This window comes from Melanotaenia boesemani, chromosome 3 (assembly GCF_017639745.1).
Source record: "Melanotaenia boesemani isolate fMelBoe1 chromosome 3, fMelBoe1.pri, whole genome shotgun sequence".
NCBI classification, from domain to species: domain Eukaryota; kingdom Metazoa; phylum Chordata; class Actinopteri; order Atheriniformes; family Melanotaeniidae; genus Melanotaenia; species Melanotaenia boesemani.
This window is the reverse complement of record NC_055684.1, coordinates 22,043,143-22,187,321: the sequence shown is the minus strand read 5'-3', so window position 1 is coordinate 22,187,321 and position 144,179 is coordinate 22,043,143. Positions and strand designations below refer to the sequence as shown.

The window sequence follows — 144,179 nt, the reverse complement described above, 5'->3', positions numbered from 1 at the left end:
CTAGCAGCTGTGACTATTTCTTTTTTCTATTTACTCAACCCGCAGCTGGGTTTTTTTTTTTTTTTTTTTGAGAGCAATAAGAAGTAGTGCACATGCTTGAGTGTGCAGCCTTACATAGTGTATGGGTATGCTTTAGTTTGTGTTTATCTTGCATCGGCTAGTATAGCAAGCTTGTCCATGTGTGAATGTTTTGGTATGAGCGTGTAATCTACTATTCCCCTTTCGTCCCAGAGTTCACAACATCCCATTGCTCTGTGATAAATGGTGCAGTTCTGTGGTACATGTGCGGCCTTAAAATGAAATGGTCGGCTGGACCCCGCAGGAGCAGTTCATTCTGTGGTTAGACACATCATTACTGGTATGGATCTATTGATGGTTGGTTTGTCTGCTTTTTTGTATGTTGCTATTTTGTTTCTTAATGAGCTAAATACTCATGCAAAAAAAGCACACAGTATTTTTTTTTAAATGCATGTAATCAATAATAGATCTAAGTTATTTGTAGATGTGTGAAAACTGATCGTTGTTCACAAAAAGTCCAGACTGGAAGAGCATTGCATCACCCAGCTGAAAAAAAAGTGAATATGCACTGAATTTAAGTCTATAAATCTTTATAATAATACGCTACTGTTCAAATTACATCCCCATGGGTAACCTAACATTTAATGATGTAGATAACTGTAATTGTTTTTAAACATAAAGAAGCCTTTTCTGACTAACAGACAGTTCCTCGCCTTTCAAAGATTAGTTTATTTGAATATGTGGTCTTTTTTCAAGAATTGAGAAGAAACAACCTGTCAATCAAACTTTAATCTTGCGGGTTTATCTGTTAACACAATGGCTTCAAGTAAGAGATAAGACGTATAGGTATTGTCAGTGGATAAAGTATAGTAATAATATTGGTGCAAGTGAATGTAAAAGTCTAAATTTGCCTTCTCAATATATTTACGTCATTGTTTTATTGTGTTTATCTTTGTCTTCTTTTTTATTTCCAGATTTTCCACTTAAAAAAAAAGTGTAGGTATTTTTAGATATAACACAAAAGAAGCTCATTTATTAGAATTTGTTGCTAGTAATTTATCTAAACTGAGATAAAAAAAAAAAAACTTTTTTTTTTATCCTCCTGCTATAGTTTGTAATCCAAATCATGACAACATAGAGCTGAAATAAATCATTGTATGCTTGTGTCCCTGTTACCACTTTTCGACAGTTATTTAACGCTGACACTCCCTACACGGTTTTAAATTTTAATTATATATCATTCTTTATTAACACAAACAAATTATATTTAAATATATTTCAAGCACTCTGGATGCATATCGATTTTAGACGTCAACATGATCTTAGCAAATCAGCACTGTTTTAAATGCAAAGAGTGATCAAACCAAATATCGACTTAGTTTAAAGGATAATGATTGATATCTAAAAATCACAGATTTTTTTTTAAATTAAAACCAATGTAAAACATCAATGAAAATAGCCAGAAAATGATCAAATTAAACTCTTTAGGTCTTCTGCTGACTCTTTATTACATCATCAGTAAATGAATAAATTAATACACAATGCATGACAGTCTGCCCTTTAAGCAGAAAAGAGCAGCAACAAGCAACATTATTGGCGTGTAATCAGTTTCACCGTGGACATCAATTATCTTTCCTCCTGATTAACATTGATTGATCAAACAAATTACGTTTGTTTTCCTGTTAATGTGACACGGGCATTTATGTGTGTCGGATGTCTGTAAGTGCTGGCTGTCTATCACTTATCAAAAATCAGAATGATGCTTAAGTTATAAGTATCCAGTTACTCTCATACGTGGAAAAGAAAACCAACCTGCACACTCAGCAAACACCTGAACACCAACAGGGCCTCATTTCATTCATCTTAACTGCTGCTTTGAATTGATAAATCATTCTATTTTTTCAAAAGCTCACTGGGTTATTTTACACTCATAGGCCATTTTTGACAATATTATAAACACCAAAGATATGACACTTTGATTAGTTGAAGCATTTTATTAAAGGTTATGAGATTTAGAGTTTGCTGCCTTAAGAAATACAAACTAGTTTCTCTTTGACTCATAACCAATCTCCTTCCATTTATTATTGCTGTTCAAAACAAACAAACAAACAAAACAAAAGAAAGACAAAAAAAAGAAATCCTGCAATCTGACAACAATTTTTCCATTTCCAGCAGCAAACAGCACTAACAACCCTGGCCTACCAGGATATGGGAGGCCATTACCATTCATGTGAACTACAAGAAAACAATGCAAAGCAGAAGTCCCATAAGAATAACAGCAAATTCATGGTCTTGTCTCCTTGTGTTAAATCAACATCATGCTCTGCTTAAAAGTTCAATTTTTATAAAGCATTTCTCCCACCATGTTTTTTTTTTTTTTTTGCTTTGTTTGAAATATTTTTTTCTGAAAATTCGGACTATGTAATGTAGTGCTCTAATTGCTTGTGTCCTGAACTCTCCTGCTCTGGTTAATTCTCCAGAAAAGCAGATTGCTATATTCAGATGTGCAGAGAAAGTTAGAAGGGAAATCTGTTAGCAGTGCAGTGATGAGGTCCAGCGACAGAATACCGTCAATTCAGCGTCCGAATTCTTTCACCTCTTATTTCCCTCTTGCTCTTTCTTTCTTTGGCTCTCAACCTTACTCTATCCCGTATTCTGTCCCTCAACTGCTTCACATTACACTTTAGGAATTAAATTAGAGCACGTAAAATCTTCAGACATGCTTATTACCGGGCTGGCATTGTTGTAATGTGTCTGACCTTGACCTGTTAAGGATTAATTCAAGCAGACAGGGTTGAGCAGGCTCTTCAGCTGATTCCCATGCAGAGCACAGACACACGTTATGTTTACCAATCTAAGATAGGCCGAGAGAACAAACAAGTACCAGCTCCTTACTCAGTGAGAACAGTACAGACTCGACTCACTGTGTCACATCAGACAGTGGAAGAGAAATCTGTGACACTGTGAGTGTGTGTCTGTTAGAAATGTAAAAAAGTCCTCAACCATATCAATGTTTCCAAATTTTTTAAAGGGTAAACCTAAAAAAAAAGACTGTATACATCACAAACCCACATTTGAATAGTGACCACACAATTCACCATAATTGTGACATTCGGGAACATCTTGTTAAATAATTCCCAAAATGCTTGGTAGTTTGATGACAGAGCCAGAGTAGCTTGTACAATTTTTAGTTAAACACAAAAAAGGAAGTAGTGACACAGTTTACCCAGACTTTTTTCCCTTTTTTATTTCTTATTTGATTAAGAATATTACAGATTTACTATTAATGCAGTAAACTTAACAAGAGTAAACAAAACTGTGGTGTAGAGGTTTGGAGTGAGCCAATAACTTCAAAACTGAACTATAAACATTTAAAATGTCATTGTAAAGTTCTGCATAAATACAAGTGAAAGAGAAAGAAAAAGTAAACGGTTAAGTAAAAAGTAGTTTTCCTTTGTGGGCTACAATACAAAAGCTTGTGGAGTGTACTGGTGCAGGCTCTTAGAATGGTTAACTGCTTCATGCCTGACCATTCACTTGATCATCTGCGACATGTTGTATGTTACAGGAGGTTTCTTCAAAGGATGGCCTTTGACTTAGAGAAGCAATTTTAAGGGCTCCATCTGTATATCCTTACTGTGGCCAGATAGTGGTCTGATCTATGGTGGGGCTGCATACCATCCTGTTGAATTTGCTTCTGCCTAGACAGTTTCTTTGCACATTTTGGATTGGAACTGAGACATGAAGCTAGCAACCCACCACTTTGGACAGACAAGACAACTGATGTTTGCATCTTTGTTGTCAAACCTTTCACTTTTACAGGGTGCCTCTGAGGAAACGCATATATATATATATATATATATATATATATATATATATATAAATATTCCCCTTCCATCGCTACTATAGTCATTTGTTTAATTACGAGATCATGATTTCATCACACAATATCATCTTGGGCATAAGTGCATGTGGCTAATTTAGTGCTGAGTTGAGCCAAAGAGCTGGACAAATCTTTCTAACTCATTCCGACGAGTAGAAGAATTAAGCTAAATGCAGAAATGCTCCTTGAAGAGCTAAGTCTTTAGCTTGCTCTTGCAAGTAGATAAGCACTGTACGGATCAGACAGAGTTCGGTAGATTGTTCCAACACTGGGGAACAACAATGGAAAAGAGACTGATTTCATGACACGTTGTGGTGGGAGCACTAGGTGTCTTTCAGTGGCACCACGTAACTGTCGAGAGGGATTGTAGCTCTGGATTAAGGAGTGAAGGTAGACAGGAGCTGTTTGGGTTATTGTTTTATAAGCCAGAAGCAGAGCTTTGAATTTGATGCGCGCTGCAACTGGAAGCCAGTGAAAATCAATTAGCAGTGGAGAAGCATAAGCTCTTTTGGGGGGGTTGAAAACTAGACGTGCTGCTGCATTCTGAATCATCTGCAGACGTTTTTCGAGGAAGTGGGCAGGCCTGCCAGTAAGGAGTTGCAGTAGTCAATGTGTGAAGTGACCAGAGGCTGAACCAGGCTGATCCTCCTGATGTTGTAGAGAGCAAATCAGCAAGACCAGGCAACCGAGGCAACATGGACCTTAAAGGTCAGCTGGTTGTCTACCATGACACCAAGATTCCTGGTAGAAGACGTAGGCACAAATGTGACAGAGTCGAGCTGCATGCTTTTCTGTGGAGGTAAGGAAGGATTCACTGGACAGACAACAAGCTGGATCTTGAACAGATTTAGCTGAAGGTGGCGATCCTTCATCCATGTGGAGATATCAGCAAGGTATGCCGATATTGGCATTGAGATGGTTGTGTCGTCAGGTGGGAAGGTAAGAGAAGGCTGAGTGTCATCTGGCTTTGAAGTGTAAGCTCTTCTACCTCCCAATTGTCAGTGTTTATACAACACAGACACAACAATAACAATTCTGTATAGAGACATTTGATCATTTCAGTCAGCTAATCCAGATGCTGCACTGATTTTCGTGGGGGACTTTAAACAAAATCAAACTAACAAAGCTTTTACAAATTTTTTATTTCAACATATCAGGTCCAGCTATTCTGCTAATGCTGACTTAAAAACAACACTTGAGGAGAGAGGATCCAATGACATGAGAGGTCAGGCACTGCCCAATCAAAGGCAGTACTACAACATGCTCTGGATGACATAGACTGGGAGATGTTCTGGATCTGCTCAGATGATGATATCAACGTGTTAAAGGAAACTTTGCTAGGCCACACGCAGTTCCTGATTAGAGAGACTGTACCTGTCAGTCACTACAGTCAAAGTTGTCCCTTATGAGAGGCCCTGGGTGGGTTGTTCTGTCTTAGAGGCTGTTAATGAAATGCACCGCTTCCTACAACACAGGGCTGGCAACCAAAGACATGAGGGATTACAAAGCTTCTTCTTTCAACCTTTGTAAATTGGTAAAATCAAGACAACAAATGGTTGCCCAGTTTCAGCAATCAGACAGTAAATGTCAGTGGCAGAGCATGCAGACTGTCATGGATTATTAGGAGAAATTTCTCCACATGTCGATGCTGCCCTGGCAGATATACTGAATTTATTGTATGTTCACTTTGAGGCCAACCTTACCACCACTAGCTGCACAAACAGCATGAAAGATGACACAGTAAGTCATGTAAGCAGTCCAAAGATCATGTGCTGACCAGCTTACCCCAGGCTTTCACAACCATTTTCAACCAGGTTCATTTTACACTGGCACCATTGGAAGCCTCTTGGTTGGCAACAACAAAGCATGGTTTGGCAGTGCACAGAGCTGGGATGCAAGGCACTCTCCACAGTGATGCACTTGGTTGAGCTTGTCACCAAGTGCCCCACCCTGCCCTACAGGACATTTACATGTTTGCAGGACATTTGCAGTGCAGGGCCAGAGCAAGGGTAAGGAGAATAGTTAAAGAGCCCAGTCACTCCTACCGACTTTTCTCAGTACTGTGGTCAGGTTCATGAAGGAGCTTCTTTCTTCAGGCTGTCCAGGTGCTAAACAAGAATATTCATCTGGGGCTGCATCCTCTAATAACCCCACACTGTCCGGGCTGGCCCTGCCTTCCCAGATATTGGGCTGGGCCTTCTTTGTGGACATGGGTGGATCTCTGGCTCGTGGGGACCTGGTTCCTGTCCCCGACTCATGCTCGAGGGGCCAGTGCTTAGTGAGGGTTCCCTGCCCTGGTTCCCTGTGGCCCGTGCATTGTGGCAGTGGGGGCTTTGACTGCAGCCTTCCTCTGCAGTTTGCTGACTTGATTTTAATAAATATCCTGTCATTTATATTCATGAAAGACAGCCTCAAAAGACAGAAAATAAGAACCGATTACTGAATGATATTTGACCCAAGAGGCCTGATAATGTACAGAACATTGTCAGAGATTTACTTTGGTCTTTACAACATGTTGAAAAAGAGTTTTGTGACTAAAAAGATAACCTCAGTATTGTTGTCACTGCTGTACTATGAATTATCTGTCGCCTAGGCCTGTCGCGATAAGCAATAAGTCAATTAATTGAACGATAAGAAAATAAGAGCACGATAAGTTTGCCGGCCGCGATAATTTTTATTAGTCCCCCCTTTACCATAAACTGTGTATGACAATAGGTTTCACTATGGAGTATTTCGACTCAACGCTCTGGTTTGTTGCGGAGTGATCTCTCTGGTGTCATACTTGACTGCAGCATGTTGCAGCACGAGCCGGTAAGCCGCATTTGTTTTGCAGGGCTGCCAACACGCAATGGCCGTGAGACTTGCGCATTTAAGTGGCTTCTCACGCTCTCGCGCTAAACCTCCGATTCTCATGCTGAAATATGTAAATAATAGATGCAAGCATCTCCTCTTTTATTGTTTCGCTGCTCCCCACATGTAAGCAGAACACACACATTCTAGCTTACGACGTCAGTACAAAGCCCCCGCTTCCTGGTCTACCGTAATAACCCCTGTAATCCGCAGGCACATTACGCAAATAGAGTCAGCCTATATACTAGCGTATTTGACAAAATACACATTAAGAGCAATGCCGGCTAATCGAGAGGTTTGGGAGGATTCCCAGTGGGCCACATTACTTTTGGGCCGGCGTCCCGGCATATGTGAAAAAGGCGCTTTTATTTATTTAGTTTATTGATCTTTGAAAAGGTGTACTTGCATTATTATGGCATATGTCATTATATTAGTTGAGAATGGTCTCAAAATGACACATTAGCGCTTTGCGCAATATCATCGTTTATCGCGATAATTTCTGAGAAAATTTATCATACAGCTAAATTTGTTATCGTGACAGGCCTACTGTCGCCGTCTGAAGGCTTTTACAGAAAACTATTGAAAGGAAACTGGAAAGTATTTTCTAAATTTCCTAGCGCCATAAATTCTTAAATTTTTTAGGAGTCTGGTTTTTGTTTTGTAATATAGCCGTTTTCACCAAGGCTGTTGAATCAGAGTATATTCTGGGATTATCTCTGTACTGTTTTGTAACTGCTTGTACTGTATATATTTGTGAACAGGCCACTGTTGGAAATGAGACCCTGAGTCTCAATTAGTTAATAAAGATAAAACAACAACAAAAATGGTTGGATGGGATGTATTTCCAAACCTTTAACTGACACTTTAATCCAGCCCTGTAGTGTCTCATTAGGATACAGCTTCTTTTCCATTTACACAAAAAACTGTCTCCTTTGTTTAGGTGGAGCTTGCCAAATCTTTATTTAAATTAAAAAAAAAAAAAAAAAAAAAAAAAAAAAAAAAATATATATATATATATATATATATATATATATATATATATATATACACACTGTGTATATATAGAAGCTCAGTTTCTCTGAACTTAACACATCCCCTGTCCTGAATGCTTTTATTGCTTCACCAGTCAAAAGTCCACAAATCCCTGCAGCAGCTCAGTGAAGCACCTAAACAAACAGCTATTGCTGCTTCACTACACTCAGAAACTTTCACAAAGGCACACACTGAGGAAGCTCTTTCATACACCCTACAATCACTATTTGGAAGTTTTACCATCAAAATATGCTCTTTGACTTCAGCTGCCACAAGAAGCTTTGTTTTGCCGATTATCATAGGCCTTTTTTTTTATTATTATTATTGCTCATGTCTGAGTGTGCTTCTGTTTGTTCTTGCTTTCATCATAATCTCTACTTATGCAGACATTCATGTCTAAGATCACAGGGGTAACAAAAATATCGAGTAATTAACACATAACAGGCACATTTAAATAAACGAATACGCTAAAACAATATTAAACAGTTTGCATATCTTTCATAATATAAGCTGTACATGCAAACAACAAAAAATCTTCATTTTACAACAAACTGACTTGGACTCCTCTATTTGCCGTTGCATAGGACACAACAAAATTCAAAGCACCAGTAAAACAGGTCACACACATACACATGTTCACACATACTGGCATACACATGGCATCCATACATGCACTATGTATCTATAAATACTGTAAAGAATCCATGATTAAAATTTCACTTAAAAGACATGTATATGAGTTATTGCACAGTTGGCAAGTAATTCCTGTCTTGTATCCATTTAAGGTGGCTCTGGCTCTGGGAAAGAAGATATTTAATGAGCAAGAGGTTTTAGCTTTAATGCAGTGCTGCATTAAAGGTTTTAGCAAACATGCAGAGCTACATGTTTGAATCAGTGTACACAACATACTCAGTAGCTAGAATAACAGCAAAGGTTGAATTAACTTTCAGTTGTTAATGCAGTTATTGTATTTACATGTATTGAAATGCTAAACCACCCTGAAAATGAAACAGAAAAAAAATCACAGTCTGAGTTGTTTGGAAAGCTGTATGAACATTGCATGTTTGTTTTTTTTGCCTCAGACATAACTTAAGGCATAAACTATTTAATGTGTAAAATGCAAATGCAGTAAAAAGCAGAGGGGTTATGAGCCACAAATACCATTATAGAGGAGAAACAGTACTGCGTGTTTGAATTGCAGAATTGCATTGCAGGCTAAATATAGGATAGATTTGAGATATAGGTGTCTCTTACTGTTAGTGCAATATAGGAAGCTGTAACAAACACAAAATGCAGAGTGAATTCATAAGTTGCAAGCTGAGAATATTCCAAAAGAGAACTGTACAGCCTGCTTCTATGTAGGTCATTAGTTCTCAAAATCCTCTGCTCTCAACGGTGCTAATCGGTTGCTTAAATTTAGTAATCCTGTTGGCAGTAAAAGCAGAGATTCTCAGAGTCTGGCTTCTGCAACACTTTTGAGAAGCCAGCAGAAATGTTGTCTTGCTGGTTTTGCAAGTTCATTATCTTCAGTGCAGTAATAGCTTGATCTTTTTCTTTTTTCTTTTTTTGTTCTTTAAATGACTGACCATTACACAGTAGTATTTGGACTTAATAGAAGCTGGCTTTGTTTATGTAAAGTACTAATAGATAATTAATGAAAGTCATATTTAATGGGGCATCACCTGGTAATTTGGGAGCTACTTCCTAAATATTTATGTCTATCAAAAGTGGCTGATCGTTCTCATGAGTTGGTATGGAAGAGACATGACACTTTGAGAGCAGACAGTGAGGGTCTGTGTTTCAGTTTGAGGACTTTGCAACCAAATGTTATACACAAAAATCATATAAATAGGATAGCATTAATTAGATTTTAGAAACAACGATCAGCAATCAGTTATACATTGCTAGACAGTTGTTATATTGTTCTATTTTACAAATATAAAATCAGCTACAACAAGATCAATGGGTAAGTCAAGTAGTGTGTGTGTGTGTGTGTGTATGTGTGTGTGTGTGTGTGTGTGAGAGAGAGAGAGAGAGAGAGAGATCAGTGCAAAGGTGACAGATTTACAGATGATGGTTAGTTCCACACATGATCCGTGATCCATGAGTCTGTGTCTCACATCAGTTCATCACAAAAAATCTCACTTTAGAGTGGTCATTACACAACATTTAGTACAGAGATAATTATATGTGCAGTACATTTTAAACATGTTATATTTAACTGTGTACATTTTACTAGGAATGCTACTATGCTAATGCTTAAGCATGTTAGCACAGTCCTTGAAATGTGTTTCTCTCAGTGACCCTGTATGCTGTCACTTATGAAGGCATTTGATCAATCTACAGTAGTTACATGTGGACACTTGTGCCACTGTTTCCTAAAAAAAAGTTGGAATACATTGTCTCGCTGGTGTTGGCTTAGTTAAGGACATTATGGTCAGATTTTTTAAATCAGTAGGTAAAACACAGCATGACACAAACAGATCCCAACAACCTGTTTTACGGAAATAAGTGACTGTGACAAATTTCTCTTGCAGTCATTTGTACACTCTTCAGAAGAAAAATGCTGGTCCCTTTTTTCAGTCATGCAGAGTTAGCTTGGGCTCTTAATTTGTGATGTTCCTTGAAGAAAAAGCTGGAAGTCAACTGTTGTACTCTTAGCATTACATCCAACCTTCAGGGGAAAGTTCAACACAAGCTTTGTTGTGAGATGAGAAAGATTGGCGATTGCACAGACTTTACCACGGATTAGTTTGTGGCTACCTGAGACAGAAGCTGCTGCAGGAAGACACTCTTTCACTTAACCTGCAGATTAACAAATACTTGTATGGAGACTACAATAGTAAGTTACTGACTAAACTAAAAGAGAATACTGCTTTTATATTGCCTGACAAGTATCCTTTGTCAGTGGAAGGCCCCACCTACCAGAAGACAATGATGACAGAGCCGTCATACACTGAAATATTTTTTTTTCTTTGTTCAAAGCATGCTGTCACAGTCTTTATTGCACTGTGTGAGGAAATATATTATGAAGACTGAATTCATAAAGTGCAATGAAATTTAATCTAGTATACTGTGGGACTTACAATATATGTATTGGGACTTTAGTGGGTGTCAATTTAATGCAATGATTTGGAGAATTTGTTTACAAGTGACTGTCTTCCTTTATATTGCAAAAACTGTGGTTTTTGGAATAAAGCACAATGTATTGGTCAATGTGCTACAACAGATGTGTGATTCTATAAATATATTGAGATAAAAGATTGAAAATCTTTACAAGTAAACCTGAAAAATGCTTTAATAATCATCTTATAAAACACATTTTCATTTATTGTATTTATTTATGTAATTCATTGGAAGTCAAATATCTTGAATCTTGAACAAACTGTGTTTTCTTGTTAACATTTGCTGGTATTTTGTTTTAGTCATCAGGGTCTTCATTACTGTGGGTAGAATCATGGTATAAGTGATTCATTTATAATTGAGCATCTTGCTACAAACACACACAAACTTGTGCATTACCCAATGTGAATGAAGTTCTCTGTATGTAGTTTTCTATCCTTCCCCACATGGTCTTTGGATTTAAGCTTTCATCCTTCTCTAAGCACTCAATTTTCTGTGTTCACCTAGCCTCCAATTAGTATTTAATATACTTAGCATTCCTACCATGCTGGGTCTTATCTTGACCACAGAAATAGGGAAAATGAAAAAGAAATGGAGTTATCTTATTTTAGTTGTTCCCCAAGGAGCCAACAATGTTCTGCCTCTGACCTCTCATTTTGACTCTTGTTTGGCCCTGTAGCCCCTATTAGCCCTAAAAGATTCATCTGTCATCACTGTGCAATACTTTTTTTAGTCTTTTTTCTTTGTCTTTTTTTATTCTGTTGCAACAGCTATAAAGCCTCTGTCTCACTGTCTTTTTTTAATTCCTTGGCCATATTTTCTTATTTCTGTGTCCTTGTGTCTGTGTCTTTCTTTGTCTTTGTGTCTGCTTCTCTTTTCTCCTTCAGCGATGTTTTGTGATTGGCAGCTGAAGCTTGACTGCAGTAGAGTTAATAGAGAATAGAGAGGAATACCTAGAGGATTTACAGCTGAGTGGAGACGCACAAATAAGATAATGACTTGGGAATAACAATTTTGCTGCACAGTTTGGAAAGGCAGTGGAGAGAGAGAAAGAGATGGAGAGAGGAAGGAAATAAAGAGAGAAAAAACAAAGTCTCAGAGACGGTGAGGAAAAGAAAGTGAAAGAGAGGTACACATAATTGAGCTGATTCCAGGGGCGGTCAACTTAAGATTTTTCTAAATTGGAGAAAATAGTCAGAATCCCTTTGGGTTAACTAAAAAGATAAAGCTTTGTATTTTTAGAAAAGTAGTTCTGATGAGCTAAACTGATGATGAACTGCTGACCACAATCAACTATACTTTTGTTTCTCACGAGACACAAAAGACATTTTGAATTGAGTATGAGTATTTAGTTGGGACCATTTGCATTTTTCTTGTATTTAGCTTTGTTTGAGATGTTTACATTCCTCATCTGAAACAAAAGATAAGTACCAACATAAAGGCATTTTTTATCCCACAATAGAAGTGGTGCCTGGTGAGGAGAGATAACCCACTAAAATTCATAATGCCCAAGCATCCCTTTAACTTTGCCTGGCAGGAGTAGGGTTACCCATCAAAACCGTAATCTGTAGTCATTTTATTGTCAGAGTTGTTGGTTGAGTTATAGAGGCTGGCAGTACTCACAAGACCTTCTCAAGGGACCTAATCTCAGACTGAAGACAAGGGCTCTTGGTGATATCATTTCCCCCCTCTTGCTTCACTGCTCTGTCCCTCCATCATCTCTTTGACATCACTCAACGCTCAACAAAGTAGCTAATGAAGCAGAAGAGGAGAGAATATTTGCCTGGTAATTAAGAAAAATGAAAGGAAGTGGAGTTTGAAAGCTGACACAGATGCACTCTATAATTGTCCTCTCCTTGATGTGGGAGTGTGGCACAGCTTATACTTTTTTCTGTGCACTCACTTAAAGTGTTTGTAGACCTAAGAACTCTGTCTATTTCACAGTTTTTCCCCCACTGCATTTCCCAAAGCTCCTTTCTCTCCATTTTCCTCCTCTGCCAAGATAGCATTTATTTATTGCATTTGTCAACAAACTCAAGAGCTTTAATACAAGAAAATATTACTTATACAGTTTGTCTTCTGTTATGTTTTCATGGTAAGCAGCCACTTAGTCTTTTAGGCAATACAAACCTGCTTCACAGCAGCACTTAACCGGTCACTGAGTCACTGAGGTTTTTTTTTTTTTTTTTTTTTTTTTAACCTTAGATTGTTACATATATGCAATATAGTATATCCAGCAAAGAATGCATATGCTTAGAGGTGTGCTCAACTGCCTGTGCACTGTATTGGAAATTTCGCTGTTCTCCATATACAGATGGAAGTCCTAAAAAATTGTTTTGAAATGTACTTAGTGGGCTCCAGGTTCACATTTTCACATGTTTCCCTTAAAATGTTGTGTACCATTACCTATCCTTTTTTTTTCATGCTTCAGACACGTTAATAGCGGTAAATAATTTATGTAATTAATTGCGTTAATATTTTTAATACAGTTAATGCATGCAAGACATGACAGGCCCAATACATCCATCATTTCTTGGTTTTGAAGGCAGGGCATGGAGAGGCGAGGTGGAAAATATGAGCCTGCAGGTTACATGGATGGATTTAATAATAAAGACAACATTAATGGAATAACCCATGGAGAAGGAGGTTGTTTTAACACCCACTCTTTTCCCAGCGAGAGGGTTCCACATTTGTTTTCTTATTTAACTTATCCTGTGTTTTGCACACGTTGTGCAAAACACAGGATAAGCTCTAGTGGCTCTCTGGTAGTCTCAGTGTTTGTTTCCTCCCTCTCGTCTCATGTTGTTCCATGAATCATGACGACTGTCAGTGATCAGCTGACCAACTTTTTTTGTCTTGCTGCATTTGTTTATCATTCAGCTGATAAGGAGAAAACTAGCGGTTCATGGTTCACACCATTACATATTTACCTCCAAGTATTGTTTTTGAAACACCCTTCTCAAACACAGTAGTTGTCTGGTGTGTTCATGTTTTTTTTTTTTTTTTTTTCTTTTTACTTATCTGGTGTATATCAGAAAGATTATTTATTCACAGGGGGGTCAATTGAGCTGTAATGAACACACTCATGTATACAATCACTTTAGGAAAACATACACAATGGAGTTACTAGAGTAATTTAATGACAAATTTAATATTAACGTGTAAAAAATTGATATATTTATGAGTATTATTTTCAAAGAAAATTAATTCTGATTGGTCACTAATTAATTAAATTTGTTCATATCAGCTTATCTAAATCAGTATTAATCACTCATTAACATGGAATATAGTTTGCCATGTATGTTGCTGTAGGCAACATTCACTTGGTCAAAATATCAGTTTGAATTTTTTGTCAGTCTTTTTTCATAGGGTAGTATTTTTTTTTTTTTTTTTTTTTTGGCAACTGAAATGAGAGGACTGCACAGAAACAAAACTATCATCAGTGGCTGGATAATCAATGCAATTAATAGTCCCTGAATGCATTATATTATCCAGCAGGGAGTTGTTTGGCATTGTTATCTCCATTCTGAAGGGCTTTTAAATGAATGACTAATTCTCTATTGAAAGCAGGATTTGACCTTCAGTTTTTATATTGATTAAAAATAACTTTGCTTCTTAATTTAGCCCCATTTTGCTCATTTTATGGTATTATTGTGCAAATTGTGTTGAAGCTATTTTTTCTCCTTTCTTCTATTAGCAAACAAAATACTAAGTAGCACAAATTTTCAAATAATTTTAGCAGGATTTTTGTCGAGCACAATCAAATCCTTAATTAAGTTGCTGGTCATTCAGAACATTATGTGAGGTTTTATTGCCATCCCCATTTTATGCCTACATTTATTTTGAATCAACTTAAAAATGCTTTAAAGAAAAAACAAAAAGGAAATCTTTAGACTTCCCTTGTCACTCATTTGTTATATATAAACTGAAATCTAATAATTCCATTTGCTGCCAAAGCCTGAGAACCAGAGTCTGTTGAATTTAACTGCACATTTTTACTAACACTGCCACCATCTTCCTACCGGTCCACTTCTGGCCTCATGCCGTGATTCTGATTTACTTCTGATGGACATTATTCTTTTTATGATGGTAATAATAACTTCAATGCCATCCTAATGATAGTGATCATAATACTGGGAACTCACGCTCCCTATAGTGCGTTGATGGTTGTGTGGCAACCTCAGCATGAAGTGAGTGAGCTGACTTCAAAGGTGTGATTTACCTCTCAGTAGAGTGTGGGACATTGCAGCACATGTGGGCAGCTGTCATTTTCCTGGTGAACTTCTACTATATTCTGTAGTTTAGTATCAGCGCTGTTCTCTGGCTATGCACTTGAACATGGGTGAAAAAGTGGGCCTTGAATCTTTAGAGGTTTTTTTTTTTTTTCCACTTCTTAGCTTTCCTTTCTTTTACCTGACTGTTGCGTCTCTATTGTCCATCCAACATCACTTTCAGGGCCAACTTGGCCACACGCTTGACTGCCAGTTTGTATTAGAGAAGGAAAGTTACACAAAGCTCATCTTGATAACATCTTGATTAATATTGATCATTTCGCCAGTAAATGCAACTACTTTGCTCGTCTGCAAATTAAAACCTAGCACTCTCCTCCGCTCTTCTTGGAAGACTTTGTGCAGTGTCCTGATCATTTTCATGCAAAAGCTGGCCTTTTCTGCCATGTAAAGAATACGATGAATATATTGATTAGGCAATATCCTAATGGGTATAGGATAATGAGTCTGCCAATCATGAAGTATGAGAGAAAAGAATATGCATGTGCAGTGGGGTTACTTAGCAAAAAACGATGAGTCAAATAAAATCACTACAACTGAAACCCTTGAGGACAAAATACTGTTTTAATACATATCGGTCATAGCATGCCAGTTCAAAATGATTTGATATGTGGATCCTAATTCCCTACTGGTACTGTATGTTACGACCCAGCTTGGCTAGGGAAAGAAGAAAGTAACATAAAAGGATAGACCAAATGAAAAGTGAAGTAATTGGGAATGTATTGTGCCAAATGGCCAGTAAAAATGCAGGATAACAGAAATAAACAGGAGGGATGGTTGAATGGTGCTTCTCAAATCAATGAAACAAAAGAGAGCAGACTAAATGAATGAAAAATAACAGCCAGTGTAACTAATGTTCAAATCAAAGAAATAAAACCTAACTGACTGCACTGAATACAAAACAAAACACAACCAGAAGCAGCAAGTAATAATATAACAAACAGAAACTTTAATTAACAGTGTACAAATGTAACTGTCCCAGTCTCCAAACAATTAACAATAAACCCAAGCAAAAAAGCCTTAGAGGCTCAACACTAGACCTCACCAAGATCTAAGAGGTCACACACAATACAACACTAAACAGTCACAAACAACCAGCAGCATCTCAAAGAGGTCAAGCCAGAACACAGCTGCCACTGAATGAGGGAATGCTGCGCCCTTTTATCCCTGGAGTGAGGAAGCAGCAGCAGGAGTGACTAGTCCGGAGGGCAGCAAACCAGGGAGCAGGTGGAGAAGGTGTGGAGACAATCCCAGCCAGGCAATGAAACAGGGTGATTTGCATAGAGAATGAGAGGGCTAATCAGACAGCTGTAACACCGTACTTTATAAACACATGTATAAAAGCTTTCTCACATACCTAAAAACTCACTCTTCACATCTGTGCATAATGTTTTTGGAGTTTGTTCTCAAGTTTCTAAATCCTCTCATGAAAGCAAAGTTTGTCAACATTCAATAGAGCTGATACAAACTGATAAGTAGGAAAAAGCTACACCCAGAGATTTCCATTTTGTCCCTATTGTTTTACTGTTACTGTTATATGAAGTGAAATAACTTAGAGATATATGAAATTAAATTTGTGTAAGACAAAAACTTCTACAAAATTGAATGTTTTCTGTTTGTGTTTGTTTGTTTGAATCTTTATTCAGTAGACACAAGCGCCAAGAAGATGCTTTTTAGTGTGTTTACTGCCAAATCCATTAAATTTAGAGAACATAAAGAAATAAAAAGCTCGTCTTTGCTCTGACTGATTCAGTACCTTGCATCCCCTTCTTCATCTAGGGGATGGCAAAAACATGGAGTCTTCAATGTCTTCAAAACATGGAGTCAATCAGCTCAAGTTGTAGCTCGTTTCATAATTCCTTCATTTTCTGCAAATCCATAAAACTCCCAAGAACTTGTTCTTATGGTATATTTGTAAATGTTGATGTGGTTATTTTTTTAAACAGGTCTTTGTTCATGTAAACGTGGTTTTCTACATGTACAGATGCAATTGGAACAACCTCTTGGCAGCCCTGGTTATATTTGGAGAACACAAGTTGGGAATCACTGCTGTAGAGGTTTGGAGCTAATTACTGGGTCAGCTGAGAAAGAAAAAAAAGGTTTTGTAAATATGCTGACAGTAATGACTAAATTAATATTGATGTACTATTCATCTGACAACTTCGTCCATTTTCTTATCATTTCATCTCTACTTTTTAGTTTCGTTTATAGCAAAACCTGTTTTTTCTTCATAGGTTCTTCATATATCTTGTGTAAAAAACCATTTAAAATGCACCTTGTGGTAAATATACAAAGAGCAGTAAAACAATAGGGTCATAAATGGAAAACTTCTAATTGAAGTACAAGTGTGTCAAAACTCTACATAAGCACACAAAGTTCTGTATAAAACAAATTATTATTATAAAAATTTTTATTATATCTTTTGTTATTATTTATTCATTATTTATTTTACTTTACTTTGGCCCAGTTTAGTTCCTGTAAAGGTCTTGGTTCACATAATAAAACTATTAATCTTTAGGGTATAACTTCTTCTTTAGGGTAATAACTTCTTCTAACTTCTATCTTCTGTTTAAGTAATCAGTTTGCATTCCTACAAAGAGAATTATAAAAGTTTAGACTTATAGTACACACATTTACGCTACATGTCAAAAGTATAAACATGCCTACACACTCAAAATGAATGGGTATGTGTGTCCAAACTTTGAGCTGATAATGTATGACTGATACAAATATATATTGTCAAGTTATTTCCAGTGTACACAAGGGCAGTATAAACCTAAAAGGAAAGAAACTGGCTCCATGCCATCACATTTGTTTTGCTGTCGGGCATAGAGAACAAATTTTGTTGTATCTGAAGCTGAAGCAATTTGTTTTTTTTGGCTTCTTGCCCCATAAAGTGTCAACTCTGGTTCTGCTAACTGAGATTGGGTTTGCTGGTGAAAACAAATGGGCATTGTAATGGTCCTCACCAGCAGACTTCAGTTTTGGGTGTGATCTATGTATTTAGCAAAGAATGCCTGCTCTGTTTATCTACTGGAAGGTTTTCCCCTGTGTGCTTTAGTGTTTGTCCTTATACATTTCCATGAATCTCCTCATGTCAGAAACTGGTAACAACTTTAAATATTCACAAGACACTTTTTAAAGGTGTGTTTTTCAGATAATGACTTTAGTGTTGGTTTGTCTGTGTGTTTCTTTGTATGCTGCAGAGAGACAAAGAGAGACGGTGGCTCTCTGTCTGTGTAACTTTGAAGAAGTGAATGTTCAGCCAACTATTGATTTTGGAAAAGGCGCTCACTGAGATGATGAGGAGGTGTGTCCTGTGAAGTGGCTATTATGTGAAATCAGTTGCCGTCGGCTGATTTCTGGGCACTCTATATTCATTGCTTCCATCTCTCCAAAATAGCCTGGGCTGCATCTCCTTAAAATGCACCCAACTGCATCAAATCCCTTCATTTAAAGAGCACTACACTGTGTGTTAATGGTTTGCATGTGCATCCACAACCATAAAAGTTATATGTCTGAGATTTTTTTAAACATACTGTTGGTTTTCCCAGCTGCAGGATGGCATATAAGATTTGAGTTGTAGACTGCAATCTTGTGATTTTGCAATGTTGTGCAAGAGTATGCACACACAATGATAAGTTTGTGGTTAGTTAAATAATGAACACAAAAGCAGATACAACTATAAATACATTTTCTTATAAACTTGCTGGAAAAAAAAGAAAAAGAATAACATGACTATGTGAAAAGAATAACATGTGTATATGAGGAATGGAGTCTTGTTTAAGGAATCTTTTTTCTCATGTATCCTCCCTGATGCTGACCTTTGAGATCCAATAGATGAGGATTCAAACAGCCTTTGTCCTAGCTGTTGACATTTGACATGAAGTTATCTCTAATTCCTGAGCAGCTACATAATAATTACGGCAGTTATACAACCTGTCCTCGGGCCTGGAGGCTTGACCTTTCGGCAAATAACATGTTCATCTCCCTAAATGTGAAAGCAGAGATGTCATTTCCCATTGTTCCTCCAAACACAGCAACACAGATTTCATCTCACATCGACTTGCTTATTCTGGCACTATTCTGATGGCATATAGTATGTAGCAGATTTTTGTGGAATTTTTTAATTTAAATCAGCCACACTGACAAAAAGACTCTCCTCCATGATCTCAACAGTGTGTTAGTGTGTTAATATTTCTTAGCTGCTGGTTGCACCATCTGTAATGCTTTGAATTGTCTTGTGCATGAAATGTACTATAAAATTAAATTTGCCTTGATGACTTTTTTAATAATTTCTATTATGGACTCTGAAGACCACCCATTCTTTGCCACAGGGGGTGTGAAATAAAGGCATTTGAAGAAGTCTTCACGCATAATTTCACAAACACACTTACACATAAACAATCAACCATCAGAGTTGTGAAGACTGAGAATAAAAAGTCAAGTTTGATCCTCTCTGACCACAACCTGGTCTAATGGGAATTGCATGGCTCAATGCACCACACAGCACACAGAGCCAGGATGTAAGGCCACCTAGAGAGAACATTCCACCCACAGAAATAACACACAGTAAGGAGAAAACAAAGGCCACATGTGTGGTATGGTCAAAAAGAGGTCAATAGCGTGTCTCTTTTCAATAGACACAAAATAATATTTTCTTTTTATTTTGTGTATGACATCAGTTATATGATCGAGAACTGTCTACTGATCCCTATAGATATTTTTTTTCTGGTTTCTTTTCTGATATCTTTAAATTTTCCAGAGAAGAACCACAATACACAGCAAAGGGAAACTGCTCACAGTGAACCACATTTTTTTTTACTTTTTGTACGTTTCCTTGAACATATTTCCACATTTCTCCACTTGTCAAATATTTAGTAGGTTAACAGTCAAAGGTTGATAATTGTGATATGACAGACTTAACTTTGGGTTTCTAACTCTTAGCCCTCACCATTTGCAAATGACAAGGTATTTAAACAAAAGCAAGGAAAATGAATAGTTAAGTAAGTAAAGAATTAAAAGGATTGATAAAAACGTGCAGGGGGAATCTCATAATGGTAGACACTTTCATTAGACAGAGTCAGGTAACATAACCCCCTCATTTTTACAAGCCAGAAAATCAAACATTGTGAATTATGTGTGTATTGCCATTTGAAAAATGAGGAAAACAATTGTTGGAGCATTTTTTTTTAACTGTAATCCCTGCATTGTGCAGCAGTGTTGCTATAGGCAGGCTTTAAACATACTCATTTCACTCACCAGCTGTCTTATTCACTTTGAATGGGGATGACGTTTTACATTGCCTAACTCTGTAGCTTCTGGTGGAAAAGTTGTGAATGGTTCACCTTTTTCATTCAGCAGAGTCTAGCCATTAAAATCACTTGATCTGTCTGTATTATCTCATGACAGACTGTCAAAACATTCCAAGGATCAGGCCTGTTCATGTCAACCTTTAAATAATTGCATGCATGTCTGTAAATCCTGTAATATACTTTATGGTGGAATATCGGTTCACCTCTTGAAATCTGCATTCTTCTAAATATGTATTAGAACTTGTAAGATAATTATGAACAAATAAGAAGAGCTATCAAAGTGAAGTAGAGTGCACAGATACACAGAAGAATACATACTCAGAAACACATTCACCAGGGACAGAAAAGGTAATGGATAAACAAATATTATTAGATGGATTAAGAGATTACTCAAGAGCAAGAATTCCTAATTAATAAAGCCTAAACACTTCATAAAGACTTAGAAGAAACACAACATCTGAAAAACATGTTTATACTTTTGAGGTTTTACCCATGATTTTAACTCAAGAGAGATGTGCTTAGTAACTATGCATGGGATTCCTTTTATGCTTTTACTCTTCTGTGCACAGAGCAAGCATTCATTTAGGTGTCAAAAACTGATGTGCTTGGCAGATCGTAATTAAGTTTCATGTTTTTCCTGTTATCAATATTTTCATTTCTGAAAATTAATGAATGGTTTATGTAATCTACATACACCTCTAACAGCCTGTAGTCTTAGAGTGCAATAATCCACAACTGCTCTGATTTACTCCTGCTCCACGATGCATCAAGCCTCCCTCTATAAAAAGAGCAAAGAAACTTGTCTTGCTTTGAGGGACATTCAACTAGTTGGCATCACGGCAGTTCCTTCAACTGCCTTTGTTCTGCATTAGCATTGGCTGGAAGCAGCTGTGAAAGCATGAGTGGTCTCTGGTTGTCCTCAGAGGGTCCTACGTATAGTCAGCCTGGAGCTAAGGGCAGAGTCAGAGCAGTGCTTTGACAGACACGAGTGCTCTTCTACCATCCTGGGCCCATGAGCACTGACAGCTGTCAACTACCTTAGCCATCACCTGTCTTTTACTAATATAACCATGTACATGTGTGTAAGCAGAAAAGCTCACAAGTCACAGAAAAGCAAACGAGCACAGGCTTTTAACCAATCTCCTTCCTTTTTCTATTTGTTTCATTCATATGCTACTTCTCTCATTCTTTCTTTCTCCCTCCCCTTCAAGCCAAAGCCAGGGATACTAAGGGCCAGCCACCCATGAGATGAGCGATTTAGTAATTGTGCAGCTGGCAGCCCAGGCATGGGGGCTTCTGCAGTACTAGTGGACATTGTGTGCTATATGGGCAGGGAGACAAGTCCAGTGCCAAGAGAAGAGAGAGCAAGACAGAAAGATACAAAAGACAGACAGGCAGAGGCAGATAGACAGAGAAAAATTAATGAAACAAGGGGCAGCTCTTAAAAAATAAATTCAAAGAAAATTAATAGCTGGAAGGTCAGAGTGAAAAAACAGAGAGAATGGGTGCAGGTTCATTGTGTTATGTGGGTGGAAGCGTTTGAGTTTTGAAGAGTAGCTGCAATATTGGCATGGGGAAGAGGGAACCAGGGAGGATGAGAAGGGAATTTGAAGAAAAAGCAAAGGGAACAAGGGATGGTGGTAGAAAAGCATCAATTAGTGTAATTAGGAGAGCAGCTTTAGCAAGGCACTGACAATATGTCACTTCTCATTATAACCCATAAGCAAACATAGCAGTCTAATTCAAAGCAGCACCCATTCTCTAGACATTTCCTTGTGTCAATGCAGATTTTGGTCTCCAAAGTCATGCTCGGCTGCATATTGACTTCCCAATACAACAACTGGTTTTGGATTCAAACTTAAGTCCAGTCAGGGAGAAAGCAACAGATGGAGAACCAACAGCAACAAAGTCAAAGCAGCATACTACAGGAGTATTGGATCTCAGGCAGCAGAGCAAAGTGGAGTCCAAATCTTTGTTAAACTGCCATGGGATCGATTAATTCAGAGGGGGGGAAGTGTCTTAGATTCTTATGCGGTAGTGATTAGAATGGAGGAATTACTGTTTGGACAAGTAATGCATGAGAACTGCCACGTTTTCTTAAGCTGTGCGGACAATATTGGACTATTATGTAAGCTTTTTCTCTTTAAATGTATTTTTAATGTGATATATATATAGATATTAGGGCTATCAAAAATAAGGCATTAACGGCAGTAACTCATTTATGTAATTAATCGCATTAATATTTTTAATGCAATTAACACATGCAGGGCATGACAAGCCCCATACATCCGTCATTTCTCTGTTATGACGGCGGGATGTGGTAAGGTAAGATGGAAATGATGAGCCATGCCTGAAGTTTTCCCGCTTTATTTTTTTTACTTATCCTGTGTTTTGCACTAACGTGTCTGCTCTAGTGGATCTCCGGTTTGTGAAGCACCTACTTCCTACCTCTTCCACTCATGTTGTTTCATGACTTATGACACCAGCTGTTGGTGATCAGCTGATTCACTTTTCTCTCGTGTTGCATTTGTTTATGGTTCAGCTGAGGAAGCCATAACATATTTACGTCACAGTATTGTTTTTAGCTATTTTACCCTAAAGTATTGTCCTTGCCAGGCCCCTTCTCAAACACACCAGTTGGCTGGTAGTAGACAGTGTTTATACTTCAGCTATGCAGTGGTGGGTCTAGAAAAGAAGACCTGCATAAATGTTCTGTCTTTTCATTTCACGTTGTATGGAAAGCAATTGAATCGCACACGATGTCCACTCTCATCAGCTCACTGAGATTCATTTGGGAAGATGCTGATGAATGAGATGTGAATGAGAAGGGAAAAAAGAAGACTAAAAATATTCCCAAATTTAAACATGACAGAAAAATGATAGAAAACAGATTTGATTTGACATACATTATACTTGTGAAAAATTGCATTACAAAAACAGGACCCAATAATCACACTGATAAAGTCATAAATATCAAAGATAAGGACACTGCTGCATTCCTTCTAACAAAATACTTGGGTTTCCATTGGTTCTAAATGAGCTGATAATATGTGGGGGGGGGGGGACAAAATAAAACTAAAAGACACTCACAAAAGAAGGTTTGCTACTAATGAAAGAAAGAAGACTTGCATCAATTTTGCAACTATATTTAGGTAATCATAACTGGATGTTAAAGATTTGTTTGGCTTATATCTGTAATGAGGATGATGTTGCACATGAGCTGTGGCAGTCTGGAGGCTTTTCTTTAATGAGTGAGTAACTTTTTGTTGTGTAAATGTATTCCCTTGTGATCAGGTCTACCCCTGCAGCAGGAACTTTTTGGGTTACAGAAACTATGTCACAGATGCTTGATTTATGTTCAAAAAAAGAAGGCATTCATTTTCAATGTCTGAAGTATTTCAGGATTGAATTTGCCTGTTCGCAAAAACAAAGTGTTTATTACAAAACAAAATGTTTTTAATAAAAATGTTTTTGGTTTGTTTAAAGTAATATTGATGACTTCAATGATTTTTTTTCTTTGAAAAAGTAATGTAAAGCTTTATTTAGCCAGTACTGAGGCTGTAAAGTAGTACCTCAGTAAATAAAGCAGTGTGGTATGTTTTTGTTTTTCAAATCCCTTAGTATTTGTCTCTGTGTGAAGAATTAAGATTCAGAGTAGTAGATTTTTAAAACAATGTAATATTGCTTTTAAGTGATATAGGATCAAAATTCTGTATAGCTGTTTCATAACACACTGTTTTAGTGGTTTTCCCCTAGAAAGCTTTTCATGGTGAGAATGAGCAGAGGGTATAAAGATTTTATGCAGTTGAATGCAGATCTCGAACAAGTAGATTTGAAAACAGTGAGGCTTGTGATGGTAAATAAAAAGATGGACTAAAATGTATGAGGGAAATAAAATTAACAACAGCTTTTTCAAAATTGCAGAGTAACTGTACAGTACACTTGATAAATTTACAGTTTTTTTTTTTTTTATGTCATAATACATCTTCCAAAGTCTTAGTAGAATTTCTGTGAAAACAGCGTTTTTTTAACTGCATACACCTCACATTCAGCTGCAGGTTTTATCGTGTTAAGTGAGACACTTGACTTTAATAGTACTGCTTTGTATGACCATGCAAAGATTAATTTTGACACTAAATTGCACTTAATATCCCCTGAAGCATCATATGAGAGAACATACAATACTTGGCCAAAAAGCTGCTGTTGCTACATGGAGATGAGGAGATAAATGAATGTTAACTTTATCCTGGGGGAGTCTGGATTCTGAATTTTGTTATACATTATATATATATATATATATATATATATATATATATATATATATATATATATATATATATATATATATATATGGCTGTCAAAAATAACGGCCTAACTAATTTATGTAATTATTTGCGTTAAAATTTTAAACGCAGCCGATGCATGCGCAGCATGACAATGACAAGCCCCATACATCCGTCATTTCTCTGTTATGACAGCGGGATGTGGAGAAGCACAATGGAAGAGGTCAGTTGGGTGGTTCTATGGATGGACTTGAGAATAAACACAGCAGTAATGGAGCAACCCATGGACGTTGCCTCCGTGAAGAATGGGGGTGTTTTAACACACACTCTTTTCTCGGTAAGAGGGTTCCACACCCGCACCCCCCCCCCCCCCCCCATCCCCCCCCCCCCCGCATGCTCATTGCCCCCCGACTTGGTGCCTGTACGTTGGGGTTTATCCCGGTGGATGAAAGGGTAGCCTCTCTCTGCCTTCGGGTGGGGGGATGGGTCCTGACTGTTGTTTGTGCTTATGCACCAAATAGCAGTTCAGAGTCCTTGGAGTCCTTGGAGTCCTTGGAGGGGGTGTTGGAGAGCACTCCTTCCGGGGACTCCCTCATTCTACTGGGGGACTTCAATGCTCACGTGGGCAATGACAGCGAGACCTAGAGGGGCGTGATAAGGAGGAACGGCCCCCCTAATCTAAATCCTAGTGATGTTTTGTTGTTGGACTTGTGTGCTCGTCATGGACTGTCCATAACGAACACCTTTTTCAGACATAAGAGTGTCCACATGTGCACTTGGCACCAGGACACTCTAGGCCGCAGTTCAATGATCGACTTTGTAGTTGTGTCGTCGGACTTGCGGCTGCGTGTTTTGGACACTCGGGTGAGGAGAGGGGCGGAGCTGTCAACTGATCACCACCTGGTGGTGAGTTGGCTCAGATGGTGGGGGAGGATGCCAGTCAGGCCTGGCAGACCAAAGCGGGTTGTGAGGGTCTGCTAGGAATGTCTGGCAGAGTCCCCTGTCAGAAGGAGTTTCAACTCTCATCTCTGGCAGAGCTTCAATCATGTCCCAGGTGAGGCGGGGGGCATTGAGTTCGAATGGGCTGTGTTCCGTGCCTCTATTGTCGAGGCGGCCAGCCACAGCTGTGGCTGTAGGGTCGTCGGTGCCTGTCGTGGTGGTAACCCTAAACTTGTTGGTGGACACCGGCAGTAAGGGATGCCATCAAGCTGAAGAAGGAGTCCTATCGGGCCTTTTTGGCCTGTGGGACTCCAGAGGCAGCTGATGGGTATCAGCGTGCTAAGCGGAGCGCAGCTTTGGCGGTCGCTAAGGCAAAAACTCGGGCATGGGAGGAATTTGGAGAGGCCATGGAGAATGACTTCTGGACGGCTTTGAGGAGTTTCTGGTCCACCATCCGGCGGCTCAGGAGGGGAAAACAGTGCTCTGTCTAAACTGTGTACAGTGGGGAAGGGAGGCTGCTGACCTCGACTCGGGACGTTGTAAGGCGGTGGAGGGAATACTTCGAAGACCTTCTCAATCCCACCAACACGTCTTCCGAAGCAGAGTCTGGGGTAGCTGGTGCTGGCTCTCCTATCTCCGGGTGGCAAGGCCCCGGGGGTGGATGAGGTCCGCCCAGAGTTCCTTAAGGCTCTGGATGCTGTAGGGCTGTCTTGGCTGACACGCCTCTGCAGCATTGCATGGACATCGGGGACAGTTCCCCTGGACTGGCAGACTCGGGTGGTGGTCCCCCTCTTCACAAAGGGGGACCAGAGGGTGTGCTCCAACTACAGGGGGATCAAACTCCTCAGCCTCCCCGGTAAGGTCTATTCAGGGGTGCTTGAGAGGAGGGTCCGTCGGATAGTCGAATCTCGGATTGAGGAGGAGCAGTGTGGTTTTTGTCCTGGTCCATATATATATATATATATATATATATATATATATATATATATATATATGCATATAGATAGATAGATAGATAGATAGATAGATAGATAGATAGATAGATAGATAGAGCCTCAAATGGTACAACTTTACCATTGCTTGATAAACACTTTATATTAAACAGACACGTTTTCTGTTGTGGGTCTAGTTCTTTTTCCACCTTCCTGTGACATGACATGGGTATGCTGAGCCAAGTAACTGTGACAAATTGGGATTGGAAATGACAAAATAGGTTATTTAATAAGCATGGCAGAGGGAATTGGACTCTGGTGTTGGGTTCACACGAATAAGCAGACTGTCTCAACTCCTCTTGGGCCCAGCTTTGATGGCAGCTTTCATCCATCTGATGGTGAGATTCTGGCAAGGGAAGATGGTATGTCTCGCTATCTACAGTGTATGTGTGTTAAATTGTTCATACTTGTGTGTATGCAGAGGGACAGTTTTAAGTAAATGCAAAATCAGTGCACACATCAAACTGATATACTGTCTGTACAGATATACTGCAGTGAGTGAGTGGGCTCAGAGGGAGTAAATGCAGTCTCATATTAATCTCAGACTATTAGCTGCCAAATGTAAACTCCTTTCCTTTAGATAGTAATCACTTGGCATTTTTTTTTTTTTTTAATTATTTACTCACCTTGTCCCTTTAAGTGAAAAAACTGTTCTTTAAAGATGAATGTTGATATTTTCCTTAATGATACTTAAAACTTTAGCTGCCCATTTTCTTTTGGTCTGTGTAAATATGCACGTGTAAAGAAAAGTGAGGACAACGTGAAGACAGTTTTAGATGAATGTGAATCTATGTTTAATACATACTTGTAAGTTCTTATTTGAAGGTACAAGTAATACAACCATAAAATGAAAATATATCTTCAAAAGATCAGAACCGGAAAAGGAGAAAAGAAAAAGGAGAATAGAAAAATAAAAAAATAAAAAAGCTAAAACTTCAGAGGAAATGCTTGAATGAGTGTTGACCAGTCAATGAGCAAAATAAAAATTAAAAAGAATGATACAGACATCAGTGTGTAAAGCAGAAATGAGTAAAACATAGTTTAAATGATTAGACAGCAAAGAAATGCACAAATGTACAAATGCACAAAATCAGTTGGTTATACTTGAGATTGCATGTCAGAGCACATGTTTCTGTGCTGTGTGCATGCGTTTGTTTGTATGTATCATTCCATGCAGTCACTCTTTAATATAAACTCTCAATGTTCAGCTTAGGAAAAAACAAAACAAATAAAAAATAATTCTACATTAAAAGTGAACGCTTTTCTCTTATGAGCAAAATCAATTAGTTTAAATGCTGCAAATTCTTATTTCCAGCTTTAAATTTGTATTGTGAAAAAGAATTTGGTTATAGACAATAATTATATGATTGCATTGTACTTTTAGACAAATTTAGGATTATGGTAGCTTTAATACCCTAACCTTCTTTTTATTGGATAAACTGATTAAAGAGTCTTCATTTGAACATGATTTAGATAAGCAGACAGGCTACAATGCATCTGTAGACACTTCAAGCTATTACAGCCTTCAGATCTTGAGGAACAAATACCTACATAAGTTACAAAAGTTATATTTTTCTACAAAGAAATTATGTAATACAAGTTTTAGACAAATTAATCTTAAATGAAAGTCCTTATAATTTGCACATATTTTCAAAGCTTTGCATGAAACTGAGATATTAACACCCTTTCATGATTTCAAGCAATATAATGGCCAAGTATGGTGGTTGAAATAGCATGATCTTTTTTTTTTTTTTCATTCATTTTGTTTGCTGAACTTTTCCCTGACATTTTCGCTGACATTTTTTTTATCAAACTATAAATTTGTTGCATCACTTACCACCCTTTTGTGGAGAACCCAAGTACCACTTAAACATGCTGGGTTAAAGCTGTGATAGAATCTTTTACAAACCAAAGCATTATCTTTTCCTTACTCTAACAAAGAACATTCGGTTCCTAAACCTCACCAGTTTTAGCACTTAAGCCGAACTGGTTTTAGTTGATATACTACAGAAACAATCAACGAGTCTCAAATATGCAAAACAGTGGTTTCTTATGAGACTCACAAAGATCTCAAACCATGGTCTCCAGGGTGATCCTAAATATTAAAAGAAAATTTGTAACAATGACAATCATAATGTCTGATATGAGAAATGAAACATGGGTTGTTACTGCCATTCCTCATACCTCTATAGCAGGGATAGACAAATCGGGTCATTGAGGGTGAGAATGCTGCATGTGCTAGATGGTTTCCTGCTTCCACACACCCTATTCAGATAAAACGTATCAAGTAGCTTGTTGTGAAGTTCTCCAATATGACCTATTAATCAGATTAACTGAAACAGGGAAACATTTAAAGCATTCAGGACAGTGGCCCTCGAGAACTGAAATTTAAAGCCCCTGTCAAATTATCAATTGTTTCTCTAACAAGACTGCAGTTGAGTCACAATTCTACAACTATGAACGACTGGTCTCTTAGAATCTAAAACATCAGTGGTTTCACATGCAACTTAAGTAAAATCTCCGACTATCTCCATCAGAACTGAAGAGGCTGTCCTGGATGAGAGCAAACTGTCTTCAAGAAACTAAATCCAGTGGAGATGACTTCACCCGACTTTAATCAGATGACATGAGGTGGATGAATGAGAACCGCCAAAGACATATCATTGTTAAGCTGGTAAATATAGTATTTCAGAGATGCTACTAAAAAAAAATGCAGTGTTTAATGATCTAAGAAATGGTGGGTTCACCCTGAAGATGAAAATTCTCCCTAATGTATTTCCATACAGCAGTCATACCTTATCACCACAAAAATTATGTCATTGTTAAACTTTTAAGACAAATGGTATTAAAGTCAGATGTTCTGACTTGCCTAACAATATCGAGAACGATAATGAGTCTGTGCTCTCAATAGTCTTAAAAAGTTAAGCTATCATTGTTCATCATTAGTACTTTATTCAGATTAAAATGAAGGTAGTTCGGAACCACATGGATGTGTGCCTACACATAGGCAGCTGCCATTGTGGAATCCACTAACACCAGCATTACTGATAAGAGCAGTGTTTTCCGCCAACGTCATTTACGTATGTTACAGACCAATTCGACTCTGTGACTACTTCCATTGCTGGATCAATGGCTTCTCAACGGCATATCAACATCAACCCATCAATCTCTGTATGAGACACCGAAAAACAACAATAAACACATCAGTCTATGCGCTGTGTGACTGTGCTGTGTGGAAAGGAATTATGAATGACTTACTAAGCAAGCGGCGATAGGCTAATGACCAAAGTCCTTTGGATGCATATGCTTTTACACTTGGTGGCAAGTAAAGAACTTGTAGCACACTTAAAAAAAAAAATAAATAAATAAAAAAGCTTTTCATTTGGAAAAAAAGATGCACTAAGCTTCCAGTGATCTGATTGCATTTTACTAACTTAAATAGAAATTTAAACAATAAAAAAAAGAAAAAGTAGCTAAAGTAGGAATTTCATGTGCTTATAAGGCCTTCTACTCAGTCCTGTCAGTACTTTGGGGGTTATTATGAGATGCTGCCCGCTACTTGCTTTGCCAGCTTTCATCACAGCCATTTAGTCTATGTTCACAGTAATTGTTATTGAGGCAGCTTGATATGTTTTACTTTGAAATCACTAACAAATGATATAAACCACTGCACAGAGTGATTCATCTTTTTCAACATTGCTTAAAAGGTGTTTCACTAAATAAAAAAAAAAAGGAGAAATTGCCTTGTACTTGTCGCTCAGTCATTCACAGAACTCATATATGCACTTCACATTGCTCTCTGAAGTTGCATCTAATCTCACTGGTCAGAGAAGGCAGGATACAGAGGAGAGAGGGCTAATAGCAGAGCAGAGAGGCAAAGATAACAAGCTTATCACAGTGAGAAAGAAATGAGAAAAACTTGTGTTTGAGTCAAACTCAAATAAGCCACTGGCCAGTTACCTGACTTTTCACCCTCATTCTGGCGCATTAAAATAGATATGTCTTTCCAGTTGAAGAAAAATAACAGTAAGAACAAAAATGGAGGAGGATCCATTGATTCTTTTTTTTTCATTTGAAAGTGTTTTATTTTACATTCTATATGAATGAATGAATGAATGAATGAATGAATGAATGAATGAATAAATTGTCATTGCACAACAATTACATCAGCAATCATTGGCAGTGAAATTCTTTAATCCCAGGCTCTCCTAACAGTGCCAAAAAGAATACAAACCAAAATAAAAATAGTCAAACACAAAAAGCAAGAACACCACAAACAAGTTATACAGCAAAATAGATAATAAGCAATAAGAAGATGCTATTATTTAAATTTGGCATTGCTGCTAACAGTATTTAGAAGTCTTATGGCCTGCGGTATGAAGATGTCTCTGAGCCTGGTGGTACGGACTTGAATGCTGCAACTCAATTGGACGGACCACTGTTGAATGGTCCGTGACACTTCAGTTTCTGTCTATAGGAAGGCAGCAGAGAGTCGTGATCAGATTTCCCAAAAGGAGAGCAAGGGAGGGCCTTATACGTGTTTGCGTAAGGGGTGTAAAGAAGATCAAGTGTGTTTTTGCCAAACGTAGAACAGCTGATATGTTGGTGGTATCTTGGCACGACTTTCCTCAGATTGGTGCTGTTAAAATCCCTGGCTACAATAAACACCGCCCCCGGCCATGCAGTCTCTGGCCATGAAGTCTCTGCCCTCTCGATAACTTCAAACAGTTCTTCCGTGACTTTGTTGGTTTCAGCGTGTGGCGAAACATACACTACTGTCATGACAATTGATGTGAACTCATGCGGAAGATAATAAGGCCAGCATCTGATCATGAGGTGCTCCAAGTCCGGAGCACTGGCCGTAGAAATAATTCCCACGTCTGAGCACCATTTGTTGTTCAGCATGAAAGAGGCACCACCTCCCTTGCTCTTTCCTGAATGTATTGTCCGATCCAGCCGATAAATAGAGAGTCCTCAGGATCAATGGCCTAGTCCGGGATCGAGGGGTCAAGCCAAGTTTCCGTTAAAGCAAAAAAGTTACAGATGTTAATCTCCCGTTGAAATGCTATCCAGCATGTTGTCCAATGACTGAACATTTGCCAGAAGAATACTCGGTAGAGGAGGTTGAATCCCCTTTTCCTCACCCGGACCAGAACTCTAGCTCATGACTCTTTCACTCTGCCTCTCCGCTACTCAGGTACAACAACAGGTAGGCCCCACCATGGAGATGTCCCGCTGTAAGCTGGTGGCAGTGGCAATAAAAAGTTTTTTCCACCAACCGATGCATAGTAATTTATCTCTATCATATTGTTTGATAGGGCTCACTGTAGAGGTTACATAACTAAGGGGAAAAAAGAATAATAAGAGACTAAATAGAGACTAAATAATGGAAAAAATAACGTTAGAGATGCAGCAGCCATACTCGGCACCATCTTCAACGGAAAAAAAAAAATGTAATACAGTTCGCAATTAAAGTCAGGAGAAACTATCACAAAAACCATCAGTATCTGGAAGGAGGATGCAAAAGAAACATTAAGGGGCTGTTTTGAGATGACAAATTGGGATTTATTTTTTAATTGACAGTGAAGACAATTTTAATATGTTTTCTGACTTTTTCTGACTTTTAACAAAAAGTGGATTAACTAAAGACATGAAAGTCTGTCTAGTGCATAAAGAAAAAAAAAAGCTTTCCACAAGGTCACAAAATCGGGGTGAGGGTGCTACAGAAAGAATTTAGGAGGATGGGCAGGTAAGCTAAAACTAAGTATTAGGACAGTGTGAAAAGGAAGTTAACATCAGGAAATGCAAAAGAAGCTTGGAGGGGCTTAAACATTATGATGGGGAGACCATCCAAGCCTGCAATGATTGACTCCTCAAACCCTGCCTCTCTAGCAGAACAACTAAACAACTTCTTCATCTGTTTCAATAACAACAGGACATCTACAACCTGGATTACTGTAACCCACAGCATCTCCCTCCGAGCCCCATCCTTAATGAGCAGCTGGTAAGCTCCATTCTACGCAGAGTAAACCTCAATAAACTTGCTGGCCCTGATACGCTCAAAGGCAGGGTGCTTAAAGAATGTATCCACCCATCTAGGTCGAGTGTTCAAATAGAAGGTATAAACCAAAAAGGACACGGTCTAAGGACCTAAGGGACAACAGACCAGTGGTCCTGACATCAGTTCTGTGTAAATATATGGACAGAGTGTGCAACATCTTGTTGGATGAACTGTCCGACAAATTGGATTAATTTCAGTTTGCCTACAAAACAAAGCGTAATACGGTAAAGGGTAAGTCTCATGCTTGTAGACACAGTCACCAAGCAACTGAACTCTAGACACCCACATACAAGAAATTTCATTTATGCACTATTCATCAGGGTTTAACAGTATCAATGCCAACACAATGTTGCACTCTCTGCTGCTTCTCTGTCCTTCAGATTGACCCTGCATTGACTTTATGGATCAAAGACCTTTTAAAAGACAGACCACAACATGCATTTTTAAATGGTTTTAAATCCAGCACTTATTTTAAAAAAAATCAAGGCTCCTCTAGGGCTGTTTTTTGTCTACCATTCTTTTCTCTGTCTTTACAAATGGCATCACCTGCAATGGAGAAGTAATGATACTTTAAATATGCAGATGACATGGCCCTGGTAGCACATGTGACTGACTCCCAGGCTGTAAGACATTCCCAACATGAGGCCCAATCTTTTTCTGAAAACTCATTAGAGCTGAAAATCTCAAAGACCAAGGAGCTGTGCCGTGGGAGGAGAAAAAAAAAAAAAAAAATCAGAGCAGATTTTCTAACTACTCAGCATTCATGGTCATTTGGTGGAGCGGGTACAGTGCTTTACATATCTTGGGACAGAGATCGACACCTGCCTGTCCTTTTTACAACACGCTGACTCCATCTATAAAATGGCTCAATAGCATCTCTATCTGCTCAGAAAATTGAGGACTTTTAACATCAGCAGCAAAATTTTAACCCTTGTTTATGAATTACTCATTGAATCCACCCTTATTTATAACATTTCATCCTAGTTCAGCTTTCTTACTGCTTCAACCAAAACCAAAATCACCTGTATTACTCAGGCCAGTAAGATAACCAGAACCGCCCAATTCCCTCTGACTGAACTGTACAAACCTTCTGTGGTGAGGAAAGCCACCTTCATCACTGAGGACCCCTCCCATCCCCTGCACCACTCTTTCATGTTACTGCCATCAGGCAGATGCTACAGAACCCCACTGGCCTGGAAGAACATATACTATTTATATACTATTATTAATCCCCTCTGAAATAACTGTTCTAAATAGCACAAAATAGTTAACACCTTTTAATATGCTATTATTTGTTGCCATGAATTCGAATTAAGTATATTTTAAATGTGCTGGAACAATTTCTATCTGTCTATCTATCTATCTATCTATCTATCTATCTATCTATCTATCTATCTATCTATCTATCTATCTATCTATCTATCCTGCATATTATACTGTATCTTTAGAGCATTTTCCAGCTACAGTATATAATATCTGAAATTTCTAATCAGGGTTAGCAATCAGCTTTTCCCTCTTATTCAGCAGTTAACCAGTTATCTTCTAAATGTATGCTTTGTGCCTTTGAATCTTCTCTTTGCATATATGCACAGATGCTGGTCCATAGCCATGAGCTCTGTAACATCACAACTTCCTGACTTAAGCTTCTTTCACCTTTCTCTCATATAACATTTATGACACACCACAGCCTGTCAAAATCTGCCGAAATACAGCAATTTATGTCACCCAAAGATTGATCTGAAATACTAATAGTAATGACATTAGTAATGAAGTACTAATGTCTGACTGTATAATAAATTATTAGTCACTGAATGTGATTTGGGATGCAGTAGAAACCAGCTAAGTTGCCACTGATGTTTGTATGTTGGCCACCTCAGTTTGCTGTGCATGCTGTAGGCAATGTGTTTATTTGCATATAAAGTGGGAAAGGTGACATTTTAGACACTCTTAAATGCCAGGTGTAAACAGACATATTTGGAGCTGTTGGATCATCTCTGACGCTTGTTAATGCTAGGTGTAAACGGTGCTGTACTGAGATCACGCTACTCTGTGGTAGTAACATTACAGCTTGCTAAAACGTTGTTTGACAAACTCTCCCAACTGTTGTGAGAGTGCTAATAATAATCTTGATACATTTATTATGACAGTTTGAGTTCTGTCTAACTTAATTTGACATTTTTCTGGTATCCACAGCTGCTAAAATAATAGCTGCACTTCACTTTGTTGCTAATTAAACACAATGTACCTCATGCATGCACATGACTTCACGGCATGTTTCCATGCCTGTGGATGTGTATGTATTTGTGAGTGTGTATCACAGAGACAGAGAGGGCTGTCTGCTGGTCATTGGCCCTATGCCTATCAGTTTGCAGTGATCAGTCTTGCCTTGCTGTCATCTGTCCGCTGCCAGCTGTCAAAGGGCTTGCTCTGGGCATGCCCACTGATGAGGGGCTGCATCCATGCTCTAGAATCCATCCAGCACTCTAATAGGTCACGAATGGCTGCACAGGGCTCGCCAGCAGCCTTGGACTGAAGAATGAGTAGAGTTAGGAGTGGAAAGAGATAAAGGAAAGGGAAAGTTACAATAAAGAAATATAGTTATGTCAGCCATGTATATATATATATATATATATATATATATATATATAATTTGATCATTAACAAGGTATACTTCCAACTACTCGCAAAAAGAAGCAATTGGCGTGCCACTAATTTGCCTCTGTATACAAAGAATTCGCATTTTACTGTTGTGATAGCCAAGTTTCAGTGAAAATAGAACAAACAATTTCTTTTTCTGTTTCTCCCCAACTCATTAGAGTTACCCACTTTTAAATCTAATGATAAGTAAATGTGTAAACACTTAATGAAATTCCCTAAGTGCAGAAGCAGAACAGAAGGAGTTTCATGGAGGAGTGTAGATTTTGTTTTTAGTTGCCAAGCAGTTGGTGCAAATGTTCCACTTTGCAAAAGAACTTCTAGGCCATTGGTGAAAACTGCAAAATGTTTGATACAAATGGAGTCTAATTAAACAGATTCAGACTGTATGCTGCACAGTTAAATCATGTAAGGGAACAGCAAAAGTTAGATAGGCAAAAAAAGAATTAGTTATTTCCTCCAAATATTGTATGCCTTTGAGGCACAGAGGAATAAACACTATGCTTCTCTTTCTTTGAAGTTATCGCTCCATAGCTCTAACTTATCTAATTGGAAACTTGAAAAGAAGTACTTTTGATCAGTTTACATCAAGCTAAGGACTTAAGATGAGTTTTCTTTATTATTTATTAACTGTCATTCAAAGTGCCACAGGGATTAATTCCTTTTTATCTCTAAAAATGTATGCAGTGAATCTTAAATCTCAATTTAAACTTATTAGTTGACACCCCTAAGCATTTAGCCAATGCTTCAATCATCCAGTATTCGTTATGATGTATTCTGTTGTAACCAAGACATTTGTGTAAAATTATACCATCCTGCAAGAGATGATTACCCAAAATAAATATGAAAAGTTGGGATAAAGTGTAAAATGTAATTAAAAAAAAAAGAAGAAGAAGAATGTTTTTTTTTTTATTAGTCTCATCAACCAATATTAAAAAAAAAAAAAACAAAAGCCATACCATGCAAAGAACAATCCATATTTAAACATTATTGTGAATGCTGGCATACTCTCAGGAGTATAGCTTATTTAAAATGGACTGAGGCAAAAAGAAAAATGATCTGTGGTCAAAAAAGCAACATTTGGAATTCCTCTTGGAAATCACAGATGCCTTGTCCTCTGGACCAAAGAGAGAAGGAGTTTCTAGCTTGCTGGATATCAGCACTCAGTACAAAAGCCTACATCTCTGATGGTTTGGGGCAGCATTAACACTAGAAGTCCCAGAGAGGGGTCAATGGACCTTTCTACCTTTACAACCCAGAGATGGGTCGATTGACCAGTAGGATTTTAGCTAAAATCCTGTCTTAAGCTGCGAACAGCTTCTTTTGTTTGTAGACGAGTCAATTACTGGCACACCCCAGGAGGGCGCATACTTAGGGGAGACACTGTAGACTCTTGAAACCGGACTGTCAACTTTTGCCCAAAGCTTGGCTTGAGACACTGCTTGGTCCCCTGAGTATGAGATTGGAGTAGACCTCAAACAGATTCAGAAAGGTTTTCCTGCATTCTAGTATATTTCAAATAATTAAAAATATATTTGATATGATATATGATATATACCTCCTCGACACATTTGTGTGCTTTTAGAAGAAAAAAAAAAGATAATCATTGTGGGCCTTCAATAAAAAAGCAAACAATTTAGAATGATATGACAAAATGATGAATTCATATTTTTTTTAAAAATCACTTTAAAAGGTCCAGCTCTCCTCTTTTCATACAAATGAAAAAATACAAATTTTTCAGAATTTTTGACCAATTTTTCAAACTTTCTAACCCAATGTTCATGTACCTTATGTCCAAAAAGCCCAAGCAATGAACAATTTTGAATATTTAAAATGAACATTTTTTGATTGTGGTGGTACAGGCAGGGTCTGTGAGTAAAATGTCCAGAAGCATTAGTGTCTAAGTCAAGAGGGCATAAATGTCAACATGACAAAGATATAAAAGAACAACTGTGAATTTTTTCCAATGCTTTTTATTTTTGTCATAAAAAAAAACAACAAAACAGTTAAAATAATGCAAGTAATGAAACAATTTCACAAATATTTACACAAGGCTACAGTGGCATGCCCTTGTGTGAATGGCTTTTCTGCTCTTTCAGCAGTCCGTCTGTGCTAAGTCCAAACATGCTTGGCACTTCCATGGTATCTCCATCCTGCATTTGCCACATGTGTATTTGTAGCAGTCAACACATCTTACAGTTGCGCAATTGTTCTTGCATCGATGGTTGACCTGACATTTTGCCCTTTTCCCAGGGCTAGGTGTGGGAGGTTGCTGCTGAAGCAGTTGCTCCTTATGTGCCTTCTTCTGACTCACATGAGAGTTGGCCAACTCTTTCGCGAGCTCAACCAGGAAGTCCACTCTTCTCTCCTGCACTCCGGTGCATTCCTTATGAAGAACATGAGCGTTCAGTGCCGCCATGTCGATCATGTTGTAGAACACGGCGACTGGCCATCTCCGTGTTCCTGCACGCACGCTGTACTCCCGCACCATCTGGTCCATCACATCCACACCACACTTTGTGGTGTTGTATTGTGTGACAGTGTTTGGCTTCCTTTTGGTGGTATTCTCAGTCTCAACCACATTGTGCATGCTGCTGAGAAGATAGACAGTCTTTTTCCGTTTCGGCGCATATACTGTGAGTGTTGCACCAGTGGTGGAAAACACTCGAGTGGTGAATTTAGTGTGGTCCTTCTGTCTAGTTGACTGAGGAATTTCCCGGCGAATCTTGTTGACTGTGCCAAGGATGGTGGTTTTCCGGCTAAGCAGTCGTTGCGCAAGGGACAGCGATGTAAAAAAATTGTCTGTTGTTACAGTTCTGCCCTTATCCATGAACGGCTCCATCAGCCTCATCACTACACTCTCAGAGAGTCTCTCTCCACTGGGACTACTGGGGTCCTTGCCAAGATATGGCAGGATATTGCAAATGTACTTTGATTTCAAGTCACAAGCCAGCCAAAACTTAATGCCAAATTTGTCCGGTTTTATGCCAAATTTGTCCGGTTTTGTTGCAATGTACTGCAGAAAACTGCAGCGAGTCTTTGTCGGGAAAAGCTGTTCATCAATAGTGATGTGTCGACCAGGGTTATAAGATCTGATGCAGTTATTGACAAAAGATTCCCACAGATTAGAAATTGCAGCAAACTTATTTGTCTCCACTCGCTCACTGCGTGTGAACATGTTATCAAAGCGTAGGTGTTGCATGATGTTTTGGAAGCGGTTTCGGGCCATAGTAGCAATGATTCGTGGGTTTCCCAGCTCTGCTGACCAATTGTCACGTAGTGATGGAACTTTCTTCACCCCCCGCAAGATAATAATTGCAATAAATGCCATTAGTTCTGGGAGGTTCATGAACCATTCTGCCTGCTCCTTTTGCCGTGCATGCTGAATGGTCCATTCTTGAATGCTACGAAGCATTTCAAGTGTTATAAAACAGAAGAAGCTTTGAAGACGAGTCCGGATACTTCTTCTGGCCTTAGCAGTTGGCTCTCCATCTGTGCCGTATGGTTCTATTGGGGTGAAATTGAGACATGTCCCCAGCTGTTCTTCATGCCACACTGTGCCATCTTTAGCCATCTCTGTCCTCTCACTTCCCAACCGAGCCCTCTTTTCTGGCAGTGGAGCAGTCTCATCATCTGCAAGGTAAACAATTTCACAATTTCAGAGGACGAAAATAGGATGTTTTGGAAATAAGATTAAAAAAATCCTTTATTTGTACAAAAATGGAGAAATTCCAGTGTTGCAACTCACAGTACAGGACAAAGCAGAAAGAAAGAAATTTGTCATACCAAAAAGTTCAATAATAGTTTCAAATCTTACCTGAAGACTGCTCAGAGTCAGAGTCCGAATCCAGCTGAATTTGTATCTCTTCTCCATCTGAGTCACAAGGGTTTGTATCGTTGAGGATCAGGTCCAATGCCTGCTGAGTTGTAAGCCGCCTCTGCATTTTGCTTCCTTCTATTTGTTGGAGGTGAAGCTAGCTACTATTTATCCCCCTCAGCCCACCATCCCCCACTGCCACAGAATTTACCAGACGTTTCAAGGTAACAAGGAGGGGCTGGATGCAATGGGTGCATTCCTCAGGTAATGGCTGCATTTACAAATGAAGAGATGCTAATTTTTGCCAGCAGAGTCGTCAGTTTGGACTAAAGGTCTTTCGACCCTTCTCTGGGACTTTAGGGAGATATCAAAATTCCTGGGACTTCTAGTGTTAATACCTATGGTGCTGGAAAGGTATTATCAGTGATGAAAGATACAGTATTTAGTTTTAGAGCAATATATACTACAGTACATGCCTTTTTCAAGGATGTTTTGCATATTTTATCATGACAATGGTTATTCTTATATTCAATCTATTTAAAAACATGGCTTCAAGAATCCAGGTGCTAGACTGGTGTGCTTGCAGTCCAGATCTTTCAACAATGGTAAACATTGGCCAACTAATAAAAAATCCAAAATAATAAAATAAATAAATAAATGAAGATTGAGACCTGTTAGGCTTGAATCCTACATCAGACCAGAATGGAATAATAGTTCTCTTCCATTTAGTTTTCTCAATTACCAGACATGTACTAACAGATAGACTATAAAATTGGCAAATCACTGAATTCTGTTTTTGTTTTTTTGTTTTATTTAATGAAGCATCCTTACTGTGTTTTTTTTTTTTTTTTTTTTTTGGAATTACAGTTGCATTTGAATAGATTTATAGTTTCGTACAGCAGTTACAGTGTGTTTTTGCTGGCAACTGGCCGGTCATCAGGCACATACTTGTTTATTGTCAGAGTTCAGATTGAAAAAGAACCCCTTCTAAAATCCTCAAGAGATTTAATTGCTAGAGATGTATAGCCACAGGGAGGAGTGAGAAAATTAAGTGGTAGCCTGGACATCTGGCCACAAGGCTCCGTTCACACTGCAGCTCAACTCCGATTTTTTTGCCCATATGTGACTCATATTGGAATTTTTTTTTTTTTTTTTTTTTTTTTTTATATATATTGGAATTTTTAATGATACACCGCAAATCTGATATTTTAAAATCCGACCCAGGCCACTTTCATATGTGGTCCTAGATGGGATATGTATCCGACCTGTGTGGAACTGACATCAGTCAAATGATTGTGAAATTTACATTCTATTATTGAGAAGGGCTTGTTTTCCTCTGACACTATTGGTGTAGTATTTTAACTTTTTAGTACTTTTTCCTAGCAGATGATGGAGGAGCAGGACATTGATTTTGTAGTTCTCTAACTCACTAGCCCTGGATGAGCAGTGATCAAAAACTCCCAGTTTTGAAGAAAGCTTACTTTACAGCAGCTGCAGAACTGAGAATAGTTTGCTTTTTAATATCACAGAAATTGTTTCTAAGCATCATACACAACCCTGCCAAAATGGATATTTGATAATAATATGTCATCCCAACATACCAGGAAACATGCAATGGCCATTATTTTCAAGGGCAAGTGGCAGATTTTAGTGAGTAGCACATGGCAGAGTTAGATAAAAATGGCCACGTCCTGTCTCAGTACAGTATGAGATGTTCCATCTGAGGAGATTGCTAGAAAATAGGCCTATCACTGCCAACAGTCACACTTCCTGTTAGTAGATGTGGGCAGTGGCACAGTTTGTACCATAACACATAATACAGCACTGGTATTGGTCTACAGTACCAATCAGTTCATATCACAGAAGTCAGAGTTTATCTGAATTGTGTCCAGTTGTTGACTTGCATTGTTTCTGTGGAGGTTAGCATATGGGACTAAAACAGATATGTCTTGCATCTAAAAACTATCTTGATGCATATGCTTTTGTGGATCTCTGGTCGTCTCTGTGCAGCAGCTGCTTCTTTCCTCTCACATTGTTCCGTGAATCACGGCGGCTGTCGGCAATCAACTGATCTGATCTGATACTGATTTTATCTCTTGTTGCGTTTGTTTATGGTTCAGCTGAGAAGGAGAAAACTAGAGGTTCATGGTTCACACCATAAGATATTTACGTCACAGTACTGATTTTAGCAGGACTCTTCTCAAACACAGTAGTTGGGTGGTGGTAGATAGGGTTTATACTTAAGCTATGCAGGGGGGAGTCTAGAAAAGATTTGATGGTGGGCCAGGCAGAGACACTGACCAGGAAAAGGGGGCACAAATAAGACCTTTCCTTAGGTCTGGATTTGATTAAATATTGAACCGATTATTACAAATAAAGTGATCATTCATTCATTATCTTGACCGCTTATTCCATTATGGGTCACGGGTTAGCTGGAGCCTATCCCAGCATTTTAACAGGTGAGAGGCGGGTACACCATGGACAGGTCACCAGTCTGTCGCAGGGCCAACACAGACAGACATATATATATATATATATATATATATATATATATATACATATATATAGTTTTGTTTCTTTTTAGTCTTAGTAAAATGTTTGTCAAAAATATCGCATTATATGAATATAAATATCTCACCAAATATCAAATAGAACAAAGTTAAGTGAAATGGTGGTCATATTTGCTCATTACCTGAATGTTGGCGAGCATAGCTCAAACCACTGCTCTGCTGCTGAGTGCAGTGTTACATGGTGTCTAGCATTGGACTTCTGTAAATATGCCTCCTGCAAATTCCACAATCCCAGAGAGACAAGTTCATTGTTATAGTTCATTATATGTCACTTGACAAGAATTTTATGTGTTTGCAGTTTGGCTGCTCAATTTAGTGCAACAGATCAATCGCTGAATCACATGACCGAGTGCACTGTTAGGGCAATAACAGTACCAATGTATCATACTGTATATGACAACCTCCACATAGTACTTATTTTAAGCACATCAACTGTGCTGGAGTGAGTGAAGAGGTATGAGTTGTTTAAGTTTCTCCTGAACAGTTTGCTCTGCAGATTGGTCACCCCTAGAGCAGTTGGATTCCAATACCACGGACATTGCCTTGACCAACAGTCTGAGAAGGAATTATTTCCGGAAGCTCCAAGCTTGGTATCGGCCAGGCAGAGAGTAAGATTAGAAGTCCTCTCTCAGCCTGCAGAAATACAATAGGTTAAACCACCTGCTGGCCTGAGGAGCTTTTCCTCAGTTGCTGTTGCAATCTTGCTTTCTTGAGGTTGTAAAGCCAGCGACATACTAAATGTTATTGTTTCTTTTTCTTTTTGTAATTCGCTTTTGGTTCTAAACCTTTCAAAAAGAGCATTAATCATAAGCAGACACAACACAACACAGTCTCTTTCATTCCCTATTTTAGTCTTAGGCCCATTTCATTTTTCACTTCCTTTCTTTTCATCTTAGCATGGTCTTTCTCCTTTAGATCCTGGCCTACACCCACTGTTTGTCTCTACTTTGTCAGCTCTGTCTTTCTATCTAGCCTCTGTACATGTTTGACAACAGCCAAGGACTGTGTCTACTTTCCAGTGTTTGCCTGAAGTATTAAGGGGGTGTTGCCTCATTGGATAGAATTATTTGATTAATACTTTTATCCAATTAGTGTTCCCTCATGCAATTAATCAACTGGCTGAGGTTTGGGCCGCTTCATCAGTCGGACGAAAGGCAGACAGATGCTTTGGGTCGGGTGTGTGATGAACAGTGACCTCCCTCTTTTGCTGTGCTTGCTTTCCTTCTTGTTCTTCATCCTTTTCATTTTCCTCACACCTGGTTTCCTGCTTTCTTGCTTACTGCAATCAGTCTCTAGCCCAGCGTACATTTTTAGAACAGAAGACGTACTGGTAGAATACCATTTTCTCCAGGTAATCCTAATCCAAACAACAAATGATGTGTTTTATGGGTAAAGAGCACAGAGGTAAAAGAAAATATGAACCAGACTGCAGTGATAAAGGTGTTTGTTTTTCTTTATTTCTTTTTTTCAATGGTCATCAATTAACTGTGTATTAATGGCAGCATATAAGTAGGTTATTATCCAAAAGGTCAGCATCAATAAGTTATACATATGATGACTGATTTTGCCTCTTGTCTAACCTCTGAATATATATAATTTAGGAAAAATGCACAAATCCGGTCCATAGTGTGGCTATGTTAACAGCCCTTTTCTCTTTTGTCTTCCAGGTCCTTTTCCTGTGTTTGAATCAGTGACAGAGCTGTCATAATGGAGGAAATTATTCTATAGGACCTTTGAAGAATGGGCCCTCTGAACCAATGGATCGTTCTGAAGGGCAAAGCCATCAAAGATCAAACATAATCACCAACAATAAAAACGGTTGGCCTTTTCACTGCTCAAAGTTTCCGCTCCAAGAAGTAAAACCAGTTGGAACTCTTCAAGGATCTGTACTATAAATAGTTTTCTATTCAATTTAGTCATTTTAAGACTGCTTATTATTAAGCTTCCTCACCCCAGTGATTGGAAGTGACATGGCTACATGTGATGTTAGAGATGGAGCAAGCAGTGAATAGCACGGAGGTGAGAATGGATGGAAAGCGTTGCTGTAACTCTTCAAAAGCAAGCTCTTCAATACCACCGTGTCCTTGTTTCTCCTTAATTTCCCACTGACCAGTGAGCCCTTCGAGTTAATTCTCTTGTTTCTGTTGCCTTCGAAAGACTTGAAAGGCATTTTCCAATCAGTTTGCTTCACTGCTGCAGGTCATACTCTGAAGAAATATCAGAAACTCTGTAAGGTGGGGCAAATACTGTAAAGAATCAGAATGACTGACCATGGTACAGTACAAACAGGCGCTCTCCAGGTGGTACAAATCCATTATGCTCCATGACCTGCCCTGCATTCAGCAGATAACTCCAGACTGATTTCTGATCCCATGGATTAAGTTTCAAGTTTAAAAGAGACCTTTTAAGTTTGCACAGGTGAAATTGTGTTTGGTATATAGCCACGCCTCAAAAACCTGTTGTGTCTGCATGTATTTTGTGTATTACATGTAGACATAAGGAAGATTTCTTTCTTTTCCTTTTTTTTTTTTTAAATCAAAATGGCCCCTTTTTTGGCAGCAGGAGCTTGGACAATATTGGCAGCACTGGGACTTCTGAGCTGCTGTAGTTTTAACTGGTCTGAGGCCTCAAAGACTAGTAGTACAAGCAAACAGGAAGAAGGACCCTCGTCACTTGAGCGAGTAAAGAGAGGATGGGTATGGAACCAGTTCTTTGTGGTGGAGGAGTATACAGGCACAGAACCACTATATGTTGGAAAGGTAAGCCAATTTTGCTGTAATTAAATGTTGACATCTAAACCACTGATTTGTAAGGGAAAAATTATATATATATATCCAGTTAATTACATGAATTAGTTATGTGTTATTTTATCTATCTATCTATATATACATATATATATATATATATATATATATATATATATATATATGTATGTATAAAACATATAACAAAATTCAGAATCCAGTCTCCCCGATGAATTATTATGACTTAAAAAAAAAACAAATTTATAAAATGTACTGTACAGTTACTCTGCAATTTTTAAAAAGCTGCTGTTAATTTTATTTCCCTCATACATTTTAGCCCATGTTTTCATTTAACATCACAAGCAACACTGTTTTTGCATCTACTTGCTCGAGATCTGCATTCAACTGCATAAAATGTGTATACCCTCTGCTCATTCTCACCATGAAAAGTTTTCTAGGGGCAAACCACTAGAACAGTGTGTTATGAAGTAGCTATATAAAATTTTGATCCTATATCACTTAAAAGCAATATTGCATTGTTTTAAAAATCTACTAGTCTGAATCTCAATTCTTCACACAGAGACAAATACTAAGGGATTTGTAATCCAAAAACATACCACACTGCTTCACTTTTTCAAAGAAATAAATCATTGAAGTCATCAATATTACTTTCAACAAACAATCAAAAAACACTTTTATTAAAAAGATTTAGTTTTGTAATAAACACTTAGTTTTGCAAACAGGCAAATTTAATACTTCAGACATTGAAAATGAATGCCTTCTTTTTTTTAACATAAATCAAGCATCTGTGACATAGTTTCTGTAACCCAAAAAGTTCCTGCTGCAGGGGTAGACCTGATGACAAGGGAATACATTTACACAACAAAAAGTTATTCACTCATTAAAGAAAAGCCTCCAGACTGCCACAGCTCATGTGCAACATCATCCTCATAACAGATTTAAGACAAACAAATCTTTAACATCCAGTTATCATTACATAAATATATAATATATATACATGCAAGTCTTCTTTCTTTCATTAGTAGCAAACCTTCTTTTGTGAGTGTCTTTTAGTTTTGTTTTGTTCCCCCCCCCCCACATATTATCAGCTCATTTAGAACCAATGGAAACACAAGTATTTTGTTAGAAGGAATGCAGCAGTGTCCTTATCTTTGATATTTATGACAATGTCATGACTTTATCAGCGTGATTATTGGGTCCTGTTTTTGTAATGCAATTTTTCACAAGTATAATGTATGTCAAATCAAATCTGTTTTCTATCATTTTTCTGTCATGTTTAAATTTGGGAATATTTTTAGTCTTCTTTTTTCCCTTCTCATTCACATCTCATTCATCAGCATCTTCTCAAATGAATCTCAGTGAGCTGATGAGAGTGGACATCGTGTGCGATTCAATTGCTTCCCATACAACGTGAAATGAAAAGACAGAACATTAATGCAGACAGAATGAGACCCAGCAATGAGTCACGCGCACATCAATCATGTGATCTTCTTGTTTCTAATCATTTAGACATGGCAATTGACCAGCTAATATCACATCTGCATATATTGATCTTTTTATTATTTCAAATGAATTGAGATGTTCTGTGTAGCATGCAGGGCATGGTGTTACAAAATAATTATCCTTTGACCATTACTTGTCTGCAGTTGTGACTTTGATGCATTCCTGCTGGCAAGACCAACAACAAGGCCAATAGTGAGCACTGACAGAACGGACCTGAGTGATACATGAGAACAGAAATGTAGGAGGTGGGAAGACTGCAAATGGTGACTGGAAAAGATGAGGCTTCATACATTGACTTGCGATTCTTTATAAGCCAGGGTGCCAGGGAAAGGCAGTGAACTGGTGCAAAATAGCTTACGGGAGTTTGAGGGAGTGTTAGAGCAGGAGAGGAGATATGATTTTATTAATAAAATTGCTATCACACTTTATGTGACTTGGGCAGTAGCGACTGCGATCACTACTATAGATATGATAGATATATATATCTATATATATGTGGAGGTGACTGTCAGTATGTAACTTGTTCATGTCCACATGCAAAGATGAACTCTGCAGGATTTTTGGTATTAACTGATATTCAGACGTAGAGGATTAAACCTAAGCCTCATGCTTCAGTGCTTGATAATTGCAACAAGCTTAATTTTGCATATTACCTTACCCAAACTCTGCAAAATGGCCAACTCTGCATCTACCACTGCTACGTCACTGAAATCAGACTCAGTAATCACATAATAAGTCATTATCATGGCTAAATCTGGTATATTTAGCATTATATAGCAGTGCATCATCATAACAGCATGCCGCTTCAGGCACATTTTGTGTGTCATTTCTACACCTTGTAAACTTATTTTTTCTGTTCTTTTGTATGGATAAATAACATGAAATTGTTCATTGTTAAGTAAGAGTTGGGCTCATGGTGTAATTTCTCCAGAATACATGCTGTAAAGTGGCATGTTTAATGGCGATAAATAAATGATAAGACATGCTTTGACAAATTTAGACAGTCAGTTAGAGGATAAATATTTATGGACTCATGTGACCCCAAAAAGTATCACTTTTTTTTTTTTTTTTGTCTTGACAAGTTCTATAAAAACTGTTTTGAAGAAAGGAAAGAAACATCATGTTTTCTTTTTTTATTTATTTTTGTAGGAGACAGGAATGCTGCTGAGCAAAGATAATCTTAAATAGCAGTTGTTAAAAAGAGTAAAGAAGGCAGAAATGACACATTCTCTTCTCCTGTGTCATGTTCCTTTCTCCTCTATTTTGACAAAAGCTGTCAGAAATAAATCCATTGTTCAGGCATGTGTGTGTGAGCTTGGCAATGTGCATAACTTGCCCACATGCTGTTGTATTCCTGCAACAAAAGGAAGAAATTGTTCCAGCTTTTTGTGTACAGTGTGTTTATTGCCTTCCAACCCTGTGATCTTTATGTCTGTACATGGCACAGATTAACTTACTCTCTCAGCATCTCTCTAAGTCAAGTAAGACAGATGGACTTGCATCTTTGTTCCTTAAAATGTTGCCATCTTTATGAAGTTTATTTTATTTATTATATATATATATATATATATATATATATATATGTGTGTGTGTGTGTGTGTGTGTGTACAAGACTACTATATGTACAAGATTCCTGAGTAGTCTCAGATGGCAAAGTGGTGATTCTATTTGTGTGGTTGGGTGAGAAGAAGTGTGATTATTTGTGGCCACAGACACAGTTAATCAGACAACATAAAAATTCTCATGCCATGCCTGTTAAGACAATTCTCCTCGTCAGAATGATCCAAGTTATAATTAGTCAAATTTATGTCCAATTGTAACAACATCACATGGCTGCCATCAAAGAGGCGCAGAACAGCTTTAGATTGGAATAGAGAACAATCGCAAGACTATTTAATGGTTTTCTTTTTCTTTTTTAAAAGACAGGACAGCTTTTTTTAAGTTTTGTCTGTGAAATTGTTTTTTGTAATAATTTCTATTATGTTGTTACTATATCATCATAGTCTTCTGTTTCCTTCTCTCTAGCCCTATAGCCCTATATATATATATATATATATATTTAAATTTTTTCCTCTGACTTTTTCCTTTTTCTTTCTCAGCTTTGCTATTGTTGCCATTTATCGGCTCTGTCTCTGTCTCCCGTGGTCTGTACCCTTCCTTCTTCATAGCTGTCTCTTCCTAGGCTGTCTCTGATACAGTCACCTTGTTAACACTTTAAAGCTGTTAGGATCAGAGAGCTTGACAAGCTGCAGTGAAATGTGGCAGGCCTGCTTCTGATTACACAGACTTAAATATAAGACAGCCAATTTGTTCCCACTTTGAACCCCTCAATAAACTAAAGATTCTGCGCATCTTCTCTGCAAAGTTAACATCTTGCTCTTCAAATGTCTATTTTATTTTATTCTGATATATTCTGTATGGATACAATGTATTTGGCCCAGCAGATGATCATTTATCACTACATATATTTAGTCTTAGTCAGAGTTTGTGTTATGATTTAATTAATGTACAAACTCTAAAGAGCTGACTACTAAATAAAAAGGGAACCTCCCCGCAATATATCTGAGTCATATGCCATCTTCTTCAGTACATTTGCCTACAGTGACAGCTGCAGACACTTTGATATGACCCAAAGGTGATTCTAACAGGGCATCCACAACCTCACTCTCTCCTGAGTCATCCTACAGCCCTCCGCTGGAAACCCTGTGGCATGATTGACTACAACTTGCATCAAGTATATCTCAAAGCCAGACAGTGAATCATAATTACTGTTTAGCTCCAGTCACCATTTCATCTTTTTTATGCCAAGGGAAAAGTTCAGATAATTTATTATATATATATGGTCTCTTAATATTCTGTTCTTCTCACTTATGTACATTGAGGATTATTAGATTTAAAATGACAACTTTCTATTTTTCTTTTTTTTCTTTTTTTTTGCATATATTACATCTATGCATTTTAGTGAGTGACTTTCTCTGGGTAAGCCATACATGTAGTATATGTGACTTCAAATCAAATCAAACTAATCTTTATTTAAATAGCTCTTTCACATACAAAGAGAAACCCAAAGTGCTGCACAGGTAAAATCACAATACATAATAAAACATCAAAACAACAATAAAATAAACAGTAAAAGAGGAAAGATGTGCAAAGGCTGGCCTAACAATCGTACTCTCTGGAGTTAAAAGCCAATGTAAAAAGATGAGTTTTTAAAAGAGAGACTACTCCAGTGTTTAGGGACTGCTGAGGAAAAAGCTCTGTCGAGTTGAGTCGAGTCCTGGGGACTACTAACCACATTTGTTCTTTCAATATCAGAGCTCTACAAGGACGATGATAGTGCAGAAGCTCAGAAAGATAGAAAGGTGCCAGACCATTTAAACATTTAAAAGTCAAAAGTAACATTTTAAAACAAATTCTAAAAGAGACAGGCAGCCAGTGAAGGGAGGCAGAAGTGGAGTAATGTGCTCCCACCGTTTTGTCCCTGTCAATAGGTGGGCAGCTGAGTTTTGAATGAGCTGTAGGTGGTGGTATCATTAGGTATTCTTAATAATACCAAAGTATACTTTAAGTAATTCAAAGATGATTCATGAACATTTATTTGTTATGCACAGAGACATATGACATTGCCATAAAGTCTGAAAATATGTGCATCAATTCTTGTGTTTTAAAAATTGAGATATTACTCAGAGGATTATGCTTTTTCTTTTTATTATTATTATTATTAAATTGGGCGCTAAGGGGTTTAAACTCTACTTGATACTTTAATTGCATCCCTCTGCTGAAAGGTGTGCCAGGACTCTTTTTTTTTGTTGTTTTTTTTACAGCTGCGGTGTGCACCATAGCTCTCCTTCATGTCTCTCCCTCTTCGCTTGCTGTGCAACTTGCCTTTTTAGTTCTTTCAAAAGTCTAAAAATCCCTAACATACTGTAATTGTACAGAAAGTTAGCAGACACTGTGATTTCTCCAGTGCTGTTGGGTTATGTCCATCACCAGCTGGTTATTAGTATATGTTACCAATATTTGTATGTCTTCTGAGCAAAATCATCCTTTCTGCAACATTTAAAAGTGGTTGTAAAATGTTTATACTTCCATCATAGAACAGGTTTTATTGTTGTAATTCATGCTGTACTAACTGATATGTATGAGAGCTTGTCATGTAAAATAAAAGAAAAAAAAGGTTCATTTTGTGCCCACCAAAGATTCTCAGATTGTAAACACATTTTCTGTAGCATAATAAACTTCTCTGTCAAATCATGAACTCAGTATGCCCCAGCCATTTGGTTGTGTAAGTCGAAACCCCTCCTTGGAAGTCACTATATACCAGAAAGCTTTCCAGAATCCCTGTGGGCTTTTTAACAGTTTTTCCATACTGTGAAAATGGATCAGTTGCAGAAACTTGTGTCAGTGATTGAACTTTAGTTGACAAAAATTTCTGTTCCCTGTATGTGATGAAATTACAACCCTCCCCCTTATAGATCAAGTCAGAAATGGGTATTTGACATTATCTCACACTCAAATTATTGTATTGCGCAAGTCTATAATATACTACTAAATCGACGCTTTTGAATTTTCTGGTTGTGATTAGGAACATTTGAGAATTTATGTCTTCTCCATCATTTTCTTGTGTAAATTTCTTGGACACATTTGCACTGCAGGATATTTTTTGCAGAGCGAGGGACGTCCTGGCTCTGACCTTTAGTTTGCAGAGAACAACTTAGCTAAGCGTAGTGTGTGTGTCTTTCAAGCTGTCAACTCGAATCACACCAGTGAGGATAGACTGACAGAAGGATGGGTTTAGCCAGCCCGAGGGGGGGAAATAGCATCATTCCAGCAGAATGACAAACTCAAAATGTATTTATCTCTCTCCTTTCTCTCTCTCTCTCTCTCTCTCTCTCTCTCTCTCTCTCTCTTTGTGTGTGTGTGTGTGTGTGTATGTGAGAGCATGTACTGTAGGTAGGAGTGGACTGTTTGGTGCACATGTGTACAGTAGGAGGTTGTGTGCTCAATAACATCATTTGTGCAGCTAAATTAACACACGATGATGTTTCCCACACACTCACACACACTTGTCTGCATAATCTAATTTAAAATACAGAGACAGGGTCAGAGGCAGTGTGAAAATATCCTGTGGTGAAGAGTAAGCTCACTTTTATTGGATTACTTTTACAGCCTGGACCAATGCAGCTTTTTTTCTTTTCTTTTTTTTTTTTTTTTTTTTTGTTTTTATTGTAACTGAAATATTGATACTTCAAAGTACCTGGCAGTATATATTCTCCGACTGTTCGTGTATCTGTCTTGAGGATGATTCACAATGGTTAGAAGAGGTAAAAACAGGCCGACAAAAGAATGAGAAAGGGAATGGATGAGAAAAGCAATATCAGGGTACAGCCTTGCATTATTCTGTGGTTTTACGACAAATACTTAATGAAAATCCCCGCAAGGGTGATAGAAGCCTGTATTTAATTAAGTCTTTATAAAATATTAACCAGGGAGGCCAGGCGATTTCCCCTCGACCTGGGTCTGTTCAGTGGATTGAAGCACGGTTACATTTCATAGACAACTCTGAATTATAATTTCAGATAGAAGGTAAGTGAGAGAGAGAGGGGAAGAGCATGTCTGAGCTCAGTAAGGAGCCAAAGGGGAAGTTACGATGGGGGAACCAACGCTGAGCCTATCTTTACCTCCTGAGTGTCTTCTAATCACATCAGGAGGAAGTATAGCTCTGATTTATAAGGGCTCTTTTGAGTTCACTTTTCAGCCCCAGCACCTCTCTGTCTCTAACTTTAACAATTTTTTAAATGACTTTTGTTACATACTTTGGGCGTCACATCCTGTGAAGGGCACATTGTGCAGCAAAAGGTGTAAATCATCAGAAATATGGTCTCTTACAGCACATCGGTGATGACTGATCAGTGGGGAGCTGAGAGAAGGTTTATATTGTATTTGCAGCTGAAGAACAAGTGATATAGATTAAAATCATACAATATTCTAATTTCCATTGGTAACGCTTTGTGATGAAATTGATTTTTCTGAGTCATCACTTATAACTGACAACATAACTTAACCTATAGCATAACTTATTATTAGCGGTGCTTTCAGCCGAACTACAAACTGCCTGCAAAATGTATGACATGAAAATCTTTCAACAGCTTCTAAAAGTGTAAACTGTCAAATTGTGACCAATAAGTGTAAAAGCAAACAGCCATGTGATAACATGTAACTAAACACATTATGGACAATTATAGTTATGTTTAAGGGCAGTTACTGAGAATGATTTGATTGGCTTTCGTATATTTCAGTTAAATGCAGTCAGTTTGTCATTAAATATTTATGTGGCTTTTATTCTCAAAGTAGGGCTGCACAGCTACAACAAATTCCCATTTTAGAGCATTTTTCAGGCAATGAAAAAAAGTTTGGTGAGGAATCTTGATTTTTTTCTTTTCTTTTTTTTTTTTTTTTGTTAATAAAGGTATTAAACTTTTCTGTTGTTTTAGTTTTAAAATGATGGGGTTTGTCATTTTAATTATTCCAGTTATTGTTAAGAAAATAAAAAAAAAATAAAACATGATATGGGCTTCATTTCTAAACATCTGTAACAATTTTTGTTTTTTATTAATATGTTTATCCAAAGTTCAGTTTATAGGAGACTGAATTGTCTTGGTGGAAATATTGGTGATGTCATATTATGAACTCACACAATTTCGGTTTTCTCTCCATCAATTTACAGATTCACACGGACTCTGATGAAGGCGAAGGAAACATCAAATACACCATCTCTGGAGAGGGGGCGGGCACTATCTTCCTCATTGATGAGCTTACAGGAGACATACATGCCACAGAGAGACTAGATCGAGAAGAAAAAGCTTTTTACACACTTCGAGCTCAAGCACGGGACCGGCTCTCCAACGACCCTCTCGAACCAGAGTCAGAGTTTGTCATTAAGGTCCAGGACATCAACGACAGTGAGCCTCAGTTCTTGGAAGGCCCCTATATCGGCAGTGTGGCTGAGCTGTCGCCCATTGGTAAGCTTAGAAATGTACTGCAGTCATTATCTGGATGAGTTCTTTGAAGCTTTACATTCAGGATGGCTTAAAGGTGCCTGTTTCTTATTAACTTATCTCTTATAGCATATACAGCTATCATCATCATGCATAAGGGGGTGCTCTACAACATAATACTGTGATCAAAGGAAGCTAAAGAAATGCCAAGAGGAGCAGAAAACTAAAATCCTCCTCGTCACAATGACATTTTGATGAAGATAGTTTTGCAGTCAATGGATTGATAGTGGACAGTAGAAAGTGGACACGAGCTATAAACCTAGCAAAGGAATGTAAAATGAATGAGATGATGCAGGAATATTAACAAGAAAGGAGAAGCCAAAGAAAAAAAAGTAGTATTTCTCTGCAATGAACTTTGTGCTAGTGTTCACAAGTACTGTTTTGAGGCAAATGATACAGGCAGAGAAAGAGAAAGGAAAAAAAACCACAGGAGAGGTGCTTCAGAAGAGCAGATGATACGGAGGATACACCACATTCTCAGCAAGCCTTTTGACAGTGACACCACAATGCTTTTAATCTTGACAAACATGTTTTTATTATAAGCAACCATATTAGCGGCACCCCATGGCTGCTTAAAATTCTCTGCAGAATGGAAAAGACAGGTGAAAGAGGGTGTCAGGGGCTTCATTAGCATGGTATTAATGTCAAAGACGGCTGATGTTTAATAAACAAAATTCTGTTTGGCTGCCAAGCGATATCACAATACCATGTGTGCTCAGAATGGTTTGTGTAATAGTGGTTTGCGTGGGTGTTCATGCATATGCAGTAGAGGCGTGGAAGGGAGGTGGGGGTTGGGGGGGGTTCTTATTTGAGTGACTAGAGGAGTGGTGCAAAATGGAATGACTCTACCCCCGTTCAAGCCTGATTGGAATTAATTCCTGCCTCCTCAGCATGATCCAAACCATGGGCATTTTCTGCCTACACTGCTCTCTAAAACTGAATGGAGTGTGTGAGTGTTACTGTGAGTGAGTATGGCAAAGAGAGTGGGGGAAAGGACAAGTGAAAGGTAGAAAAAAAAACAGGAGAAGGATTAAGAGCATAGAAAAAATGCAGATTTTTAAACTATGCAAAACCTTTGAAAACAGAACTATTATCTGCTCAAGAGTGAGGGGTGAAGTCAAAGAGGCCATGCTTAGTTAATGCCTGCAAATGCAGTCTTAATGATCATGACCCTTTCACCTCAGATGCTACCCCTTGTTCGACCCTGTCGCGTTTCAGTCAAATTACACACTAAATAGGCATGCAGTTCATGTTTTAAACATTGTTATGTCGTACTATCCCTAATGAGGTAGCATGATCTGCTTAGTGAAGCATTCCCCTGCCCTGTCCCTGTTTCTCCTCTTTCTGCCGTTCTCCTGTTGAACGTCAGCTAAAGTCATCAGTACTTTTTTGGCTGGCATGTCGCTGATAAGGTCAAAAGTGCAACGACAATCATAGAAGTGAATGGAAAGAGAAAAGAAGGTGCTGGACAGATCAGCTTTCCTACAACATATTACCTCAAATCTCATGGGATTTAAAGCTTAGCACTAACAAGGCTAGGAAAAAATCCATTAATTTTAAATTAAGTTTATTATTAGAACAAGGACATTGTATATTATTTTCTTATGGAATTGACATAAATAACCAATATTCAAAGTGCAATCAAATCCTCATTGTTGCACCTGGCCAACAAATAATTACAAACACATCAGTGAGTCATGTTGCTACAATGCTCCTTAACCAAAGGAGCATGACTTCATACACCATCCTAAGACAGATAAATGCAAGACTGAGTGCTTTAGATTAAATTTGAAAGCACAGGGGGATGGTATTTGTGGTTTATTGTATTAGTATACAAACCAGTTTAATCTTTGTTAATGTTTAGGCCTACACCCTCCCAAATGTATTTCAATTAATACCAGCTTTGAGATTTCTAGCTGCAGATCAGTTGTTTATTTTGTGAATTGCTAGAAATTTTTTACTTAAAAACTTTAAAATTTAATAGCTTGCTGACATCTGCTTATTTGTCTTTTTGTTTGCACTGTGTAAAGGCAAAAGCCAGTCAGAATCAGAACCTTGTTTTCTGCAATTTGAACACAGTTTCTGTGATGTGAAGCAGGGTTGCATTTTTATGCTGTGATTCGAAGCAGGTTGCGAGCATTAGCCACACGAGTGATTTGCTCACTGTGCTGTTTTACGGCCAACCATACAGGCAAATCGCCTTGGAACACATGAGGCCATAATAGTAAGAAAGTAATCAGCAGTCAGCTGCCTGAGGCATTTTCATCTTTACTTGTCACTCCTGTCATGTCTCCCTGTGCACATTTTTGTCACAGTCTCACAGTGTCAACTCCTGCCTTTCTGTTTCTACATAGGCGTTCTATCTGTCCCTTTGTCTGCCTGCTCAGCATTTCCATCCCCATCGAAATAACCCTTTCCTGTATTCTCTTGTTGTTTTCAGGGTTGAAAGCCTAGCTAAATAGATAAATAGGTAAATACAAGGAATGGCAAAGATTATGATGAAGTAAAAGGTCATCAGCTCTAAGCTGTATTGTCCAGAGAAAAAATCTAAATAGGAGTTTGGCTAATGTAGTGGGGAAAATAGTTTAATTAGATTTGTACTGTATGGATAGTCAGATGTTGCTTTGAGAACCAAACATGCTTAATAAGATACAGAAACAGGAGCATGTAGTTCCTTGGGGAGGCAGCTACCTTGGTTCCCTGACTCATAATGAGTAGATTAATTTAATGCAGATTTTAACAAGAGGACATGCTGGCTAGAGGATGCTGGTTAGTCCTTACTTGGATTAATCACAGACATGTTTGCATTATGTTTGTGCTTAATGGAACTTTTGCAATAAATCTCAAAAGCTTCACTCACTGTGTGGCTGATAAGGAATTAACACAAAAGGATTTGCAACTACTTATATACTCTAAAAATATGTTTTTTCAGTGTTAGGACTAAACTAAAAAGTAGTACAACAGGGCAATCTCAAACTTTGTTTCCCATTCACTTAGACCTTGGTTTAGATTTAAACAAAGCCAAGTAGTCACATGGTCTCAGTGGCTGTTGTGTTTCTGACTGGCCACCTGTCCTGTTGTTTCCATGCCTAACTACCAGTGCATGCATAATCAGTCGGATGGAAAATGGATGGCTAAGGCTTCTGATTCACTGAAGAAACATATTTCTGGCTGCAAAAATATGCATTCTTTACTCACCTGGAGGTATGCTACAGCAATGAATCCTCCATCTGCCTTTTGTTATTTTCCTTTGGTGGTGTCTAACAACAACGAATTCATTGACTTTTCTCCTATATTTACATAGGACTGACACACAAGTCAAGGCAAGGCAATTTTATTTGTATAGCATATTTTATGTACAAGACAATTCAAAGTGCTTTACATAAACATTAAAAACATTTCAGTGGGGTGCAGGAAGACATAAAAAGTGCATTAAAAACAAACTTTTAAAGAAGTAAAAGAAATTTAATTAAAACAGAAAGACAAAAGCTAAAATAAAATAGATAAAATACAAGAAATAAAAGTTCCAGGATGATAAATTAACAGTTGTTTTGATTAAAGGCAGCAAATAGAAAAGTGTTTAACCCTGATTTAAAACAGCTGAGAGTTTTAACAGACCTTCAGTTTTCTGGGAGTTTTTTCCACATTTGAGGAGCCTAAAAGCTGAATGCTGCTTCTCCATGTTTAGTTCTGACTCTGAGAAAGTAGATTTGACCATGATAACCTGGGGGATCTGGTTGGTTCATAACAAACCCAAAGATCCTGAATGTATTTTGGTCCTAAACCATTCAGTGCTTTGTAAACTAACAGCAGGATTTTGAAGTCAGTGTATAGTCAGTGTAAAGATCTGGGGACTGGAGTTATATATTTTACTTTCCTGGTCTTAGTGAGGACTCAAATGGGAGCATTCTGGACTAACTGTAGCTGTCTGATGGACTTTTTAGGGTAACCTGTGAGGACAGCATTACAGTAGTTCAGTCTACTAAAGATAAATACATGGGCAAGTTTTTCCTCTTAATCCTGCTGAGTCATCATTCCTGTAATCCTCGGTATGTTCTTTGAGTGATAAAAGGCTTCACAGCGATCTTAATACAACTGCTAAAATTCAGTCTGAGGCCATGACAACTCACAGATTTCTGGCTTGGTTGTTAGTTTTGAACTTAGCTGTTTGAAGCGGAGTGCTGACTTTTAATCTTTCTTCCTTGGCTCCAAAAACTATTATTTCAAATTTAACGAAAGGAGTTCTGGCACATCCAATCTTTAATTTGATCGATGCAGTTGATTAGAGTTTGGACTATAGTCTCCTGGTGAGGTAGTTATGTACATTTGTGTGTCATCAGCATTACTGTGGTAACATATTTTGTTGTTTTTCATAATTTGAGTGAGTGGCAGCATGTAGATGTTGAACAGCAGTGGTCCCATGATGGAGCTTTGGGCAACTCCACAGGTTATTTTGGTTTGCTCAGATTTATAGTTACTTATAGACGCAAAGTAGTCCCTATCTTTTAAATAGGACTCAAACAAATTAATTGCAGTACCAGAAAGTCTAATCCAGTTTTTCAGCCGGTCTAGTAAAACGTTATGGTCGACCATGTCACATGCAGCACTGAGATCTAGCAGTACCAGGACTGAAATGTTTCTGCTGTGCAGATGTCATTAAAGACCTTAACTAGAGTAGTGTTAATTTCGTTAACGAAAACTAAATGAAAATATTTTCTTCAACGCACATTTTTCTCCAGATGAAAACTAGACTAGACAAGACTAAAACCCCCATTAATAAACAAGAACTGGGACTAAATCAGAATGCATTTTCATGGACTAATAAAGATGGGACAAAAATGTTTTTTTTTTTTTTAACTTGTCCTGTCCAGCATCATAGCAAGCAAAACGATGATCTGGTTGCTGTATCGTGCTGAACAAATTTGCTCTGCCAAGGGGAGGCCTATGGGTAAGGCTCTTCTTGACAATCTGATTCATTTATGTTTTTATTTACTTTGAATCACGGAATCTATGTAATCTTGGACCTGACTGGAGGGGACAGAAAAGATGGAAAATAGCAAAAAGAAGCAAAAGGGAAAGAAGAAAGGAGACAAAAACATCACAGATACAGACATATATATAAATATATATATATATATATATACATACACATATTGGCCACCACCATTTTTTTCGGGCTGTGTCTGGAAGTCCCACAGGATCTTAGCTCTCTCATTCTCCACCACCTTGGGAGATGTTGCCCATTGTGTCCTAAGGGTCTCCAGTCCATGTTCTGCAGAGATGTTTCTGTACACTATGCCCACTATTTGTTTATGGTGTTCCATGTTTTCTTTGCCTGCCAATATCTTGCACCCTGTGAGGTGCTGGATGGTTTCAGGGGCCTCTTTGCACAGCCTGAGATCCTGCTTGGTGTGGTAGATCTGGGTGTCGATTGCCCTGGGACTCAAGGTTTGCTTCTATGCTGCCATGATTAGTGCTTCTGTGCTGTCCCTCAGTCCAGCCCTCTCAAGATGTTCATATCCGCCACTTCAGCTATCTGCCAGTGGTACATCTCATGCAGGGGCTTGTCCTCCCACGATGGTTCCTCATTTCATTCTCCTCCAGGTTCCATTCCCTGAGACACTCACTCAGTGCTTTATCCCTTGAGGCCGTCATCCAGATGTTTTTATGCAACTTAGATGTTATATATGTGTGTGTGTGTGTGTGTGTGTGTGTAGTTATACTGTTACATCTGTTAATTTACAATTGCTTTAAATATGAAAACCAAACCCTTTTTTTCTGTAATAACAATTTAGTTTTAGTTGTATAATTATAATAAGGCTTAAGTAGTTAAGGATGTATCACACCTGAAATAAAAATGATCCATTACAGGTATTTTTGAATAATGGATATTCACTTAGAAGCCCAACCCATCATCTTTCTCCTTATGGCTTCCACTCCTCAGTACTTTCTGAATAAAAAATGGATCTATCATTAATGCAAATCACTTACAATGTTAAAAGCTAATGTTGCCTCATGTCCATTTAGAAGGCAATGTTAGATGTACAGGTCTCTCCTTTCAAAACACCCATTCTTCCATTATGAGTAACAACTAATTTATCTTTGACAAAAGGCCTGTGTCATCCTAAAGATCCAACAAGGCCACTTAATGTTACATAATCATTCAATACAAATATAAGAAGTAAGACAACCTTAAATGTAAAAAAAAAAAAAAAATACAATTGAACCTGCAGGTTTTTAGATGTGGTTCACTGGAAATCATGGACAACTGACTTTCTGTAATGGCTTATTATGAAGGATGTGTATGTGAAAAGTTGAGAGTAAAAAATAATTTATGCGTCCCTTAAATATGTAAACTGGGAAATTGTCAAAAGTCCCTGCCCACATATTTCCATGCATACTTTTCACTGTGATGGTTAGACAATACATCCACTAGAAGGGATTGCAGAGATCAGCGGTTACTTCTGAGTTCTGATGCCAGTTTCAGACAAAAGCAAATATGATGATGGTGGAGGAAATCTTGATTAGAAAGGGATATAAAAAAAAGGATGGCTGTGGTCTGTGCAACAATTAAATATAATGTGGCTTCATCTACTTTGTTTCTTTCTCTGGGCATGTTGATATTCTGGATCTGGTGATCTGGAAGGTTCAAAATATAGGGGTACTGGGTGGGCTGCTGCATTCTGGGGGTTTTCTCAGGTGAATGATCCAATAAATTGGCAGAGGTCTGGTCTCTTTGAGCAGTGTTATGCCTGAATGAGTTCATTGAACAATCGTACATGTACTCGTTTATATTTTGGGTAAACATGAACGTACTTTATTTCTGCCTTATGAACGTTATTGTTTGCATGCTCATTTTGGCGTTTGTGAACAGCATTCTGTCACAGTTGAACTTTGTTCTTCTAGTTTCTATTCATATAAAATCATGTAATAAGAATACGTAAATAGAAGCACTGGACACTAATCATAGCCATCATCAACAAAAAAAAAAATAAACAAGTAATATCCACTTTACTGGATTTATTGGTTTTATTAATTCAATTTCCACATCATCTTCTACTGTGTACTGCCCAAGGAAGCTACAGATGATATCAGCATAGGCACACAGGTGGTACATGCAAAATACACAAACACCTCCTTGCTGTGAACCACAGACTAGCAAGAAGTTGTTACTGATGTATTTTATCTTCATTAATTTATTTATAGCTTCAAGAGAATCATAATTATATCCACATTTACTCTGAGAGCTTGTTGGTTAAAAACAGATCTCCATTGCCAGGAAGTGATCTGTCATGCCTGCTCCTCCCCCACCAGTATGCTCATCTTCACCAGCCTACCGATCACCAGTTCTGACACTACACTACCCAGAATTTCTCTGCTTCCGCCATCTTGGACTCCACCTGTGTCTCATCTTCATCAGCCTTACGAGTCACACCTGTTTACCCCTCTACTTAAACCCTCAGTTCACACCAGTCCATTGTAAAGTCTTATTGCTCCTCTCAGAGTATGTACCACTTTCCCTGGATTAGCTTTATTAAATCTTCTACACTGCTACCTGCGTTTGTGTCCGCCTTTCAGCCAGTCCAGTTTTACATGATCCTAGTGTTATGCCGTTAAGAATACCTGTTGTGGCTTTCAAGAATTCAAAGATAAGTACAGCGGATGTCTTCCTTACCTAATTCCTAATTCAATTTTATTCAAATCACATATGCATTTTTTGCACTTTTGGCTTAAAATGTCTGATTTTGACTTTTTTTCCCTTCTATTTGTTATATATCAGTTTATCCTATAACTCTAAAATATTGGAGCAGTTGTAATACATTAGTTATTTTAACTGTTAACAGCAGCGAAGGCCTTTAAATGTTATTAATTAAAAAAAAGGAGGGGGGTGTATCTAATTTAAGTTTTAAACCTATTTTTAGTTTACTTACTGAGTATAAATCATGGTTTATGTCTATAAAGTATATTGCTGAATACTTTTTTGTTATAAATAGATCAAATAGATTTTTGTTATTAGTTTGCATGCTTAAGAAACAACTGAAACATCTGAGAATTGATTGTAGTTTGTAATTATGTGCAATTAGAAATATATAGTAGCATCCTGTTACATTAAAGATGAATGCATAGCCACATTTATGTTCTGTTTGTAGATACTGTATCTACATGTATTTGTAGACATAGAATATCCCTTCTGAGGCTCTATTTAAAGTAAACACGACTTTCAAGTTAAACTGATAGGAAAGCATTTCTCTCCTATTTGAGCATTACCTCAGGCAATGCGTGATTCATAGATCCAACAGATAAGAAGGTTTTGGACTAAAATTTACATTTTCATATTAGCTTTTTATGGTGCTGTGTTCATGCTCATATGTTACTACTAGGTTGTTTACATTTGGACCAAGATTTATGTTTGTTAAAACTCTAACATAAAAATTAGATCCCATCATTCTCTACTCCCTTTGGACTCCTTATATATAGTAAGCATTTAAATATTTATGTCACTCAGAGATAAGCATAAAAAAATAAATGAACCAAAAAAAAAAAAAAAAAAAAAACACAGATGTTAAGTAAACTGGTTTGCTGGCTGTGTCTGACATTACTGCTGTAGTATTAAGCTAGTGTTTCGCAATCTAGGTCCTCAGGACCCGCTGCCCTGCATGTTTTATAAGTAACCCTCCTTTAACAAAAAACACACCTGTCATTAACAGGCTACAAAGAACTTGATGACGAAGTTCATTCATTTAAATCAGGTGTGTGGGAGCAAGAACACATCTAAGACATACAGGGCAGTGGGTCCCGAGGACCTGGAATGAGAAACACTGTATTAAGCAATGAATAGATTGATCTTTTGGAGTTTTCCACATACTGCAGTTATCACAGTGACACCCCAAGCTAACGCTTATGCTCTTCGTTAACCAGCTAATGGTGATGTGATAAAGACAGGCCTTTTCCAGGTTGAAATCACTTTCACATCACGCTTCTACACATATACAACTTCCATCATTCTTTTCTTTGATTTGTATTTTATTCCTGTCTTCGTGTGAGCTGAGTGACAAAGTAACAGTGTACTGGGTATAAAATTTAGCCAGTGATATGCACATCCTTCCTTTTCAGTAAAAGGTTGGATGAAAATGTGTCTACGAGGAGCAGCTTTTAGTGGTCAGATCACAACAGGGTGAAAAGTTTCCACAGAGCTAATCCTGTGATTGATGCAGTTCCATTAGAGAGGACCTCAGGACCTGTGAGTGGCAGAGATGTGGTACAAAGATGTGGCACAACATGACATTTGTGTTGCAGCCTTAAACTTCAGGTAATATTCACAAGTCCAAACAACAGGCAGGCAAACAGCAGCCTGATAATAAACATTAAGCTGAATGCCATCCAAGCGTTTTGTCTTCTAATGACACAAACTGACATAGTGGGGCCAACTTGTTTTTCAGACATCATTTGTTACATGATGCCTTTGATAAAGACCGGGATAAATGCCAGTTAAAAAAACTGATAAACCACAAATCCTCTGAAATAGAAACAGATGCTTTAAGACAATGATGGGGATTTTTGTCTGTCATGTCATATGAGGCTCCTTTTTGTGTTCCCTTTGTTGGAGGCATGCTGTCTTTGAGAATGCCACAGGTTTGTGGATTTTCATGATAGCTTTAATATACTGTACCTCATGCTGATCATTCTTACTGACCTCAAAAATGGTTAAAATTATCCTAACAAATATAGACTTCCTATAATAAATCCAAATTCTGTGTAGGGCCCAGTATGTTGATATTGTTTTCTGCAAAAGACATGTAGGTTTAGTTAAGTTCATTATTTAGAATCCCCATTAGCTACAACATGGCTGCAACTATTCTTCCTGGGGTCAGTCAACATTTTAAAATGATAGTTATTGAAATAAGGCCAAAAGCAAACCAAAAAAGGCTTTAACTGATAAAGGTAAAAAAACATTTCCAGAAAGAATACTGAACAAATAATAACCTGCTCTAAATAGACACATACTAAGAAACACAAAATAAGAATTAGTCAAAAAAGAAAATAAACTCCTCAGTCCATATTTCTTGTCACAGCCCTTGGAAGTAATCTGCTTCGATACAGAAAGAAATACATTTAACAATCAGAACTAACCAGTTTCAGTTCCCAGCACTTCATGCAATAAGTTTCAGCTATCTGCTTGTTTAATTGATTTTTATTTTCATGTTCTATAATTATAATTTTATACTGATTTAAAAGATGATTTTAGGTAATACTATGAATTTCCTTTCGCTGTTTGTTATAGGAAATATAGGTGGCAGTGTTTCATAAGATGCACTGCAATGCATCAGAAAGATATCCTGAAAAATATTTAAAATTGGAAATGCCAGTCAGACAGAGCAGAAGATTTAGTCAGGAAGGATTAAGAAACTGAGAAACAAAGACGACGTGAGTAATAGTGAAAAAATAATCTGTTGAATAAATAAGATCATACTGTAGTTTACAAAAGTAAATTGATGACCTTTTCACTAATAAAGATATGGTGAAACAAAACAAACCAAAAATGAAAAAAAAACCTTATTATTTCACATATTGTCCATTCTTTCTTCTTTTTTCTGTTTTTTTTTTATCTGCTAACACTCTCATAGTCAGTTTAGTTTCCTCAGTTGTAATACAAGAACTCCACAAGGGGAATAAACTAATAATCACCCTTCCCGTTGCTTTGGCCTAGAAAGATTGCAAATTACTGCAGTCACCATTAGGAAGGCCTGCCATGCTAACAGTAGATGAGACATTTAGGAGCAGCAGAATCATGGTGGGGAGGAATGTTGAGAAGCAAGAGCAGCTTACAATCAATATTCCTTGCCAACTACCTTTATGTATATGACCGGTAGTACACACCATTATGCCCTGAACCACAGTGGCTGACATCATTGATTTTGGCTGATCTTAGTGCATGGGGTCATGTGTATAAATCTGTAGCGAAAGTATGTGAAGGCAGAAAGCCAGAGTGTGTGATTTATTTTGTGAGGAAACATTGAAGATGTTTATAACAACAGCATTGAAATAGAATATGAAGTTCTTACAATTTTTTTTTCTTTTTTTGCAGAAACATTTTATCATGTTTTCATGCAATATGTTTAACAATTAAAATGTTGCAAATAGATAAATACTATGTAAGCTGATAGCAGCCATCCCTACAGTTATTTATTTTTTAATGCTATTACCTTGAGAATACCAGCCTTGTTTTCAAGTGACATCAGTTTTAACCACATACTTTAACAGCTTGACACAAAATAATTACCTTTTTTTTCTTGAAATCACAAGATCACCAAGGTGAGCTCAAAAGTGACTAGATTGCACCTAATATAATTGGTAATTGATGGTCAAAATCTATACCAGTAAGTTAAGGCATGTTATTCTCTTCACTCCCTGGCAATGACTTTCCTGAACTCTTAACAAACTTTCATTATCTTATCATAGTTGTTCAAAATAATTAACCTGTTACCAACAATCCTTGTTTTCATGAAAGTTAAACAAGCTCCCTCTGAGAATAATTATGTTAAAAATAAATACATAAATAAAAAAATCAACCACAGCTGTGTTCAGTTGTCATAGATACACACAAATTTAAAGTTTTTTTTTTTTTTTTTTTGGTTTAAAAATACACACAAATAATTCTACACCTTCAATTGCTTTCTTTCATATCTAGATTTTTTTTTCTCTTTTTAATGCCTAGATGCTTAAAAATAATGAGATGTTAAGATTTAAAGCTGACATGCCACATGGGATCACAGTATTGTCCTACAAAACAAATAATGATCTGATCTATTAAAAGACACAAGTTCAGAAGCTAACAAAGATTAGATTTACAATCTCTTTCATGAGAGATGAAAAATATCCCTAAACCCATGTTGAGATCTGGAAGAGGATCAATGTAACCAGGCCATTGGCTTTTATGACATGGCAGATTTTTCTTCCCTTTATACTTCATTCACTCTCACCCATCTTCCTCTGCTTCACTCTCTCCCCCCACCTCTCTCTTGAGGCATTTATGTGGATGAGAGAGAAATGAATCACATTTGAAGTAGTGAAGAAATAACTTTTCATGTGAAAACACCTCAGCTTTTATGGCTTTACTAAATGATCCATAATGCGGGCAGGGAGCACTCAGTCCTGCAGATTAAGGCGGGTCGAGGCAGAAGAGAGGCTCAGTGTTGCAGCCGTTAGACCCCTCTATTGAAGCCCGCACCAGTACGGCATCAGCTACGATGGGCACAAATCTCTTTTACGAGGCTGCCTCTTAAATAGCTGTCACTCTAGTGTCTCACACGTGGCAAACTCCTCAAGCTCCCTTCACAGTAATTGAACCATCTCTACGAGAGTGCTGAAATGGTGTGGGAAGCTATTCCGACAGCCTGTGTTGATGCCATTAAACCAAACTCATGCATAAATCTAGCTATTCAGCCATTGTCACCGAGCCCCCAACTAAATCCTCCATGCTCCAGAAACAACCGTCTTTCGTACTTGATTTCACAAGATCTGGTTCTAAGGTTGGTTTTCATCTGAATAATATTTACAGTCTCCACCAAGGGATGTTGTTAACTTTCCATTTGAAACACAGACTGCATTGTTTTATCATTATTTTAGGAAATCTGAAGCTTCATTTTGTATCAACCAAAACATTGTTATAGGTATTTCAAAAATGTTCTGTCTTACAACAACAAACAAGTTTCAAAACTTCTGGTTAAACTAATAGTGCAAGCTGTTAGTTTATTTACTTAATTTTATTCCATATTAATCCTACCTACTCTAAATGATTTTCATACTTAAAAAAAGGGAAAATAATGCAATTATAGAAGCATTAGCAAAATTAGATGGATTTTTACGATGCATTTCTCAACCCCAATAACTTTCCAAGTCTGTTAGATGATTTAATGAATAACAAAGCTGCACCCTCATTAGAGTTGAGTTGAACAGTGAGTTGTTATTCTGTCCAGTCCTCCACAGTGAGGCAAGTCATACACCGTTGCTTTTTTTAGTGGTTCAATGAAAGCTAATGAAACAGCAAAATTAGAAATTTATGTATGTTTTATTTGTTTGATCAAAGATAACTTGTGAAAATTGACTAAAGCTTTATAATTTTGTGGTAAATATGAAATATGAATGGCAATGTGGTGGTATGGTAGTATTGTCATAGCTCAGGGATCTTCAGCCTTTACAATCCAAAGAGGCTTTTTCCCTCAGCTCAGCTAAATAAAACTCCTTTAGAGCCACAAATGTTATGAGACCTATTGGAAAAGGACAACTTGTAATTTTGGATAAATGTCTAATATAGGAAATTTGTTGTTATTTTTTACGAACCACATTTTTATTTCTATTTTTAGGTTTTAAAATTTAAAAAAAAGATCAAACTTTTGCAAAAAGAGGATAGAGAGACTTTTTTTCTATGGGTTGTAGATATTTGTATCCATTGAGCCATTGTAGAAGGTCCAGAGAACAACTTGTGTCTCCGGAGCTGCAGGTTTCAACCCCTGTCATAGACAAGAAACTCCTTGTGCTCTCTCAACTGGGGCTTTCTTTCCTGCAGTCTCTTTCTGCAACACAAAAAATACCTATCAGATTGTATATTGGATTAACTCTAATTTTACCATAAGTTTAAAGATGCACAGTTGTCTTTGTGTGTGTAATTACTGTTACACATCTGACATGTGAGTTAGTTCAGAATGTTCTTAAACTATACGGACATGGTTTCATTAAGTTATTGTGGTAACCATGTTTGACTCTAATCGATCCATAAAAAAAAAAAAAAAAACAACACTGATGTCAGGATGTTATAAATGCCCTTTATTTCACTTTCCCAGTCTTCCACTCAAATTCTAAAAGTTCACATAATTGTGACTCGGCAAAATAATTTCTTTTTTAATGTTATGGTGGGACTTAAAAAATTGGCACAGTAGCAGAGAAAATTAGTCTCTTAATTCCATCAGTGGTGTTGTTGAGCAGATATGTACGGAACATCAAGAAGAATATTACATTTTTTATTAAGATTGAAGCAAACTAAAGAAGCACAGCTCAACCAAGTGTGTCAACAGGGAGAGAAAAACAAGCAAATGTCTGCAATTAAAATTCTTATTGGAATGCTTGTTACAGTGCATCTTGTCTCATCTGAGAGCAATTTGCAGTTGAGCCTTTATTGGTGAGAGAAAAACGTCCCTTTAGATAATGAATATCTGAGGCTCTGTCAAATAGACATGCTTGTGTTATTACAGCTATACAATTTACTCTTTACATTTCAATCTAAGACCATTTTTGACAAATTCTCACAAGTCTGTTGACACACAAATCTCCTTTAGTGACACCAACAGAAACTGTAAGTAATGACTCCTTCCACTGAAAATACTCAAAACTTAAATAAGAATCCAAGTGCCAAACTCAGTGATTCACTTCTCTGCTTAATATAAGCACAATAAAGAAACATTTGCATTTATATAGTTCTTCCAAAACCATCTGACGTTGCTGCCAGCAGTATTCAGAAACAGCTGAGCATCAACCTGATTGTTACCTGAGGAAAATTAAGATAAGAGAGTAATCCCATGGACGAAAATGGCTTTGTTGGGCTCAAAGCAGTAGGCCAACCAGGTAAGCAGAATTAACAAACCCCCTTGCCTGTTGCCAGTAATGAAAATGCCTAGCTTCTTTTCAGTCTCATATTTTCAAGGAGAATGATATCTCGCTCATCCCTCAACTGAAATGCAGCATATTTTGATCCTCTGTGGATCAAACTGATGCATACTTTTTCATACATGGAATGAGTAATGACTGAGTGATATGACTCAGAATATGAATTAAAAGCTCATTCCATCCCAGTTTATATGGAATATTCTAAGGGCTGCAATACATGTAAATCCAGGTTTATGGGAAACCTTCACGGTTGACATTATCAGAATTCAAGATTATTTTGTATTCCACGTACTTGAGAAACACTGGTGTATCTGTGCATTATAGAAGCTAACAAACTGGCTGGCTTCTGTACACATACATGGAGAGTGAAAAGAAATTCAAAGAGGACAGTTGTAAAATAGTAATCTGAGCCATGTGAAATAATGGGTGATTGGTCTTAATGATGATCTGCTGCCTATCCCCCCCCCCCTCTCTCTCTCTCTTGCATCTCTGGTAGTCCTTTCATTGACAGGAAACAAACAGTACTCTGACACTTCCCGCTAATTAGCATCATTAGCATATGGTCATTATGTAGCCGGACAGTAGCATGACAGGGCTCTGAGAAGAGCTGCACTGGTGACCTTTAGTGGACAACACCAGCTGTCAGTAATTACCCATAGCATGGGCCAGAGGAATGGAAACAAAGGCTGACTCCCTGTCCTTGAGGATCTGTGGCACCTGGTAACATCCCCCTTTTTATCTTCTTTTTCCTCTAAGTGAATATATTTATAGAAGAAGAAATGTCTTCGTATTAGAGACAAACACGCAGTTGTTTCTTAACCTTATAATTAGGCATCTTCAAATTATTAAAGCTCTTGGCTGAGCTTTAACTAAAATGTGTGACTAAAGTGGGAGATGCGCTTGCACGTTTGCTGCCAGAGGCTTGTTCACGCACACTGTTAACAAATATATCACAACAAGAAGGAAATAATTCCTTCAACCCTGTTACTCCATAAACACTCCTTCAAGATCTCATTTTAAATTGTTTTCATTCTTGGAATTCTTTGCCTAAGTGTTGGTAATAATACAAAATTGTTTGTGGCAGATTTTTGCTTCTAACAGTCTTTGAAGATGTAATGTTGACTGTGCAGCTCCATGTTTCCTTTCATCTGTGAGAATGTATGTGCCAGTGAGAAGCAAAACAGCTGGGATCACTGTTGTAATGGAAAGGTAATTTAAAAATAAAAAATATATATCTTTTTGCAAAAAAATGTACCGAGGCTAAATAGCTTATTGGTGCCACGATACCCAAGTGCATTAATCTCCCTCTCCCGAGTATGATCACAGACAAGTATGCATTAATTTTTTCAGAGGTGTGTGCATACAATTGCACGTTTCCTTTACTATACTTGTGATTTTCCTTCATGTTATGATGCATTTTTGACCCACAAATGTGACTGTTTTCCTAACCTTAAAGGTTTACTCTACATAGTGTAATTTGGCTAGGTCTAAGCTTATAAGGTCTGAACTTTTATTTCTCATTACAAAGAGAGACCCTTGCCCCCTGTGGCCTCCTGGCTCTGAATTAATTATTCCTTTCTTTGATGTTATGTTGTGTCTGTTCAACAGGAACTTCGGTTATGAAGGTGACTGCATCAGACGCCGACGACCCAACCTACGGCAGCAGTGCCAGAGTGGTATATAGTGTGCTGGATGGAGAAAAGTTTTTCACTGTTGAGAGACACACAGGTAAGAAAACACTCCATGAAATTGCTTCTTTTTTAAAGCTTTGTATTCTTTCAGTGTCACATTTAGTGATATGAAGTTCAAAGACTGCAATGTCCAAGATCAATCAAAATTTGTAGCCAAAATCATAAAACCAGTTGGCCAAAAACAAATGGTCACACATTTCTATCCTAAATCCTTCGTGCAGCTACTCAAAAATGTTTGATGCAACATTTAGTCCACCAGGCAAAATAAACATTGATATATATATATATATATATATATATATATGTGTGTGTGTGTATGTTAGGGCTATCAAATGATTAATCTGATTAATTTTTAATCAGATTGATTAATTTGAAAGTGGTGATTAATCAGGAATAATCACCATTTGCGAGTTTTTAAATACCTGAAATTTGCCCACTTTTACTTTATTGTATCAACAGAAAGAGCCAATGCTACAAATAATTACTGTTAACTGGCCTTCTCTTGGGTAAACATCAGATGCCCAAGGGTCAGTAAATGCAGCATGTAATGTATAATGTTCTAAACAATCTCTACCATGTTCTAGATCGCAATTCAGAATTTATATATCATCATCAAAAAAATCTTATTTGTGCCTCCCATTTTCTTGGTCAGTGCTCCTGCCTGTCCCCCATCAACTTTTCTAGACCCGCCCCTACTGTACATAGCTGAAGTATAAATCCTTTTTATAGCTACCTTCTGTTGTCAGCTACATCCTTTTGTCAGCTACTGTGTTAGAGAAAGGTCCTGCCAAAAACAATGCTTTTGGGTAAATATGTGACGGTGTGAACCATGAACCGCTAGTTTCCTCCTTCTCAGCTTAACGATAAACAAACGCTACAACAGAAAAGCCGATCAGTTGATCACAGACAGCCGTCATGATTCACGTAACAACATGAAAGAAGAGGGAGGACAAACACAAACAGAGACTACCAGAGAGCCACTGGGCTGTCACAAGGGGTAAGGAGTGTTCAGCATAGTCAAATTAGTGTTTAAGACTCTGGAACCATCTGATTCCAAGTAAATCTCAAGCATTGTGTCAAATTCTGCTTTATAATGCCACCATGTTCAAAAATAAGCCATAACCATAGTCAGGCACATTCAGACCTGCCCATCTTTCAGGAGAAGCTTAGCACTGGCGTTGCCTTTCAGTGCCACCCCCTGGGGAAAAACACTAAAGTTTTAATGATTTCTTTTTTGGTCTCCACCACTTTGATTTGGTCAGCCCATGTGCTCGGATGATAAATGGCTCTGCCTTGGTGGGAAAGCCAGCTTCTACCTCGCAACCTGCATTTCAACCTACCTCCACTCCTCTTGTAGGCCGACGGGCCACAATAATAGGTGCGAGTCAAGAAGGTCAACATAAAGAGGAGACAGAGCAGCTGTGAAATCTGCCTCGTTAATATCACCCTCCCTCACCTTGACAAACTCTGTAGCACACACACACGTGTGTGTGTGTGTGTGTGTGTGTGTGTGTGTGTGTGTGTGTGTGTGTGTGTGTGTGTGTGTGTGTGTGTGTGTGTGTGCACGTGTTTTATCAGAATCAGACTTCTTATACAAGATGGAACTACACATATATTACACATGCATAAGTCACTTTCATTTGTGGGTGTAAGATAAGGATGTTAATTTATAGTGGATATTAACATTTTATAATTTGGTAGGATCATATTTTCTTTTCAGTCCAGTTTTTTCTTGTTGAAGAATTGTCATAGAATTAAACATAGATGACAAACATTATGGATAATGGAATGCATAATGTAAATTATGACACAACCTGCTTAGCATGTTTAAAGTGGGACAGGGGGCTCCTGAGTTTACCTTGCAAAGCTTCTGAATGCCTTTCATGCTGGTGTGTGTGTTTTCTCATATGCCACCACAAACTTCACAATTATATCACCGCAGTGAGGGGCTGCTGTGTGCTTCTTAAAATTCAAAACACTAGTGTGTAGTTGCACCGGCTGCACATTGTTCCACGCTGATGATTAGTTTTGTTAGTCCCTGCAAAGACTAAGCCAGTTACTGCTTCTGCTGCTTCCCAAACCACACAAGCAACAAAGAAAGCTTCCATATTTTCAAGGCTCAGAAGATCAAGGAAATTAAAAAAAGAGCAAAACAAAAGAGCTTTTGTGCATGTATTTAGTTTTGAAAGAAGTTTTTTTTTTCTTCTTTTTCTTGCAACATTTGTCCACTGCTGTGTCAAGAAGCAATGGCATGTTTCACCTATGAAAATGTGAATGCAACACTACAAAACATATAGGTCACTGGTTTCTGAGCATACAGCAAAAAATTTAACTGTGGTAAGAATAAAACTCAAGTTGATACCTCAGAGTACTCAAATAGACTCTTTTCAGCTTTTACAATCACTATAAAGTCAAACTATGGGACAGCTATGTTTTAAGAGAACATAGTGGAATTAGATACTCGTCACTCCGATGATTAAAACAGGAAGACAAGTGATTTGGAAAACATGAAAAATTTAACGTGATTTATTTGATATAAATACATGGGATTACAACAGAGAAGCTCTGCTGATATGAATCATTTTATTGTGTTAAAATGTTAATGGAGCACAGAGATTTGAATTACTGATAAATGATGAATACAGAACATGAAGACTCTAATACAAACTAGCCTCTCGCTTGCTAATTGCTGGGATGGGCTCCAGCTTCCCCGCAACTCTGAATTAGACCAAGTAGTATAGAAAATGGATGGATAATACAAACTGCAAAGATTAAACCATGGTGTTGTAGGAGTATACTTGCTGCAGATTAGGTTTACTTTCAAGAGCTCTAATTTAGACACATTCCTTCTGGCCTGTACTTGGTGAAAGAAGAGCATGTAATTTTCTCCCCACTTAACTCCACTGCTACATAGACTTTATTTTGGATCTTCATGGAATATGGCTCAAAGTTAAATGTGACTGGAATTAACGAGCTATATACCCAATGCAATGTAAAGCTTTGGGAGAGAAAAAGCCAAAAAAAAAAAATTGGGAAATGGATCAAAAGATTCTGATATGGAAAATCCCAAAGGGTGTAGTGGAATTTTATTAGCAATGCAAAGTAAAGCATCCAGCCACTGATGTCATGAAACCAAGAAAGGTTTAGGATGCTAATTTATATCCCATTTATATCCTCTTCAAACCTAAAATAAAAGGGAAAAGCATGCTGATTATTTAGTCCACAAAGTAGAGAAAGTCAAGTGAAGCAAAGGTTTGTTACTTTCTCTCTCTCTCTCTCTCTCTCTCTCTCTCTCTCTAAATTAGCATTTTCAAATTTTCCAGCTCACCTGTTGGCTTTAAAATAACCAGAATTTCTGAGAATTTAGTAAATTTTATGGAAACTGGTACATCGCTTCTATTTTTCCAACTGAAATAAAAAGCAGTTTATAAGTCACTTTATTACTAAGGGGGAGGATAAGGCTGTGACACAACATGATTTTTGTGTAATAAAGATAATTATAATAATCATCACCATCACCATAGTCACTATCATCATCATTTTCATATGAAAAAGAAATATTATGGTAATTTATGTGGAAATTAGTTTTCTTGTTTTGCATTCAAAATGTTGAAAAAGGCCTTCATTTTTTTTTTTTTTTTTTTTTTTTTTTTTGGATGCCAGATTATACTTCAATACTAATATTCAGCTACTAGTTCTTCAGCTGAATGGTGGCAAATCAGACTTCAAACTGTACAATAATTTGGTAAATAGGATTTATTTGGTCAAATAATAGGATTTATTTAAGTCAATGATTATTTTTAATTGACCTCTTACATGTAGCAGAAAGTGTATTTCAGAATAATCAAACTATTGCACTGGTTTTCTTCCCTCTCTTTGTATATTTCCTAATGCTTTCTCCATTGTATGTCACTTACTATGTGTCTTCCTTCATGCTTTCTGGATATCAGCTTCCCAGGCATGAGAGCAGTCTTACCACCATGTAATGATGTTTAGAGTGGCTGTGGCATACTTTCATTCTGGCCCTATATATTATTCATTTTAATACAGCTGAGCCATAAAATGGTGAATGTGCAGAGGGGCAAATATGACACAGCCTCTGTACTCCAGCTTGTCTGAAGAAGAAAATTTGTAATGCACTAGACTTTGGTCTCTATAATACAGTGCTTCTCTAAAGCTGATTTTCAAACTGAAAGATGAAAAATAGCCTGTTATTGCATAAGCGCTAATGACTAATGTAACCTTTCCAGTGGCCTCATTTCTTAACAATTCTCCCCCCTTCTCTGCCTCTTTCCTTCAAACTCGCTTCCATCTCTCATTCATTAGGAATCATCATAACAGCAGTGGCAGATTTGGACCGTGAGACACAGGATCGTTATGAGTTAGTCGTCAAGGCAACAGACATGGCAGGACAAATGGGTGGTCTCTCTGGCTCCACCACGGTGACCATAGTGATCACAGACGTTAATGACAACCCACCACGCTTCCCACAGAGTGAGTAGATCTTGCACATTCTCTTACCTTAGACTGAAAAGGAGATGGTGATGTAGGAGGAGAGGTAGAAAGCAGATGGGAAAGACAGACTGTTCTTTGGACAAAAGACACACAATGCCTCATGCAAACCTGCAGACCAATAGGAAGTGGCATGAATGGCCTGCATATAGTCCAAGAAAATCACCTGAATTAAATTAATGGCTCATCCAGCCCATAACAAAGTATCTCTAAAAAATTGATGTGTTCCACTGTGTCTTTGATCATTCTTAAGCAAGGCTTATAAAAGGTTGAATCAATATGGCTGATTGTATATTACATTTATCATGGCGAGTTGGATTTCTGGCTCTCACATGGCTTTCGCTGCACACGCTCAACAGGCAGATTTGCATTATACACCTAAAAATACATTCTAGCACACCAAACTACAAAGCACAGTTAGTAAAAATAACCTTAAAAAAACAGATTAAGCCTGACAAGGTGACAAATAAATTAAATACTCTTAGACATTTAGACATCTTTTTATTTCTTTTTTTCTCTAATACATGATATATTATCATGATGTTGAACCATATAGAAAAAAACAAAATTTGTAGATGAGATTATCTTCTTCTTGCTCACATTTTAGCTCCACATTCTGTCCTTATTTTTGGGTTAAACTGATTCTGTGATGCAATAACAGTATTACATTTGGCAAAGCGAAAGGTACAGCGTCTGACAGTCTAGTTAACTGTGTCTGATATGTCTCTACAAACCTTTAGAAATTTTTTGTGTGAATCCCTTTTTCATCTCAGTAAATCATATTTACCCAGTCATAGTGATAAACCCTGCAGAATTATAACAGTGCCGCCAATGCAGGATATGAGGAAGAGAATCTGGAATACACTTCCATAAATCAGTGGCACAGGAGGATGACATATGGTGTGTGTAAAGACTCTGATGTTTTTGTGGAATTTCTCTACTGGGAACAAGAGTGTTTAATCTTCCTGCTAGTTATCTAGATCATAATGATCCCTTTGCATATCTTATACATTTTCTTTGATCTGTTCAGTCATTGAAAAGTAAAATCTCATTCAGGGTTTAAAATTTCAAATGCAATGTTTCATAATATTGCAGAATTTTTATTGTTATGGGGACGTAATGTAAAGTCCGAGGTAGATGTGTTGTCTAGGTAACTGTCATTTACCAAAATGTTAAATAAATGAGTTTCCACTCCTTCTAATCAAGGAGTGACTCTTGTGCAGTTTGATACACTTATAGAACCTGTGGATTTTAAATATATGTATAAATTTTTCAAGATCCCTTATGTAAATGCACTGATTTCTATGAGTGTAATTATTGTTACTTGTAATCAGTATCCAACTTAATTTGGATTTTATATTTATTACTTTGTAATTCCCTTGCTAATTCTACATCTTTCTTTCTTAATCACTTAGTCCCTGGCTATAATCTTCTAAATTTGTTGATGCATTTCCTACAAATTATTATTATTATTATTATTATTAATGTATGGTTTCCATCTATCTCTTTCCATTCTTCCTCTGCTTGACCATCTTTTGTGGTGATTCATACAACCTCATCTCTGTGGTTAATCTGTATATTTTTTCCTCTCTGGCCATCTTCTCTATTCACCAGAGATGTACCAGTTTCCAGTGTCAGAGGGAGCTGCTGTGGGGACGCCAGTTGGACGTGTCATTGCTACAGATGCAGACATGGGGGAGAACACAGACATGAGTTATCTGATCAAAGAGGGGGGGGAGCTCTTCAAGGTCACAACAGATGTAGAGACACAGGAAGCTGTTGTCTCCATCAAGAAGGTACAAGTGAATTAAAGTGCTGCTGCAGTGCAGTCATTGTTTTCTGTTACCCAATATTGACTTTGTTTTTCTTTTATTTGGCAATAACAAATAGATACACAACATTTTTTACAAAGCATAGTTTGCCAATGAACAAATGGGCCAAATTAATGTTTTGTTATGTTTTTTTTTTCTGGATAGAAAAATCAAATAGAGAGTTGTTTGGCCGTAGTAATAAAAGACATGTGGTGCAAACCAAATACAGCTTTTCAAAAGAACAACCTCATTCCAACTGTGAAGCATGTTTTGCTTTGGTATTGTTTTGCTGCCTCAGTGACTGGAAAACATGGTGTTTTTATTTTTTGTGACACAAATACATGCATGATATCAAAACATGCACAACGCTAATCCTTGGTCATCTGCTGGAGGGCTGAACTGGAAGTGGATCTTTCATTGGGATAATGCACATCAAATTCTACAAGGAGTATTTCAGATGGGAGTAAGAGAGGGTTATAGAAAGGCCAAAGCCCAGATCTGAATCCTATTAGAATGTTGAGCAGGGATTTAAAATCTAAATTCATTGCCCTTAAACCTCTTACAACCAAAGACATATTGTGTAGGAACATGATAAATATTCCAGCAAACAAATATGTCCTAAAGTGGGACTGACCACTTTTTCACGTTTAGAGGGTACTTACTGTTTTTAATTTTTAAACTTATATTGTCCTTGTTTTTCTAGTTTATCTTAATAAAAATCAACACAGGATCCATACAATGTCCTTTTGTCATGATTAAATAATTATTCACCCTTGTTTTTTTGCTTTTTTTCCTTCTTCTTTTTTTTTTTTCTTTTTACTGATGCTTTTGGCCACAGCGTAGTCAAAACAAAAGACTACCGATAGTTTGGATACCCAGCAGGACTCAGTATTCCTGCCAAATGTTATGAGATTTTTTATTTATTTATTTATTTTTTTTTGTTAAACTAGCTTCAGATATTGGAATTGGCAGTCCTACAGTTTGGCAGGGAAACTAAAGGATGATTTGTCTCTGAATATGGTGAGAACAGTCAGATCTTGTGCCATCAAAGCATCCTGGGTGCCTTCACACCTATACTCACTTCTCCCGATTTTATGTTAATGCCATATGCAACAGCTGTACTGCAGCTGTCTCTCTGTAATTTAGCTTCTGCTCACTTGTGTTAGTGAACCGAGTCACGATAGATATTTATAAAATGGGGATGTTCATTCTGGGATTTTGTTTCTGTTTCAGCCTCTGGACTTCGAGAGCAAGCGGACACACAATGTTGTTGTAGAAGCAGTAAATAAGCATGTTGACCCTCGCTTTGTGGACCTGGGCTCATTCCGAGATCAGACCATTGTCCGGGTGAGCGTGTCAGATGTAGATGAGCCACCCATTTTTCAACCAGCAGATGGCACGATTATGGAAGTACAAGAAGATGCCAAAGTTGGGGCTGTAGTCGGTACCGTCACAGCCAGGGATCCGGATGTGAAGAACAAACCTGTTAGGTAAGGAAGACAAAAGGCTGATTTTAGCAAAAAACTGTTGCTAAAAACTTTATAAACATACACCGCATAACCAGAAAATGCAAGCTTTTGTGTAAAAGTGTACCTTGTCTAACCACTTGTATTTCAAGAGAAGTTGTACTCTAAATCCTTCTATTTTAAAGAGCTATAACTCAATAATAGAACCAAAATACTAATGTAGCCTACAGGCTTAAGAAGAAAAAAATTCTTTCTTGAAAATTCCTCTTTAAGATGGAGTAAAAGCCCAACCAGCAGTGCTTCTTGTACAAACAACGAAGGCATACAAAACATCTCCATTTTTTATCTTAGATTACTCTGTTTGATAAAACAGTATCATCTGGTAATCTTCAGTATCAAGGTCTTTAGTTTATATGTCCCCAGAAGAGCAATTGCAGTGTGAGGGAGTGGGGTGAAACATAGATAAGGGCAATGACAGTCTCACTGACGGAGTATACACCAACACACGCAGGGCCTGTGAAAATTACCTTGATTAAAAATGCATGAGACTCAGGGTTCCAGGTGTAATAAAGCACAACACAATGGCAGTGCTGTCGTTCACCACAGCCTTAGCAGCCTGCAGCTGAAGGCATGTGGGTGACACATGTGAAAGCATATACGAGTATGTCTATGTGTGGGCATGTGTTTGAGTACATAAATGGATGAGTGAGTGAATGCAGGAAGGAAGTTGGCCAGAAGACACCTACAGTTGTGGGCAAAGTCAGAAAGCTCATAGTTTCTGGAATTAGGAAGCGACCCTCTTTCAGTTATTCATAATGATAACCCTGAATGCTGAGGTGTGAGTGTAAACATGCTGATCACCAACAGTATTTTTAAAAGACAGACATTCAGTTTGTAACAGTGAAACAAGCAGCAAATTGAACCAAATATGCATGTGCAGCACCTTTCCACATATAAAGTTTGGAGGCACATGGCTGTTCCCCCAGCTCACCTATAATACATTGCAGTGACAAATATTTTGCTTTTTTTAATGCAATATTTATCTCATAGCTTTAGTTGTTTTTTAAAAACATTTAAATGCTATATTATATTATTCAGTGTTTTACAACTCAAATAACTAATGCATCAAAGTTTTGTTATTGTAGGAATTTGGAAAATATAGTACATTTTTTTACTTGTTTATTTATTTTTTATGTTGATTGCATGTAGAGTAGATTATTCATTTAATTCTATTGTTTGTGTTTTGTTTGTTTCTTTTTGTTGTAGGTGACTTTTTCATGGAATAATGTGCCTTTTTGGGACTTATATCACTGTGGATGAAAATGTAGTGTGAACTTTTTTTTGTTGATTGTGTGGTACAACGTGGGATGAAATGAAATGCAAAGAAAATATTAAGAATTTTGATAATTACGCTTTAGATAGCTGTTAGCAAATGTTTTATATATAATCAACTGTCCTGCATGGGTCATAAAAATAAACTTAATGGAGCTATTCACTAACAGATAGTATGACCTACACTTACTCCATTCAAACATACAAACAGAAATTGCTGCACTTCTATCGTACCATTTCATAAATAAATAAATCATACATGTTGTCCTTTCTTTTTCACTGCAGCTTATGACATTTGTCATTAACCACCACCATATGAGACTAAAAGAATGAAGGTCGGGATGTATGTCAGAACCCATAAGCAAACATGACCTATATGGTCACGGTTGTGTATTATGGTTTATGTGAGCATAAGAAAGCGAGCTGCATTTGTGTTGTTGTGTATGTTTGTCTGTGCTGTGGTAGACAGGAACTGGGAACAAAGAAACCTTTCAGCAGAATTTTGTTGACTCACCAATCTTTTTAGTGCACCCAGTATCCTAAAGATGGAAAGATCCATTTATGGGTCTTCTAGAGTGCACAATGAAACTTTTATGTTTTTCTTTTTTTTTATTTTATTTTCCAACACAGGAGTATTCTCATTCCTTACCCCTTGCTAAATTTTAACATGCTAGAAACTGCTTCTCTTTATTTAGATATATCGTTTAGCAGAGCTGTTACTGATTATTTGCCATGTTCGAAGAGTTTTAGGTGTTTTGAAACATTTTGGTTATCACAATAAAATATATGTGAGTTAAATCCCGCTCTGGAAAAGGTGTATTTATTCTAAATAAGTTTAGATAATCAGTTCTTGCTTTTCCACAAAAATGATACAATTGGTGTATTGATATGTCTTATTTAACCATTATTTCTACAGTAAAGTTTAACTCTTTATATTTAATATTTATTTTTTTAGGGTGTCCTGTTCAAGACTGGCACTATAACAATATTCTAAAAGTAATCTAACAAAAGAATTTAATCCCTTTAGTCCCTTTTGTTGTACAATTACTAATCATAGTTTTTGGCATCAATGCCTAGGTCAACAAGATTCAAGATCTTTATTGTCATTATGCAAGCATAACAGAATTTTAAGGAGTCTCGGCTTAAGCATGCATAAATAAGAAAATAGAAATATAACAGGCACACATAAATAAGTAAAAATTAAAGATAAAAAATATATATAAGATATAAGAACTCCTTTATGTTTACAGAAAATGAGAGAGAATTCACAGCAGGCAGTAATATTTTCAGTGTGGATAAAGTGTATTGTAGTGCAAAGATGGAGGCCTGTGTGTGTGTCTGAGAGGGCGTGAATCTTCAATGTGTGTGACAGTAGAGGGTTGGGTGCATGTGTGCTAGTACTGTAAGAGGGTGGAGGTGTAAGTGTTGAACTACAGGGGGGGCTTATGCTTTCACAGCTCTGGGGAAGAAGCTGTCTCTGAGTCTTTTTGTGGTGGTTTTAATGTTCCTGTGCCGCTTTCCTGATGGAAGAGGTACAAACAGTGCATTGCCCAAGTGGGTGGAGTTGGCTGCAATGTGTCTGGCCCTCTTGTGGATTAGGGCGGTGCAGATGGAGTCCAGATCTGGTAGACAGCAGCCCACAATCACCTGAGCTGTCCTCACCACCTGGGCTAAGTTCTTCTTGTCCTATGCTGTGCAGCTGCTATACCACATTGTCACACTGAGACACAGGATGCTCTCAATGGTAAGTTCACAGGCAGCTGAGAAGAGAGTCCCGTCTGCTTCAACTTCCTGAGAAAGAAGAGCCCTTCTTGGGCCTTTATCACGAGGTGTGAAGTGTTCACTACAGTGGCCGGGAAGTGCAAAACAAAGTTGCATCCAGTGAAACACTTTTACATTTTCGCGATACAAATTTACATTGATGCGAAACACTTTTACAAGTTTACGAAACACTTTTAAAAGTTTACCAAAACGCATGTTGTAGTGCAACCAAACTCGCAGTACAAATAAACCATTTCATCTTGATCATACTACAGCTCTTACTTTGGTAAAATGATAAATATTTCACTTTGCCTCTATATAACATCAAGCTTTTCTTTATAATTGTTATTAGGACATAAAGAACATCACATATACTCCACATCATGTTGTTTACACTACATCACTTGGCTTGTGAATTCTGGCTTTCCCTCTGTTCTGAGGACATGTTTTACCTCCTAAAAACAACATAATTTCTTTCTTGGCAATTTATTGATTTATTGTAGCAGTACTCAGTTTCAGCATAGGGGTCTCATTTATCCAATACCATGACACTTAACTTGGAAACATTTTTTTTCTGATTTCATGGATTTCTTTCTCCAACATGGATATAATTTTTTTTTCAAGTCACTATTCTAGATTCTAAGGTTACCAAAAAATCAGATCACCGATAAAATAAATCATACTTTATGCTTATGCTGACCTTTATGTTTTTGCCATATATGGCAAAGAAAATAACACACATCTTTGATCGTGAACTGAAATGTGAAAACAACTTTTATTCAAAATTCTATGTTTGACTGCATATACATATAGCTTCTGAAATAGGCTAATTAGATAGGGGGGAAAAAATTACAATTTATGCCATGGTAAAAATGAAAAGGATATGGGGTGTGAGAAAGCCTAGTGGTTGTAGGTATTGCTAATTTATTACTTATTTAGATAATAATCCCCAAAATACATTTAAGCATATTTCACCAAAGTAAGAGCTGTAGTATGATCAGGATGAGATAGTTTATTTGTACTGTAAGTTTGGTGGCACTACAATGATGATGAGGAGCAAAGATGATTCACACACACAGTAAGTTGCTATGCTTTGCAATGTTAGCTCTAACTTCACACGCTAATTTACGTTAGCATAAAACAGAGTGTAAACAAATGCTACATTAATCAACAAATGCCACACAGTGGCTGTTTTCCCTTAGTCTCACTTAATAAATTAATTTGATAGTAATTTCATAAGTTTATAAGGACAAACACACTATTCACTTGGCCCAAACATCATTACATTTGTTGTTGTAAACTAACAGGCCACCAATTTACTCCACTAATATATCCACACAGTCACACAAATTCATTTAATGAGTGCCAAGAAATAAATTAGACTAAAATCTTTGTAAATCAAGATAAACTTTTCAGTTAATTCAAGCAAAATTTGGGTGTTTACCTGTCGAGGAAAAACTTTGCCAGCTCAGACTTCCACCTTGCCAAAGATTCTCCAGCATTGATCCTCGTTTTATTCCGTTTTTGGTCGTTTGCTTTTTTAGCAGGATGCCAAGGCTTTTTAGGTTTTTCTAAAACTATTTCTGGTCCGCTTCTTTTACTAGCTTCCATACCTGCACGCTGCTCCTCTTTTGCCAACATAAAATACCAAACGCTGCCTTGTTGTTGTTAGGCAACCGTGGGGAGTCGCATATGATTAGTTAAGGAACCAGGAAGTTGGAAAGAGCAACACAGTGCACCCAAGTTATTCCGGCATGGAACTCTTATTTTGAAGGAGAAAAACTTGACAAAGACATTGTTGATGTAGGAGACAGATTGTTTATAGGGAAGCTTCCTTTTATCCCTCACAACAAATAAGAACATTTTAAATTATTTTAAAAGAAATTATTCAGCCTTTAATGCTGTCTACACGCCTCTCGCGTATGCATAGAGGAGCGTGATCAGTCTCCCTGGACCTCCTGTAAACTAATATGACCTCCCTTGTCTTGTTGATGTTAAGAACCAGATTATTCTTGGAACACAATTTTGGGGGATTCTGGACCTCATCTCTGTAGTGGTTGTCATCATTCTTGGATATAAGACCGACCACGGTGGTATCGTTCGCAAACTTCTGTAGTGTAATGCCTCGATATTAAAGTGAAATCTTAAGGTTAGAAATTAATACTACTATTCATGAAGGGATAATTTTATTTTGTTTAAGTTTGCTTCTTAAAGGGGGCACCACTCTCCTTAGAAATCGGATTTAACTTTCACAGCCCAGAAGAGAAAATTGTGAGTGGGTATTTTAATAAAGAAATTATTGATTTTAATTTAATCAATTCAATCTCACATCTGAAGTAGCAAATTCAACGTCTGAAGGGACCCTGATTCCATTCATAATAACTACTGAAACAATGCTGAATTGCAAAAATGCAAGCATTTTATTAACCACCAATAATCAATTAACAGCAAGCAGCAAGAAATATCAGAAATTATGAAAATTATCAATATTGCTTTAGGGACTCTGCCGGCCTTCGGTTTCGCCGGAAGGCTTAAAATCAGCTTAAAAGACAGCAAAAATAAAGCAGAGTCATGGAAAATAAAATAAGAATAATGAATGAAATTAAACCAAACCAAAGATTATAAAGAAAATAATATCTGGGCTTTATGAAGTTTGGAATATGGGAAAATTAACTAAACTAATGAACAGAATTGAATTAATTTCGGTTAGAACATTACGGAGTAAACAAGAAAGAATTAGTTAGGAAAATTAGGGAATAACAAATTTAAATCAAAGAAATACACTGAATGGAATTTTGGGATGAAAGGGGAACTTCATTTAGAGTTTAAAAAGAGACCCCAGCTAGACCCAGTTGGAGACTCGGTTCGGTCTTACTTCGAGCAGATGGTAGGGCCTATTAGTGGAGCAAGGCAAGACACCAATGTGGGATCCTCCCTGAAGTCCGGGTCAATGCTCAGCAGGAGGCAGCCCATCCGGAACTGGTCTGGTTCAGCTTCCAAGGCGAACCTGGTTGATTCCAACACACCACTGGCTCGGAGGGATGAGTGACTGGTATGGCAACAGTGGTTTCTGAAGCCTTCGGAAACCGCAATCGGAGCCTTTTTTTGAAGATGTCTTCAAACGGGCTTTATTGATCAAAACGCTCCCGTAGGACATGAACTCTGAACACTAGACTTAGGACTGGCTTCCCAAAGTTTCTTTCAACAGAAAAAGTAATTAAAAATTCAGTAAGTTTTGAATATGTCTCGTGCTGTGTACAAAAAGTATCTATCTTGGTTTGGTAGCAGCGGTTTTGGGTTGCTTTGAGCAAAATATAAAACATAAACAAATAACTAGAACAAAAGACAAAAACTAAGTTTGAACGTTCTAATGTTAATCCATGGATTTATTTCTTGTTACAGATCTGTTTCGTTCTTTCTTCTCTTTTCTCTCGTCTTTTTAATTTAAATCTAACTGCTTAACTTCAAAGTTCTGATAATACTTATAGCTAAGGCAGGACTTTACGTGGTTAGTCCAAACACAGCGTTTACATACAAAGACTGTAGGTGTTAATCAAGCTGTCTATGTACGTTTTAAACTTATTTTTCCCATATACCAATCAACCAGAAAATGCATTATAAAACACATTTTATAAAAACAGATGAATAACCTGTTTGAAAGTGAAACAAGACCTTAGATTGTCATAGGACATTAATTATTCATGAAATATTTACATTTATATCATTTCACTGATAAAACAAAATATACTTTGAAAATCCGGGACCTGTAAAGAAAGCTCATATTTACAATAATACATTCTCAGTTTCATCATGAAGGTTTCTGTAAGTCATAAGAAAAGTTTACTTTTGTGACCACAGTAACACACCTTGAAAACGGCCACTAGGAGGAAGTTCTAACTCCATGTTAAAAACCCATTTAATTTTAACTTTGTAATGCTACATCCCAGAAACTCCATTCAAATTACACTTTGTGCTTCTTAATATGTGGAATCATTTTAAACCAGTCATCTGCTGGGAAAGGAGGGAGTCTTCCTTGGGTCGTAAAAGTTATGGCAAATGATGAGTGGAAGAACAAAGAAAAAAAGAGGAACAGCAGAATTTGAGTCTTGGGCCTTAATGCTACACTTTACAGCCATGTTGGTGGGGTGGGTGTAGTGTGTAGGCGAATTGCAGGCTGCCCAGGCCGGCAGGGACGGCGTCCTTGATGTGCTTTAGGAGGATTCGCTCAAAACACTTTATGATGACTGGGGTGAGAGCGACGGGGCGGTAATCATTGAGGCAGGTAATGGTTGTTTTTGTTTTGGCACAGGCACAATGATGGAGGGCTTCAGGCAGACAGGAACCGTGGAAAGCTGTAGAGACAGCTTGAAGATGTCCTTACAAACTTCTGCCAGTTGGTCTGCACATGATTTTAGTGTCCGACCTGACACCTTATCTGGACCCACAACCTTGTTGATGTTGATTCTCCTCAGGGTCGAGGTCAGCTGGTGCAGCTGCAGGGAAAGAGGCTGATGGTGCTACTCTGGCTGTGAAGGGTGAACAGTACTTCTGCTGCCCAGAGTTTCTAAGCATGCAAAGAAGTTATTCAAGGTGTCAGACAGAGTGGTGTCATGGCTGACCTGCTGGTCTCTGCGCTTGTACGCTTTGATGGTCTTGATGCCTATCCTGATGTTACGTGTGTTGTTGTCATTGAAGTGCTCCTCAATGCGCTGCTTGTACCTGAGTTTTGCCAGCTGGATGTCCTTTTTCAGCTTTTGTGGGCCCTGCTATAAGCCAGTTTGTCTCCTGCTTGGTAGACTGCATCCCGGGCTTTTAGCAGGGACCGAACTGTGCTGTACATCCATGGTTTCTGACTGGGGAAAACCGTGATTGTCTTTGTGGGTAGAACAGCATCAGTGCAGAAGAGAACATAGAGCAGCACAGACAACGTGTATTCCTCCAGATCAGCGTCCTCTTTGAACTCTCCCCAGTCTGTGTGCTCAAAGCAGTCCTGTATGGCTGAGGAAGCATCCTCAGTCCAAACCTGAATGGTTCTGGTGGTGGGTTTGGTCGTGCAGATCAGAGGTCTGTAGGCAGGGACCTCCACAGAAATTTAATCTGACAACCCGAAGTGAGGAGCTGCAACAGCCTTGTATACTACTAGAATGTTACAGTACACCTGGTCCACTATATTAAAGTCTCTTGTTGGAAAGTTTATCAATTTGTGAAATTTGGGGAGGACAGATTTTAATTCCACATGGTTAAAGTCCCCAGCCGCAATTACAGCTGCCTCTGGATGAGTATTCATCTGCCCAGCTCCTCCAGCACTAACTTAGGATTAGCTTGCGGTGGTATAGGCCACTATGATAATGACCGGTCTGAGTTCTCTAACCAGTTCAAACGGTCTGCACTTCACTGCCAGCTATTTCAGGTCTGGGGAGCAGAAAGTTCCAATAACGTTCGTAGCTGTTCACCACAAATTGTAAACGTACAGCACCAAGCCTCCACCTTCGGTATTACTTGAAACTGCAGTCCGCTCAGCATGGAACAGAGAGTGCCCCACTAGCTCCATCGCTCAGACAAATTTTGACCCCGTTTATTGGTGAGAAACCTGGTGTTGGTTAGGAGGAGACTGGGCATAGCTGGTCTGTGTGGGCAAGCTTGTAGCCTAGCACACAGCCCGCTCCACTTGCCTCGCTTTTGTTTATGTTGTGTCCTCCGTCTCCTGGGCCACAGAGGGGCGATGGTGAGGGCTTCTGTGGTCTGCTGCAGTTCAGGTGGAATAAAATCTAGCTTTGACGATGCAGAAAAACCATAGTTTTTCTTCAATTCCAGCAGGTCAGCCCTTCTGTACTGACTTCCAGTCTTAAAAATGCTGGTGAAAACATTAACAAAAACATCAAAACAAACGTGAATTGTTGAAAGCCTAAAGCTGCTGCATGTGCCAGCGCCGCCATCTTCCATACCAACTGGGAGAACAGGCATTTATCTTGGCTATTTGAAAACTAATGAAATTCTCAAGTGTGTTAAAGGAATCAAACAAACCAGACAGGCATAACTAACAGATCTTGGATCAGCCACTTGATTTGCAATCCTTTAGAGCAGTAAAATTTCAACAAAGAGAAAAATTATTCAAAATTTTGCTTGACAATTAAAAAATAAATAATTAATTAAATAAAAACACATTAGATACCAACAATATCCTTATCCGTCTGTTAAATTGTCTTTCTTCTTCTGACAGGTTTTCCATTGATCGGACTACAGACCAGGATATGATCTTCCACATTGATCCTGACTCTGGTGCCATCAGATTGGGAAAGATTTTGGACCGTGAAACTGCAGGATGGCACAATATCACTGTGAAGGCTGTAGAAGCAGGTAAATTGTTTTGTTTTGTTTGTTTTTTTTTGTTTGTTTGTTTTCAAAATAAACAGAATGTAAACATCTTAATTCTACTGGGATATATATTATTATTTATTCACCATTGATTTTTCAACTTTTCAAACATTGCTAAAAGGCACAAAGTAAAATTATTGTTTGAAGCATTATGTGTAACTGTTTCCATCTATAAAAACATTAATCAAAAGTTGTTTTAATGGTCTGGTTTTAACTTTTGAATACACAGAATGGAACCTTTATTATAATACAACTAAGAAAAAAATGTAAAAAGCCCTTTAAGAAATACTTTTTAGAACAGTTCACTTTCATTTAATGTGGTAGCCATGTGTTATCTCTCTTCCTATCTCATTGATGGTAAAGATACAAAAAATGCACCAAATGGGCATAAAAAAGGAGAAAAAGTACACTGATTTACATCCAACATTTTGTAAACATGTATGCATATCTTTAAATGTCAGATGCAGAAGAATATAATTAAGAGGGGAGGAGAGTCTTTTTATACCTATAAAAAAAAAAACATTTCTGGTCATTTGTCCAAGACTTTGACAAAATTAAACATTAACAGCAGATTGTTGAGACTTCTTGCTTTTAAATAAAGCATGCCATAAAAAGGCATGGATTTGAAACAGCATGCAGTATTTAGTTGTAAGCAAAGAAGACTCAGCAGGTGTCATGGTATGGGGATTTTTTTAATAACTCCTGAAATGATGATGTCTCTAAATATATACTTTTTCAAATCAAATCAAATCAAACTTTGTTTATATAGCACTTTTCAGACAAAAGTTACTTAAACCGAACCAACTGTATGTGTTTGTATATGCAAACATATACATAAAAAGAAACATAATTAAGAGCAAACATAAGAGCATAACATGGCGCATAAAAAGCAGATTCTCAAACACAAGGTAAAAAAAAAATACTATACTATACTATACTATACTATACTATACTATACTATACTATATAGTTAAGTGCAACAGTAAAAAGATAAGTGTTGAGTAATTAATGTGTAATAGTCTCTATTTGACTATCTTTAATTTGTACTAGATAATGTTTTACTATAAGCAAAGCCTTTAAAACATCACAGACAACAATTTCTATGATAAAATCGATCATTTCTATTTTCACAGCCATTCTTTAGAACATATGAATAATAGAATATACCTTTAATTTATTGATTGAAGAACAAAACGTGGCTACTCATCAGGGAAATAATAGTAGTTAATGACAGGTATTTTTCTCATGCCAGTTGGAAAATTTAGTTATCATCCTGGTCTTTGAGCTTATAAACACAATGCTGACAATAAGTGAAGAGCTTTTTCTTTCCGTCATAGCAAAGAAAATGAAAATTGCAATAACTTGGGGAAACAGGGAGGTTATTACTATGTCATTAGAAGTAAACTTGAGAAAGGAGGAAGACTGGTAATTCTCGCTATTTTCAATCATATACAGATTAAATGATTTTGGGATTGCAGTGAAAGAATAGGAGATTGAATTTTGCATCTAACTGGGATCCACCATCAAACACAGTGAGAAAAAGAAAACAATGCCATAAACAGGCTAGAATGTCTTCATATTTGTTCCTTCCTTATATTTCCCCAGACTGTGATTACTCCAATAATCAATACAGCCTAAACCAAACAGTATGCAATCTCACACAACATAAACATTAAGACAAAATTGGTCCGTCTGAGTCATTCCAGAGTAATTTGGGCTCTTTTGTGCTCCATCTTTTTGTGCTTGGCATTATGTCATAGTCATATTTTAATGTTAATTAAACATTTAAAGCATCCCCACACCTTCCAATATCAGACATAAACACATGCCTGCACTTCAAAGATAAAGCTTCTAACATTGCCATTCATGAAAACATCTGCAAAGACAATGTTAGTGGTCAGCGACATTAGAATTCCCACCCAGAGCGTTTCTTTATCGCTGCTTAGCTCACATAGGCTCGAGAACTCCAGATAGACATACAGGGCACAGAAAAAGAAGAAGAAAAAAAGAAAAGTACAGACAAAAAGAAAAATAAGGTCACAAGAGAGATGGAAATAGGGAAGCTGATTGGATGTTTATACTAGCTAGAGCATTTGGTCTTCATTTTTGCCTTAATGATTTTCTTTTCTTGTTGGGCCGTTGTGCTCATTAAAACTAAAGAGCCACAAGGTCAAGTTGTCTAAGGACATTGTTAAACTCCAGTTTTGTGGCATAACCCTTAATTATCTCAGTCCATTACTGACCTTTGAACTGTTGTATTGCATGTGTTGCAGTATTGGACAAGTGACAAATGGCTTTCTGACAGTTCTTACTGTCTGTGCTCTAAAATTAACCTATGCCATCAACATGCAAAACTCACTAAATGCCAGTTATTGCATTTTGTGGCTGTCTTTGGGTCCCATCAAGAGGTTTTAGCTTGGGTGCAAGCGCTATTCTGATATTTCACCAGTCCAAAAATTATGCACACATAGACACAGACATCATACCTTCACAATTTTTTTCTTTGAAAGATGAAACAAGCTTTTTTCTGTATAGTACTTGTCTCCCTTCTGCAGAGCACAGAACCTTCCAAGTTCAGGAGGAGCATTTAATGCATTGTCACTAGCCAGGGTACTCATGCTTCCTGGCAGCATTCTCCATAGAAACATATTAGGTTAAGTTGGAGTGACATATAATTTTCGAGAACTGATGGCAAGCATGATACCACCTTGCAAAACTGCTTTTTCACCCAGACAGGTATAGTGGGAAAAAAGAATCTCACCCTGAGGCCAAAAGAGATACTAAAGTAGCTCAAAGTCTTTATCTCTTGCACTGTTGCAGGGAAGAGACGTTTTCTACTTCATAACTTTCCACATTTGCTGTCGATCAAACAAACACATACTGTTTGACTTTTTACACTCTTAGAACATTATTGCCTATAAGTCCAAATGAACCACGTTCTCATTGGACATGGTGAAGGGAGATAAGTGTCTTATCACTCGAGGTTGTGAGATGTGAAAAAAAAAAAATCTCAGCAGCAAAACAAATTCTTATTCTAACGAAAGTCTCATTGTATGCAAATAAATGTATCAACTTGTTCTGAGAGCACAAATTAGATGAAATTTGTTCAAGTGCCGAACAAGGCACATTATTCTTTGTGCAAATCATGCACAAGTTTAATCAGCTGGAATGTTGATGCAAAAGTAATACAGAACACATACAAGGTGGAGACAGATTTTGTATAAACAGGGAACACAAGCTCTGATTTGGTTGTTTTTTCATGTCAATTATAATGTCAGTCTAATATCCAAACTGTCTACATGAAGTTAAAATGCAGCTTAACATAGATAAGTGCTTGTGATAAAATTCTAGATCTTAAAATGACTTATTTGTTGCTTCCTAATTAATGTAAATGTGACCAGTTCCATGCACATGTTCCCATGGTCAGTATGTTTTGGGATGAAGACTGAGTTCAATTCTTTGTTGACACTCAAAGAAGAAACAATAAGTGACGTCATTAGATATCTATCAAGATTTAACAATAACCAGCATTGAAGGGACACAAAATTATCCTGCAGCACTTGAGCAATTTACCAAAATACTTTATGTGTAAAGCTTAACCTTTATAATATTATGTTATAAAGTTCAATGATAGAAATCATGATTGAGGAATATTAAAGTGTGTAAGCCATAGCAAGATTTCTGTAAATGTCTAAACATGTATGTAATATTTAGACTGAACCATTAACAGTAATTTTAGCCAAAGCCATGTTATTTTAACACCTAACATTTACAATTACCAAGTAAGACCACAGAAGAAAAGTGAGGAATTGTGAGTGGGAGGTAAGTAGATGAATGCAATGAGTGTTAAAAATTAATGTAGAACAAGTCTAAAACTAATAATTGCTTTCACAAAACTGTTTAAGAGTGTAACAAAGATCCAGATTAGCTCCCCCTGCCACCCTCTCTTTCTTTAAACCATAATGGTCAAGTAAATACATGTAAGTCATGGGAAATGAAGGAAAGAACAAGTTTATAGAAGTATAAAGACTAAAGAAATTCATATTTTGATAGATCCTAAGCTGAGACTTAGTAATTTAGGCTTTATTAAAGAGCTAAAGCATTGAAGAGTATGGACCAATGTACCCAATTATTGTTCTATCTTTGCCTTCAGTAGCCTATTATCTATTAATGCTATTTAATATTTTTCTTTTACAAAGTTCATTGATCAAATATTGAGAACATTTGAATCTATCAAGGAACTACAGCCTGATTATTATTGCAACAACCATTATAAAAAAGACTAAAATAAGATGGTCTTTATTTAAAAGAATCTGAAAACCTGCAGAAACAAAAACAATGCAGCAACCAGAAAGTTTGAATGACTTACCTTAAGTTACATTAACATTCAAAATAAGCAACAGATCTTTAACAGCCTGTTATTTGGTGGTAGCATGTAACAGACTGAAATTATGTACTGGCACAATGGAAATAATATGTCAGCAGAAAGCCAGTGGGTGATTTTGTTCTCATAGACACAAAACTTGTCAAACTGGACATATGAATTGAGTGAAGTAAATATGCCCCCCCAAAAAGAAATTATTATGCAAAGAAAATCTGTAGAGCATAACTTGTGCAAGAATTTTCAATCAAGAAATCAAGGCTTGATTCTTGAAAAATCTGCTTTTCATTTATTTGTTATTAGTCCTATTTGTTTAGGTGTAGGTAGCAAAATTGTACATTTTAGGCCACCCAATCTGTCATCATAAGATGGTCAATGCAGTCTTGCAAATTCCCTCTGGGATTAAAACAAGTATTTTTCACTTTAATTATTCCAATTTTAAACTGGGTTGGGGCACTAGAAAGACCTTTTTTATGCAGTAAAGGAAATGTATAACATTCCCAATATTACTTAGAAATGTTATGTAATTTATTTCTGCTTTTCTGTATTAGAATAGTTCTCTGGTGCTCTCAGAGAAGCATTGGTGTCATCAGCATCACCTGGGATGGGACTTGTCACCATGGTAACCAAGAATTCTGATCTAATAAACAGGTCTAAAAGCACAAGCCTAGTACTTACTGTGGTCTGTAATTTTAACACATTATGCGCCTCAACTGTGAAATTTGTTTCTAGGAGCTCATAATCATTTCTGTAAGGCCACACTGTAGAAAACACATGGTTCTAAATGAATCAGAAGACCTCTTCAGACTAAAACACATTGCATTTATTGGGTGATGAAGTCTGTTGACCACCACAAATGTGATTAAATTACCTTAACCTTTACACACATCTTGGCTAAATGGAAATTACTTGCAATTTCAAGACACATAAATCAGTACCTGAATATTCGAGGTTTGTAAAAATGATACTCTTTATCATCCATACCTACCTTGGTTGGCAACTGGCTTTGTAAAGAGACTTCACGCAGATACAGTTAAGTACATATGGATTTTTATTTTATTCTACTGACATAAGCGACAACATAAAGTTCATAAAATATTGTACAATGAAACACTTTAGACACCCACTTAAAGTACACAAACATGCTGGCATGTACAATACTTCTTCCCTGAAGTAATGCCATCATAATTTAGTGCCTGAGAGACAGCCCTGCTCAAAGATTCCTGACAACTGGTGTGTTCCTCACAGATGCAGAACATGCCAGTAATCTGTTGAAATCCCTTTATTCTTCTGTTTCAAAGACAGAATTAGAACAGTGCTACTTGGTCCCATGAAAGAAGCTGTCTCATATATATATTTACATGCTAGCCATAGGCTCAGGCCACTGCTGTCCATGTGTTTTACTGGGTTTCTGGTTCATGGTGTTCAGCGTCACACTATCATGTCTCTAATGTTGTGTTCCTTTGCTGAAGGATGAGGCTGGTAGACTCAATAGTTTAGACAATTATCAGCCTATTGCATTAGCCAGTATCTTGTCTAAAGTACTGCAAAAAATACTCTTGTCAAAACTAGAAATGCAGACTCTTACCACTGACAATCAGTTTGGTTTTTTAAAGAAAACACAGTACTGACCTGTGTACATATGCACTTAAAGAGAGTACTTAATTATACAAGCCATAATTCATCAGTATTTCTATGTTTTATTGATGCATCTCAGGCATTTCATAGAATCAATCATGATTCCTAAATTTTGGATAAGAGTTTTATCCTTTTGGTATGCCCATCAAACATTCCAGTTCAAATGGGACAATGTTGTTTCTTCTCCGTTTCATGTTAGTAATGGAGTACGTCAAGGAAGAATTTTATACCCTTTTTGATTTAATATTTATATGGAAGACTTATCAGTTAAATAAGGCAAATACTGGATGTCTTGTGGGGAACACTGTTGTCAGTCATCTTATGAATGCTGACGACCTGGTCCTGCTCAGTCCATATAGTGCTGGTTTGCAGCAAATGTTGATAGTGTGTTCTCAGTATAACATAGCATTGCTGTCGGGCAAAAAACCTCCTATGTCCAAAGTTCGTGATTTTCTTTTTCCTTCATAAATAAATACTATTGGTCACCATTTATGTCTGTCTGTAATTTTACAAATATTTAGCCAAAGATATATGATGTAAAACACAATACCAAGTTTGATGACATTATGTCCATTATTACAAAAACCATACAGTTTTACTTATTTTTTGAAAAATAACAGTTTAACATAGGAGGTTTGCGCCCGACAGCAGCGATAGATTATGATATAGAATATAGGAATTCAACTTTTGCTGTCTTTCATCTAACAATCCTCTGACTGTGTGTGAGGAAATTTAAGTAGCTTGGTCATGTCATATTTATCTGATGACTGGAGGGATGACAAAGACATCCATCGACAGCGTTGTAAAATTTATGCTCAAGCTAACACGCTCATAATAAAATTCTCTATGTGCTCTGATTCTTTGAAGTGCTCCCTGTTCAGATCCTATGTCACACCATTTTAAACTGGTCAGCTATGGTCAAACTACCGGAAAATGAATATGCAGAGGCTCAAGGTAGCCTACAATGATGCATTGAGGTTGCTACTCGGTGTCCCTAGGTGGCATAGTGCCAGTTAGTTGTTTGTGGCTACAAGGGTGCCATCTACTGAGGCGCTCTTGAGGCAGCTTATGTTTAATTTTACGTGTCAACTGGATACAAAAACCGTATTACAGAAGCCCTAGCTAGCCCTCTGAAAAGCTGCTGTCGATTTACTTCTAAATTGAGACAGTATTGGTTTAACAGTCTGTATGTGTTTTAATGTGCACTAATCATGTTTGGTTTTCTCTTGTCTTATTATTTTATCCTGTATGTGTGTTTTATGGACCTGTGTCTGATAAACTATACAAACAGGATTTAATAAAATGAACAACTAAAATAAAATATTAGAAAGCAAAGCTGTAAAGTATGATAAAAAGGAAGAAATGCTCTATATAAACAAATTAACTGAACTGATAAAACATTGTGCAAACCTTGATGACTTGAGCTGCCTGTGCTTCCTACATATATATATATATATATATACATACAGTATATGTGAAATGTAAAATGTGCACATCTGATGATTGCAGGCTTTCATTCTTGCACAGCAGGAAAAGCAGCAGAATTAGAGGAAAAGAAATGTAGGCCTAGTGGAACTCTTAATGCATTAATCTTCTTGCTGCCTTGGTTAAAAGCAGTAAATTAAAACCATGCATTGAGGTGAGGTATATGCTGTTAGTTGAACCCAGCAGCCTCATCCGCTGGTGTGCCACTTTTAGAACTGAGTGGTGAGACAGTTCTTCATCAAGCTGATGATGATTGCTTTGTTTTGCTTTTTCTGGTTAATCTGGCCTGTCTTGTTCTTCTGATTGTCTGTAGTACATTATGTCAGCTGTTAAACCATGTGTTTTGCTATAGCAAGTCATTAAAGTTAAACGCCCACATCTGTTGTTTTTACACTTTAAGATATGACTTATAACTCTGTCCTTCATTGTTACGGGTGCTGCTCATTGCAGACAGCTGGGGCTCATCCTACATGCAAATGCCTGGCCCTGATGTCCGTTCGGAGTGGCTGGATCAGACACACCCCGGTCTCCTACCCGCTGATTGGCTCAGTGCCCAGCCAATCACCTTGCAGCTTAGTGGAGTCCCGGAAATAAAGGGCTGCTGCAGGGATCATATTCAGGAGGGAGAAGCTGGATAGCGGCTTCCCCTCAGTTTGGCAGAATTATGGTGGCGTTGCTTTTCTGTGTGTTTGCTGTGCTAAATGGTAGCCTGGTGATTTTTAGACTATTTTGTATTTACAGCAGGGTTAAACCTACCTGTTCGTGTTTCCCTTGGGGACGTAATTATAGTCTTGTTAAGTTGGGCTTACCTTTGTATTGCACACAGTTTAGGTTTGAGTTGCGCTTCGGGTTACTACGTGTTTTGCCATTTCGTTAACCTTTGTGTTAAACTTTTGTTTGTGTTGTGTTGGGCTAGCTTAGGCTAATTGTTGGTGACTGTGTTCATTTAGTTTATTGGAACTGCTGCACCTTTTGTTATTTAGTTATCACGCCGAGTTATGTGCACTCTTTTGTTTGTATAATTTTTGTATGGTTTACTCAGCGGGTTTCGTGTATGGTTTCAGATTTAACCTTTTTAATTCCTTTCAGCAGTTCCTCTAACCCCAACACTTGGTTAGGTTTGACTTCTTGTTTTATCTCTTATTTAAACTCACCACAATAAAAGGCTGTGTTTTACTTATACACCTGTCCGCAACTGTCTTTTATGTTGCACCCCACTCATACCCCTGAAATGGGACGTAACATTCATGAAATGTGGTATTTTTACCAACATGTGTTCTATCAACAATACAGTAATACTTTATTAAAACGCTTTACTTACTTCCTGATTGGGTTTAGATGAAAATTTATGGATGACACTTTACACCTTGCCATATATACATGTATACACATCATATTATGACCAAACTTAGTAATTTCCTGGTTGCCATGAGGCCGACATCACCTGGTCCCGGTAAAAAGAATCAGAACGTGGATTCCATTTTATCATATTACCCTTCACACAGTTTATGTCATGACAGCCAGAGTTCATACAGTATAATCTTAAATCCAATCATAATTCATACCTGTCTTCATCCATATACACCGCATGGGCATGTTTGGGAGAGGGGGACATTCTTATTCGCTCACAGGACAAAGAATACAAGATATTCTCATTACCTGTTCATACATATTGTATGAAAAGTTATACACGACTTTAGATGCATTTGCTTTGTATTTCCAACAACACAAGAGATCAGCATGTCTGTGCATTATTTTATCCTGTATATTATTTTAGTGAGAAAAATCCAGTGACAGCAAACTGTACAGCTTCACAGTCTAAATCGGCAGGACACTGTCTGGCCAAAAGAAGTCGCCACCAAATAAAAGCAGTCACACACACACACCAGTATTTCATTGTTCTGCCTTTAGCTTTGATTACAGCAGCATTCACTGTGGCTTCATTTTGATAAGCTTCTGCAATGTCACAAGATTTATTTACATCCAGTTTTGAATATTTTTTTTGTATTGAAAACTTGTATTGATGATGGGAGAGTACAACCAATGTGCAAATATTCTCAGTAGGGTTCAGGTCTGGACTCTCCGGTGACCAATCCAAGTGTGAAAATGATGTCTCATGCTTCCTGAACCACTCTTTCATATTTTGAGCCCCCTGAATCTTGGCATGATCATAGCACTGCCCTCACAGGCTTGTACAGCAGACACCAGGCATGATGGGTGCATCACTTCATCTGCCTCTCTTCTTACTCTGATGCACCCATTGTTCTGGAGTAGCATAAATCTGGACTGCAGAGTCTAATCTTAATGCTTCCTAGCAAACTGAAGCTTTTTTCTCTGGTTAGTCTCACTAATTTATGGTTTTCTTATGGCTGCACAGCTGTTCATTCCCAATGCCTTAAGTTCCCATCACAATATGTGTGTAGAAATGCTCTTACTTTCACTATTAAACATAGCTCTAAGTTCTACTATTGTTTTTCTTTGATTTGGTTTCACCAAACGTTTAAGTGACCACTAATCACCATCATTCAAGATGTTTTTCCGATACCTTTATTCCTGGAAGATGATGGTTTTCCAGTATCCTTTCAGTTTTTAATTATGTGTTGGACAGTTCTTAACCTAATTTTACCATTTTCTGCAATCTCCTTAGATGTTTCCAGTGTTGATGGATGCCAAGGATTTGACATCTTTTTCATGACCACGGGATGTTTAAGAAAGGAGAACCTACTCATTGCATCAGTCAGGGTTAAACAACTTGTTGCCAGCTGAAAGATAATTACCCATGCATTCATTATCCAATAATTGGCCAGGCAGTGTGTTATGCCAGATTGGGTTTTACATAAAATTCTCCTTGCTCCAAGCTAATCGGGGAGTTATTTTTTTATTTATTTTTTTTTATTTTTTATTTTTACCAAAAACTATTAGCTGTTGTCAGTGTCACTTGTAGATGTCATGCAAAAGCTGTAACTTCCTAAATCAACCCACATATTTATTTTTTCTTAACACAAATTATTTAGTTACTAATGATCTCCAGTCCAACTGTACAATATGTTTCAAATATGAAGTAAACATTCGTTTTTACAACTCTATCTATAATTGTAAAACTGGAATAAATACCAATCTGTACTACTGTTTATATAATAAAACCTTATTAAAGTGACAGGGAATGCAACTGTAGATTCAGATCTTAATCTGATTGTTAAATTTGTGAAATTGGGTGACAGCACCCCCAGTTTAGTGCCCACTTTAGTTTAAGGGCCTGTTGCTTTTGTTTGGTTTTAGTTTCCTCACCGAGTTGCGGTAGTGTCTGTGTGTGCACTCGGTGAGTGTTTGGTATAGGTTTTGGTTTGTTTCTTTCTGCCGGTCCGCTAACCCCAGCTCATCTTTTGTTTTACAGGTTGTCCATCACTTATCACGGGAGTTGTAAATAAATGTGCTTTTATTTTGAAATTACATCTGTCCTCACCGTGTTTTTTGTTACGCCCGTCCATACCCCTTAAGTCGGGTCGTAACAGTATAACACATGAGTTATTGCATGATAGCTGAGGTCAAGATCTCTCAATAACAGTTGGTCCCGTATCTTTAGTTTTATCTACCAGCATTTTGTACAGCACTGTCCCTCTCCACTGGCACTTTTGTTGCTTTACTAAATGCAGAAAGCCTATAGATGTACATGGAAATATATTTAGATTAGTAAATATGCTCTTAACATATATCGTAACCAACAAATTTTTAATGTGTATGAAAATTCACTGATCTAGACCCACACTGAAAACTTATCTAAACTTAGGCTATGTTCACACAGAAGTTCAATTTCAGTTATTTTCCTGTATGTGACTCGTATCAGATTTTTTAATGACAGCACAAATCAGATTTTTTTTATTTTTTAAATCCGACCCAGGGCACTTTCATGTGTGGTCCTGAATCGGATACATAGCTGATCTGTGACAAAGTGACCTCAGTCTAAATGATCTTGTTGCACCAACTTTTACATCACTCTAGTGAGACAGATATAACAAATCTTTGCTGAGGAGGCAGGATATGGAAAGATCAAATGTGAAAAATTTACTGCGCAACTTCGAAACTCATACACACATGCTACATAATGTAGCATCCGTATTTATCTCTGCAGTGTGCTGCATTTGACGTTGTGTTTTCATTTCATGTCATTTCAGGGCCATGTACCATTGACACTTAACTATGATGAAGGTCACATTGAAATGATACTGTGAGCAACCATGCAATAAAAACCAGATTTCTGTAAACAAAAAAAAAAAGGATTTGACCTCTAAGCCCTGCAGTGTGAAGTGTGAATTATACTGCAGTTTGTAACTTATAGTTATAGCTTTTTTTTCCTGAATGTAGAGAAGGTGGTCTAACTATACACAAGGAAATGTACTTCAGTCATAGCACTCATTATCAGTATCATGCAAGCCAAATCCATATACAATTCCGGTCTAATCTGTATAACGGAAGGTGATTAAAAAGCTCTGTTCTCTGTTTTGAAGCACATCACACAGCCTCCTGATTCTTTTCCTCCACATATGTATTCTACTTCTTTCTGTGACACATATTTTTCTTCTCTGATAAAAAATCAATAACATCCATCAGCAGCTTATTCTTACAAACTATCAAATTCCATCCTCCTTTACTCATTCAGTCCCCCATTCTCAGGTAATTCCAACATTTACTCTTCCCTCTGTTATGAAAATCTCTGATTGAAGAAAAAAAAATCCTCAACTTGCCAATTAGACCCTATTCCTACTGCTCTTGTCAAAGCTACTGTCTACTCTCTGGCCCTCATTACTACTCGCATTATTCATTCTTCTCTTGTGACTGGAATTGTTCCATCTCCTCTCAAAACAGCAGCTGTCACTCCATTACTGAAGAATAAAATCAAATGAAATCAAACTTTATTTATAAAGCACTTTTCATGCATAAGAACAGCACGAAGTGCTGGTGCTGAGCCCAACAACCTTGATGATCTCTGTCCTATTGCCAGTATTCCATACCCTTCTAACATCCTCAAAAAAAACTTTGCTTTTCATCCCCATATCCATCTCTTAAGCAATAAGCTCTATGAACAATTCCAGTCCAGCTTCCACCCTCTCCATTCAACTGAAACTGCTTTATTCAAAATCACTAATGATCTCCTTCTGGCTGCTGATTCCGATGTGATTTCCATTCTCATTCTGCTTGACCTGAATGTGGCATTTGATACCATCTCACACACCATCCTCCAGGACAGACTGCTTTTTGTTGGCATCACTCATTCCCCCCTTGCTTGGTTTAAGTCTTATCTCTCTGGCCGCACTCAGTTAGTTTAGTTAAAATCTTTCACAGCCCACCCAGTCCCAGTCACCACAGGTGTTACCCAGGATTCTGCCCTGGGTCCCCTGCTGTTTATCATCTATATACTCTCCCTTGGATTTTCTGGAAACATCATGTCCTCTTCGACTGCTATGCGGATGACACCCAGCTCTACATTTTCAGTGAACCTGACTCCACCCTCCTTCCTTCATCCCTCTCTGACTGCTTTACTGAAGTAAAATCATGGTTCACATGCAGTTTTCTTAAATTAAATAATGACAAATCAGAAAAATGTTGGCTTATTATTACAAAGTCCACTTTAACCAAATCTAGCAGTTTCACAGTAGCCATTGACAATTCCTGGATAGCACACTCTCCTTTAGTTTCCATATCAATCATAAAATCCAGTCAACTTACTTTCATCCCTGCAGCGTCAAGCGTCTTCGTCCTTCCCTCACACTGCTGCCGTACTGGTTTACAGTCTAGACACCTCTTGACTATTGCAAATCCCTTCTGTACAACATCCCTCTATGAAAAAAAAATCTGTAAGCTACAACTAGTACAAAACACAGCATCTCAAATCATTACAATGACACTATCTACTTCCCACATCACACCTGTGCTGCAGAAACCCCACTGGCTCCCTGTCACATATCATATTCAGTTTAAATTAATCCTATTAACATACAAGGCCATTCACAACCTCCCCCTTCATACATCTCTGACCTTCTCCATGTTGTTGATCCTGTCCGTACCCTCAGATCCTTTTCATCTATTCATCTTACTGTCCCTCCTGTTTGCCTCAACACAGTTGGGGGTGGGGAGGGGGGGAATTCACTACCGCCCAGTCTTCGCAATATAAGTTCGCTTCCACACTAAGTCCTTTAGGTCACAGTTAAAACCCACCTGTTCTGGCTTGACTTCTCTAGATGAGTGGGTAAGCCTAGACCAGGGGTCTCCAACTCCGGTCCTTGTTGGCTACTGTCCTTTAGATGTCTCCTACTACAACACACCTCTGCACAAGCCTGTTAATGACCCAGTGATTTGAGTCAGGTGTGTTGCATCAGGGTAGAATCCAAAACCTGCAGGACAGTAGCTCACGAGAACCGGATTTGGAGAACCCTGGCCTAGACAGTGCCTAACCAGTTGATATTTGTTTTGATATTTATTCACTTTTTTATTGCTTTGTCATTATTTACATGTCATTTATTTATTTATTTTTTTTATTATTTACTGTGTTTTTACCTTGTTATTATCTGTACAATGACCTTGAGTATCAAGACAGGCACTTTCACTTATTTTTCTAATAAGCAGACCCAGTAAAACAGTGTTATTTACAATGAGTGTGATGGTTTATTGGTTTAATTTTAACTCATTGTGTTATGTAAATGTTTCATTGTTCTTCTGAATACATTCAGTGAAACCGATGGAGTTAACATTACTTTACTACAAAAGTATTAACAAGCTAACGTTTATGCTGCTGTGGCACTAAGGCATTGTTTTTATTGATTGTGCATGTGGATGCAGACACATCTGTGTTTGGATGGTATTACATCAGTGTTACATTCCAGGGAACAAACAGCAAACAGGAGATCAGACAAAGAGAAGATCATGAAGAAAAAAAATGTAAATGAAAGATCGTTCACAAGGTTCAAATCCCAAGTCAAGTCTCAAGTCTTTTGAGTGCAAGTCCAAGTTGTAGACTTTTTATGCAATGCACTAACTAAAGTCCAGTTTGATTAAATAAATTAAAGTAAAATAGTTTTTATAGTAGTATTAGTTCAAGAGTTGATCTGCACACACACACAATTTTTCCACTGCCTCTTAGTGTCCAGATTTCAAGTTGCCATTGTGACATAAAAACCAGTCCACTGGAACAACATAATAATAATAATAATAATAATAATAATAATAATAATAATAATAATAATAATAATAATAATAATAACTACCTGTTTATATTTAGGTGAGGTTAGGTTAAATACCCTTTGCCACATATTCATATCCATGGAAATACAGTATACATAAAAATTACATAGGCTAATATAAAACTCCAAATATTGCTGTTCTGCAGGAGTTTGAAATGGAATGCCGCCCACTGACAGCAGACAGCCCAATACAGGACTGGAATGTGCCATGCATGTAGCAGTGTCCATAGAAACCATGGTAACAACAATCTTGACACATTAAAATTTTGATTGGACATTTGATTGGAATTAAAGATTATTAGTCACTAACCATTCTTTGCAAATACAATGGCTAACTTAATTCATAGTGGAGCTTTTACACATTCACTTACCTTTAACAGCCTGGTATGTATTTATATGAGTAAATTTACGTTATAATACTAATGAACAATCTGCTATAACTGCAGAAATACAACAGTTTAAATTCATTCAGTGGCACGCTTTAACTGCAACGATTTATGTAGATTTTCCAACCGTGAGTAGTTGCAAGTAGCTGCATGTTGTTACGTTTTCAGTGGGGTGCCACTCAAATGTCTTAACTGTGCGATGATAGTTGTGTATGCTGATTTATTCATACTCTGTGTACTCTAATTAACCAGGATATCCAAACCAGCACTGCAAGCAACCAAATCACTCATTAAACTCCCACATAATGTTCTATGCCTCTTTCCTGTTTTCCTCTCAAACTTACATCCTCACATAGGCACACACACACATGCTCTGGGCCTCAGGCTCCCCCCCTGCACTGTACACAGTGTTTTGTGAGCAAAATGGAAACTTCAACAGACATTATTGTATGATTAGGAATGGGAAATAAGATTCAAGGAAGAACTGAGCTAATTTAAAGTGGGGTTTGGCTGTCCTAATTGTATAATCTTCTCCACTCCTACATTTACATTCTGGTCTATTAACAAAACTGTTGTAAGAGTGCACTGTGAAGGAATTCTTCCTGTATCATCTAAAACAACAGAAACAGTAAAATTACAAGACTAAATTTTTGATTTTGCCAAAAGCATTTCCTTGCCATTATAACTTGCTTATGTGTGCCATTTGCACTTAGACTATGAAAAAGATGTATATGGTGGTGTCATTATCAGACCGTGAGGACCTAGAGACAAAAATAGCATCTCTAGTGTCATTTTCTTTTATGTCAGTCACAGGAACCAGTGATTTCCAGATAATGTGTGTAATTTGAAGGACATTAGAATAAATCCTCTTACCATGCAACAACAAACTGACTACACCTGCCTCCTTGTTAAAAGATGTGTACATCTGCATCTCGCCTTACTCATGCAGAAATGCGTTATGAGTGCTGTCTATTAAGAGTCTTATACCTTGTCTATACCACCCTATTATGGAAAAATCTGCATGTCAGCAGCATTGCAGCAGCTGCAGTCTTCCGTCAATGTCCACAAAATTGCAAGGAGTTAAAGTGCTGCTGTGTGTTGAGCTGCAGTTTGGCAGGACTTCCAGCCCACAGTAATAGACATAGGTACACTGAAGTCTGAAAATAACAGGCTTCAAATGAAAAATATACTTTGGGTTGCAGTTATAGGTGTAAAGTGTAAATGCAATGTGGGCTGTCGACAGTTTTAATGGATAATTTAAATCACAGTTGTTGGATGACTGACAAATGTGGCTGAAACACCTCTAACTCAACTATAGAAAATACAGACTCTCAATCATTTCATTTCCAAACACTAGTTTTCTGTGTGACAATCTCACCACACTCCCAGTTGATGTTTTGTCATTATAAATTGGACATAAATTATAATGCAGACATCTAGACACATTTGCCAAAACTCCTAATGTTTTCTTTGTTTCCCTTCTGTAGATAACCATACAATGGCATCCTTCTCAGCAGTGAGCATTCGGATTCTGGATGTAAATGACAATCCTCCTGAACTGGCAACACCTTATGAAGCCTCTATATGTGAAGATGCCAAACCTGGACAGGTATGTGTTTCTTATTGACATAAAAAAAAAACAATCATAAAGGAGAATTTTACGTACATTTCTTGAAAATGTTAGCCCAGTAAAAATTCACAACACACAACCCTAAAGATGTGACATATTTATTGACATACAAAAGATACCAAGAGTTTTCTGTTAAACTGACATGAAGGATAATTTGGATAATGAAGTACTGAGACACAGTAATTTCAGATACATGATGAAAGACTCCATCCTGAAAGGATTTGAAGCAGGTGAAATGATTGAATAGATATATGAATGATTTCAGTTTTATGAACACCACAATGAAAGAAATAAAATCTCATTTCCAACTTATCACATACTGATGCTTGATCAGTCTTCAATATATGTAGAATAATAACTTTATGGCTATTGCCAGTTATCCATCTGTGGTGACGAGTGACACACCAGCTGCACTGATAGTAAACACGGACAGTAAAATATATTTCTACACTAAGCCCTAATTACCAAGCTAGAAATAAAGAGGAGAGAAAAGAGCAGACAAACAACTCCCAAACATGAGTGTCATGGTCAAATGCAATCCTGACAATGCTTCTTTTTTCCAGTCTTTATATTAACTTCTTATCTACATAACAACTCCCTTCACTATGCTACTTTGTTAAGCATTAACAGTAGATTTGACAATTAATGTCAGGCATTAGAATACCCAAATGTCAGTGAAGCTTTTAGTAATAAAAGCTTCACTGACATTTTCCCCATTGCCATGGTAATGCAGTCATGTCTATTGCGCCACCAACTTGAAAAGCCTTGAATGTGGGTGTACGCTTTGCATTCAAAATCTATACAAGTGACTACTTATTAAGTGTCAGGATGTAAGTTGTTAGATGTGAGATCGGTTTGAAGTGAAAGAAGACAACATTGGAATCTGCCCAGGATAAAACTTTTTAATGTTAATGCTCACTTCAACTTTACTCCCTACAGTATGCTCTCTGCTTTACTCAGCAAATTAATTTCTTAAGATTTGTAGTGAGAGGAGATCCAAATGCAGAACAAAGCTGGCTGGATGTAGATATGAAAAGCTTTACTTACCAAAAATCTAAACATAAAAGGCTGCCAAAGCATGGGATCCAAGAGCTAAAACCAAAACGCTAAAAGAAACCACACTACAAGATAAACAAGATAAGCAGATGTGACAAGGACTAAAAAGGCTAAGGAGTAATTACTAAAGCAGTAGCAGGTGATTAAAAGAAGAACAGATGGTGGATAGGCTATATAGCTACAGTCACACTACAGGTCTTAAAGAAGCGCTACTGAGCAGATTTTCTCAGTGAGACGCTCCCTAACTGCACCTTATTCAGCATCCATATTGCATCATACCTGTAACTCTCTCCAGCTCTCCAACTCTGTCCAGCCAGTAAAAGTTAGTCCAATTTTGACTGTTGTCTTATCTCTTGCTCTGTCCCTTTTTCTTTCTTTTTTTTTTTTTGCTTCATCCAATGATGCCCCCCTGCATTTCTCTAATGAATCAACCATGGTGCGTGTTCAAAACGATCAACGTGTTGATATCCATTTGCTAGCATGTGACTTGGTGCATAAGGCAAAACTCAGCTGTGAAGTGATGAAGCGTTTTAAGTTGTAAGAAGTTGTAAAGCGAGGTTTCTCAGCTGGGCAAGTAAAGCACCAGGAATCTACATGATAAATGTCACTGTGACATTAAAATGAGTTTAAAACACATCACTTTAAGGTCAGAAAACAAAGGACAAAGGGACAAAGGGCCCAGCAGAAATAAACAACAAGACAACACTTTTCTTCCATTAAGGCTCGATACACACATACAGATTATCAGGCTGTTTTTGTCCTTTCCTGACCAAGAAAAGCAAACACCTGATTAACTTACATCTTATAAGATTTTCCTATCAAATTATCATTTGGTCTGAGGTGTGTTATGAGCGAATTTGTCCCAGTAATCGCTACCAAAATGGGCCATGGCCAGCAATCTGAAGTACTGACCATGTTCAATATTTACGACCAAAAATTTTCACTTGTGTGGAAAGGCGACGACTCCTGAATTGTGTGTGGATTGTGATGTGGAACAGAATGTAGCCAATCAGAAAGCGAGCTGACTGGGGAACAAGGAAGGATATAAAGTCTGTATTCACGCTCTCCAGTCTGTTATTTTTTCACTTCTGGATTTTTCTGTTTACAATAGTCGCAAGACCACCATCTTCATCATCCACCATCTTACATGAGGACATCATGTATGTCCTCTGCCATGCTGGGTGTTGTGTTTTCCGGTTGTTACTATGTTTCTTCTTTTATTCCTATCACATTTGATCACGAGAGGTTTCTGCCTCGGACGACTAGATTCTAGATTGGTTGCAGGACAGCAGGACCCCCCCACGTTTTTTTCTTTCAACAAAAACTTGCCTCCGCAACTTTGATTTCACTAAAAGAAAGCTGTGTTATATTCTAATAAAAATGAGCTAATTGGAGCAGACATTTCTTTTGATATGACTCATGAAGTTCTCAGATCAATAAAGATGAGATTAGAAAATTAGATGATTCTTTATTTAACTCCAACTGCAGTCTAGTGATGAGATCTTATGAAGATTTGCAGATTAGATGTAAGAAAAGATAGAAATCTTACTTTGCTATTAATACACTTTATGTAAATGTGTTTGTATAATAAAAAATGTCCAAACATGTATCATTTCTAATATATATATATATATATATATATATACATATATATATATATATATATATATATATATATATATATGTAGGAAGCACAGGCAGCTCAAGTCATCAAGGTTTGCACAATGTTTTATCAGTTCAGTTAATTTGTTTATATAGAGCATTTCTTCCTTTTTATCATACTTTATAGCTTTGCTTTCTAATATTTTATTTTAGTTGTTCATTTTATTGAATCCTGTTTGTATAGTTTATCAGTGTTTCTACATGTGCATCCCTGCTAATCGTTTCAAAGCAGAAAGACTCTGCTTTTATTGACTCTAGACAGTAAACCATCAGGCTCAATCCTGAAAGTTCAAACACACAAATATCAGAGCAAGAGAGTGGCACTGAGTGGAAAGGAACTGGAAAGAGAGAGGAGAAGAAATGAATTCTAGTAAAGATGTAACATTTTACAACTTCTTGTCTCTGTCTTTGTCTTTTTGTTTTGTGCCTATTCAATATGTTTCTTAACAAAGTTTAGCCTTCATCGTTCATGTTTATAGATTTTTGCAACAATTTAAGTAACATGCCTGCCCTCCACATTATTGGAATCTACATGAGCAGTGCAAGTTTAAATATAGGTAACAACTATTTTTGTAATCAGAACAATTCACAAGACTTTTTAATCCACAAGACTAATTTTAATTTTTCTGTCCCTTGCAGCTAAAGCCATTTTTGATATTTAAATCACTCTTGTAAATATTTGCTGGTCATTTTTGCTATCCACTGTCCTGAGCAGTCCGCAAAGAGTTATGGATGAGTTTCCAGGAGATCAGGCAGCATTGTGGGGGTTTATTATTTATTCAGGAACCGTCCAACAGAACCAGGCGTGAACATCACCTCAGTCAGAACAGAATTCTCTGACAAGGACAGATCCTCTCATCAGTCGCTATGAACATGATGGGTGTCAGAAAAGATTGGTGATAGTGAATTAATCTTCCAATATTAGTCATTCATCTAGGCCTGCCTCTTAAGCAGCCAATCAGATTTAGTTTAGTCGGACTCAGAAGTTTTTAAATGTATCATATTATTTTAACTGGTTGGTGTCTGTGGTTTCCTGGTATGCATATAATTTTTCACTCTATGGAGGATCGTGGTCTGATAGAGGTTAATTCTGCTAATTTATGTGTCATCGCTACAATTCTGATTTATAGCTGAGATATGATATATTTACATGGCTTTTCAAAATATAATTTAAATGTGACCACTATAGAGGTGTGAGCAAGTAAGTGTGAAGAGTCTACTAGCCTGAAGTTACCCACATGCACATAATATGACTTGACTATCATGTCCAACCTCCTCCAGCACAAAATCAAAACATCTGTCTTGTTTCAATGCTGTAAAAGATGAAATGCGACATGACTGTTCTGACTGTGGTCGTTTTTGGAAAACATGAGATATGTATGTCATTTAGAACCACAAATGAAACTGGCCTGAGTTGGATTTGAATAAAAAAGAATCTGATTTGTGTTCATCAAACTGTGATAAAAACAATTAGATATGGATCATATATGGGAGGAAAAAGTCAGATTTGGGCGCGTTTTGCCTGCAGTGTGACTGCAGCCAAACTATGGGCAACTGACAACATGTAGAGCAGATGGCAAGCAGGAACAGAAAACCAAATTGTAACAAAAACCAAGACTAACCAGAAGAAATTAACATAACAGAAACCATAAACCATGAAAGAACTTTACTCAAGCAGCTTATCGACATAATTTTCTGGAGGCTCATAGTTAAACAAAGTGTTTATATTTGCCAGCTTTTCTTTTCTATGGAAGCCGAGAGTGGCCAGGTTTGCATGTTATTTTAACACTGTTTTCTTGTGATAATGGGATAATTTATCTTGTTTTCTCAAGATAACAGATTATTCAAATGCAGAGTTGCGAGGGAACTGGAGCTGCTCCTGGTCCATCACAGAACCAACACAGAGACAAACATTCAATGGGACTCACAGTCACTCCTAGCGAGAATTTAGAAACTGAAATCAGCCTGACATGTCTTTGGACTGTGGGAGGAAGCTGGGAGAGAACCCATGCATACATGGAGAGAACAAGACATCCCAGTACAGAGCTGTTCTCTACTGGGATGTCTCAGTACAGCAACAGATGCAATCTGATGTCATCTGTCCATCACTGATCAATACATCCAATTTTACTTCGATCTAGTCTGACAAAGGCTGAAATTATGACGTGTCTGACTGTCACATTTTACCAATCACTCATTCATGTAATGAATGAACATGTATACACCATGATTGTAGCCCTTCCCATCAACTATAATGGGGTCTATTTTTATCAATGAAACCAGGTGAGCCCCCTTTAATCATTTTGTTACCTCGAGAAAACAAACTTTGTTTCTCTTCTCATTCTCAATTATCCCATTATCATCAGAAAATGGTCCTTCTTATGTCGAGATAGCGATAACGGCCGCTCTCAACTTCTGTACTTTTCAGCTTTGGATTGGTTTTTAAAATAATGTTTGAATTAATATGCAATATGTTTTTTTATATATCTGGAGGAAAACTGACTGCTAATGTTTGATAAAGATGTCTTATATAAACATGCTATAGTACAATACCTATATACACACGGTTGGAAAACAGCAGGGTTAAAAACAGCTCAAAACTGTAGACAAAAATTAAGCATAAGAATCATTTTTCTATGCATTGTTACAATTCACCAATCAAACAGCGGGAGCCTGTCTGGAAAATCAAGACAAAAGGCGCTGCTGCTTTCCAATCAAATAGAAGGCCCAGTATTTCCACTCATCACCATTAAAAATGGACACAGTCATTAGGGTGTTTTATTCACCTTATGTTGCCAGCAGGCCTTGGGCTGAGTTAAACCCAATTATCATGGGCAGAGCAAAGGAATAATTAAAACAGCAAGGCTTTAAAGTGGGGCCTCTATGCTGGAAGCTGCATTTACATGTGTAATGAGGCTCAGGCCTCTCCTCCCCTTGATCCATAGACTCTTAACCACTTATAGCCCCCCTGTGCCTCTGCTATGCTGCCAGTCTCTGTAGAACGTTGTCTGGTCTGATCTCCCTCACTCCCACTTTGCTCCTTTTCCCATCTGTGAGAGCCCGCATTAACCTTCAGCTCCTAATCTCACAGAGATGATTAGTCTTCCAGCAAAAAAGACCACTGCTGGCTCCAAGCATTGTAAGAAGGTTTTTTTTAATGTTCTCATTAGAGAGAAAGGGAGTAAAGATATTTCAAACTATAATTATTAACCAACAGTACTTACAGGAGACTATGACTTTGAATCAGCTTATCTTTGCTTTGGATGTCATCTTTTTTTTTTTTTTTTTTTTTTTGTTGTGTGTATTTGTCCATCCACTTACTGGTTCACTATTTATCCCTATCTAACTTCAACTTCCTTTTTCATTCTTGTATCACAATTGATATGCTCTTATTTTTTTTTTTTTTTTTTGTATTTATTTATTTATTTTTTCAGCCTACGGGACATTCTTTTTCTGCTTGAATCCAGAAAAAATAGCAAGAATAAAGTTTTATTTCAGATTAGCTTACCATTCTGTTTGGAGTGACATTTGTACATGGCCTGTAGGTCTTGAGATAAGGAGCAGAATAGCTGATGTTGAACAATATTTATGAATCACTCTTACCAAAAAAATATATACTTATTTTTTTATCTCTGTACCCTAAACTTCACATATTTATATAACAGTTATGTGCTCACATATGTGTGACGGCACATCACCGGTATGCATGTATACTTGAGCCTTCTGATGCAGATTTCAATTTGCAATGAGCCTGTTTTATTTAATAAAGGACACAAAACTTGACTTCAAAATGCATAGAAGCAGAAAGGGTTACTGTAGTTAGACAGTGTGTTTTCATGTAAGTTAGCTTAGATGTTACGTTGTTTATTAGCTTAGATAAGCCCACTTTAGCATATATGATTAGTAATACTTTGTTCATTGATTTGTACATTTACATTTAGACATTAGTGGATGCTTTTTTTAAAAGTGACTTGCAAGTGAGAAAATTAAATTGAAGCTTCAGTGCAACAAAAAAGAAAAACTTGGTTTATACACTGGAGTGCTAAATCAATATGCATTGTCAATACACTAGATAGCTCGTAAACCCACAAATAAGAGCAGTCTGGATTGAGACTGCATTATGCATAGGGATGGCAGCACTAGGCAACTTTCCTGAGAAGAACAAAGTTTGGAGTTTAAACAGCTGGGTACACACCCCAGAGTAACTCTGTAGGGAACAATTTGTGGCTTGAGTTTAATTCTGGAAGTCTTGGGTAACCAGCAGAGTTCAATGACTAATGGAGTGACTTGTCCATTTTGGTTAATCAGGCAATAGGTTGGCGTGTTCTTGACCATTTGTAGGGCTTTTATGGTGAAAGTAGGGAAATCTTTTAGAAAAGCATTTTTATAATCAGAACTGGAGATAACTGTTAGCTGTACTACAAGCTAGGTGTCATAGAGAGTCAGGTGTGGCTTGATTTTTGTCATGTTATAGAGCGCAAGTGACACGATGGAGAGACAGATAGACCATGGCTTCTTTTTGACTCCAAGGTTTCTTAAAATTCTTAGGGGAGAGATATTAGAAGAGGCAGTTTTTTATGCTGACTCTGTGTGAGGAAAAATAATGACCAAGAGCTCAGTCTTAGAGAGATGAAGGTGGTGTTCCTTCATTCATGCTGATAGGTCAGACAGAAATACAACACAGAGTTAGCACAAACTGATTAACAGTTCAAATAGTTCATATTAAATTAGTCCATGCCATCAAAATGTAATACCATTACTGAGATTAAAAAAAGATGCATAATAGTAAACTGATGTCATATGTTGTCAGTCTTTAGTAATCTGTCACATTTTAGAATAATTAAAAATTCTTGATAACATTAAATAACACTTTGATTCTTGCTAAATTGACTTGTTGATGTACTGTAGTGGAAAGTTGGCAGTTTTTTTTCTTTTTCTTTTTGAATTATTTAAGTTTATTTATGGATTCTCAAATTAAAAGTAACATTCTTTGATGAGTATCTTCTTGGACTCTTGTAGACATGAAAACACTGAGGAGCTTTGCTATAGGGTGTAAAATTATAATTTGAAAAGATTTCCATATGTTAGAATTTCCATGCTGTTCTTTTACTTGTAATATCAGTTTACATAATGTCAAAAATGTAGGATTCTGTTAATGCAAAGGGCTGTTGCCTGATAAGTTGCAGCTCTTTGATGTTTACTGCTTCCAATGATGCACTTATTTATTCAGTAAAATAAGCCGCCAAAGGAAAGAGCCAGAGGTACATGCATGAGTCAGCAGATGTTTGTGTGTAAAATGATAAAAAGGAGTTTCAATTTTGTTTCAACTCCCAAGAATGTTGTTAATCAGTTTGGCATTTGGACACACAAAACATTCTTGGAAACTGGAATAATTATCTTTTTTTTTTTTAACCTGGAATACACAGACATTCATTTATTCATTCATTCTCTGTACCGTTTAGTCCATTACGGGTCACGGGTAAGCTGGAGCCTATCCCAGCATTAACAGGTGAGAGGCAGGGTACACCCTGGACAGGTCACCAGTCCATCACAGAGAATACACAGACCTCAGTGGCTAATGTTTTTTCTGTCTGTTACAGAATGTGCACTTGGTTCAGTTGCCCACTAAGCCTGATACCACAGATTATTGCTGTTTAATCAAATTTCTGTCCTGTTTTGAATTTATTATAACCCACATAACACCTGTTGTTGTTCCAATTAGTTAACATTTAATTGCTCAGCTCAAGATTTTAAACTTTTCACACAAGAACTGAATGACTGCAAATCAGTGAAAACCCACTTGGGAAGCATTATTTACATTTTATGATTGACAGCAGGACGTGGTTCTGGCTTGTAGAGTAAAATATAGATATATTTTTCAACATAGACCAGTCAGTCAGGCTGTCAGTGGAACAACAAGGCTCATATTAAGTGAAAACATTCACTGTTTCTCCATATCAAGTCTTAATGCTTGTCCCTGCACAGACACATGTTACAGTGAAATGAAGTGCACACACCCGTACATATTTGTTACTCACACAGCCTTCGCTGTCACACTCTTAATATGTCAGATCAAACCATGGCTTACTAAGCTAATGAGGGGTGTCCCATTGTGTCCTGCTCTGTGCTGTGTTATCATCCAGTCTTTTTCATGGAGTGTCAGTTCCCTGGCTCAGTTCTTGCTTTCGGTGGAACCACAGAGAAAATCAGATTTGCCTAAGCCTTTTAACTCCGGCTGAGTGTGATCCTATTTGAGAGCTGGCAACACAACCTTTTTGTTTGTGTTTAGAGGGAAAATGAGTGTGGAGAGAGGGGGAAGGGTTACTGTAGGTGAGAAGTGCATAATAACTGGGTGATATGGGTTAGACAGCTTTTTCTTGTGAACATAGTTTAAGCCAGGGCCATGGCAGAAATTGTTAAACAGCTTCTGGGGGTGGGGTTAGGACTCGTAAAAAAAAGGTCTCTTATACATTTCCTTATTTAGAAAATTTCAGCATTCTACTAGATCTTTTTATGTGTTGAATCTGCAAGCAGGTAAATGAATGAGATGCCTTTCTTGTCATTATTTTAGGTTTGGAAAGAAGATAATGTAACAAAAATAACAGCTGAAGACCATTTATATCATGAGCATCTTCACCTGAAAATATTCCTTCTTTTAGTCAGAGTTCAAAAAGTGACATTTATTTAAGGTTTAGACACAGCACTGAACAATCTGTATTTCTTAATCTTTTTTTTTAACAGTTGCTTCCTATCTCAAAGTTTTCCTCATCTATAAATAGTTTATTTATTTATAATTATTTGTGGTGCAGGAAGACGTTTTGCCTGCTGGTTTGCATTATGTCATTTCACAGAAAGAGTGGACCTGATGATGGGCAGAGCTGTACTTCTGTGCCATAGTATATTTTTTGCAATGTATTGGACAATATCAGTAGACGTGCTATCCATTTGGTAATCTTTGACAGCAGCTAGTACAGCCCCCTTTGGCAGAAATATTTATTTACATTTTATGGTATCTTTTTTTACATGTGATGTTGAATTAATTCTCTTCTATCCAATTCAGTTTTATTCATGTAGTGGTATACAAATGCCATTTGAAGGCACATTTAAAGACACAGTCCAACTCAGTCCAGAGATAATCCAATTTATATCACATTCACTCCAATCCAAATTATTCACATTCTTAAAAATCATGATAATTTACTTATCACTGATTTAGAACATCAGCATAATTTTGTCCAGTTTGTCTTTGGTCCCTTATCAGCTAACGATGTGTCCATTTATATTACTGATAATGTTGTACACCATTTTAATTTCAAAGGTGCTCATGTAGCTGCCAATGCTTCTACTTCCTTTTGCTTGTCCACACAGAGAAATTAAATGTCCTTACACTGTCTGTTCATTAACTTTGGTAGGTGATTTTAACATTTTACTTTTAAAGCTCTTTGTGGCCCAGCTTGAAATAATATATAAGAACTAACTTTCTCCTACCAGCCAGAACGCAACCATAGACCATGTTGCTTTCTCCTGCTTATTTACTTTTTATATACCACTGCCAAACCATTAAGTCTCTAGCACGAGCATCATTTTGATAGTTTTTTTGTTTATATTTTACCATCGATACAGCCTTTTAAAGAGAATTTAACTTAGAGTGGATTTTTAGCTAACACACACTTTCAAAGCGTGAGCCAATGCTAAAACAGAACTGTTGATATCCTTTAAATTATCCCAGTTTATCAGATATTACAAGTTCCCCTGCATAACAGTGTAATGTAAATTTATACATGTTTTGTTGGAAAAATACTTTCAAAGATTATATTTGTAGTACATACATATTTTAGACAGCAGTGGAGCAGTTTGACACCCGACCAATGCTCAACATCCACTGGGATTGTTAAGCATTTACTGTTTGATGTCCATAAGCCCTAATTTATTAAGACAAAAACCTTAGATTATTGTTGTAAAAAGCAGCATAGCTTACAAATCTTTAAATACAACCTGATTTCTGCAATTCCAGCGAGCAGACATGCAAACACGATTTTTCACTGCCAGCCCATTCCTCTCCCACCTTGTGGTATTTAGCTGACTGAATGCAGAGGGACAGATATCAATATAAAGCCATGTGTGTTAAAAAAAAAAAAAAAAAAAGCTGGATGGAAAGCCAAATACTAAGTATGGCCTGGGGTAACAGGGGCCTGTCAGCTCTGCCATGCCATCTCACAGCTGGCTGAGTGGGTCACTGTGACAGATCACCTCAGTTTAGCCACTGCACAGCCAACCCCCAACCCTTGGGAGAGATAACTAAATGTTAAGCCTGTCTCACACACACAGAAGTGCAATGCTTACTCACCTCATCCACATAGAAAGGGGATGCTAAGCAAACACAGTTACACATAAGACAAACGTAAGAAAGGAACAAAAGGAGAAAACAGTGAAAAACTCAGACAGACTCACAATTTTCCCAGACAGTATTTCATGTCTAGGACTGAGTCATCTGTCCTACTCACCAAATGCTTCTTTCTTTTGTTATCTCTGTTAAAGTGAATCATATAAATAAGCAGATTACATGAACACACACACAAAAAAAGCTTTTTCATCCAAGCATACAACCATACATCCTTCACTTCGGTTAATATTGAAGCGAACCAGTGTTTGCTACAGTATGTAATGACACACATTAGTTGAGCAAACAGAACAATAAGTCATGCTCCCTGCCTGAGTGTGTTTTAACCTTAGCTTCTCCATTCAATGCTTGACAGGTGTTCTCTTTTTTACTTCCATACTTGTAATTGTGTGTCCCTCCCCTTAAAACTGTTATCCCTCCTTGCATATAAAGAGACTAAAAGCATGAGCACCCACACTACACTTTAAAAGCACAACCTGTTCTCATTCCCGGGGCTTCAAATGGCACTATTTTGTCAAAGCCAGTAGTGCCTCTCAGATATGCAAAAGGTGTCATTTTATATCCGTACCATGATGCATTGGTTGTAGTTATATTTGAGGCTGGAAGCAAATGCTGCCTTATTAACCAGGGCTACAGTTTGTATTAAAAGACAGCAAAGCAAAGAGGGTGGTAGATTAAGGAACAAAACTTGTGTTTTTGAGGTTTCGGTTTGCCTGATATGACACTTTTCTTCATTAGTTTTAATTTAGAGTCAGTGGGCCTTGGCTCTTGCTAATCTGATTTGACACCATTTGCCATTAGGGAAAGGGTCAGTAGCTGTGGTGGTTGGTCTACATGCATCATCCAATTGTCTAAATGCCACTTTATGCATTTATACTCTTTTTTTTTTAGAGGAGGTCAATGTGGGAATTTGAGAATGAATTATGGATAGCTTTAACTTTCCACAAGCTTTTTAATTGTAAAATGTCATGATTCATGCTTTATTTCTTGGTTTATTTGTGTTCTTTCAAGATGTTTTTGGTGTTTAGTGTCATGTTCTGTGTTTTTTTTTTTTTTTTTTTTTTTTTTTTTTTTTTTTTGGTTTCTGCTCATTAGTTCACCTGGTCTGATTAGCTCATTCACTTCACTGGCGTCTAGTTTGTACTTCTTTGTATTTATACTCCATTGGTTTCAGTTCTTACTTGCCAATTCATTGTTTTCTTTGGTTTGATGTCACGGTTAGTGCTTTCTGCTTTCTGTTTGCCATGTCAGTTTCTGTTAGATATAGTCCAGGCAGAGTTTTTGCCACCGGAGTCTTTTTGTTCCTGTAAGTCAAATTTTTCTTCATTAAAACCTTTTTAACCTGTACCAGTCTGTCTCCCACCTCTTACAGCCTGCACTTGGGCCCTAACGTCCATGGCTCCCTTGACAGTAAAATGCTATATGTTCAAACTATATTTGTATACAGACCAGGTGAAATCAAGTAAATAACATTGATTTCTTTTTTTTTTTTTTTGTCTGTTGGGAAACAACCAAGGCAAAAGGATGTCCATGCAGATTATGGGGATATTGGAACAGAATTTAACTTGGCCCAAACTGCGATCATTATCCAATCCTGACCAAGTTGTTCTGATTTGTAAGCATTGGCAAGTGAAGTTCGCAAAGAGACAAAATTGTTTTAGCAAAATGTTGCACTGTTGTCCGGATGTTGAACTCATGCTCCACTTTTAAAAGCATCCTTTGGATGAAAGTATTGCACATAATAGTGGTATCCATCCTACTTCTGTCCTCCTTAAGTTTGTGGCTACTTAAATGCAACACTTGAGGCTGATACCTGCTGTGACACAGAAATTCCCATATGGATTTTATTTCCCTTCTGCTACATGTAGCGGTGGTAGTTTACCGGTTAATTTAATTACTGGGATACGGGCAAACTATTTGGTCATTTTGATAGAAAAACCTCTTGATGCTAACAATAAAATCCAGATTTCACTGATGAACCTTTCATAACACATGTTGTATGTAAGTCGATGTAAATTTATCCATCATATATTATCTATGAATTACCTTCCTGGATGGTTGATTTCAGCTATGAATGAGAAAGCCTCCTTCCTCTCACAAATTTCACCTCTCAGACACCTCCAGTGCAAATGGCCGCTAATTTTGGGAAAGTTCCACTTCTTACTTCTCAGAGATGCAGGCGATTTAAGAGGGTCAGGAAAGGGTACCACTAGATAGAAATCTAATTAGGCAATTGTGCTAGAGGGAGCGTTGCTAGCTACTTGATAAACTCCTACACACTAGCTTTCCTCCCTGCTCATTTCTCTCTGTCTCAGGACTTCAGTTTTCACTCACCCTCAGTCGATGCTGGGAGAACCAAAAAAAAAGAAAAAACAGTAAAGTTTGTAAGTGTTTGGGAACAGCTTGATATGATATAGTTTTTAGTTTAGCATCAGTGCAGGATGTTACTGTGAAGGCTACTGGAAACTGAGCTTGTTTGAACCTCTTTGTATATTAGTTTATATACAAGGACAACTGATAAATATGAACAGCAATAAGGGGATTATTTAGAGAACAAAAATACACAGAGATGTTTTACACAGATGTGTTTGGACTTTTTGGGCTTTTTACTCACATTAATAATATTACAACAAATTGGACCATTTAGACAGTTACATAAATTTAACAATGTGAAAAGTTTAGATTATGATAATGGTCTGAGTAATATTTTTATAAAGAAATTACACTGTGTAAATGTTAATAATACTTGTTCTAGTCAAGTATTAACCTTGGAAATATTTTTGCTAAATTCAAAACTTCTGCAGTTTGTAGTGGGAATCTTTCCTTGATTTAGAGCTAAAGCAGTAGCACCTATGATGGAGTCTAAATACCAAGCATGTCCTTTGGCTTCCATTGTAACATTGGAAAAACATTTAAGCATTTACTAATGACCTGCAGTCAAGATGTTTTTAGTCCTCACAGCAGATGCATTGAAATTGGTCTCTTCCTGGGATCGTGACTGGTAAACAGGACAACATAGTGCATTCTAACACTACCTTAGATCAGGGGTGTGTTGAAGCAAGGTTGGAGCTGGCGACCCTTGCCTTATACACAAGTAACATAAACTTATTTTAAAACTGCTGAATAGTAAATTGTATGAGATTATGTGTTGGTGTTACAGTGTTGTCTTACTTTTTAAATCTAGAGTAATTTGGTGTATAGGTAAGATTTGAAATATTTCTGTAAGAACACAGGCAATAATTACTGGAGTTTCTGTATTTCTTGAGCGCATATTTCTTGAACTTCATGGAATAAGCTTGTCATTTACCCTGAAATCATGCTGTGGCATTTTGTAATTATAAAGTAAACCATTTTATCCCAGACAGTATCCTGGAGCTGTGGGTATAACTAAGCCTGTTGTGTGTCTGTGACACAACATCAATGTTCAGAAACCGGTTATTGTGGAGGTGTGACTGGGGCCCAGAATTGTGATCGTCAGCGGCTCAGTCACAGTGATGCATATACTGCTCTCATAATTCAGAGCTTTGTGCAGAACCACAAATGAGGCGTTCTCAGAGAAACACATAATGCATAGTACGCTATAAAGCCTATGTCTTTTTGTAAAACAGGTGTGGAGTTTAGAAACTGTGTTATTCTTTGATTTCTTTAGTTAGCAGATGGAAGACAAATGGAGGAAACATTTCTTCTGAAAAGGAGAACGTAAAATGAATTTGCTTTGGATGAGATAAATGTCAAGGACCAAAAATCAGAGGAAAATAAAATCAGTGTTTCCATCACGGGAGTCTTTATGGGCAGGTTGTGTCCATTAATAAAATTGCAAACGAATTGGAATATTGGAAAGCTTTATATTATGGAATACAGAAATCACATTATTTCCAGAGCCAAACGGAATTGTTGCCTCCAAACATCCATCCAAACCACATGGAAGTAGTAGATGCAAATGTACAGATTTACACTTTATTTGCAGTAATTTCCTACAATTTAATTAAATTTGCAATACATTTCGGATGGAAAACACCTAGTAAAGAATAGAAATAGCAGACTTAAGAGGTACAATGGGAGTGAAGAAAAAAGGACTTCAAAATCCTGTAGTTGAAAAAGGAAGCAACAGCTGTAACAGCTGTTTATTTGTTTGATATATTTTCCTTTGTTTCATCTAAACTTTGAGCTTTTATTAAAAAAAAAAAGAAAACAGACTAAACAACCTACTTCAATCACAAACCTACTTCATGAAATCTAGTGAGACATTTTCTCACTAGATTATAGTTCTAGAGGTTGTTTGTCACATCTGCAGAATTTAGCAGCAGTTCACTTGGATGTGTGAGAGTGTATAACAGGGATTTACAGGGATTTAATTTATTATCAATTTTTTAAGTGCCTTTTCTGGTGATAAAAGCATTTTTACTAACCTTTCCATCCTCTTCAATGTGGATTCTTTTCTTACAGATCACTTAAGACTGATGGGTATTTAGTGGGAAGATCCTTTGCTGGTATGAATGAAAGCCTATAAAAACACTGTAGGCTGCAATGTGAATAGCTGATTGTGTTTACAGGGGGAGTAAATTCTGTCAATTCTGGAAAATGCTGACAGGAGTGTGGTGAAATTATACCAACACAGATACAAGATGTCAAATTGGCATAAACAGAAAATATGGAAAATTGAGACTTAATAAATACAGTGATAGCAGTCAGCATATTCTTTAAACTGAAAAGAGCTGATGAGAAAATTATATCCATCTGGGTTGAATACCTGCTGCTTTGTGTTATATAGACATACCCTATAGACAGATGATTAAAAGAAAGTTTAGTTGTGAAGTTGATAATGTTTCTCCACAGTCTATCATTTTATAAGTTGTAGAGCTTTTAGTTATAATATTTAAGGCTTGAAGGAATGAGCTGCCACTCTTGACTTAGAGGAAAACTTGGAAAACAGCTTGCTTTGCTCAATCTAAAAGTATCAAAATTCACCTATAGGCACTTCTAAAGCTCATTAATTAAACATTGTATAAGTTGAACACTCTTTGTCTTAAAATCAAAAGGTTATGTGCTGGACTACTTAACTTTGGACATATGCCAAGTAATGGAAACTCCAGGAGGACTCTTTCCCAGCCAAGAAATGCTTCAGTAGGAGTAGAAGGAACCATTTTTTGGATGTTAGAAAAGGCAAAACCTGTGAATTAGTGGTCACATGTAAAAACTGCAGGAAACCTAAATGCAATCATATGCTTGTGCATAATGTACACTGTGTGCACAATTATTAATTAATTTATAATTTATTAATTAAGGGTCCGAAGCCTTCCATTCATGGAGTTTGTCAGTTTATTGATCTGTTGACGATCAACCTTTTATGCAGCAGCAACCACAGCTTCCTAGACACTGTTCAGACTGGTGTACTGATTTTCTTCACTGTAAATCTCCCGTTTGAGAAGGGTCCACAAGTCCTCAACAGGGTTCAGGTCAGGTGAGGAAGGGGGCCATGTCATTAGTTTTACGCCTTTAAGGCCTTTACTGGCTAGCCACGCAGTGGATTACTTCGATGCATGCGATGGAGCATTGTCCTGCATGAAAATCATGGACCTCTTGAAAGATGCAGACTTTTTCCTGTACCCCTGCTTGAAGAAAGTGTCTTCTAAAAACTGGCAGTCGATTTGGGAGCTCATTTTGAGTCCATTTTCAACCCAAAAAGGTCCAACAAGCTAATAATACCAGCCCTTACCAGTACCCCACCTCCACCTGCTGGTATCTGAGTTGAAGTGGAGCTTACTGATCCAGCCACAGTTCCATCCATCTGGTCCAGGAAGAGTCACTCTCCTCTCATCAGTCCACAAAAATCTTTGAAAAATCTGTCTTCAGATATTTCCTGGCCCAGTCCTGTCATTTCAACTTATGTGTCTTGTTCAGTGGTGGTCGGGTTTCAGCCTTCCTTACCTTGGCCATGTCTCACCACGTCTCACCTCGTACTTCTGGACACTCCAGGTAGGTTGTAGTTCTGGGATATGACAGCGCTGGAGGATAATGGGTTCCTGGTAGCTTCATGTTTGATTCTTCTCAAATCTTTTGCATTTAATTTTCGTCTTATTTTCCTCGACACCGTTCTTGCGGCACTGTTGACTATTTGCAACAAAACATTTGATGTTTCTGTGATCACACTCCAATATTTTGGCAATTTCAGGAGTGCTGCATCCATCTAAGACTTTTTTTCTTACAGTTTTTAACCTTTCAGTCAGTTAAATCTCTTTAGCCCATTTTGCGTGAGAGAAAGAAGCTGCCTAATAATTATGCACACATTAATAGGGTGTCGATCTCCTTAGGTCACAACCCCGCTCATTAGACAAATAGACATCAGCTGATATGCTTAAATCCTATAAGCATTTCAAGTTTATACAGCTTGGAGTTGGAGAATATGCATGGAAATTATATAAAAAAAACAAAACAACTAAAAAACAACAAAATTCACATCATGAAACAAAAAAAAAAAAAAACTGTTAAACATTTAAAATATTCTATTCCTCTCCCATCTGCAAATGTTCACCTTACTTTCCAGATATACAGGTCACAGTTAACCCTTACATGCTGTTTATACATTGTGGCTTTAATTGATCTATCATGTCCTGTTTTACATAAAAAATAAAAGCTATAATAACTTAGATATATTTTACTTGATTTACTAATGGCATGAACTTTCTAGAACTGTAAGAATTTATAATATAACCATGTTTAGCCATTGCAATCATTAAACACTGTCTTCATTACTACATCATTAGAAGTTATAATTATCTTTTTTTTTTTATTTTCTTGGCTCTAGTGCTCTTTATTTTACAGTTAGTGTAAAAGGGGAAGTCAAAAGGGAAAAAAAAAATTACAGAAAAGTTGGTCAGACAGAGTTTTGGATGTGCAGCAAAGGACCTCAGGTGGGGTCAAGCATGTCGTCAAAGAGCTGTAGCCTCCATACATGAGGCGGCAGTTCATCCAGTTGAACTACACGCCACCCCATGATTATTTTATTTTAATTTATCAATAATAACTTAAACACAAAACATTACATAATGAAATGCTCATTATAAGTTACTTCTGCATATGAAAGACAGAAGTTACATCTCCCTCTCTTTTGTCCTCTTCTGTTGGCTTCTTGTGTAAAGACTAACAAAGACCATCAAATAGCATTGTTTTGTTTTTTTTTGTTTTTTTCATAGTCTCCCCACTCTGACACATCGTCCTCCAAATCACTACTACCACTAAACATGGCCCCATCATCAACTTTCTTAGGGTGCATTGTTTCTATTAAAGTCTAAATGTGCTGTTTTATTTCATTAAATAGGGTTAGGGTTAATCTAGAGCTCTGGTATATTTGCTTTGACTGAGTCACCATTATTATCTATACCAAACACAGATGTTATTGTGCAGCATTAGTTGTTGTCACACTAGTTAAAAATTGTAGAGAAAGATACATAGTTGTTCAAAACTTTAATAGAAAGAAAAGTTGCTGTTCACACTGAAAATAAAATAATTTAAAGCATGTTGGTTGAAGCTCATAAGACACACAAGAGTATTCGTGGGAAAATTTAAATCAGTTTCACTCACAGTGAATAGAAATACAACAGCTTACTTAGCTAAAGGCAAGCAAGCATCAGTCAAAGCTCCGACTTAACAGAATTATCATGGATTATACTAATAATTCTTTTTGCGAAAATGAATGAGACTTAAACAGTGCTTAGAGTTACACTTTTCAGATTACATAGTTAATATGATAACACTTTTTCTACATACATTACACAGTACATAGAACTATGACATTTTAGAACTTTTTTTTAAGACTAATTCGGATTCATTCTCCATTTATTTCACACCCAGTGATCACTGCAGCATTTCTGATTGTTTTTATTCAGCTACACAGAGAAGTAGTTGTGGTTTTGTTTCCTGGTGTGAGTATGCAGTAAACAATAGTGAAGCAAATCAAAATAATAAGGTTGTGGGCTCATACGTCATGTGCTGGCAGAGGAAACAGAGCAGATGGATGTGAAGTGAAAAAAATAATTTATCAGATTGTGGTTTGATGCTAGCTCCAGAGTAATAGCATGAGAAGAGGATGAATTGTCACAGAGAGCCTTGCATTAAGGTGAAAGAATATCCAGCGGTGGGTTTGATGTCTGTTCAGCTTACAGTTAACTCTGCTTTCACCTTTATTGCATCTACACACACAGAGTTCCCAAAACTGGATCATAGTTGCCTTTTTCTTCAAATGGTTATCATTATCATTTCGTTTGATAGGACTACACGTCCCACTATATCTGCATTTTTGTTCTTATACTTCATCTTCTTTTTGACTTTGATCTTTTGTAGAACAAACACATCAATTTTAGACTTTCTGTTCTTTTCAAAAAGGCATTTTAATATAGTTTTGCATTTCTAACATGGAGCCTTTTTAAAAAAAAAATATATATATATTGCTGTGTCTACCTTCTGCAAAAAAGAGTGTTTTATCTATTTGTCACTATAAGCCTTTTGAACTACTCCCTCACAGCAAGCCTTTTCAGTCTGTTGCATCCGGTTTTACCTCGCGCTCTCCCTCCTGAGAAAGACATTTGAAATGTAAAGTGCTTTTTACATTCATTTCATTGTTCTCATTGAGCAGATATGAGAAGAAATCTTACTCTTTGTTTCTTGTTTTCTCTCTCTCTCTCTCTCTTTCTCTGTCATTTCACTCTCCTTAGTTAATTCACACCATCAGTGTGGTGGATAAAGATGAGCCACAATCTGGGCACCGCTTCTACTTCACCCTGGCCCCTGAAGCCTCCAGCAATCGTCACTTCACCCTGTGGGATATCAAAGGTAAAAGAGCAAATATTCCATATTCTTGTATATCTAAGCTACTAAAATAGTCAACATAATGAGATTTTGAGCTTTTCTAAAACCAGGGGCCAGATTTGTAAACAATGCACACACACAACAGCCATGTGTCTTTGTGTGGACACACACAGCAATCTGAGCTTCATAGACGAGGGTAGCAGAATTTAACGAAACAGTTTTTACAATATGATAGTTTTGCTTTATTTTAATCTAATTATGGAAACTATGAATAACTACCATGCTGCTTAAAGGTTTGCAGAAGAATGACTGAAGATATAACTAGAGGACAAGTATAGATGACTTTTAATTATTATTGGTATTTATTTATTCTTGACACCAGATCATGGCTCCCACATTGCTTTCAAAAGAGTTTATTCTATAATTTTTCATGTCTGAGGATTCTTTGCTTTATGCTTACAGACTTCATTGCTTTTATTACTCTTTCCAGTCAAAAGTTTCTCTTCTGAGAACATCAAAAACAACTGATTTTATTTTCCTCCTTCACCGATTGATGGCTCAATTTCACATTCAGTAAAACTGACTTCTTCTTCTTCACTGTTGTATCTATTCATTTGTGGCAAAACAGTGTACCTGTGTTTTTGATTATAAGTTGAGTAGCATTTGTGCAATGTTTGTGTTAATTCATGTGTGTTAAACTTAAAGATAAATGACATTTATAAAAGAGAACCATGTACAGCTTCATAAATATGGCAAAAGATTGTGTATTTACAATTTTGCCATATATATATATATATATATATATATATATATATATATATATATATATATATATATTCATTGAATCTGGGCCTTACTGTTTGAATATATGTTGTGAGTGTAAATAAACATTTTTAAATATGTACATGCAGGGGTGTTGCAACCCCGTTATTCAGATCATATTATTTGTTACAAAGATCTGCTGTTTATGAAATAAACTATATTATGCTCCATCAACTGCCTTCGCTAACCCGGCTGTTACTGCTGCTGACACTGAAACACCAAACAATATAAACAGTAATAATAATAATATTATTGTTGTAATAGACTTTGTAAAAGAAATTCAATTAGTTTTTTATCAACAAAAAGTGTAAACATACAAATAGATAATTTGTACTCTAATTAGATTCATAAATTAATATGGATTCAAGTTATAAAATACTTCAATATGAATATCAGATTATTGTGGTAAATGCACATGAATTTGGAGGTTTGCTTTGAAAAACCAAAGTGACAAGAAATGTTAAAGTTTCATAAAATCCTGAAAGGCATTCTGCAAAAGAAACATTATGGTAAAACAGAGTTCAGATTGAAACACTCATCAAAGCTTAGGTTTCTTAACAACAACAGTGACGTTTATTCAGATGACAGATGGTCAACTTTTTAAAAGTAAAGGCAAAATTGTGTACTTTTTAAATTTAACATTTGCCCCATTATCAGGCAAATGTTTTGGCTAAACACCACCTGCTCTGATTCTCTAAGCAAAGCAATGTCAATCTAAATTATTTGATATCTGGTTTTAAAATGTGTTAGTTTGTCTTACAAGTTTGCCTGACTCTGAACACTGCTGTTTCCCCCAGTTCTAACATGTCTGAAATCATTGTTGTTAATATAAATCACATTTTTGATTAGAATGTGTGCTAGTTTGATTGAAAAATAGATGCTTATTTAGTTTCAAGTGTCATTAAAATGGTAATACATGCAACATTTATATGTTCTCCCAAAATGTAAGTAAACATAAAAATCCCTTTGTCCCTTGTCATGGCTTTGCTTTGTCAAGAAGATTAATTTTTTTTTTTTTATACTTGTCTTTGTTTTTGCATATGCGCTTTCAGATCCCCCGCTTAGAGATGTGTATCTAAGTAAATGTGACATCTAACAAAATCAAGATTGATCTGACACCAGGAAAATGTCAGGGGAGCAGCCCGAGCCAGGGAAATGTCACTATGTGAAGGCAGTGGGGTCTGCTGAAGGCTTGTTCATAAGCATGTGAATGGAAAGGCATACACCTTGTTTAATGTACAAACATACGTTGTATTGTTTGAACACATGCCATTGGATGGATAGGAGGTGTACAATGTATGACAGAAATGTCACAAAAATGTACACAAAGTACAAACAACACTATTACTTTGTCCAACTGTTCCTACTTTTCTATATGTTTTTAGTATTTTTAAAGCCAAACTGTATGATAGACACAAGGTTAAAGAAGGGAAATGTAAGTGGTTAAAAAAGATAAATAACAAATAAAAATGCCATTTTGCCAACACGTGTATACACAATTAAATATGAAATTCTATTTTTACATGCTGTTTGCATATTATTCCCACAAACACTACCGTATAGGTTTTTGTTCAGAGCTAAAACAACATAAAAAAATAAAAAATAAAAAATATAAACAGGTTTTTAATCTGCCTACACCTTTGTTTTTTCCCACTCTGGTGTCTCTTTACATGGACACATTTGTCAACCTGTCACATTCAGTCTGTCACTTCCTCTCTCCGTCATCATGCCTTCACATTGCGTTCTGTCTACAAGCCTTGACACGCAACGATGACATGGCATTTTTTCCCATGTTGCTAAACTCTTTGAAGTCTTTGCTGGCAGTCTATACACAAAAAACAAAATCTTGCTAAATTTGCTGCTTTATAAGAAAATTTTACCAGCAGAATGCAAATGTTTGTAGAGAAAGATTGTTGTACAAAGATGAAAAACATCTATTTGTGAATTGTGTGATTCAAACATTTGATGAAGTTATTTAGTTACAATTGTAATGCAAAAAACATCTACAATAGCATGCACTTGTTAGAGTAAGCGGATCCATACTTTGAATCTCAAAGATCTAGGCAATGTTCTTTGAGCAACTTTACCAGAACTTCTAAGCCAGTTCCTTTGTTGGTTGTACATATTTGCAGCTGAAACATCCTCTCAATTACTGCATACACACGAAACATTAAACAGTAATCAGTGGCTGTGTGATTTTCAGCTAAGAGAGTGAAATGCCGAAGATCAATCTTCCGTTGAAAGTCAGCCATTTCTGCAGGGGTTCTACCCTCTCAAAACCTCCATCTCCCTCCCGAGGCCACAAGCTGCAGAGACAGGCAGACTTGGCTGCACAGTCCTCCCTGCACTTAGGACCTAAGATGTTGACAGATGGTGTTTTGATGAGGAAGTAACTTAGCTAAAAAAAAAATGAGGGTGTCAAATTATCTTACATTATGGGGTGTTTGGAATTATTGATAATACAGAGTACTAAATCTTCGTACAAATACGATAATCATGGCAACACTGATGGAACCGACTTGTGTGGGTGTGGACTAAATTATTTTGCACCATTTTAGACACGTGATATGTGCCTTAAGGAACATCCGTCATTATTGGTAATAAAGAATTTAGTATCACATACCTACATTCAGCCATGTTGGCTTTCATTTTGACAACTGGATTTTCCAGGATTTCCCAGGGCCCCCACCCTGCCCTGGGTAAACAGTAATGCTCACCACAGAAGGTGGCTGTTGTAGAGTAAAAATGAAGGTGGCCTTTGGAGATATTTGTAATGAAATATTAAATACTGCAACATTTTTTAATGTATTAGATTTAATACAAAATTATAAAAGATGTGTCCATCTCTATATTGGGGTGACACTTTTCAAGCATCCTTCTGTGGGAGAGACTGGTGTGCAAAAGTCAAAAGGACAAAGTGAGGGGTGTAACATTCCTGTACATAAACAGTAAAATGAAAATTGTTCTACATGTGCCAGAGGAGTTCTAGGACGACATGGATAACAGTGATATATGTTCTGGAAGATGGATTACTTGCTATCCTCTATACAAGTCTACCCACAAGCCACTCTGACTCTATTTGTCAAAACCTCATCCTGTATTCTGTGTTACATTTATCTATGTCTGCAGCAGAGAGCTCATATACGCACTGGTGAAGTTTAATTTCAAACAGTGGCTCTCACTCCTATTTTCCCAGCTGCTTTGTGTTTGCTTTAGAAAGAAAAAAGTCAACCGATAAATGCTAATGAAACAAAAGCAGTTCAGTTTCCCTGAAAAAGAATCTAATCCAAAGCTAAATTTGACAATCTGGACACCCTCTTTAAACTTGAAGTATGTATCCGGTATCAGTATAAAACACTCCTCAACTTCCTCACAAAATTTTTTTTTTTTTCTTAATGTAATACACCTTTGAAAGCTATAATTTCCAAACATTTTAACAACAATAAATTAAACAAACAACAAAATAAGTGAATATGGAGACAGATTGGTCCAGAAACATGAAGTTGCTTATGTGTAATTCTTTGCTTTCTTTCATCTTTCTGACCTCCCCTCGCATCTTCACTAACTATCACCACCCACTCAGACAACACAGCTGGCATCCGAACCCAGAGGTCAAGATTTAACCGTCATGAGCAGAATGTGTACTTCCTGCCTATTCTAGTGGTTGACAGCGGGCCTCCCTCCCTCAGCTCCACAGGCACCCTGACCATCCATGTCTGTGGTTGCGACACAGGTGAGAGCAACTGTGGAAGCTGCACCATTACAAACATTAACATCACTGTCACCTACTGCGTCAGCAGCAGTTATACTGAAAGGTCATTGTGTCACTGCTTTGCTTAGCAAACAGTTCTTATCAGGTTATATTTATGGAAAGTAAAACAACACCAGGCCACAAAATCCACAGACAAATGACCCTCTACAGAGGCTTCAGACTGGTAGGAAATGTAGATTATAAAACCGTGGTTTTATTCCTGATAAGCCAGTGCTTAGTCCCTGCCCACTGAAGTGACTCAACACTGGTTTAAAAATTTTACAACAAATACTCTTTTTTTTCCAACACAGAAGGAGCAATCCAGTCCTGCAATGCAACAGCCTATGTAATGAGTGCAGCTCTCAGCCCCGGGGCACTTATAGCACTTCTAGTCTGCATGCTCATCCTCATAGGTAAGTAGTTGAATGCACTCGTGTATTTACACTACGTATGTATGTATGTATGTATGCATGGAAGCACAAGTGATTAATGGATAGATGCATGATTGATGGCTAGATGGATGGATAAGCACAATTGATTAGTATTTCTTTTCTGGGGTCAGTGCAAAACTTCAGCCGATCCACCTGGAATATTCCATTCAATAAGGGTGTATTCTAGTGAAAAAAGATACTTGAGGGATGCACCAAAACCATGACTCAAAATCTTCTACACAGAAAATCATGCTGCCAAGCATGTGTGCTTTAAAGGACTGACCACTTTGAGATGTTATCCATATTTCACGACTGAAAAGGCAACAAAAAACAAAGATGTATTACGTTAAAATAAGATACATTTTTCATTCTACTTTCATGTTCTTGTTGAACATTTTTCTCCGCTTTTACAAAGAGAAAGCTTTTGTTTAAAGAGGAATACAGATGCTGCTTGGTTTTATGAATGATATCAAGCCACTTTGATCCATGGAACACAGGCAGAGATGAAATGAATGAGAGTAAAGTGAAGGGGGGGTTAGAGAGTGCAAACAGGCAAAAGAGCTGTTTCAGCACTTATATCACTCTACACAGAAGGCTTTAAATAGACCAGGCTTTCCAGACTAGCTTGGATTTTTATATACAGACTTGTGCACACATCTGCACACTAAAATACCCATACATACACGGTGACCCTCTTAGATACCAAAGATGTTTAGTTTTACCATGTTTGAAAATTTTATGAGTTAGCTTCTTGCTTTCCTCCCACTGTACGTCTTTGGATCCCATTCCTTATTGACAGAAAGAAACAGCAATGCTGTCACTGTGTTTTGTCTCCCCTGCTTACGCCTCTGTGCATTTTACAGTGTGCATTGGGTAAGTGATGAATGATGTGACACAGCGCAGCTTTAACTGTGACTAACATTGCTTCACATTTTTTAGGAGCTTTTCTAATGAGAATTGTATAAAGTATGTCTCCATTAACAAAACCCCCTGGACCTTAAAAGCAGAGCATCATTTATTCATCACGGTTTTAAAGGCATCACAAAAATGTTATGTACAAATATAACAGAAATAAATAAATAATGTATACTATATACTATATACTGTATGTCTGTGTGTGTGTTCCGGACTCGTTTGATGGCACAGTGACATCTATCATGCGCATATCTGGAGCCGTCACTGCCCTTGGCGTCCCAAGGCTGAAAAACCGCACTATACAATTTGTTTTTATCAGGGAGGCCGCGTGAAGTTGCAGCCGAGTTTTGCTTCACACGCTAGGAAGCAGGTATAAACACACTGGTCGTTTTGAACGTGAACCATGACTGATTCAACAACAAAAAAAAAAGACATTATTGGAGGAAGAAAGGAAAAGAAAGAGAGAAAGGGCCAGAAGAAGGAACCAAGATAAGAATTTGGCTATCTGGAGAGAGCTCACAGTACTGGTAGGATGCAAGATGGATGCCGAATTATCCAATGATAGTGGGTGTGTCACTGAGAAAATTGCTAAATTTCTGTTGTGTGTTATGAAATGCAAGTTAAAAAAATGTTTCTTTGAATTTAAAAAAAGAAGAAAACAACATCCTGTGCAGAAAGAGTGTTGTTTTACAATAAAAAATCCCGCTGGTTTAAGATTAAAAGATAAATAAATAAATGCATGATTCATTTGATATTGAAATAATGCCAAGCTGAATCCAGTGGTAAGAATAATTGCAAATGGCGCCAATTCCATTGCACTCTGATAGTAGGAAATGGACAGTGTGCCTCATCAAAGCGCTAAAAAACTGGCTCTGTCTCAACTCATACCTTCTGCTTGTCATCATGACAGTGAAATCTCAGGGCTGCAGGAGTTGGGATCAGAGGGATGAGCAGTGTTTTCACAACTATCATGTGGTGTGAATAACAACACGAGAGTGAGGCATCTGACAGCAATCTTATCATCTCAACTGCATAAAGCCCAACACTTACTGACTGTGCCATATATGCACATTCACAAATTGATTGTGCACACATCAAGTTAAGTCTCTCCACACATCTTAACTGTGATTGAATCCATTTTTCTAAATGCACCAATATGGTGTGTAAATGGTATTTTATTTCACACATATGCATACAGTACCTATTCTGCCGCCTGCAATCACAAAAACTACCTTAGCAGCCAGCCAGCACTCTTTATCTCCAGAGGCTGGACCACCTCTATTACATCAATTGCTGGATGATGAGAAAAATGAAAACATATTTCTGCCTAATTACCTCACAAACAAACAGTTCCTCCATCAGCTCATTTATAGGCCTGATGTGATGAATCCATTCCACTGCATTGCAGCATCTGCATGCATCCATTCCAATTACCTCCCATCTGCTTGTGATGAACTCCCGCGTGAGGGCAACCAGCACAGCCCAAGGGGAAATTAACTGTCTTGTCAGGAACACTTATCGCAACATCTGTACACATGGGTATCAACTATATATGTATAGGTCAGCTATACACAGGTACATATGCTTTCTGCAAAAGTAACTTCAGTACATGGTGTTGTATTGACGTTTCCAACGGTGTGATAATCTCCTAGTTCAATGGGTTTTCAGGGGCTTACAATTCAAGCATCTTCATACCTAAAAGGTAGTGACACTCATCAGCGAAGAAGGTTTTGTCAGACGTCAGGTTATCTGATCGTCTTTTCATGAGAATGCCACATAATGTCAGACACTCTTTAGCATGATTAACTGATCTGCACCGAGCTGGGAGCTCATAATACTAAGTTTTCCACCTCCTATTACGATTCTCATTAGCGTGAATTTGGAGTAATTGTCTTAGTTCTTGTTTAGTATGCATGGCAGTGTGTGCCACAGATTACCACAAACCGTGACTTTTTCTTCCGCCTCATGGCAATTAATTTACCCCATTCATGAAGGAGAAGAATAAACACAATGGTTACAGACACTGCTTCCCCAGTGGAGCCCAGCAAACAATGTTAGAGGAGAACAACATTATCACTAAGCGATACCACATAAAATCCCTATTCAAGATGAGCAAGGCTTTTTAGTCCGGCACAGCTCTGCTGTCGAAGAGCACATGGGTGTTTTCACTCCGCCAGTTAATTTTAGACTGTATATTCCAAATGAAGACAATTACCAGGAACAGTAATAGAACATTTCTGCAGAAAAGCTTTTTTTTTTTTCTTCTTTTTAATTTTTGGTGCTTTACTTTGGAGAATAGAGCGTTTCACTGTCACATCCTAATCTCCTGGGAAACTTTAAAGACAAAATTTGTATGCATTCTTTAAAAAGTCCATATTCAAACTTGATCTTTGTTTTTTAACACATGTGAATCTTACGTGTATTGAGGGGTTTCCAGATGGGTCATACCCCTATTATAACTAATAGTATCTTTTAATCACTGTGGATTTTTTTTTTTTTTTTTTTTTTTGGAAGAGGATGTTTGTTTTAGAAGATTCATGGTGTCTATGTGTTAATGACACATCTAAATGTATCCTCAGGATACATAGCAAAGGAGGAAAAGGGTTTGCTTGTGTCTGCCTAAGAGAATGAAAAAGTACTTTTTTTGTGACCCTGAGGGGACATCCTGCTGCCAGTCAAGCTTAATACTTCAGACTAGAATTTTCACCTTTGCACATTTGTATCATTCACTGGTTTATGTTTTTATCATTACACTGTAAATTATTTAATAACAGTAACTTCAACAATCACTTATTGGTCACTGTTATTTGTTTTTAAACACATATAAACCAACTTATAAGAAGGTACTGTGAAATGGGGGAGCAGGAAAGGAAAGCGTTTTCTTTTCCTTGGTTATTGCACAATGAAAAGTACCCTCACATGCCCACAGTAATTTTAGAGATCATTTATTCTTGACAAACTGTTTATCCATTTCTCAATAATAACAGCAATTATAATAAAATTTCCCTCATCCACTTGTGGTTTATGCATAAGTATACCAGATTCTTGGAACAACTGCTAATTTATTTGCACTTTGGCAATCATCTGTGAGCTTCAAAAATACTCCCAGTTGATATTTTTGTGTGAAGAGTGTATGCAAATCAATTTTGTGAAAAAATATCCAATTAAGTACCAACTATTATAAGTTCAAGCAAAACAAAAAATAGGAGCATTCAAAATCACTGCTGTGTCACAGTTTTATTGCATTAGATGGTCTGGTAATGCTGGTAAATTGTAGGTGTGTATGTTCACTTCTGGGTGTAAAGTAAATTTTCCTGTTTCCTGAAGGAACTTTTTTTGTTGTTGTGGTAAATAGAGGGGGCAGTGCAACCCTGAGGGGGACTCATGAAGTCAGAGTGGGTGCCTGTCCTAAATCTAATCCGACATGTTGGCAGTAATTAAAATAGGTGGAAATTTAATCCTCATTGATATATTTGTGCTTCCCCACCCTTGTTTTCCTCTTGTTTCATTACTCTATAATGATCCAGCTCACCCAGTTGCTCATGTTAAATCAGACTGACTTTTCTGATGCATTTCCATCTATTCTAAGTGGTTGCCTTAATTCTTAAGTTTAAGAACCACAAAGCCTTATTTTCATTAGGCTTGGATGAGTATTGATATACAGATGGGCCGACATTAGGCCTTTTGAATCATATTTCTGGGCAAGGCAATCAGGCTTGTGAAAAATCAATGTTCATGCATTTGAAATGTTAAACTTGATAATACATTATCTTCTGTGAGATGAGAGTTAGAATAAAAGAAAGTAGTTCTAAACTTTTCCAAGTAAAGTCCCTGCAAATCCATTTTGTCTGGTGCATGTTTGACATGCATGTTTAGTGCAATTATTTTGTGTACTTGAAGTTTGATTTGAATTGAAATAGGGGTTGTTCTTATATATATATATATATATATATATATATATATATATATATATATATATATATATATATATATATATATATAGATAAAGAAAAGAGGAATTATTTTCTGTTGAAACTTTAAAAAAAAAAAAAAATAAATTCAGAGTTTAAAAAATATGCAAGGAACCTGTCCATTATTGTAATTTTATGGAGATGCAACAAGACTTCTCAAATCCTTTATATATTTTAACTGATGATTTAATTCTGTGTACTCATTTTCCCTGTTTTACTTTCTCTCTCGTCATCAGTTCTTGTCTTGCTGATCTTAACCCTGAAACGCCACAGGAAGGGTCAGCGGATGGCAGAGGACGAGGAGGACATGAGGGATAACGTCATCAAATACAATGATGAGGGTGGAGGGGAGCAGGACACACAGGCATATGACATGAGTGCTCTGAGGAACCTCTATGACTTTCCAGAGGCTAAGAGCTGTGACTCTGGCCCGGATATCCGCTCTCTGCCACAATGGATACAAGCAAACAGAGTGGGTGGTGGGGCAGATGGAGCTGCGGTAGCGGCAACAGCGGACTTCTCTCTTTTTAAAGGTTACATCCGAAAGAAGGTGGAGCAAGCTGATGCTGACCTGTCTGTGCCGCCATATGACTCCTTCCAGACATACGCCTTTGAGGGCACCAGTTCACCTGCTCTTTCGCTCAGTTCCATCCACACGCTGTCCACCACCTCCGAGCAGGATTTCTCTTACCTCAGCGACTGGGGACCACGCTTTAGGCAACTGGCAGGCTACTATGCTCCAGGAAACCTTGAGGAGGAATGCTCCTAGCACAGTTTCTTCTCAGTATAGAGACTGTTAAACACTCCCTGTTCTTCTATCTCCTCTTCTCACCCTCTGGCACTCTTGTGAGATCATCAGAGCCGACACTGTGTACTCATTAAAGTCAGAGTACCATCTCTTTATCTCTTTTTGAAAATTCCCAGTTGTAGACTTCGAACTGCTTTGAGCAACCTTTGATTTTTCTCTTTCTTTTACTTCAGGTTTTGAGTTTTCTCACTTCAGTCTCAAAGTGTTACTGTGGTAATGGTATTGGGAAAAGAATGAACGAACGATATCCAAAACTGCCATTTAGAAATGTGTGAAGAAAGAATTTCTTTGTCTCTCAAAATGGAAACCATAAGATATGAGACTGTTTTGAGAGTTCATAAGCATTACTGGGGCAGAGTTCAGCCAATAAAGAGGTACATTGTCCGAAATACATGCACCTGTTTAAGAAAAAAACAATCATGTATTTATTTGTTCCAATTTATTTATTTATTTATTATTTGTTTATACCATCATCACTATGGTGACTGTAACAGTGAACTTTGCTAAAGTGCAAAGGAAAAAGTGAAGGAGGAGGACATTACAAAAAGAAAGGACTGCAGTGCCAGAGGACTTCACAGAACATTGGTACAGATGTGAAATGTGGGTCATATAAAAATTACATTGCAGAAAATATTTGTATTTATTTTCTATGACCACTTTTGTAAAATAACCTACCTAACAAAGATAAGAGAAAAAGCAAGCAGAAAAGAAAAGAACTGCAGCAGAAATGAGTTACCAGTTCAGTTTGAGGTAAGATTGACATAATTTTGTGTATGTCAATTTCTGTATGTTGAAGATTTATATATATATATATATATATATATATATATATATATATATATATATATATATACAGTATATATATAAATATATATAAAAGGGGGGGGTCGCTCTGGAGTTCAAACACTGGGGACAACCGAGTGTTAACAATGTCTTTTCTTACCCTCTCTTCAGCCATTTTTAAGGCAATAAGGCACAAACAACAGTAAAATTAAAATGAACAAAATGAACAGAATTTGTGGTGTTGACTTGTAGCCAAATTTGTGCTACAGAAAGCCAAAATATATGATCCAGATTTTGTGTGAATGTGTCCACAATCCGATGTGTTAGATTTTGCTTTAATATTTTTCTTTCCATTGGTTGTAAAAAGGAGAAATAGCTCAATGGTTGTGTCAAACGAAGGAGAGGCGTATGGGATAACACATTATTATTGGACTGGTCACACCCACCTGATATCCCAACCTATTCCATGTTGACCTTAACTTGCAAATGTATGGAAAATTAAAAAAAAAAAAAAAAAAAAAAAAAGAGGAAGAAAAAAAGAACAATAAATATTTAATTTTTTTCGGTAAATCTTACAGTGTGCAAAAGCCTACATTACTCAGTGAATTGCTCTGTCAATGAGATCACAGAGATAAAGTCAATACAGCACATGTGTTATCATTTGTCAATTGTTTGTTGAAGACAACTCCTGAATTAGGAATACACGCAGAGACAGTTTTGTTTACAGCTGGGATAGATTTGGAGAACAGTGGCATATGGAAACAAACACCATGTGAAAGACCACAGCCAAGACTCCTTTCCTGGTGTGTGTTGTTACTTACTATCATTTGCCAAACTACTGAAAATGGCATAGTCACCAGAGAAAACTAAGGATATGAATCTGCTTTTATCTGCTGTGAAAATGACAAGCAAGAAAGTGAACTGGATTCATAAGCACTCTCTCCCATGATCCTCTTCATTTGGCCAAAGGTTCTCCTGTCATACTTTCCTGAGACCTTTCTGAGTGCTCTTTCAAATATAAATGATCCACCATCCACCAATGCAAGATAAAACACAATTTGACCAAATGGTGAAGATGTGTTTTTCGAAGTATTGCAGTTATTGCAATCTGTTTTGTCCTCTGAGTGATGCCACAATTAGCAGAGCAACTTAACTTAATGGTGTTGCAGTGGCAGCATAGTTAGAAATCTTCAAGATTTCCATTAATTATTTGAATCATCATCTGAAAGCAGTACAACTATATGACAGCACATATGGATTTTAGAATGGAAAAACACAGAGCAATTAGGTTACATTTCAGAAGCTTATCTCACAGTTTGAATAATGTCTTACAGTCCTGTTTTTATCGATACGCAGCATATACTACTATGCTATACTCACTTTGCTGCATTAGTGTACTTATTTATTTGTGCATCTTTAAAAAGAAGTGGTTTGGCCATCCATTATTAATCATAGCTCTTAGCCTAACAGCATTTGCTAACTGACAAATAAATGTTAGAGTCTGGATGGAAATGTACAAATATAGGTCAGCATTAGCTGGACAGCTTTATGGGGAAGTTTGTGTATAAATATGCACCTTGAAAAAGAAATACTCAATGTGGCTGAGATGACCCTAAGTCATGTGACTAAATCTGTGAAATCACATTGAGCATACAGACAAAGAAAGCTCCCCTGGTTGCTCCTGTATTTCAGTATCTTCTTGGCAAATGAGCCTCTCATTCATCTTCTATCACTGTCAGAGAAAATGTCACTCTTTGGTGATGACCTGCACATGTGAACATACGAATGTGCTGCCATCAATCAGAACATTTCCCCCCAACTCCAAGGGCAATGAGAGGCCGACCATTAGTTATGCAGATAGACATTTGGTGATTGACAGCTCTCTGGGGGATAGCTGTGACCACATTAAATATCCTCTCCCTTTTGCTCTGTACTTGTCATGGTAATGACAATTGATTAAACATTGAGGGGGAAATATAAATGTGAACAGCAGAAAATATCAATCATATGTATCCTAATGGCTGAATATCATTATTTAGTTTACAGATGCACTTAAAACAAAGATTTCACCTTGAGCAGAGTAACAACAAATCCATGTAGGTACAACATAAACAGGCCTGGCTTAGACTGCAAAGCAAATGCAGCTCTCTGACAACGTGAAATAATGAAATAAGATGATTATTGTACTTACATGACCACTGACTAAAATAACTACAAAAAGCTGAACTTATATAGAAAATCATGGAGTATGTGTTTTGTTTCCAACATGACACCTTTTCAATGCCTAGACAACTGTTTCATTGGAAACTCGGATAATAACCGTGACTTTCTGTTTTGTTGTTGTTTGAGTGTCAGCATATTACCTAGGCTTGGAAAAATGTGTTCAATTTGTTTTTAATAAATAAATAAGCAAAAGTACTGTATGTTTGTAGGGTACATTTAAAACTCCAATAAAAGGGAACAAGCCTGTGAAATGAAAGAGCAAAGAAGGGGGATAAAGGCATCAAATGACAACATGCATCCAATTTCTAAACCACTTATCCTGTTAAAGGTTGCAGCATAGCAGCAGCCTTTTAATGAGGTAAGCTACATCCAGGACAAGTCCCTAGTTTGTCACGGAATATTGACTGACCAGTGGAAAGTTAACTAATATGGTATATGTAATATTCATATTCAACTCAATTACACAAATACTGGTATGTGGTTTAAAAAAAAGAAAAGAAAAAAAGCATTACAGTGTGCAAAAAACAGCTAATTCTTCATTTGCCACCAGGCAGGTATCATGCAGCTTTGCATAAGCCCTGAAATAAATATGAAAGTGCCCAAAATGCATAATATATCCTTAATAAGTCCTCCTTTGCTAAACTATCTGGCAGGAATGTGAAACAAATGCAAATTCCACACACAGACACATACACACACAAAAGACTGGGTAATTCAACCCAGTGAGATGAATACTTTGAAGCACATTGACTAAGTAAGGGCCCTTCTTAAGTTGATAAGATATTACTAACTGTGATACTGCTTTTGAGCTCCTAATATGTTTTAAAATATGAGTTTTCTCAGCACACACACCAAACTGCACAATTGATCAGTAAAATTCATGTTTAAAATAAGGAGTTTGCTGCCAGTCAGTGCTGTGAAAGTTCATGCTTCTCATGAACTAGTTCAACGTTCAGTTTATTTGGGTTGCTTTAAGTTAGAACTGAGAATGAGAGACTAAACTAGAGAAACCTGTAACTAACCAACTAAGCTGTTGCTGGGAAGTCATTCCCCTGAAGGCTGCAGTGTGATCTGGGTCATTTGGGGATGTTGGTAGGGGGTCTTGCCCTTTCCTAATGTTTTTTTTTTTTTTTTTTAATTGCATGGACTTGCAGATATCCTCTCAAACTGGACGGGTGTTTCAACTCCATGTCGCTTCAAATTAGAAGTCGATGAAGCTGACGTTCTAACTTGCTTTTTAAGTGCAGACAGATATAACTTGGGAAAATTTAAAATTTTTCCTGTTCTTCTCCAGACAGTATGTAATATTCCCATAAGCAGGGCTTAAGCTGCTACACAAAGTCAGGCCGTGAGTCATACTCAGGTCACCCCAACTCATTTACTGCATGCATATGCTCACACACTTATGCAAGTATACATACACATATATGAGCTAAGTAATTACCAAAATGTATTATTCTAGACAGACATTCACATAAAACTACAAACCACTAATCCAATTTTTTCCTATTCTTCCCCATCAAAAGGTTCAATACAACAGTCAAAACAGGACTCTTATATTAATTATGGTATTATCTTGAGATAAACACGATTTTATACTTTTGTCAGAAAATCATTTAGATTCAAGTTTACTGTAGTGCTTGTAACACCAACACCAATATTCACTACAAAGTAAAAACATAAAGTGGTCAACAATAACTTCATCTGATGTGATCTATGTAACATTAGAAAATGAAAAAGTCCACTCAGCTTAGACTGATAAGAGAATGTCCAGCTTCAACAGGGGTTCCCAAACTTTAGCCATGTCATTACCATATGGAGTTGTTAGCAAAAACCTCAGGCATCAACATTAAACTAACAATTAGAAATAGCTGCAATCACATCATTTATGACAAGATAAACTCACTGACAGACTGATTAAGTTCAAATGTTCCTTTATCAGCATTTAACCTGGACTAAGAAAATGTTCCACACTGGCACACTTTTGCAGCTGTTTCAAAGTTAAAGAAGAACAAATGTGAACAGTAAGTGTACAGACCAAGTATTCAAAGTCTTAAAATGTCCACCTGTTAGTTTTACACAGCACATAATATTAACAGAAAATCTCAGAACCTGCTCTGCATTCATAACCAGTAGCTTTATGTTTCAGCCAACAGCAGATGTAACAGTGCTGCAACAAACCACAGCAACGAATGAAGGTTTGACAGTAAAGGGGTGTCCCAATTCGTAGGGGTTGACTTTTCAGCCCTACCCCTTCTAGCTCCGTTTTAAGGGGTAAGGGGCAAGGGGTAGGGGTAAGGGGTAGGGCCAAGGGGTGAAATGGGATTGGGCCTAAGTAGTACCATGGTCATTAATACAACTACATAAATAGGGCCACGAAGAATCTAAACTAGTGATCATCATGTTAAATTCAAATAGAAATTACCAGCCGTCTCACCTGTAACAGGCATTTATTAACCAGTCTATTGCAGCCAACTCCACGCTGCTGCTGGTGGGGACTTTGAAAATATCAGAATGTTCTCTTCACAGACAGTTCCTCATTCTGAAGTGCCTTTTTCTTTTGTTTTCATAGTTAATTTCCATTCTCCATCCTCTCGGCTGTTCTGCACGCTTTGCTCTTGTGGATTAATCTTGAAAACAGACCTGCAGATTTAGACCCGCGGTTCTGTACCCACACTTTCAGGCCCCTAATGTTTTTTTATGGCAGTGTCACCTACTAGATGATTGTAAAACAGAAATTGCATTTCTAGAGTACCATGTCCTCCAGACTCCACACAAAGTTACAGTTTACAGACAACACTGCAACTTCTAAAGCAGCATCTAACGTAAATACCTCTTTTTCTCAAAAGTTATACTTCAAAAACTTAGAAGTAAATATATATATACACTATCGTTCAAAAGTTTGGGGTCACTTTGCCATGGGATTCAATAGAGAAATGACCCCAAACATTTGAACGGTAGAATCATGTTCCTATTTATATAAACAATAATTTCCTGCCATGCACACGGTCCTTAGTCAACCAATTCCTGTGTCTCTGCCACCACCTGATATATGATTAAAGAGCACTTCTGATTATAGAAATACTGCATTTAACACTTTAACACCTTTTTTTTTTTCTTTTTTTTTTTTTTTTCCTAAACCAAATTTTCTTTTTAATTTAAAAACTTATCTAACTGGCTTCAGTGCATACAACTAACTAAAGAAAGATCTTAAAAAAGAGTGAAATCACAAAATGAAACAATCAAATCCAAGAGCAGAATATTTTAAAACACTCTTTACCCCAAATTTTAGTTGAGCAGATTTATTTACAAAGAAATTTTCAATTTCAGACCTCACAAGAAAAGATAAAAGACAGTAGCCTAAATAATCAATAAAATTATTAATCAATAATGAATATAATGACGATAAATATTTTTTTAAGAAAACATATCAATGCAAAAGGCTCTATGAAAACAAGATATGCAATATATATATATATATATATATATATATATATATATAAAGTAACATTTCACTTACATTGCAGTTACATTGTCTTTTCTTACAACAGCCACACTGAGGATTTACAGGCTGAAATGTCTGTATGTTATTAAGTGATCCTGATGATCTTTGTGTGATTTTATACATATACATTCTGTCTGGCTGTGTCCGAATGTCCACCCTACTCCCTAACCTCTCGTTCACTACATAGGGCTGCACTACATAGCACACTACATAGTGCACTCATTCTCTTGGCGATTCGGACACGAAGCTGCCTATTTTTTGTCGCCGCAAACTACGTGACTACCGCCGTCACCACAGCAACCACAACCCTCGTCAAATCCAATCCAAAGTTGTGTGTAAATATTTTTATTTTCATTCCTTATGTTGTATTTTAGTCTTTGTTTGCTTATAGGTAATTTTGCGCAGCTCAATTTTTTCACCTCCTTGGGCCATGTTGAGCTTCTGCCCGCAATGCATTGTGGTCTATATTGACCCATCTAGCGACCGTTGATGCTCACTACTTTTCAAGATGCATTGTGGGTAATTTCGAGTGCCCTACTTTTTTGTCTCTGAACATTCGGACACTCCGACAAAATGGCGTGACCCCTATATAGGGCACTATGTAGGGAGTAGGGTGCACATTCAGGCACAGCCTCTCTCTCTCTCTCTCTCTCTCTCTCTCTTTCTATTTCTCTCTCTTTTGTTCTGTTTTATGTGTTTTTATGGACCCAAGTCTGTTTATTAAATTTAAATTGAATTGTTTAGTTCACCCCAATACCAAACAATTTGATTTTTACAATAAACAAATAAACACCAAAAATGAATTTAAACATTTGTTTAATTTAAATATGTTTATCTTAAGCTTTATTAGACATGAATATGTATTCTTGTATACATTTAGCTTTCACCCATGTGCTTTAAACCTGCCAAAACATATAACAAGAAATGTCTGGTCTTTGGTGTCCATTTTTCTTTATATGTACATTTCATAATCACAGTTGGAAAGGACAGTGACAATCTTTTCATCAGGTCCTACATCTGTCCAGGTTGGACAGGTTTGTTCATGGAGGACTGTTGTGCATCTTAAAAAGAGAGTGCTTAATAAGTCAAAGTTAATATTTTTCAAAATTAAAATATCTAAATATAAGCTATGAAGTTATATAAATGTAAATAGCAATAAACATACATGATATATGATACGAATAAAAAAGGATAACTTTAATTTCGAATATTTAACACAATATAATACAGAATAAACTTTTAGCATAAAGTATGAACTGTAATTAGGTGTTTCTGTAATGTCTGCCTTTCAGAGAATGTTAACAGTTTCCTACTTTTATTAAAACATTGACCTGATCATGTTTATTGTTACGCATGGACCCCTCGGAGACAGAAACAGGTTAACAGATCTTTATTTGCAAGAGCACAGATAAAGAGTCTTACTAGATCTGACCAAGGCAGAGCAGGCGTGGGTCACCAGGGAGCCTGGAAGGGACTGGAAGAGCATCCATATGGTGCGTGGGTTAAGGTCCGACAGGGAATGACTGTGGTGCTGGTGTATATAAGGACTGGGGAACAAAGGAAGACAGGTGTGGCAGGTTGACTAGATTACTGATGAGCGGATCAGGAACAGGTGTGGAGGATCAGGGAACGGGGTGACTGACTGAAGGTGGAAGGACTGGCTGGACAGGCTGTAACATTTATTCATATCATTTGCCTAATTACTTTACTCATTTATTTATGTTTAATTAATCATAGAGCTTTGGTTTCATTAAACTAAAATGTGAAGTTTAATCTCCAACCAGCTAAACTAGCTAACTGCTAGTAGCTGCTAGCTTATAACCTAGATTGATATCTGACATACCTTTCAAGCGATGGTGGTAAATGTGGTCAAATCATTTTAAACTTATCACAGTAAACCTTAAATTCTTTTGCACTGTTGGTAAAAGACAAGGGGATAGAAGTGCGGGTTCAAAACTATGGGTCTGAATCTGCATCGAATCTGTAACATAGTGTGAAGTCGAAGTAGCACTAGTGAAAATGTAAGCAGTAGCTTACAGGACCTCTCATCATCCGAACAGCTCATGTTCAAGTTCTTTATTTACAAATGCGTTGTGTTCATTTGAATGTGTTCATGCAAAACACTGCTGCTTGGGGTGGGGTGATTTATTTATTAATTGAAATATATTCCAATAGATAGTTGTCAAAGGTATTAAAAAAAATAGGAAAAAGACAAAAAATGTCTTAAAAACTTCCAAGGAGCAACATCTTTTGATTCAGACATCTACAACTTAGCCTATTAGAAATCAATATTTTGTTTGCTGGCTTCTTCCACTTGTTTCTTTATTTGGTTGTTGGTTTCTAAGCTTGGTAGCTATTTGAACTTAAAAGCTTGTCAAGATGAGATGATTTCAAAGCTTATTTCTTTTTTTATGGACTCTCTGGAAAGTTTGATGCTCTATGCATCAAATGTTTTGTGTTTTTGAAGGGTTGGGTTCTGCATCGTGATACTTTTTTTGTGGTTTAATTTCTCCAATTCTTCTCCAATCCCATGACAATGTCACGTTTCATAACAGGTTTAAAAGAAAAACAACTGACTTTCCTATTTTCTGCTTTAGAAACAAGTTAAATTTAGAGCTTAGAGAACAAGCCATCAGAAGAAACTGGAGTGCAAGAAATTGTGGTGGAATAATTTTGCATCATTCTGAGTCATTTTTGTATTCTGAGGGTCAGTGTGATGCATAGTACTATACAGACTATTGATATCAGTTATTCTGTCTTGTTTACCTGCAGCAGATTTTTCTTCATTGAAGACCCTATTTTGTCTTGTTTTGGTGGGTCGGTATGGTGCACTTGCACCCTTTGCTCACTGCTGGCCATTTGGGCTTACCAAATTGAACTTTGGGAGTAAGGGAGATGTGGGTTTGTTTTCTCCCAGACTGTTGCATAATGTAAATGTTTGGTTCCAGTTCAAATAAGTGCTTTATTTAGTAAACAGCCTTGTAATTAGGACACTAAATCAGATTTACTATGACATCTGTACAAATTAGCAGTGACTGCTAGTGTGATGCTATGAACCAACATGAAACAAACTGCACCAGAGAAACCTCCAACTAAACCTCCCAACAGAGCATTGAGAATCTATTCTCTTATAAGTTCTTGACCCCAACTCAAACTTGGACATGAATTTACCATACCACGCCAACTTTCTTTATAAAGCACTTTAAAACAACTACAGCTGAACAAAGTGCTGAACACAAGTAAAAGGCAAAATTTACAGGTTAGCCAAGCAGCTGACTACATTGGAATAAACATGATATGAACAAGGAAAACAATTAGCTAATGCAAGCAGAGGTTGGGGGGGTGGGGGTGGGGTTTTAGAACTGTAAACACCAATGACAGTGATGTAGTGAGCTCAAAACAGGGTAAATGATTGAACACTGCCTTAGTTATATACAGCTAGCTCTTTATGTTGAACAGACTGAAGTTGTGAATGATTGGAGGAAGTATGTGAGCCTGGAACTGCTTCAGTCAGTGCCTGTGTTTATTT

The 144,179-nt window shown here is 37.2% G+C and overlaps 1 protein-coding gene across 2 annotated transcripts; it reads left to right on the top strand.

Annotated features, from left to right (window-relative positions):
- Positions 1 to 44,208: 44,208 nt before the first annotated feature.
- On the top strand, positions 44,209 to 134,944 carry LOC121637304 (cadherin-22). 2 transcript variants are annotated; one of them, XM_041981360.1, is made up of 12 exons: positions 44,209 to 44,586; positions 52,823 to 53,117; positions 69,423 to 69,542; positions 73,832 to 73,999; positions 75,632 to 75,813; positions 77,062 to 77,318; positions 86,608 to 86,744; positions 103,375 to 103,496; positions 123,348 to 123,465; positions 127,847 to 127,996; positions 128,326 to 128,427; positions 133,568 to 134,944. In XM_041981360.1, the coding sequence occupies exons 1-12, from the start codon at positions 44,368 to 44,370 to the stop codon at positions 134,098 to 134,100; spliced, it is 2,403 nt and encodes an 800-aa protein (XP_041837294.1). In that variant the 5' UTR covers positions 44,209 to 44,367; the 3' UTR covers positions 134,101 to 134,944. The 2 variants fall into 2 exon arrangements, with proteins under 2 accessions (XP_041837294.1, XP_041837295.1); XM_041981361.1 differs by lacking the exon at positions 52,823 to 53,117 and having other exon boundaries at positions 44,421 to 44,586.
- Positions 134,945 to 144,179: the final 9,235 nt, after the last annotated feature.

What these genes read in the sequence shown, in the direction of transcription:
- LOC121637304 (XM_041981360.1), top strand. Translation starts at nt 44,368, where the DNA reads ATGGCCCCTTTTTTGGCAGCAGGAGCTTGGACAATATTGGCAGCACTG. An exon ending in CACTGTTGAGAGACACACAG is followed by an intron (nt 69,543 to 73,831) that starts GTAAGAAAACAC and finishes CTCATTCATTAG; the next exon opens with GAATCATCATAACAGCAGTG. An exon ending in CCCACCACGCTTCCCACAGA is followed by an intron (nt 74,000 to 75,631) that starts GTGAGTAGATCT and finishes TCTATTCACCAG; the next exon opens with AGATGTACCAGTTTCCAGTG.